Raw genomic sequence first — 144,179 nt, forward strand, 5'->3', positions numbered from 1 at the left:
CATAGTTCATCAGGCTCTCTGTCTATCAGATCTAGTCCCTTAAATCTATTTCTCACTTCCACTGTATAGTCAATAGGGATTTGATTTAGGTCATACCTGAATGGTCTAGTGATTATCCCTACTGTCTTCAGTTTAAGTCTAAATTTGGCAATAAGGAGTTCATGATCTGAGCCACAGTCAGCTCCCAGTCTTGTTGACAGCATATTAAAAAGCAGAGACACTACTTTGCTGACAAGGGTCCATCTAGTCAAAGCTATGGTTTTTCCAGTAGTCATGTATGGATGTAAGAGTTGGACCATAAAGAAAGTTGAGGGCCTACATGTAAATCCATGGCTGATCCATGTCAATGTATGGCAAAAACTGCTACAATATTGTAAAGTAATTAGCCTCCAACTAATAAAAATAAATGAAAAAAAAAAAAAAATGAAAAGTGACCAAGTGGCAAAGAAAAAAAAAAAAAGAAGAAAGTTGAGGGCCAAAGAATTGATGCTTTTGAACTGTGGTGTTGGTGATGACTCGAAAGTCCCTTGAACTGCTAGGAGATCCAACCAGTCCATCCTAAAGGAAATCAGTCCTGAATATTCATTGGAAGGACTGATGCAAAAGCTGAAACTCCAATCCTTTGGCCACCTGATGCAAAGAACTGTCTCATTAGAAAAGACCCTGATGCTGGGAAAGATGGAAGGCAGGAGGAGAAGGGGATGACAGAGGATGAAATGGTTGGATGGCATCACCAACTCGATGGACATGAGCTTGAGCACACTCTAGAAATTGGTGATGAACAGGGAAGCCTGGCATGGTGCAGTCCATGGGGTCACAAAGAGTCGGGCAAGTCTGAGCAAATGAATTGAACTGAACTGAGACATGAACCAGGCAGTTTAAAGGAAGAAAAGTAGGAAAGGGAAAAGTGGAATTGAGTACTGTATTTCAGTGATGGGCTTGCGGTTCACATCAAGACTTTGTTGTAGATGTGTTGTTACTGGGATGTCATTGCTTCTCAGCTCCTCAGTTGACAAAGCAAGGGATATTATAAGTTAACACAACTTATTAGCTTTCTCCTCTTGTTTGTTTGTAAACTCTCACTCTAATACTGGAAAATCTAGTTCTCACCACCTCCCTTTATTTACTTAGTTGTTAATTTCCAGGATACATTTATACGAGTACCGGAATTGTTAACCTGCACCCCTATTGATGCAACGTTAAACTTTACCAACTAGAGTACAGTATTTATGTTCATGTCCTTTTGCCTTATATGTTGACTCCATTCATTTCCATAGTTACTTGGGTCAGGATTTTTCCTCTCGTTCCCTTCAGTGAGATTGTTTCATACATTTGTTATATTCTCTTGTCACCATCTTGATTTCATCTTGAACTCCCCCAAACTCCTAAATGATTTGTTTGTGTTTTAATTTGCATATATTAGTGTTTAATCTTTGTGCTATAAAGCTGTATGGGTTTTGATAAATGCCGAGCATTATTTTTACTCCATTATGGTTATTGTTCAGAATAATTTCACTACCTTAAAAATCCTTTGTGGGGAATTCCCTGGCAGTCCAGTGGTTAGGACTCGGCACTTTTTCACTGCAAAAGCCCAGATTTGATCCCTGGTTGGGGAACTAAGATCCCAGGAGCCACACAGTATGGTCAAAAAAATGAGAGAGAGAGAAAACATCCTTTCTGTTTCACTTATTTAACACCCCCTCAGAAAACCTGACAATTAATGACCTTTACCTCTCTCTGGTTTCGCTTTTTCCAGAATTTCATATATTTAAAAATATAGTATATATGCCTTTCCAGACTTACTTTTTTCACTTAGCAATGTGTATTTAAGATAACTCCATATTTATTTTATGGCTTGTAAGTTCATTTCTTTTTTATCATTGAATAATTTGACATTATGTGGATGTACCACAGTTTGTCCATTCATCTATTAAATGAGGATTCCTGTTGCTCCATATCCTAAACAATAATACTTGTTTTTTGTTTTTTTTTCAGTCACTCAGTCAGGTCTGTCTCTTTGTGACCCTATGAACTGCAGCATGCCAAGCTTTCCTGTCCTTCATATTAGCCATTCTAATATGTGTTCAGTGGTTTTAATTTGCACTTCTCTAAAGACCAGTGATACTGAGCATTTTTTCACATGCTTTTTTGTTATCTGTGTTTTTTTTTAACGAGTTACCTATTCACATTCATTGCCCATTTTTAATTAGGTTGCTTTGTTTCCTTAGTGATATTTAAGTATTATTTGTAAACTACAGATACAAGTCCTGAATCAAATATATGTTTTGAACATTTTTCGCAGTCTAATTTGTCTTTTCATTCTTTTAACTGTATTATTCTGCCTTTTACAGAGCACACATTAAAAAAAATTTTTTAATAAAACCCAAGTCAGTCTTTTTTTCCTCTGTGGATTATGCTCTTGGAATTGAACCTAAAACTCATTACCAAACCCAAGGGGATCTGGATTTTCTCCTTTGTGTTTTTCTTAAAGTTTTAGAGGTTTGCATTTTACATTTCAAACTATGATTCATTTTGAGTTAATTTTTGTGAAAGGTCTGTTTCTGTTGTGTCTGTATCTAGGTCCATTTTTTTTTTTTTATTTTTTGGCATAAGGATGTCTTATTGTTCCAGCACTATTTGTTGAAAAGACTGTTCGTTCTCCATTAAATTGCCTTCACTCCTTTATCAAATATCAGGTGTCTATATTTGTGTGTGTCTTTTTCTCTCTTCTATTCCATTTGCATATGTGTTGATTCTTTTTCCACTTTGAGGAGCTATTTTGATCACTGTAGCATTATATTAGGTCTTGAAGCAGGTAATGTGATTCCTTCAAATAGGTTATTTATTTTAATAGTGTATTGTCTCTTCTTGTTTTTTGCCTTTCCATATAAAGAAGAGATTCCTGAAGGAATTTCCTAGTAGTTCAGTGGTTAGTACTCAGCATTTCCACTGCCAGGGGCCTGGATTTGATCCCTGATCAGGGAACTAAGATTCCCATAAGCCTCAAGGAGCAAGCAAAAAAAATACCTAAATTGCTGAGATTTTGATTGGGATTTTGTTGAGTCTATAGATCAAGTTAGCAAGAAGAACGGACATCTTGATAATGTCTTCCAATCCCAAACATGAAATATTTCTCCATTTATTTTGCTCTTTAATTTCTTTCCTCAGAGGCTTTATTGTTTTCTGCATATATATCTTGCATGTGCATTGTTAGATTTATACATATACTTTGCATTATTTTAAATGGTATTTTTAAAAATTTTAATTGTTCATTGCTGGAAACTAATTTAATTTTTTATATTAGCATAGTATCCTGTACCAGTTTTACAACCACTTTTTAGTTCCAGAATTTTTTCTAGATAGATAATCATGTCAACTCTAAAAGTGTTCATTTTCTTTACTCCTTTCTTTCTATCGAACTGGATAACTTCAATTGCTCTGTCTTCACATTTGTTAATTCTTTCTTCTGTCAGCTCAAATCTGCTGTTAAGTACCCTCAGTAATTTTTTAATGTAAATAATAATGTAATTTTTAACTCCAGAGATTTTTATTTTGTTCTTTTTAATAAGTTTTACTCTTCATTAATATTCTTTATTTGATGAGACATAATTACCATACTTTATAGTTATTGTAACATATTTTTAACAACTGAATTAATGCCTTTTTAACCAAGTTCAACATTAGGGTCCTTTCAGGGACATTTTCTTGTTGGCTGCCTTTTTTTTTCCCCTGTATATCCATTGCTGTTTCATCTTTCTTTGCAGATGTTTTACGTAAGATACTGTAATCCTCTGGCATCAAATCCAGCCCCTCTCCAGGATTTGTTGTTGTTATTGCTATTTTTTATTATTATTAATAATTTGTCATTGTTTATTGGTTAAGTGATGTTCCTGGACTAATTCTATATGGTCTTTATTCACTTTCGTGTACCACCATGACTCCTCAACTAGCGTTCTTTTTTGTTTAAGTTCTTTTTATGTTTAAGCCTGATTTCCTAGTAATCATCCCTGGGTCAGTATAATTTAGTGGCCAGCAGTGATTGGTCAGAAGATTTCTTAAATGCCTGAGGTACTCTTTGCCAAGTAGGGCAAAAAAGTGAACTCACCCTTTCAAACTTGTGACAACTTAACAGTCAGTCTTAGCTTTCACTTTCTGCCTTAAGAGGGCCAAAAGTCAGCTAAACATGAGTAACAAGGGTTTGTCTTTCCCGGTGTCTTATCTGGGTGTACTAAGACCTTCATCGGCACACAGGCTACTAGGTCCTCAGGATACCTCAGCGCCTTTTGGAGTTCCCCATGGTTATCTTTTTTTTCCCCCAGGTTTTCCTTTAAAGTGTTTTGTCAGGCTCTTGTTTGCATCAACTGAAATCGCAGCCTGAGGCAGCTGCTGTGTTACCAGCAGACTGTTAATGTTTTCAGTTTTCCAGTAATGCCCTGGGAATAGAGGTTTTGGGGGTTTTTTTGTTTGTTTGTTTGTTTGAATTATTTACTTTTATTTTGTTGCAGACAGGACACAAAGACAAAAAAAGAAAAATGACAGTACTGTGGGACTAGATCACATTCAGGAAAATGCTAGTTGGTTCAAACTATTGACTCCTCTGGGGATTCATCTTTTAATGGGGTCCAGAAGAGGCTAATCTTTGCTGCTGGCTGGGAGGCCACCTGCTTTTCTCAATCACCATGCCTCCTAGCCGAGGAGGGAAGGGGAACAGGAAGAGACCCAGTTGCATGCATGGGTGCCTGCGTGCCTGCTCAGTCACTCGGTTATTTATGATTCTTTGCTGCCCCATGGATTGTAGCCTACCAGGCTCTTTTGTCCATGGCATTTCCCAGGCAAGAATATAGGAGTAGGTTGTCATTTCCTTATCCAAAGGCTCTTCCTGACCCAGGGATCAAACCCACGTCTTCAGTGTCTCTTGCATTGGCAGATGGACTCTTTATCACTGAGCCACCTGGGAAGCCCCTAGTGTTCTTACTGAGGTTCAGTAATTTTTCTTGAATAAATACTTCCAGTTTATTTTATTCCTTTGGTGAGTTTCAAAAGTTCTATGTAGAATGATTGAGTTTAATTGCTTAGTCAGGAATTTCATTGTGTTTGTGGGATAGTGAGTTTACTGAAGGACTTATTCAGCCATTCCAGAAATCAATATTCCTGATATTTATATAAACTAAATTTTACTCTCTGAGGTTCCTTAAGTCTTCTCTCTTTCACTCATCATAATATCTGTGTTATTCTTTCATGTTGTTTTGTTTAGCAATCACTTGCTTTTCATTGCTATGTAGTGTTCTATTTTATGAATATACATACTGTAATTTATTTATTCTATTCTTTGTGAACATTTGTGTTATTTCCAATTCAGGGTTGTTACATTATGGAAGTTCTCATATTTTTGACAAATGGAGGAGGAAATGGCAACCCACTCCAGTCTTCTTGCCTGGAGAATCTATGAACAGAGGAGCCTGACGGACTCCAGTTCATGGGGTCACGAAGAGTCGGACACGACTGAGTAAACAGCGGCAACAAGTGTATACCCAGAAGTGCTGTATCATAAGGTAGGAATATATTTAGCTTCAATAAAGTGAAAGTCACGCAGTCATGCCTGACTCTTTGCTACCCCAAGGACTATACAGTTCGTGGAAAGCTCTAGGCCAGAATACTGGAGTGGTTAGCCTTTCCCTTCTCCAGGGGATTTTCCCAACCCAGGGATCGAACCCAGGTCTTTACCAGCTGAGCCACCAGGGAAGCCCAAGAATACTTGAGTGGGTAGCCTATCCTGTCTCCAGCTGATCTTCCCAACCCAGGAATCAAATTGGGGTCTCCCGCATTGCAGGTGGATTCTTTACCAACGGAGCTATCAGGGAAGCCCCTTAGCTTCAATGGATGTTGCCAAATAGTTTTTCTAAATTACTGTAAGAATTATCTCCCACCAGAAACTCATAATTATGATTATATTATTTACTAATTATCCTAAGTTTGAACATACACTTCAGTATAAATTTATTTAATAAATTTTATAGGAGTTCAATATATTGATTCTTCTCTTGAAAATGACAAAGATCTTAACACTGCTTTAACTATCAGCTATGCTGTTCTACAGTTTGTTGTTCAGTGTTTTAGATTGGCCTTTTTTTAATAGTCACACACACATATTTTTTGATCATCAAAGGTAAATTAAGTTCTCTAAAGTTCTCACTGTTTCTATTTTGTTTTTTAGTGTTTTAGACTGGCCTTTTTGTAATAGTCACACACATACAATTTTTTTTTTTTTGGATCATCAAAGGTAAATTAAGTTCTCTAATGAAATTCTCACTGTTTCTATTGTTATTGTTGTAGATTGTACCCTATTATGTTCTGTGGGTTCACTATTCCTTGGTGCAAGACATGTTTTAATAGATATTTTAATTAGAGTCTATGGATCACAAAATGTCATAGCTATCTTATACTCTAAAAATAATTTTGCTTTCACTCTTTAATGGTGATTTGATCTTAACTATAGTTCTTACAATTTTATTCCTTCAGCACTTGGAATATATTTCTTTTTAATCTGTTAGCATCTATTATTACTGCTTATAATGACAGTTGTTAGTCTAACTCCAATTAGTTCATAGGTAGTCTGTCTTTTCTCTTAGGTTACATTTTACAGTATTTCTGTTTTCAATGTTTTTCAGACTTACGATAATATGTATTTTCATTTTGCTTAGAATACACAATTATTTTTACTTGCCATGCTTTTTCAAAATTCTAGATAAATTTTAAATATTAACCCTTTTTTGTAATTTCCTGCTTTTTTTCCCTAAAATGACAATAAGTTTCTTCTCAAATGCAAATGTTTCTCAATCTGCCTTGCATGCTTTTATATCCTTATATATCTTCATGTTTTGTTCCCAATGGCATCTTCATTGCTATCATATATTCAGTAATTTTCTCTTCTGCTGTGAGCTATCTAAAGTTTATTTCCTATCACATGTGCATATATTTATTTCAATGACTGTGTTCAGTGTCAAGATTTTACGTGGATATATTTTGTTCCATCATTTCTGCCTTAATTTTTTGTAATGTCTTATCTTAGAATAAGCTATTAAGGATGAAATGAATTTCTTAATTTGTCACTTTGAGGACCTAAATATACTTTAAAAAATTCAGTCTATTCTATATAATTATTTTCATATGAAGTTAATTAATATCCTTGTTGTAGAATTTTTTTTGTCTGTAATTATTAGAATTCTCTCTTCTTTTTCATTTCAAAATTTTGGTTGGCAGGCTAATTTTGACAGAGAAGTGTTTTTCTGTCAATATTTGTTCATATTTTGTCTTTCTTCACCCTTCTGGATGCAACTAGCTCCTCAGATGAGAACCAGAACTTATAATTAATGACATTTCCATTCTCCTGTTTGTAACTATATTGAAGATGACATCATGTCAATGGGTGGTTTAATTCTGTTCTGTATTAGGAGACTGGGTCTGCTTCTCCCTACCTCTTGCTAAAAAATGTGACTTTAGGTGGTGGTTAGCAGCAGTTTCCTTGGCTTGCTTTTATGAGAGGGATTAAGGATACTACTTCCACAGCTCCCAAATTCTCTCTTGAATTGGACCCATTAACTCGAGTTCTCTCTTGAGCTTGGATCCATTAACTTGGTCATGTGGAACATGGGGTTCTCATTGTGTCTAAGATCTGAGTTGCTTGTGGTGACTTGAAGTTTAGCACCACACTTTGGATATTAGTTCTATTTTTACACAGTGATCTATTTTCCTTGGTTTTGATACTACACTTTATTTTATTTTAACATATTTTATGGATTGTTTCTACAAGTTAGAGTGGAAGTTCCTATATATTGTCCTTTTCTATTGATTGTCCTAATATCTTGCACTGAGTTTGAGCTTCTGACATTCTATCTTTGAATCAATTTTCAAATTTCAAGTCATTTTCCCTCCCTCTAATGTTTGTCTGTTTGCTTCAGTTTTTTTTTTAATTAAACAAACATTTCTCATAATATTAACAAATTAGTTAGGGTACAGAATGTGTGTTGAAATATATGATGATATAGCAGCTTACATAATACAGTCTGTTTTTCTCATGTACAACAATATAGAGATAAACAAGTGAATAAAGGTGGATAGATGGCTCTACCATTCTCAACATTTAAAATTCACTTATAAATTCCAGATCTCACTGCAGTAGTGCGTCATTTCCTAGCAAGCAGAACATGTGAATAGGACTAGATGCAATCTTCCAGTTTTACTGAAAACAAAAACAGAATACTTTCGTATCTTTGTGCCAGGCAGTTCTGGGACCAAGCATATTTTCCTGTGTCTGAACTAAATATAGAGATCATAGATAAGTTAATTAATAAACTGCTTCAGGAAATAACTCTTCCTGAAAGACAAGAAAGCATACTAATCAAAATACCTTGATGAAGGAAACAAACAACTTTTTAGTCAAGATTAGCTTTAAAATCCTTGTCTTGTTTGTACCCACCAATCCAAAGTTATTATGTCATCAGTATTGCTTTATTTCAACGATTCTTTGCCTTTCAAGTTTCATAGTAAAATCACTCATCCCAGTCCCAAAAGGTCAAAAGATATTTTCCCCAGATTCTCCTCTGCAGAACACTACTGTTCAGTTGATGTTGCCTCCTGGCACAGCAGGCTTAATAAACTTAGCTTATACTTGATTAACAATTGTTTCTAGTGATATTTTGGGGAAATTATTTTCAATATTATTAAGGACAATAACTGAAAAAGGTGCAGATCTTCTCAAATTCCATTGGCCATAGTTTTTCAATTTTCACATTTAGGTCATTGTTGGAAATTGTGGCATTTGATTGTGTAAATTTGTGTCCTGCTAAAAATATGTTATTATATAAGAAGGAACAAAGGATACTGGAAGTTCATTAGTAATGTGGCATGGCCAACCTCTCTGATCATAGAAATAGTCAACTTTATCCTTCCCATTCATTCACCATTTCCCGAGAAAGACTAGCAAAACCTCTAGTCAGTTATCCAGTTTATACCGTATTTTGGGGTGATGTTCAAAATTCTCTATCAGGTTTAATCAGTTAGTCAGTTCAGTCACTCAGTCATGTCCTACTCTTTACGACCCCATGAACTGTAGCACGCCAGGCTTCCCTGTCCATCACCAATTCCTGGAGCTTGCTCAAACTCATGTTCATTGAGTCGGTGATGCCATCCAACCATCACATCCTCTGTCATCCCCTTCTCCTCCTGTCTTCAATCTTTCCTGGCATCAGGGTCTTTTTCAATGAGTCAGTTCTTTGCATCAGGTAGCCAGAGTATTGGAGTTTCAGCTTCAGCATTAGTCCTTCCAATTACTGTTTAGGAGTGATTTTGTTTAGGATGGACTGTTTGGATATCCTTGCAATCCAAGGAACTCAGAAGTATCTTCTCCAACACCACAGTTCAAAAGCATCAATTCTTTGGCACTCAGCTTTCTTTATAGTCGAAATCTCACATCCATACTTGACTACTGGAAAAATGATAGCTTTGAGTACATCGACCTTTGTTGGAAGAGTAATGTTTTTTAATATGCTGTCTAGGTTGGTTATAGCTTTTCTTCCAAGGAGCAAGCATCTTTTCATTTCATGGCTGCAGTAACCATCTGCAGTGATTCTGGAGCCCCCCAAAATAAAGTCTGTCACCGTTTCCATTGTTTCCCCAACTATTCGCCATGAAGCAATGGGACCGGATGCTGTGATCTTAGTTTTCTGAATGTCGAGTTTTAAGCCAACTTTTTCACCCTCCTCTTTTACTTTCATCAAGAGGCTGTTTAGTTCTTCTTCACTTTCTGCCGTAAGGGTGATATTATCTGCATATCTGAGGTTATTGATGTTTCTTCCAACAATCTTGATTCCAGCTTGTGCTTCATCCAGTCCAGCATTTCTCATGATGTACTCTGTGTATAAGTTAAATAAGCAGGGTAACAATTTACAACCTTGATGTACTTCTCTTCTGATTTGGAAGCAGTCTGTTGTTCCATGTCCAGTTCTAACTGGTACTTCTTCACCTGCATACAGACTTTTCAGGAAGTAGGTAAAGTGGTCTGGTATTCCCATTTCTTGCAGAATGTTCCACAGTTTATTGTGATCCACACAAGTCAAAGACTTTGGCATAGTCAATAAAGCAGAAGTAGATGTTTTTCTGGAACTCTCTTGTTTTATTCAATGATCCATTGATGTTGGCAATTTGATCTCTGGTTCCAGTGCCTTTTCTAAAACCATCTTGAACATCTGGAAGTTCATGGTTCACGTACTGTTGAAGCCTGGCTTGGAGAATTTTGAGCATTACTTTGCTAGTGTGTGAGATAAGTGAGTTGGGCGATAGTTTGAACATTCTTTGGCATTGCCTTTCTTTGGGATTGGAATGAAAACTGACCTTTTCCAGTCCTGTGGCCACTGCTGAGTTTTCCAAATATGCTGGCATATTGAGTGCAACAATTTCACAGCATCATCTTTTAGGATTTGAAAAGCTCAGCTGGAATTTCATCACCTCCACTAGCTTTGTTCATAGTGATGCTTCCTAAGGCCCACCTTATGTCAGACTCCAGGATGTCTGACTCTAGGTGAGTGATCACACCATCGTGGTTATCTGTGTCATGAAGATGTTTGTATAGTTCTTCTGTGTATTCTTGCCACCTGTTCTTAATATCTTCTGCTTCTATTAGGTCCATACCATTTCTGTCCTTTATTGTGCCCATTTTTGCATGAAATGTTCCCTTGGTATCTCTAATTTTCTTGAAGAGATCTCTAGACTTTCCCATTCTATTGATTTCCTCTATTTCTTTGCATTGATCCCTGAGGAAAGCTTTCTTATGTCTCCTTGCTTTTCTTTGGAACTCTGCATTCAGATGTGTACATCTTTCCTTTTCTCCTTTGCCTTTATCTTCTTTTCTTTTCTCAGCCTCTTGTAAAGCCTCCTTAGACCACCATTTTGCCTTTTTGCATTTCTTTTCCATGGGGATGGTCTTGATCACAGCCTCCTGTACAGTGTCATGAACCTCCCTCCATAGTTTTTCAGGCACTCCATCTCTCAGGTCTAATCCCTTGAATCTGTTTATCACTTACATGAATAGTTTTGTGCTTTTCCCTACTTTCTTCAATTTAAGTCTGAATGTTGCGATAAGGAGTTCATGATCTGAGCCATAGTCAGCTCCCGGTCTTGTTTTTGCTGACTGTGTAAAGCTTCTCCATATTCTGCTGCAAAGAATATAATCAATCTGATTTCGGTATTGACCATCTGGTGATGTCCATGTGTAGAGTCTTCTCTTGTGTTGTTGGAAGAGAACATAACATGGACCTAACCTTATGTTAAATAACAGACAATTACCAGTAATCTTTACCCTCCATATTCAATAGTTAATAAGAAATAGGTTAACTTCAGACTCCCATTTTGAAAAGGACAAATGGAAAAAGCATAGTCATAACAGTAATACATTCCTGAGAAGCAGAAAGTGTGAAGACTATCTTTTAAGCCATTAGAGCAAGTTTTTTGGTTAACACTGGTTTCTACTGTCTGGGAACAACTCCCTTGCTCATTGTCCTCCATGAGATCTGGGGGACTCTTGCTTGTCTATTATTGTCCCTGACTATGTCTAAAATTTGCATGGGGACAATGTAAGCTTGGAGAGATTCTCAGCCTTTATTTGCAGGTTGGAGGATCAGGAATTTATTTAGGAGTAGGTCAACCTTAAGTTTTTGTAATGTAGGCTCATAATGTTTTTGTCAATATAGGTATCTCAAATCTAATAGGCTTCTAGTGTGCTTGCTTACAGTCAGTTTCATGTGAATTACAGCCAAAGGATCTTGTCTAGTCATGGATCTTAAACTTGTTCAAATCCTTATTTGTTACTGGTCTCTGGAGATGGCCCATCTCTTTTCTCTCCATTTAATAGCAACTGCCCTGAGGCTATCTAAAACAATAGGGATTAGGAAGCAGCACTTTGAACCTAATCTCTGATTTGGGCTAGCTTCCACAGTCTGACCAGGATCACTTGAGGCTCAGGTCTCAATCTTACCTCATTATGTTTATGATTTAGCAACCTTGGCTTTCTAATACTATAAAGGTCAAAATTACTTGCTTCTGCTTACAAGTTAATGTAGGCTTCAGGATGCAGACAGAAACTTTCTGTTATCAGAATGTATTTTCTATCATATCTGTTTGAAAATACTCTCATTAGAGTTTCTCTCCTATTACTTTGTTGTTGTTTTTTGTTGTTGTTGTTGTCATTGTCCAGTCCCTGAGTCAAGTCCGACTCTTTGTGACCCTATGGACTACAGCATGCCAGGCTTCCCTGTCATTCACCATCTCCAAGAGTTCGCTCAAACTCTTGTCTGTTGAGTCAGTGATGCCATCCAACCATCTCATCCTCTGTTGTCCCCTTCTCCTCCTGCCTTCAATCTTTCCCAGCATCAGGGTATTTTCCAGTGGGTCGGCTCTTCATATCAGGTGGCCAGAGTATTGGAGTTTCAGCTTCAGCATCAGTCCTTCCAATGAATATTCAGAGAATGTTACTCGTTTACAAGCTATAAAGCTATAAAAAAAATATTCTGAATCTTTCTGATAAACTCACTACAGTATAGACTCTACTGACATTTGATTTTCTTTCCAAGTTATCAGAAAAAGTGAAAGTGTTAGTCACTCAGTTTTGTCCCTCCCTTTGCAACCCCATGGACTCCAACCTGCCAGACTGCTCTATCCAGGGAATTCTCCAGGCAAGAATACTGGAGTGGGTAGCCATTCCCTTCTCCAGGGGATCTTTCCAACCCAGAGATTGAACCCAGGTCTCCTGCATCCATTGCATGCAGATTCTTTACCGTCTCAGCCACCAGGAAGCCCCAAATTATGTGAGATAATAGTAAATCTGGGTAAGATCCTGTGGGACACCTGGACATGGAAACCTTTCTGTCTCCCTGCAGCCTCCATGACAGTCCCTGAGTTCCAAAGGGCAGGTTTAGACAGTTGCTAACCAGGAAAGGGAGAGGATGCAGAAACAAGGGAAGAGGAGTCACGAAACAGTAGTGCAACCTTGGGGCAGGATCTTGATTTTGCCTCAAGTGATATATACATAACAGTATCATTAAACCCCTTATAGAACTAAAACCCAGTAAATGGAAGATGTCAGCGTTTTTCACACCAGAGAAGACCCCCTGACACAAACTAAAGGAAACAGAGAAGCTCATCTAGAGGATTATCAGATATCAGATTAAGGGAATGGAGGCCCTGCACACACCCTAAGTCATACCAGTAACTCTACCCTTGAACCATTGCCAAAAAACTCCTCACCAAACTCCCCTGGGTTGAGACACATAATTTTTTTTTTTCCCCTGCCACTGGAGCCTCCTGTGTCTCCCTTTGCCTGGCAAGGCAATGAAGCTATTCTTTTCTACTTCACTCAGCACTCTATCCCTGAGATTTAATTCAGTACTCGTGTAGAGAGGCCATACTTTCAACATCATCAACATCAGTTTGAAAAAATTTGGTTAATAGCCATCATATAATTAGAATAACTGGATCTCTAAGTAGCAGTTTTTATATTCTTAATACCAGTTGTTTGTCCACTAAGTCAAGCACACACATTTATCCTTAGTTTTACTTTAGCATGGGAAAGATTAGAGATCTCTTCAAGAATATTAGAAAAAAAAATAAAGAAAATTAGAGTTACCAAGGGAACATTTCATGCAAAGATGGACACAGTAAAAGACAGAAATGGTATGGACGTAACAGAAGCAGAAGATATTAAGAAGAGGTGGCAAGAATACACAGAAGAACTCTACAAAAAAGTTCATGACCCTGATAACCACGATGGAGTTAACACTCACCTAGAGCCAGACATCCTGGAATGCAAAGTGGGCCTTAGGAAACATCACTGAGAACAAAGCTAGTGAAGCTGATGGAATTCAAGCTAACCTTTTTCAAATCCTAAAAGATGATGCTGTGAAAGTGCTGCACTCAGTATGCCAGCATATTTGAAAAACTCAGCAGTGGCCACAGGACTGGAAAAGGTCAGTTTTCATTCCAATCCCAAATAAGGCAATGGCAGAGAATGTTCAAACTACCACACAATTGCACTCATTTCACACGCTAGCAAAGTAATGCTCAAACTTCTCCAAGCTAAGCTTCAACAGTATGTGAACTGAGAAATTCCAGATGTTCAAGATGGTTTTAGAAAAGGCAGAGGAACCAGAGATCAAACTGCCAACATCTTTTGGATCATAGAAAAAGCAAGAAAATTTCAGAAAAACATCTTCTTTTGCTTCATTGAGTTTGCTAAATCCTTTGACTGTGTGGATCATGAGAAACTGGAAAATTCTGAAAGAGATGGGAATACCAGACCACCTTACCTGCCTCCTGAGAAATCTGTATGCAGGTCAAGAAGCAATAGTTAGAACTGGACATGGAACAACAGACTGGTTCCAAATTGGGAAAGGAGTACGTCAAGGCTGCATACTGTCACCTTGCTTATTTAACTTATATACAGAGTACATCATGCAAAATGCCAGACTTGATGAAGCACAAGCTGGAATCAAGATTGCAAGGAGAAATATTAGTAACCTCAGATATGCAAATGACACCACCCTAATGGCAGAAAGTTGAGAGGAACTAAAGGACCTCTTTATGAAAGTGAAAGAGGAAAGTAAAAAAGCTGGTTTAAAATTCAGCATTGATAAACTAAGATCATGACATCCGGTCCCATCACTTTGTGGCAAATAGATGGAGAAACAATGAAAGCAGTGACAGACTTAATTTTCTTGGACTCCAAAATCACTTCAGATGGTGACTGCAGCCATGAAATGAAAAGATGCTTGCTCCTTGGAAGAAAAGCTATGACCAACCTAAACAGCATTTTAAAAAGCAGAGACATCACTTAACTGACAAAGGTCTGTATAGTCAAAGCTATGGTTTTTCTAGTAGTAATTTATGGATATGAGAGTTGGACCTTAAAGAAAGCTGAACACTAAAGAATTGATGCTTTTGAACTGTGGTGTTGTAGAAGACTTGAGAGTCCCTTGGACTGCAAGGATATCAAACAAATCTATCCTAAACAAAATCAGTCCTGAATATTCATTGGAAGGACTGATCATGGAACTGAAGCTCCAATGCTTTGGCCATCTGATTCAAAGAACTGACTCACTGGAAAAGGCCCTGATGCTGGGAAAGACTGAAGGCAGGAGGAGATGGGGGTGGCAGAGGATGAGATTGTTGGATGGCATCACCGACTCAGTGGACATGAGTTTGAGTAAGCTCCGGGAGTTGGTGATGGACAGGGAATCCTGGCGTGGTGCAGTCCCTGGGGTTGTAAGGAGTTGGACATGACTGAGCAACAGAACTTAACTGATCCTCCTTTTTATACAGATCTTGGCTTTAATTAGGCATCAACCACAATGACTTTGAAAAAAGAAAAAAAAAATGAAGGCCTTTTATTCCCCTTTCCTGTAGTGATCCAGATGCAGGCAGTTGATCCACGGTGGGTAGACATCACTGCCATCCTCAACAAAGGGCCTCTACTGATGAGTTTAAGGCAGCTTCTCTGGCTCACATCAACTCAGCCAGTTGGGAATGGAAAAAAAAAAAAAAGCCAAAGTTCACAAACAATTGTTTCAAAAGCAAGATTCAAAAGTAGCATGTAACTCTTTTATCCACATCCTATTGGCCAAAAGTTAGTCACATCTACAAAAGATGCTTGCTTCTTGGATGGAAAATTATGACAACCCTAGATAGTGTATTAAAAAGTAGAAACATCAGTTTGCTGACAAAGGTTCATATAGTCAAGGCTATGGTTTTTCCAGTAGTCATGTATGGATATGACAGTTAGCTGAGGACCAAAGAATTGATGCTTTCAAACTGTAGTGCTGGAGAAGACTCTTGATTGTCCCTTGGACAGCAAGGAGATCAAACCAGTCAACCCTAAAGGAAATCAACCCTGAATTTTCATTAGAAGGACTGATGCTGAAGCTGAAGTTCACTTTGGCCACCTTATGTGAAGAGCTGACTCATTGGAAAAGACCCTGATGATGGGAAAGATTGAGAGCAGGAGGAAAGGGGCAACAGAGGGTGAGATGGCTAGATGACATCACTGACTCAATAGACATGAGTTTGAGCAAACTCCAGGAGATAGTGAAGGACAGAGAAGCCTGGTGTGCTGCAGTGAATGTTGTTCAGACTTAGCGACTGAAGAACAGTAACAACAACTAGCAATAAGAAAGACTGAGAAATTTATTCTTTAACAGTTTGATTGTGTGCAGAGCTATAATTTTATTACCATTACCATAAAGAAGCTTCTCTGGTGGCTCAGATGGTAAAGAACCTGCCTGTAATGTGTGACACCCAGGTTCTATCCCTGGGTTGGGAATGTCCCCTGGACCCGGACTCCAACTTATTCCATATTCTTTCCTGGAGAATTCCATGGACAGAGGAGCCTGGAGGGCTATAGTCCATGGGGTCTCAAAGAGTTGGGTACGACTGAGCGACTAACACCCACCATAAAAAAGGGGGAAAATATGCAAAATTAACCAAGAGTATTTCACAGGTATATATAAAAAGCACAGGGTCTGACACCAGGAAGTTCTTTATGGTTTGGTATCAGGCGCTTCACATAGATAAAAGGAAACTCTTTAGAATTCCTCGCCACTAAATTTCCCTTCTAAGAATGAAATTTGTATCAGCCCTTAGATTGGGTGACCAAAAATATCACCTGATCTTCCCCTCTAAAAACCTTCACTGGGTTAGTCTTACCTATTTGGACCAGTAAGATAGCTTTTTTTTAGAAATGGAGAATTGAAACAAGACTAATAAGGTGAACCAAGAAAATTATTTTTTCTATAATGGAAAATATAGAATATATGAGTAGGTTTAAACAGGGAAATCATATTTGCTCATACAAATGATCTGATAAAAGGGCCAAAGACAAGAGACCATGCATATCATGAAGAGAAGATGAATAAGAGAGAAGCTGATGAGCAGTCTCCAATTTTCATGAGTCCCAGCTCTATATTCTGCGATTTGTTTCATTGAGATTCCTCTCTATCATGTAATAATTTGTTTCCTTGAATAATTTTATTTTTTCCTTATTAGTAAATATTTTATGATTCAAGAGGTATTAATACAACCTCAAGATCTCAGTTTAGCTCAGAGAAGTAAATACGTCTCTGAAATAATGTAGTATTTGAGTAATATTATATGAAATATTCAGAAATACTGTAATTCAGGTACTTAACAGAGAGGAGACGGTTTATCTTAGAAAATCAGCGAAGTTAGACCTTGAATGTGAGTGAGATCATCTGGACTAGGAAAGACAGGAGGCCCCAGGGTAGGACAGACTTTTTCAGTTGAGAGCATGTTTATACACAGGAGAGTAATTTCATGTTTTTAGAGGTTTATCTGGTTCATAAATGTCAGTAAACACTGAGAAGTCTCTCTTTTTTCATATTCAGAATCTAGTAAAACCTGCATTTTAGATTTCTGTCCTGAAATGTTTAGTTACTGGGACTGTTGGAAATGTCCTTAGTTCCAGTGTGATTATGAACTAAGGGCTACGTAATACTATGTATTGTAAATTTCTACAAGTCCCTAGTCCTTGTTTTATTTTTTTCTATGTTATGTGGGATATTATATAGGAGAAAGAAATGTGTCCTTGTTTTTCCCTAAAAATTCCTCTCTGAGTTTATTCTAGGTGGTCTGACCATGTTACTACTTGCAGAACTATGTGGCAAATAATGCATTTTTTAAAAAATCTGTTTTATGACATGAATGCCTTTGTTTTCTTTAATCAGGAAGAAGATATTTGTTTTGGAATAGAATGACTTTTGCTTCAAACAGACTAATCTCATCATTATTTGGCAGGCTGTAGTCAATTAATTGGGTTTCCCAGATGGTGCTAGTGGTAAAGAACCTGCCTGTCAATGCAGGAGACATAAGAGATGTGGGCTCGATCCCTGGGTTGGGAAGATCCCCTGGAGGAGGAAATGACAACCCACTCCAGTATTCTTGCTTAACACCCAATATGACAGACTAGGTGGCCAGATCCTGGGATAAGTTCTAAAAGAAAGTACTCAAAGTAAATATGTAACTTTTCATCTGGAAGACAAGGATTTGGAAGACATGACAAACTGGTATTGGCTTACCAGAAGATCATGGCTACTTAGTGTACTGCATAAACGGCAATTGTGTTCAGTTTGATTGTCTTCAAAGAGGCAGCTTGGAACATTAGCATGGTAATTCAATTTCAGTTTCTGACAACTACTGTGGAAATAGATTTGTTGCCTAAATACCCAAGGAAATATAAACATGTTCCAACTTCTTCAAAGTTTGCTTCCAAAAAGATATTTACTCTTAAGCTGGAAAAGTACTGGTAGACCTTCTGAGCTTCAGGATGATATATGCAATTGCCTAGTTGATATCTCCACTTGTCTCTCTCAACATGTTCAAAACCGCACTTTCAGTCTTATCTCACTCACAGCTGATCCAATCTTCTTCATCTCAGTAAGTGGTTTTTCTATGTACCCAGGTGCAGAAGACAAAAGTCTGCAAATAGTCCTTGACACCAGCCTCTCTCTTAGATACATATCCATTTTATCTCCAGAGCTTGCCTTTTCTACCTACAAAGCATTTTTTAAAGCATCTCTGCACCTTTTTTCCCTGTTCATTGCCACCATTTTATTCTAAGCTGTACCTCTGTCCTGAATGACTGAAATAACTTCTTAATTCTCTCCACTTTCATTCTTGCCAGGCTTAATCTGTTCTACACAGTTTTCAGAATATCTTTAAGATATCTTTGGGTCAGGTTTATCTCTTATTCAACATCTTTGATTGTCATCTCGTTACACCAGGATATAAGACAAAGTGGCTTGTCCTGTGTGTCTCTCCCTTGCTTGCTTCTCTAGATTCTTTACACTGTCCCCCCTTCCACTCAAGGGTAAACTTACTGGTAGAGGAGAGTGATGTGGATTTAAAAGCATTTCTTGGAACAAATTATTTACAACCAGAACTACTTTGAAATTCACACCAGCCCTTCATATCCTCAGTACCTACAATATATTCATAGAGTTCCAGATCACTTTGAAATGTTAAATGAAAATTTGGGGATTGGCTAAAAGACCTCTTTCTTTTTTTTTTTCCTTGGTAAATAATGAATTTCCCATATACTGTTTTCATTATTTTTTACTTCATGAACTTGTGTTCATCAATATTTGATAAAATTTTATCATGCATTTCTTACTCATTAATTCTTAAACATCCCAAGATTTCTTCCTGATATTTCATGTCATCTCTCCTTTTATTTCCATTTTATTTATCTCATTAAGTTCTCTAGTTTATAATGTATCACCTTGACATGTTGGAAAACTAAATAAACACATTCTCAGAAGCCAATGAAAGAAAAGACTGGTTTGGTCTGGGGAGAAAGAAGCCACCACTGTTAACTGCTTCCACTGACAGAGCATTTCACCTGAAAATAATCTGAATACACTCTTTTTCCTTTATTCTTACATTAGACACAAAACAGACTAAAACTCTTGTTTTATTATTCTCCTTGCCCATCAATACCAAGTCATAGTTTCAAAAGCCTTTTTTACAAAGACCTTCAATATTATGGTACTATAGAAAAACCCCAAAATGTGAACACATATTTCTTCTCTGTTAAGCTGATGACTTTAACAAGCTACTCAGTAGTTGCCTATTCCACAGTCTAGCTTCTATTCTCTGCTTGGTTTGCTTATTGCAACTGGGAGAAAATAAATTACTAAAAATGTGTGGTCTAAAACCTGATTTAAGCCATCTGATGCCTAGTCCTAATGTGTCCAGTTGTCCTTTCAGGAGACATTCTAAATAATCACTGTTTTCTTCAATTTTCCTCATTTCTTTAATCTCTTGACCCTTATAATTTTTTTTTTTTTTTACCTCTAGGGCCTTGAAAAAAATTTGTATGTAGTAGGGAATCATAAAAAAATTATTTAATTTTTTAACTCTCAAATCTCAGTGTCAATTAGAATCATCTGGGGACTTTAAAAAATACTGACATCAGGATTCTATCTCAGACCAAATAAATTGAACTCTGAGAATGGTGCTCTGATACTGATAGTTTAAAGAAAGTCCCAAGTTTTAATATGCAGCAAGAATTGATCCATTGAACCCTTATTATGGGTCTTTTGATTATGGAAGGCATCAAAATAAGTCAACAAAGTGGCAAAATAGTGTTTAAATACTTGTTACCCAGCTTAGAAGACATCGTGAACCATCATGTGTTCAAGATGAACTAGCATGCTCTCTATAGAAAAGTGGTGTTGCATACACAAATAAGAGTTGATTATCAAAGTGCATCTATAAACCTGCTGAGAAATGCCCTTTCTGTTCCTTCCCTGAGGCTTCAGGAAGCTACATCTTCCTTGAATAAACCTGTTGAAGGTAGATAGATTGGCTGGTAGCTTCTTGTAAGTGCTGGTATTTGAACTTGGCCTAGGCAAGCACCTCTTATAATTTACTTTACACTTGGCTGAAAGATGATGATTTTATATTTGGGCTAAGGATGAAGGGAGCCTCTGTTTCCCTCTGGGAACTTATGAGGGGTGAGAACATTTACTGCGTATGCTTTATTCTCCTTCCCTTGAAAAGAAATAAAACCACACTGTGCTCTTCAGTCATACAGAGTCATTCATCCTGTTGTATGATGCTTGGAATAAAAGGTGTTACAAAAAGCATGATTCGCTTTTGATAACCCAATGATGGCACATACTTAATAACTGATTTTACTGTAATATTCCTGAATTCAAAAGCATTGCTGCTACTTCACATTATCATGCTTTCAGCAAAGAATTAAATCTTTGTTTATTGTGACTCCAGATATTTTAAACATTTTGTCTAAATTATCAAATGTTACCAAATAGCACAAAGAAATGAAGAACATTATAAAGAGACGATCAGTGGTTTAACAATCAATCTAGAATAAACTTGAAAGAAATTTTTTTGTAAGGAAAAAAAGTCATCTTGCTTATTTAAGGAAATTTATCAATTTTTATTTTAACTTTTGCAGTTCTATATAGCTGAAAGGCGATTTCATAGAATTTTTAAACAAGAATATGTGAGTTTTTAGCTTTGTTTTGTTGTGAAATATATAAGGTTACATTCTGAATTAAAAATATTATGAAGAATTTGAAAATGCCTGAGAAGAGTTATATGTAAGTAAAATCACAGATAGAATAATTATTCTATTGCTGAAAAAAAGCACCTTAATATATAAATTTCTTCAAACATCTCTTAAATAGTCAGATATTCTATGATTATTTGATATTTAAAATGAACCAATTCAGTCTATAAACATTTCTATGTCATTTTATTGACTAACTGTGTGCACATTGGGCTGAGTATGATGCCTCGCACATAGTAGACAAGAAGACAATATTTTGGATTGATTACTTAATATTGTTAATATCACCTAATTTTTACCTTATAACATTCTTAATGATAATGCTTATTTTGACCATACTTTTGTATTTTAATTTTTATCTATAGTAAAACAAAATAGAGAAATGAAAACTGAAAGAAATTTGTATGTTGATTATTGGGAATTAATTTCTGAATTATACTTTTCATACTTTTTGCTTTCCTTTTCTACCCAGCTGAATTTTTATGAATATAAATTATAAAGTGGTAAAGGAGGTGTATACTAAAAAGGGAAACTTAAGTAAAGAGGAAATAAATTAGCGGGGAAAAAAATATTTCTAAAGAGTCTGGAATGATACTCTCTAACTAGTGGAACTATTTTATCTTATGGTGTTTTGATTAATTAAGGGTAGTTATACAATTCTTCATTAAGAGGAAATTTTGTTCTGTGATTTTTAGTAAGTAATAATTATATATTGAGTCAACACTAGGAATGCTCCAATGTGTCAAGCATTTTGGAAATTCTAAAAGAAAAGTTGGGACCACTGTCCTGAGCATCACCCCTGGGTGTCATTTACCTCTTACAGTCCTGGTTTATAATGGTGTTAGTGCATTTATTAAAGGTACTTCTTTTCACACTCAAAAGTGACCTAGTTTAGATGATAAATAAGTGTATCATAGGAGTAGGGAAAGTAAAAATTCCAAGTTGATTTAGGTATCCAAGAACATGTATCCATTTTGGTACACTTAATTCAGGAGTTACAAACCTCCTAAGAATCCTCTGCACCTAAGCTTGTTTCATGATATGGGTACATGGTGTAGTGACCGAAAGAGAGTTTGTCAGGTAGATGAACCTCAGAGCTGGTCCTTGCTCCTCAGAATAGGATGAGACTATTTTCCCACCTGTCTGAAAGTGTGGATGTATCACTGTGATCCTGAGGACCTGAAGAGAGACCATGTGGCCAAGTGAGGAGGATACAATGGCAAATTCAGTGGAACAAAGCTGAGAGCTACAGACAGTGTTCATCTCAGCCAATGCAGAACACAGAATGGATCAGGTCTTCTGCTGCAGACCTGATGGTTGTCTCCTCATCAGGTCCCTAGAACTTATAGGGAGTAAGTGAAGTGAAAGTTGCTCAGTCATGTCCAACTCTGCAGTCCCATGGACTGTAGCCTGCTGGGCTAGACTCTAAATGCAAAGGAGTCAAGTTTCTAACATCTTAAAGAATTAAATGATATTTATGTCCACAATAAGGCTAAATGTGGACTTAAAGAAATTTATTCAAGTAATTGAACAGAGAGAAATCTATATTTCTTTCACATTTAAATGTGCAAGCTAAAGTTGTATCCCTTCCTTCCTTCTTTCTCTCTTTCTTCCTGTCTCTTATTTTTGAACCCACAAAATTTTGGAGTATACTAGGTTGTTTTTTAAGGGTTCTTCCCTAAAGTAATTAAACTTGTGAATTATTGCTTCAATGTTTAGAAATGTTCCCAATACATTAAAAGAAATAAATAAACAGGAGTAATTTTATAAATCTCCATCCTTCCTACTTTTAATATCAAAGAGCTATAATGACATCACAAGTTTTTTCACATATCAACACTTTTCAACACTATATTTATATTACAAAGCTAAGACTTTATTCAGCCACAATATACCTGGACTTCTACTATAGGACACAATCACAACCGATGAACTAATTAATTAACTCATTTGTATGAAAGTTTTAGTCACTATTATGCTCCCAGAAATTTTTAAAGATTTCATGATTAAGAAGTCGTTTGACCTGGCAGAATAGAATTGTAATCATTATGCTTTAGAACACAGAGGACTAGATATATTAATGTATTCTTGATGCTTTTCAAAATGACACCACCTAACTTGTTCTCCATTTATATTTAAGCAATTCTGTGAATGACTCAGAATTTTGAACACAGCCTGACCCTGCTTAGGCAGCAGAACCTTCCTTAATGGACAGCAAGTCAGACTGGACATGCTTGGTCACATATTTTAAAGAGAGAAATCACTTTGTGATACTTTGCCTTATCCTCACGTCACAAAATCAGTTCGCTTCTTTGTGCCCTTGGGGAATTGATACCTAAGCACTGTCTCCCTCTGAGACTTTGGTTTTGAGTGGACTTTGTCTGTGAGTGGCACTGGTAGAGATCATAATATTGGAAAAGGAGGTTCAGGGTCTTTATTTTCCCCCTCTCTCCCTTGATTAGTTCTGCTAGTGGCTATGCATAATTATAGTTGTTTTTCTTCCTATGCTCAATTTCTGTTACACTCCACCTTCACCCTTGCCCATCAGGTGTAGAGAAAGTAATGTTTTTGCTCTGTTATTTGTCCCTAAATGCATCACCTTCCCTTGTGGATTTCATTAATCTGCCACATCCTATTAAGAATCTCTTAAGTTATTTTTGTTAAAGCACCTAAATATGCTATCCTTTTTATGTCAGGGCTTTTGGCTAATCCAGAGATCTGTTTGCATCTGCTGCCAGCCTTAGCAGATTTCCAAAAAACATCATCACTGATTAGTGCTAAAAATGACCTAGAAAATTCATCTCAATCCAATCAGCGCCCTATCATTAGATCAGATATACCAGGACAGGTTCTGCAGTCATAATATTCTTCTCTCTGTATCCCTTTCCTTCTACAATTGCATGCCCTATGCCTCACAACAAGTTTCCTAGGTGGCTCAGTGGTAAAGAACCCCTTGCCAGTGCAGGAGACTCAAGAGATAGGGTTCGATTCCTGGGTCAGGAAAATCCCCTGGAGAAGGAAATGGCAACCACTCCAGTATTCTTGCCTGAGAAATCTCAAGGACAGAGGAGACTGGTGGGGTACATTCCATGCAGTTGGAAAGGGTCAGACATAACTGAGTAACACGCCTCACGACGGATTTACATCTTTGGTTTGACATTCTGCAACATCCATTCCCTTTCTAGTCCCCATATGTTTGTCTTTATATTTGTTTCAATTACAATTCAGTGGGATAGCTGTGTTAGAAGGAAATCAAGTCACTTTGATATTTTTAGGTTTGCTAACTGAAAACCTGAATCAAATAGCCTGTGAATTAAGAAATCAACCCAACATCCAGGGTAGGGCTCATTTCAGGGCTGGGTGATTTGTTTGCTCAACAATGACATCTGATACTGAATCATCATCTGCTTTTCTTCTCTGCAGTGCACCCATTCACTAGATATTGACATAACCGCGAGATACCCTGTGTTTCTAAGATGGCAGCAAAAAGCAGTGTATGTGAGAGTGAGTGTCCTTTCCTGTGGTTCACTCTCAGGGGGGAAAAAAACCTGAGTGAGTCTTCCTCTCTTTTTTTAGACTTTGATATGGAGTATACATTCTCATTCATGAGATAATCTGAGTTTTAAAAAACATTATCATGACTCACTTGAAAGAATCAGATGAAGTGAGGTGGATACAGGAAATTAATCACAGTGGTCACCTTGGGCACACTAGTTGTAATTTACCCTAAGCACACCCTTAAGTGTGTTGCTGTTGGCATATTTATACTTCATTTTGAAGCAGAAAAATTAGCTGTACAATTTCAAAAAGTTATATATATATGTATGTATGTATGTATTCCTCTTCTCTTCAAGTGATCCGTGGAGAAATAAACTTTTCTATTAATTCACCCTTTCAATATTTTTCTTTCTAACATTCCTGCCTAAATGCAGTGAGGTTTGGAGAGTTTATGCTATCTTCTTAGAGATTAGAATAATAATCTTGTCCTTGGTAATACTGTAATTAAATATATATTATTAGGACTCTCTAGCTGTTGAGAAGAAACTAGAACAACGTTTTGAAGACCTGTGTTTAATTTCTCATTCGACATTCCCTCATATTTGACTGTGAGGACTTTCATGGTTTATTGCACATTTTTTGACTTTGACCTCATTATATGTAAAGTAAATAAGTGAATTAGAGGTCTATTTCAAACTTCTGAGATTATCATGTGTTGTTACTAAATTTGGGGGAGAAGTTGTTTTCTTTTTAATTCTCTGATCGTGGGAAATATAGTTTTTAAATAAAATGTGACTTGGAAGTTATTTCCTTGTGTACAGAGAATAAGGACAATAAAGTTATCTTCACAAAGTTTAAAACAAATATAGTGTATAATTTTAAAATGTCCAAGGCATCTATAACTGACTTAGAGGATGAAGTCTTCCTACTTATAACATAAATCACTCCATTTCTAACTAAATTCATTCTAAATAAATATCAATGAGATTTAAAGCCTACGAAAGTATAAATACTATTCCTACAGTTAAAGTAAAAATGAAATATTTCTGTTTCAAACAATTATCAGTTATTTATGTGATTAAGTTACAAAGATAGATAGTTATCATGAAAATTCCCAACAGGCAACAACACCTGAGCAAGTTATTTAAATTTAATACCCAGTGTTTTTAACATAAACCCTCACTCATCACATTAAAGCTGTTAGATCAGGTCTGTTTTTCATCTCTCGTTCACGGGAAATCAAAGAAAGAAGGGTCTGAAACCATATCTTGGAAATTCCCAGTGGACTTTGAACATCTGTTTTCATACACTTTCATTGTTAATGTATACCTCTGGGACAAATCCGACTAAAGAGCATCTTCAGATATAGGTTCACTTAAAAATAATATAATTAGCTCCCTTCTCTTTATGCAACCCTTTCCCCAACCCAGCAATTTTTGTAGCACTGTTTATACTCATGCCTTTGCTTATCTTTTCCGTAACTCCTTACTAGAAAAATCCCATTTTTAAGCTTCTTTATCTTACTTATAGTCAGTCTCACTGAAGGAGTAGTCCATGTAAAATTTTTGTTTTCATCTCTCCCTATCTTATTCATACAACCCATTACAATTTTATTTCTACGTCCTTCACTTAGTGGCACTAGTGGTGAAGAACCTATCTGCCATTGCTAGGAGACATAGGAGACATGGGTTCTATCCCTGGGCCGGAAAGACCTCCTGGAGAAGAAAAGGGCAACCCCCTACAGGATTCTTGCCTGGAGAATTCCATGGGCAGAGAGCCTGGTGGGCTACAGTCTATGGGGTCACGAAGAATCGAACACGACTGAAGTGACTTGGCACTGGACTGGCACACTTCACTGGAATTCCTCTCACTAAAGTAACCAAAAGCTAGTTGCCAAATATGGTTGTCTTTTCTTGATTTTTATTTAACATTTTTGATATTACATTGCTATTTAAAATACCATTTCTTCATTCTTTGACTTCATGACACTGTCTTAGGTTTTTACACGACTTTTTTTCTGAAAACCTCCTTCAAATAACCGCCAGCTCTTCAACTTGGGAAAACTCATTAAGTGTTGGATTAGGTACACACCGTCCAAAAAGTTCAAAACTCACCTCATTTTCTCTCCCTGTACTTATCCAAACATATTATATTTCTATTTCTTGGATCTGTGTCCAATTCTTAAAATCTGAATTTAGAAAGCTGTTAAAAGAACAAAATTGAACTGAGTAAATTTGAAGATCTATTTGGTTTTTGTTCAACAGTTCATGATTTGGACAGCATACCATCTAGTAAATAAAGAAGTCCTCTAAGTAGCTGATAAATTGAAAGACTTTTATAGAAATGGGGAAGGGACAAGGGGTAAATAGCCAAAGAAAAGAGGCAATCCTGTTACCAAGAACTTTGTCCAGAGAATCTAAATATTTTTGCCATGCAGCTCATCTCATAACAACAGAATATGTATGATATTCTCATTTATATTTATTCCAAAGGCAAGAGTAGTCATATTTTTAATATATTTGGGGAGAGAATCTCCTATCCTGAAACAAAAAATTGTTCTAAATTCCAGAGTTTATTCCCCTTGGCAGCCAACTGAGAGATAAGGATGATGGTTTTATCTTTCCAGGTCAAAACCAAAGTGAAGGAAAGAAATGAGAAGGTTTTCTTCCCTGAAATCTCAGCAGATAAAGAATTCCCCTGCAGTGCAGGAGACACAGGAGATGCAGGTTCAGTCCCTGGGTAGGGAAGATCCCCTGGAGAAGGAAATGGCAACTCACTCCAGTATTCTTGCCTAAGAAAATCCCTTGGGCAGGAGTCTGGTGGGCTACAGTCCAACGGGTCGCAAGGAGTCAGACACAACTGAGCCGCTAAATATGTATGTTAGTTAAAAGTATAAAGCCTTGATCTGGTGTCTTGAGCAGAAATGACCTATTGTGATGTCAACTACTACTGTTCATTTTTAATTTTAATTTGTAGATCTCCAGAGTCTGTACAGGGTAAGGTATCAAGTGGAATCTTTCTCAGCTGTGAGATGGTCATCCAAAGTTCAAGTTGAAAAGGTTCAGAAGGAGGAAGTCTGAGGCCTCTAGGGGCAAAACTAGTATTTTAAAATGTATTACAGTGGGTGAAGGAATGCAAAAACAAAAATGTGGTTTGCCAGGGAGCTAGGTTTTCCCTAGCCCCAGCTGTTCTTTTAATTTACAGCCATTGTTTACTCATCTTAATTTCTCTGGAAGGGAAAGTTGCCATGTTCTAAGGATATCAGGATGGCAACAATCTGACAATGAGAAGTCATTTTTTGCAGAAGCAGAGTGGAATTCATCCGCATTTGCCACTGTCTTTAGAGATTCTGTTGCTGCTGCCTGTGCACAAAAGTCAGCTAGGGCATTTCACTGATACTCAGGTTCAGTCGTTTCGATGTAATTTTGATGACAGCAATTTCAGAGTTACACAGTTGTGAATAGAACTTAGCTCTTTTAATGTCAGGAGTACCAGATATAAGAAAGCAAAGACCTGATAAACACAATAAACTATTTTGGCAAAATAAAGTCCTTGTTTCTAGGTGGATTACTTTAAGAGGAAAAGAAAATGCTTTGATAATTTCCTATCATGGGTTAGTTGCTCAGTATTCTCAGACTCTTTACAAAACCCATGGACTGTAGGCCACCATACTCTCCCATGGGATTTTCCAGACAAGAATACTCAAGTGGGTTGCCATTTCCTTCTTAAGGGGATCTTCTTGACCCAGGGATTGAACCCACATCTCTTGCATTTCCTGCTTTGGCAAGTGGATTCGCTACCACTGTGCCACCTGGGAAGCCCAAATCAATGATGTAATGAGCATTAATTTCAAGAAATTAGAAAAATAATTGCAACTTGAATGCAGAAAAAGCATGATGAATAAAATCATGATGATAAAGTCAGAAAAAATACACTAGACAACATGTATACAATAGAGAAGATTAATGAAACCAAATCTTTTTTTTTTTTTTGAAACCAAATCTTTTAATTGAATAAACTAGCAACATTGGTAAATTCTTGGTGATACTGATCAAGAAATTTTAAAAGTAGGTGCAGATTACCAATGTCATGAATTTTTACAAAAGTAGCAGCCCTATAATCTTTATGATAACAAAACATTATATATAAGATGCTGTTATAAACAGTTTTATAGCCACACATTTGAAAACTTAGACAATATAGCAAAGTTCCTAGAAAAGCACTTATTATCATTTATTTTGTAGCTACTAAGAGATTAAATTTTTAATTAAAAATTTCCGATAAAAAACCTTAAAGCCCAAGTCATTTTACAAAGGAATCCTATTAAATATTTAAGAAAGAAAAATTGCTGATTTTACACAAATTCTTCAAGATAATTATATATGTTTAACATAACCTAGACAACAAACCTGACATGGTATAAATAATTTAAACATTTGTTACACAGTTTGTTAATAACTCAGGAAGGCTTTTGTTTTCAATTTCTTCTGATTCCCAAACTTTTAATCTCTTTGCTATACTGTCCCCCCTAGACTATCGTATGGATCCATGGAGAAATACACAGATGCTTTCCTTTTAAATGTGACCTTGTTTCCAGTCTGGTCTTATTTCAAAAGTAACAGAAGTCTATGAACAAAGCTAGTGGAGACGATAGAATTCCAGTTGAGCTTTTTCAACTCCTGAAAGATAATGCTGTGAAAGTGCTTCACTCAATATGCCAGCAAATTTAGAAAACACAGCAGTGGCCACAGGACTGGAAAATATCAAAATGCATTCAAATCCCAAAGAAAGCAATGCCAAAGAATGTTCAAAGTACCACGCAGTTGCACTCATCTCACATGCTAACAAAGTAATGCTCAAAATTCTCTAAGCCAGGATTCAACAAGTACATGAACCATGAACTTCCAGATGTTCAAACTGGTTTTAGAAAAGGCAGAGGAACCAGAGATCAAATTGCCAACATCCAATGGATCATCAGAAAAGCAAGAAATCTCCAGAAAACATCTACTTCTGCTTTATTGACTATGCCAAAGCCTTTGACTGTGTGAATCACAATAAACTATGGAACATTCTTCAAGAGATGGGAATACCAGACCACCTGACCTGCCTCCTGAGAAATTTGTGTGCAGGTCAAGAAGCAACAGTTAGAACTGGACATGGGACAACAAACTGGTTCCAAATTGGGAAAGGAGTATGTCAAGGCTGTATATTGTCACCCTGTTTATTTAACTTATTGCAGAATACATCATGCAAAATGCCAAAGTGATTGAAGCACGAGCTAGAATCCAGATAGCTGGGAGAAATATCAATAATCTCAGATATGCAGATGACACCATCCTATGTCAGAAAGCAAAGAGGAACTAAAGAGCTTCTCGATGAAAGTGAAAGAGGAGGGTGAAAAATTTGGCTTAAAAGTCAACATTCAGAAAGCTGAGATCATGGCATCTGGTCCCATCACTTCATGGCAAATAGATGGGGAAACAATGGAAACAGTGAGAGACTTTATTTTTGGGGCTCCAAAGTCACTTCAGATGGTGACTGCCACCATGAAATGAAAAGATGCTTGCTCCTTGGAAGAAAAGCTATGACCAACCTAGACAGCATATTAAAAAGCAGAGACATTACTTAGCCAACAAAGGTCCATCTAGTCAAAGGTATGGTTTTTCCAGTAGTCATGTCTGGATGTGAGAGTTGGACTATAAAGAAAGCTGAGCACTGAAGAATTGATGCCTTTGAACTGTGGTGTTGATGAAGACTCCTGAGAGTCCCTGCGACTGTAAGGAGATCAAACCAGTCAATCCTAAAGGAAATCAGTCATGACTATTCATTTGAAGGACTGGTGCTGAAGCTGAAACTCCAATCCTTTGGCCACCTGATGCAAAGAACGGACTCATTTGAAAAGACCCTGATGCTGGGAAAGATTGAAGGCAGGAGGAGAAGGGGCCGACAGAGGATGAAATGGTTGGATGGCGTCATCAACTCAATAGACATGAGTTTTAGTAAGCTCCAGGAGTTGGTGATGGATAGGGGATCCTGGCATTCTGCAGTCCATGGGGTTGCAAATAGTTGGACCTGACTGAGCAACTGCACTGAACTGAGAAGGCTAGTGGATCTCCAACTCCAGTAAATGTAATGGCTTTTGATGAAGGTACAGAATATCATGGAAACAATCACAGAAGCCCTTATCATAGAAAGTACATGTGTTTAGTCCCTCATCTTCCACTGTCTAAAGTCAGGAATGGCTAAGCGAATTTGCTGTTAAGTGGCAGCTTCAGAGATTCCTACTAATTAGGTCATAAGGACTTTCTTTCAACACTAAAGGCCTTGTCATAATGAGACCTTGCACCTGGGAAATCTTGAAGTCTAAGGGAATGTTGTGGGAAGGAAACTATTTCCATAGGCTTCTGTTCAAAATATATCTTATCTCAGGTACATTAACAGCAAGAATAGTTGATGATGAAAACCTTTCTCTCTTCATATGTCCAGTTCCCATTCAAATGTAGCCATCACTCAACAGTTTGTCTTTTTAGGGAAGTAAGTAGCTCCTCTGGTCTAACTGGAATGAGGCAAAGTCAGGCTGTGCTCTGTTAGTACATGTTCCAGGGGCTGGAGTGCTGACATTGTTTAGATTTGATCATTTGCACTGACATAAGCACTTTCAATTAGATGTATACTTTTAAGCAGAAATAGTGGATTTGAAATAAAAGGAGACTTTAAGAGACAGGCTTGCTCTGAATATTGTAGTCCTCCTACATTTATATTTTTATTATCTTTTTAATATGTATGGCTCTATGTCTGTAATCTTGATTTTCTTTAAAATAAAGTCAAGGGAAGGTTTTATATCCCTTACTTTCCAGTTTTATATTAGATTTTGTGGTTTTACATACAATTCCATTACAAAACTGAAATTAGAAAAACAAAAACAAAAACAAAAACAAAAGCTCAGAGGGATCCCGCTGAGGTTTTGTATGGAAGCAAGAGATGCCTGTTTTCCCGAGTTCTCTAAATGTAACTACAATTAAATACAAAAACTCTTTGTTTTTTGTAAATATATGTCTAATGGGAAGATAGATCCACATTGAGGTTCAAAATAGATTTGAGGAGATGCCCTGAAAAAATTTCAGAAAAAATTAACTTATGTTTTAATACATCTCTCCCCCAAATGAATTGAGTTTCTTATAAACTCAGAATTGTGAAACCAACTTCTCATAAAGCAGGAAGAGCTATGCTTTTCATCTTAATTAAAAAATGAATGAGTATAAGAAAAGCATGTTGCTTTACCATTACCTCAACAATACCTTCAGGGAATTGGTACCAGTAAAATCATGAATCGGATGTTTAATATCTGGCATTGCCAGCCAACATGTCCTGCCTTGGGCAGTATTTAATAACTGTGCCATCAATGCTCAGTTTTACTTTCGTGGTAGGGAGGAAAAATAGTCTGAAGATTCTGAATCCTTTAGTATGGCTTTGTTAATTATTCCCATATAGATTCAGAGCAAGAAATACAGACAGTAGAGCTGGTGGATTCTCAGAAGTGTAAGAAGGTGAATGTGATGGGAAAGCGGGCATTTTGCTCCACTGATATGGTAATTAGAAGGCACTCTGGGGGTGGCTAGTAACACCCCATCTAATTTCCTATGTAGGTCACCGGTGAGCGTACCTCATTTGGATTGCAGGATTGGGTCTTGACTGTCAGTTTTCTAGTCACCTCTACAGTTCAGCTCCATGCATTATCAGAAGCCCAATGAACTAGGAAATTTTTTTTCAAATGATGAAGAAATGAGCAGACAGGACCTAACAATTAGCTGTAGGTGGGTAGCTGTAGCTGTAAGTGGCTCAGACAGTAAGGAAACTGCCTACAATGCGAGAGACCTGGGTTCAACCCCTGGGCTGTGAAGACCCCCTGGAGAAGGGCATAGCAACCCACTCCAGCATTCTTGCCTGGAGCATCCCCATGGATACAGTCCATGGGCTCGCAAAGAGTTGGCTACGACTGAACTACTAAGCACAGCACAGCCCATGATAATTTTTAATTCAATTTTTCAGGCCAAAGTTCCTTGCTTTTAAATGAGAAGCCTCCAAAAAGTTAAAAGACCTGTTCAACCAGATGATACAGACACTTCAGACCTTTCAAAAAGCAGGAACTTCATTTTCCAGTTTTATATTTCAAATAGGAATCCTTGTTATTTAAAATATCAAAATACCCAATAAACCAAAATGGTAACTTCCTAAGGAGAAGACAGAGGCACTTTCTAGCAGATTAGTCACATGATCAGGCACCACACTGCTTTTCTCAAAGCACTGTCTTCTTTCAGAAGTCAGTAAAAGTTACCATGACAAAGATCAAACATACTGTCCTGGTCTGCTCAGGTTGTTATAATAAATTACTATAGAATGGGTGGCTTGAACAACAAGCATTTATTTCTCACAGTTCTGAAGGCTGGAAATTCCAAGATCAAGGTTCATGCAGATTCAGTTCCCACTGAGAGCTCGCTTCCTGTTTGCAAACAGACATCTCATTTTTATCTTCACATGACAGAGAAGGAGAGCTCTAGTTTTTCTTTTAAGGACACTGATCCCATCATGGAAGCTTTACTCTCATGACTTAACGACCTCTAAAAGGCCCTATCTCTAACTTCTGTCATATTGGGGGATTATAGTTTCAACCTATGAATTTGGGGGCAAAACAAACACAGTCTATAACAAGTATTTCATTTTATTATGGGTATCGAACATTTGAAAAAATGTGTGCAAACTTTTTTTTCAAATGGAGAACATATTTGATATATACAAAGAATACAAACCAAAACTCTCAGGAATTCTAAAATTCTCTAATGTCTTTCAATTCAATGAAATTTACCTTATTAAATGCAGTAAATAAGTGTAACTCAAAACTGTAAACTGTCCATTCTGATCTTAATTTAGAGTTAATGCCCACCAGACTCCAGATGGTGGGAGGCATCTAGTTTTAGTCACTGAAAAACTATTGCACATCAGTCAACCTTACAGAGATTCATGTTCACACATGGTGGGCCTGTGGGCTCATCTCCAGTATTCCATCTGTGAATATGAAGTCTTCAGAAAACTAGGCTGCGCTGTGTTTTTATAGCACCAAAGAAAGTTATTTATCTCTTAGAATAGATGCTGACCTGATTCAGTGTTGTTCTCCCAGAAAAGGAAATGCCTCAACCATTCTTGGGTACATCTTTCAACATGTGTTTTGGCCCTGATGGCAAGCCTGAAGAACTCTTACGAGAGAGAAGAGGCTCAGCAGTTCCTTTTTCAACACTCACCTGAAGGTACTTTCCTGTTGAAAGTAATACACTCACAGAAACTCGTGCAAATCATTTGCTCTTAAGTGTGGTGGTGCAACATGTGTAACTACCTACTCCCAACCCTCAGAGGCATCTCCCCTCTTCTCTTCCCTCCTCCAGTTTGAGCCCCCACGCTCATTTCTCTGTATTCACTAATCCCGGAAATGAAAGAGCAGTGAATCTGCCTCATAAATCAGCCTACACAAGGGAGAGCTATTATAGAGGACTCAGGCTGTGTACCCACTGGAAACAAATAGGCCAAAAGAAATCTTAGGGTCAGAAATTGAAAACCACAAAGAACTCCAGATGTCTTGTAGAACAGGTCATCATGTTATAAACTATAAAAGTAGAGTTCAAACAAGGTTGAGTGTAGCTAAAGGTCACGCAATGGAGGAGCAGAGACAGGTCTGGAACCCCTTCTTCCTGCCTTTTATATGACGAGGTTTGTCTTGAGTTCCATCCCATGAAAAGAGTTTTACCCGGAGATTTGTGCATAATCACAGGTTTGGAGGAAGAGCAAGTGGATTCGAAATCCAGTGTTAATGCTTTAGTTGGTAAATCATTCTTTGAGCAATTGTACATTGAATGTTTTACAGGTAGTTCCTTTTAGCTACTTCTTCACTGATTTTTAAAGTTTAACAGAAATTCTGCTGACAGAGTCAAGTGCAGAACCAAGATTGGTGGCAGAAATTTATTTAAGCAATCTCATCACTACAAATAAATAGCAAAGGAGAGATGGGTCAGCACTTTGAGACACCAACTTTTATACACACACACACACACATATATATAATATATATATGCATCTATATGTAAATGCAATTTGCTTATGAATGCATTTGCATAGTGAGTAGGCTTAAAAATATTTTTATATTTTGCTTTTATCTTTTAACATATTAAAAGTGGACATCTGGTCAATATAATTATACTTCAAAATGGTGAAAGAGAAACCAACATAGCATTATGAAACAATTATCCTCCAATTGAAAAAAAAAATTTTAAATGGTGAAAGAGTTAAATATTAGTCACTTTTTAATTGATTAATATTAATTTGTTATGTTACATGTCGATTTCTTAATCTAACTCACTTGTAAACAATGTAAAATGGAGTGAAGGGTTGGTTTTATCTTAATTAAAGTTATGGGAATTAGAAACTAAAATCTTTTATAAGGAACATGTACTCAGAAGTACATAATGTCTTATTGGGAAATATGTCAGGAAACTCAAATAAGAAAATTGTCTAGCCACAGAAACAACAGAGTTAGAACAGGCTCCTGTAATGCCTGTTTGTTTAGTTAAACGCTGCATGTGAACATGCTCAAGATTTGCAGACAAGGAAAAAGGAGGAAAAAAATAGCAAGAAACACACGTCGTTTGATGACTCTGGCATCAGTTTAAAGCACACAGTAAAGGAAGCATTTGTTCGCATCAGAAGAGGAATTCGTCAGATACCGGTCAGAGATCTTACTCAGGAGAGCAGGCTTCCCACACTCACATCCTCTAACCTTCAACATGTGGCAAGCAAAACCCCCAAGCCTGGGAGGGTTGGTTAGCTTAAACCTTCAGAGCCTTGGAAACGGAGCCAACATAGCTAAAAGCTTGCCCAAGTGGGCAGGAACATTGGTTCAGCAGACTTCCTCAGAAGATTTCCTGATCTTTGTGGGAATTTTCTTTATTTTTCAATGTCTGCCTACTGCAGTGTACTTTGCCAGATTATCAGAGGCTTGACTCTTGCTTGGCATCATTTCTCCGCTAAAATGGCTGATTTCCTAGCGGATGTCCCCTGACCACTTTATCTGTAATGACAGTGCCACCCCCACCGCTCTGCGTCTCGTCCTATTTATTGTTGTGTTATGCTTATTACTATAAGCATTTTATTATTTTTCCTTATATTGTTTTATTTCTTACTGGCTGCTTCTCCCTTTTTAGCAAATCTTCCACAAAAGCAGCAACTTATTCTATCTTGTGATCTAATAAGAAATTTAGCATGTTGAAGATGAATAATAAAAAATGTAATGAATAAGTAAATAAATCACTACAGAGAGACCTTGGAATTAATGTTTCAGTAGCTTTCTATATCAGTAACTTATATATAAGTGAATAATACTGTTAAAAGTTAATAGTATAACCAAAGTTACATTTATTCTATACCTTACTGAAAAAGATCTGTGAGATCTATATTGTAATTCTAATTTTGAGTGCTGAGAAAACCAAGGTTCAGTTTTCACCCTACCATGCTTATCACACTGTGCAGAAATAGTTAAGGTTTATAGAAGAATGTTGTATGACGAGTAGAGAGAGTTAGAGAGTGAGATCACATCCAGCAAAGGTGTCATGTAGCAGGCGTCACTAGAGTTGGAGGGGACAAACTGAGATGGGGTAACATTGGAGAGAACATTGGGAGTATTCAAGGAAGAGTAGATAGTCCAGTTTGGTGGAAATGGCATACACATTGAGAAACAGCTACAAGTAAGAATGGAGGAATAATTGACATCCATATTTGAGGGCCAAATATCAGGTTGACAAGAATAGACCTAGCTATGGCAACACATAGGAGTTCTGCAGACATTCAGATAGTGAAAGGACATAACTCAAACTCTTCTTTAGGAGCATTTAGAAGGTAAACAAAGGCAGCATATGCTTGATGGGTTGGAAAAGAAATGTTTAAAAACAATGAAGAGAGGGATTGGAAGTTAAAGGTGTCACGTATTTCCCTTAGTTGTTTAGTGGCTCAGTCCGTGTCCAACTCTTTGCGACTCCATGAACTGGAGCCCGCCAGGCTGCTCTGTCTGTGGGGATTTTCCAGGCAAGAATACTGGAGTGGATTGCCATTTCTTTCTCCAAGGAATCTTCCTGACCCAGAGATTGAACTCAGGTCTCCTGCATTGGCAGGCAAGTTCTTTACCACTGAGCACCTGTTGGAAAAAATTAAAAAATAGAATACTATAAAAATACAACAATTTTTAAAAACTACGTTTGAAACAGTAAACAAAATATTCAAGAAGTGTTTATTTTTTATAAAAAATAAAAAAGCAGCAACATTTCCCTTAGTTATTGTGGGTTATTATACCAAGAGGGATTTACAGCTTGGCCACCATCTGGGGAAGAATCCTATGTGGCCTCAGGAAAAGTATACTTGACCTAATTTACTTAGACACCTCGCTTACTGCAGCACCAGCTTCTTCTCACCCGTTTCCTGCGTCTGAAATGTGCTACCTTGTACCGTGCGCTTGTAGTTAGGATGTTCAACACAAGCATGTTCACTGAGCCATCCTTTCAGAACCTGGCCATCCTTCCTTCATCGCAGCATTCAGCCTTTGCTGAGTTCTGGTCCTTCTTCCCATCCCTGAGCTTTTCTATGTCAGTAGCCATGGTGCATGTAGATTCAGATACAGTCACTTCTAAAGGGAACTGGAGGTGAGCTAATTTAGAAGGACTAAGGGAACACAGACTGGCTCATAGAATAGGAATCTGCCTAATTACAGTTTATCAGTACTTACTAACTTAGTGGCTATTAAAACTTGAGCGTACATCAGAATCACCTGCAGGGCTGGGAGAGCTTTTCAAAACACAGAGTGCTGCTTGCCACCCCCATTGTTTCTGATCTTACTCAGTGATGAGACTGATGTCTGGGGACCACGTTTTGAGAACCATTGCACTAACAGAAGACTGAACTACATCCTCAAAACTTGCTTTTATTGCTGTCTCTTGGATTTAGTAGTAGAGAACTCAAAGGTACGAACTGGTTTTCAGTGGCTATGAATGGACAAATTGTTATACAGAAGTTGTATTGAATAAGAAAGTGTGGTCTTCAGGAAATACACCCTTGAAACCTGATGCCCTACAGTCCATGAAGTCACACAGAGATGGACACTGAAGCAACGTAGCTAGGCAAGCGCTATTCATCCACTCAAGGGGTAATAGGACTAATTGTTGTGTTCTTAAATAAAATTTTAACTCTAGTTAATATTTAGAAGTAAAAATGCAGAAATTCATGAGTTAAACTTGTGATTATAAGTACATATCCAAATGTTTTGTAGGTTAAAAGAAATTATATTTTATGAGTAGTAGCAATGAAAATATCGGTTGAGGTGTTATTACTACTTTGTAACTACTGTTAATCTAAGATATCATTGGCATTCAAATTGCTTACTTTTATTCATGAACAAAAATGGCTTTATTCACATCAGTCCCAACGTGATTAGCTTTCTTGTTATAAAGGTAAGCACAATCAATTCATCTATCAATTACTCCTTTCTGTTGTGTACAGTGGGACAATTGATTCTTCAGACTGATTCTGACAACATTTCTCTCTACATATAGAGAAAAAATTGAGAAGAGACAATTGTTTATGCAGAGAAGCAATAAGAAGGTCTTAAGTTGAAAAGAAAAAAAAAAAATACATCTTAAATTTTCCAGTGCTGGTGTGGCCTTCTCCAGGGGAGACCAGCAAGGGGAAATAACTCAGCATTTGTGATTCCACATTTAGGGCGACTTTACATTAGATGATAGGCACTGATGTATTTTCAACATATTTTAATTAGCAATTATACTTATTACTCCTTTCTGCTCACCACCCCCCCATGTTTTTCTTCTATAACTATTTTGACAGCAAATCCTTTAAACATTCCTATAGAAACTCAGAAAGTTTTTGTCTTTAGCAGAGAATTCCACTGAAAAGAAGCAATAGAAACTTATTTAAGACAATGAGAAAGAGGGAAGTTCTGTTTTGGTTTTGACTGGAATCAAGCAGATGGAATATCTCTTTCCCTTCTATGAGTTAGTCAGAAGGATAAGTAAGGTATGACCCAAGGCCACAGTTCATTCTTAGACTATCTTTCTCAGGACAATTCTCCTAGTTTAAGTGAATTTCAGGTACGTTAGCTTTAACTGAATTCAAATGAAAGTGTAAAAACATATCACAATAAATTAGTTATATATCTGTATCCAAAAATATTAACTAAGACCATTTTTTCATACTGTAAGGAAAAATGAAATCAATATGGATTATAGATTTAAATGTAAGAGCTAAAATTATAGCACTCATAGATAAAAGTGTTGAAGAAAATTGTTGAAACTTTGTGTAACATAAAAGATTCTTATATACAACACCAAAAGTGAGAGCCACAAAAGACCAAACAATTGATGACCTAGATTTTATTAAAACTAAAATTGCACTTCAAAAAGCAAAAAATAAAAAGACAAGGTACAGATTGGGATAAAATATTTGCAAATCATCTATAATAGCTTGTATTCAGCATATATAAAGAATTATTGTAACTCAATAATAAGACAAACTACTAATTTAAAAATGGGCAAAGCTAGGACTTCCTTAGTCTTCCAGTGGTTACAACTCTGCACTTCCAATGTGGGGAATGCAGGTTTGATCCCTGTTCAGGAAACCAAGATCCTGCATGCCTCTTGGCATGATCAAAAAATAAATAACTTAAAAAAAAAGTTTTTAGTAAAAAAAAAAAATGGGTAAAGCTTGAATAGAGATTTCACCAGTGAAGGTATATTAAAAGTTAACATGCATATGAAAAGTTGCTCACCCTCATTAGTCACTATGGAAATGTAAATTAAAATTACAGTCAGACGACTCCATATACTTAGAATGGTCCTAATCAAAAAGACAACATCAAGAGTTAGCAAACATGTGGAAAAACTGGCACACTTATTCATGTTAGGTGATACACGCATTCAGACCATATCATCCACTGTTACAAAAGTCAACCTTAGAATGTCTGATCATACATGTATTTCTCAAATATTCTTATCTTGACCCACCTCAATTGTATCTTCAGACATGTGAATGTTATTACACTTAGATTGAAGACTGTGGCTTTATCCATAATCTAACACACTTCATATGTCCTGATCCAATCATAAATGATAGACCATAGGACAAACACTCCCTGCATACCTGCCCCCACCATTAAATATTGAAAGTGAACTCACAGGCCAAGTAGTAATGGGTGTCTTGAATGTACAGTTTAAGTAGATAAATGAAAGCAAAGCTGATTAGCTGCCAGTTCATTAGGGAGATAAATATTTCCAGGATAGTTACTGGCAGCACAATAGTCACACATTCCATGTTTGAAACCTTTTAACCAATGTGGTGGTGAAAAAATAGAGGAAAAAATAAGTGCCAGTTATTTGGTCATCTGATTAGTAAACATTCTTTTAAGTCCCTGATTCAACCTCTTCTCATGCTCTCAAAATGAAGAGACTGATTTTCTTGGCTTTAGTTTCAATAACTTCAATTACACTACTCTTTTACTTTAGACTCTCTAATTAGGATATTAAGTATCATCTACTGGTCAAAAAAGTTTTTTCTAAATTGGATCACTTACCTTCAATTATTTCCAGGTGGTCAACATGATGAATTAACAATGAATTGTGTCATATCCTGACTCTATATAATTTTTTTGCAGTTGTATATATTAGGTTAAGGGCTTCCCTGGTGGCTCAGATGGTAAAGAATCAGTCTGCAATGCAGGAGATCCAGGTTCAATCCCTGAGTTGGGAGGATCCCCTGGATATAATTATAATTATTTAATTATATAATTATAATATTATAATTAATATTAGTATACATATTATGTATATTTTAAATGCATATACATAAACTCACATGTATGTCTCTCTCTGTATAGATACATATGGATATAGATATATTTATGCCTTGATATAATTTCTTCTCCTTGAGTATAGATGGGACCTGTGACTTGCATCTCACCAACAAATTAAGGCAAAAGTGATGGAATGTATGTGATTATACACACATGATTATGTGACTTTGTCATATAAGACTGCAGTACCTGTCAGACTGGAGTCCCTCTGTTGGTGGCTTTGAAGAGGAACACTTCAGCAAGCTACAGGTGGCCTCTGATAGCCTCGGGTCTCCAGCCAACAACTGGCAAGAAATTGAAATCTTCAGTCTCACAACCAAAAGTAAATGAATTCTGCCAACAACTGAATGAGCTTGGAAGCAAATCTTTCCGCAGTAGAACCACAGATGAGACCTCAGGCACAATCAACACTTTGATCACAACTAAAACATTGGGACCAATGTCTTGCATTGTGGCTTGGGACCAGCAAAGGCATGCCCAGATACTTGACACATGGGAAATTTGTGAGATAATAAGTGTGTATGATTTTAAGTCGTTAAATTTGTGGAAATATTGTTATATAGCAGTTGGTAACTCATGCAAATTTAGTACCTGGAAGCATGATGCTGCTGGAACAAGCTGTACTGAAAATTGTGAGATTTGTTTTGGAACTGGGCACTGGGTGGAAGCTGGAAGAATTTCTGAGGAGAGTAATAGAGAAAGCTTGAATGTCCTCCAGCAGACTATTAGCAGAAATCTGGACGTTAAGACTGCTACTACTGAGAACGGTTCAAATATTTTCTCATCTATGACATCAGGATTAATACATTCAATTACTTTGTCATGAAATTAAAATTAAACATCTGAGACTACTTATTATTAAAGTGTTCTTTTTTCATGGATGACTAAAAATGTTCCTTCTAGTTCACAAATAACTAAAAAGGACAGCTTTCTGCCCTTGGGCAAGGCATACCACAGTGAATTAAAGTTGGGCTCTCATCTATAAACTGAAGCACTGGTTAACCGAAGCAGTGATTTTTCAGAGAATTCTGGCAACTGATGTCTCTTTATAAATGAAAGCTGAGGTAGAAAAGCAGTAAGTGTTGAGGAAGCATTTGTCAACCCATATTCCTGCCCTGTTAGCTTCTTTCGCACTATCCCATTGCTTCATTGTCCTCAGGGATGCTCCTTGGAAATAGATTAGTAAAATGGAGAAATATTTAAACTACATGATCCAAAGCCAGGTATAATTTCAACTCAGTCATTCATGTTTAGATGCAGAGGACAAACATGCACACACACAGTGGATTATTTAGTACCTAAGTCATGGTCATGGAAAAATTATGTTTGCTATCTCTTTCCAAATAACTAATTCACCCTCAACCTGGAGCAGCTTGTGGAAACACAGTTTATTAAAGTTTGCAAGTGATGTGTGTAATGAGTATGTCGGATCAAATGACAATTCAAAGTAGTTCTGAACCTCAGAGATCAGTCCAGACCTAAATTCTTACTTTAAGAATTTGATCAATAATTCTCGCAAAATACATTTTTTTCTAGATGTAGGACATTAATCTCATCATCACATTATGTGTCTTAAAGAAATTCTGACAGGTTTATGTGTGACACTAAGGTCACCTGTAAAAGAGGAAGTCTATAATTAAATGCTTTGTCATCAACTGTTCCTTTCAGGCACTTCGCCCTCAAAATTAATGAAGAATCTCTCTCCAGGGAGTCTTTTGCTGTCATAAACTACTAACCTTCTAAATATGGAATTAAATTATTTTTTTGTATTACTACCAGATCTACTTTTAAAAAATGCTCCTTCTACTTAAGAAGGAAAACCACAGAGCTGGAACCAATATATAGTTGTGTAAGCCTTGCTTCATATTTGGTGAACACGAAAAACCACCTTTGAAACTCTTCATTTTCTCCTACCTGCCCTGTCGTTTAGAGTGATGGGGTTATGCCTGGGTACCTCACATGGATTCTGTTGATCAGTCCTCCCAATTACATTGCATGAAACCGTTGTTATAAACATCATATACAAGAGGAAACTGAATCTCAGAGAAACAAAAAAGTCCCATAGCTCGTACATGCCAGAGCTAAGTTTTTGATTAATCAGAATTAGTAAAAAGAGAAATGCATGGAAATAGGAAAAATCTGCTTTGAGAGAGAGAATGAGAGAGTGTGTGTGTGTGTTTCTATTTGCTTGTATGTGGGTGAGACTGGCTGATTTATATAATGCCCATGGCTAAGAATCTTACTAGATACAATTGAATAAACCTATAATGAGTGTTCCATGCATTCATTCATTTTATAAGGACGTACTCAGCACAGTTGTATGTCATATTAAATATTGGGGGCTGTTTGGTGAAGATGTTGACTTCATGTAAATTAGATTTCAGCTGGAGAAGCAAAAATATTAAACCAAATGAGTCTTGATGTGTGTGACAATTACTGTGGTAACTAAACTAGAGGATGCCTAAGGAACACAGCTGTGGTTACTTAAACTAGTTTGAGGAGTCCCTGGTGGCCCAGATGGTAAAAAATCTGCCCATGATGCAGGAGACCTGGGTTCGATCCCTGGGTTGGGAAGATCCCCTGGAGAAGAAAATGGCTACCTTTTCCAGTATTCTTCCCTGGAGAATTCCATGGACAGAGTAGCCTGGAGGGCTGGAGCCCATGGAGTCACAGAGAGTCAGACATGATTGAGTGACTAACACTTTCACTTTCAAAATAGTTTGAGTGCAGTGTATTTGTGGCAATCTCATTGTTTCACACATACACACGTTTATGTACACCCACACATATCTAACAACTTTCTGTATTCAACAATTGACAGGAGCATGGATCTCATCATAGAAACATTGCTCTGTTGAATTCCTAAGTGACTTTGGACAAGCGCTCTACAAGTGTCTCTGAGGTGACCAGAGAGACTCACCGTCAGTCTTAAGTTAAAGAGTGGTTGTTGTGCTAATGTCTACTTGCTCTGCATAGCCCAGAGGAATCGGTTCTGTGGCCACTATCGGTTAGCACCTCCTGTTCATCAGAGAGAAATGGCCTGTGGCATTCCAGTTGCTTTCTGAAAACACACTCCAAAATGTTCTTCCGCACACTCTGTAAAGAGCAGTAAGGCTGTAAGGACACATTGACATTGCTACCAGGCTTCCATCAGTTCACTGACTCTCACCTTTGTGGATGTGGGGTCTCACTGAGTAACCGCTGGAATCTTCAAGGGTATGTCACACGTGTTCATGAGCTACCCAAGGGAGCCTCTGGGCTCCTGATGCTCCTTTGGACCTTTTCTCCTCAGGGGGACCGCTCCTGACGACAGTTTCCTGGGGATGTTTTCTGGTTCTGGAGACAACTGTCTGCCCTGAAATGTCAAGGAGAACAGTTTTCTCACTTCTGTGTTATTTGTTCTCCAAGATTTTATCCCAGTTTTGATCAGATTATAGTTTTTGCTTCCCACATACAACTCTTTGTCATCAGGGCCTTAGATGGAAACTTGTTGGCTAACCACTATCGTATTATAACGATACATGCTCTCCTTTCAACTTCAGCTCCTCTTCCTGGATCCACGTTAGAATTCCGGGTCCTTCCCCCTTGGTGAATCCTCTCAGAGGCTCCACATGTCCACTTCTGTTACTGTGTCTCCTGCACTTTTTTTTTTTTTTGTTACTGTGTCTCCTTCACTTTTAGGTCTTCATATCTCAACTCAACTTGGGGTATGGTCTTACTTATTTCCCAAAGTGGTTCCTCAGTTCTGATGTAAACCAATATCTGCAAGGAGTTGATGAAAAAAAAAAAAAAGAGGGATTGTGTGCAGAGAGAGAAACAGAGTGCATCTTGAGCAAGATGCTTTGAAACAGAGGTCTGGGCTTATCTGTATATCCCATTCAAACCAGATTTCTGACTATGATTGAAATTAGTGAGGACCTCAGCGCCCAGGGTGATAATTCTTTTTACTTGTAAGGGCATCAGAATTCTTCATATGTGCTACAGTGCTACAGTACTTAGTCATTTGGTCATGTCCAACCCTTTGTGACCCCGTGGACTGTAGCTCGTCAGCCTCCTCTGCCCACGGGGATTCTCCAGGCAAGAATACTGGAGTGGGTTGCCATGCCCTCCTCCAGGGGATCTCCCCAACCCAGGGATCCAGCCCAGGTCTCCTGCATTGCGAGTGGATTCTTTACTGTCTGAGCCACTGGGGAAGCCCTATATGCTCCTGAGAAGGGAGACTGATGGTTAACTTGCACAAAGGAGGAGACTCGAGCTGAGAGAGATGACAGGACATGTGGAGGGTTGTAGGATGCAGGCTTATTAAAGCGTGATTACCAGAAAAATAGGAAGGGGAGAGGAAAAGCAACAGCACCTGGCAGGGGGTTACAGTGGATCTAAGAAGCCAGGTCAAGAAGATCCCCCTGGAGAGGGGCTTGGCAACCCACTCCAGTATTCTTGCCTAGAAAATCCCATGGGCAGAGGAGCCTGGTGGGCTACGGTTCATACGGTCACAAAGAATCGGACACGACTGAAGCGACTTAGCACACACATTCTTCCTTAGACATGTCAGCCTATAGATCAGGTATATAGACCACCTTTAAAGAAAGAGAAGTTAATTTATTGAGTAGTAATGAGAGATATCGACATAGCCTCATCAAAGATTATAATTTAAACCTGAGGTTAAAAACATAAAGTGCAAGACTAACAATACACAGGCTAAATGCAAAAATAAAAAGTAAGTAAATCTTGAAATAAATAATATTGGGAAGTCAAGATTAGAAGATCCTGGTAAGACACACCTCCTGTTGCTATTTGTCTCCTCTTGGTACTGTGATGATGTTGTGTTTGTATTTAGTCACTTCAGTCGTGTCTGACACTTTGCAACCGCATGGGCTGTAGCCCACCAGGCTCCTCTGCCCAAGGGATTTTCCAGGCAGGAATTCTGGAGTGGGTTGCCATTTCCTCTCCCAGGGGATCTTCCCAACCCAGGGATCGAACCTGCATCTCCTGCATTGTAGCAGATTCTTTACTGCTGAGCCACCAGGGAAGCCTGTGATAATGTTGGTTGTCTCTATAGATGAGTGGAGTGCCACACTGCGTGTGTATATTCAACCAAAGCTTGCACTTCAGCCTCAACTGGCTTATAAAACTGTCTTCTGCAACCCCCTTTGACATTTTTGTTAATTGATCCTCTAGAGCCAGGGTCAGCAGGCTATAGGCTGAGGGCCAACTCCCATCAACCTGTTTTTATAAATACAGTTGTTCAGGGCACAGCCACACCTGTCTGTTTATGACACTGTGTTCACACTTGAGTAGTTGCTGCTGCTGCTGCTGCTGCTGCTGCTAAGTCACTTCAGTCGTGTCCGACTCTGTGCGACCCCACAGACGGAAGCCCACCAGGCTCTCCCGTCCCTGGGATTCTCCAGGCAAGAACACTGGAGTGGGTTGCCGTTTCCTTCTCCAATGCATGAAAGTGAGAAGTGAAAGTGAAGTCACTCAGTCGTGTCCGACTCAGCGGCCCCATGGTCTGCAGCCTACCAGGCTCCTCCGTCCATGGGATTTTCCAGGCAAGAGCACTGGAGTGGGGTGCCACTGCCTTCTCCGTAAATAGTTGCACAATACTTAAAATATATACTATCTGTTCTTTTGCACAAAATTATGCCAACCCATCCTCTAGCGCATATTTGTTCATTTCTTGCCACCCCACTCTGTTCAATAATTGTGTTTTGTCTTATCCTCTGAGTTGATTTTAAGCTGCTAGTAGATAAGAGTGTGTACGCATAGGTGTGTACTTTTTAAAATATCTTTCCACAGAAGAATCATAAATATCTGTTAAGTTGGATGGATCCACAACACAGTCTTGAAGTCTTACTTGAGGAAAGCTGTGATCAGACTCTAACATATTTTGGACTCATTAGTTGTTTAAACTTTTTGCAAAGTGCAGGCAATCACTTTTCCTGGTATTTTGTATTCTCCGTTTAATCAAGTAGCTTATTTTATCCCTTGATTTTTTTATGGCCATGGCAGTTATGACTAGCTCCCTGTCATTCTTATTTCACTTCTCACAGTGTTAGTGCTGGGAAGTGGCCACCATAGGCTTTGCTGTTGGTGTGACATGTGACAAGTTCTCACCAATACATGCCACTTCAAGGGGGAACATTTTTAAAGAAGTTTATGTGCTGCCTCCACTCTCCATCTCTCCTCTTCTACCACCAGAGTTTGGTGGATCCCACGGCCCTAGGGGGACGGCAGAGTCACAGGTGGAAAAACCCCGACCAAGACTTGGATGGTTAGTAAAGCTTGGGAGTTTGTTTCAGGAACTAAGTTAAATCAATAAACGCTGTTTCTTAGGCAATAGAGTTTTCTTCATCTTCTTCAACAATTGACTATCCTTTGAGATATAACATTCATTAACTCATTAGCAGGCCAGAGCTGTTTTCCTTCAAATGACATCTTGTGTCTCTTGGCTAATTTAAGACTCAGATGAAATACATTTAAGAGAAGTGCATGAGCACTTAAAAAACCCCAATTGTTCACTTCAAGACAATGTCCTGCAGCCCTCAGTACCTTACAAGCTATCTAACTCTACAGGACGTGTTCTTATCAATGCATCTCTGTGCGCATGTGCACTAGAACAGGTCAGCCCTGCCCTGAGTCCCCTGTAACAGACCCAGGCCCAGCGTCAGGCAGAACGGCACACTGGTGCTTTGTGGAGCTCGTGCTTTCCTTAGTTTTCTTTGCCTTGAGTGCATTTGATTAGGCCACAAGCTATGAAAACAAAATGACTAAAATAACACATCTGGTTAAACAAATTTGACTTTTTATGTGATAGCTGCTTTCTAGTTTCAGTCTTTTGGCACTGAATTTTTATTTTTGCTAAATTATTCAGACTAAGTCTTTTTTTATTGGCAAAAATGTCATAAGGGACATTCAAATGGCTTTTATTAGCTGCCAAAACTTTTGTTTCAAAGGGGTTGCCTGGTGTGAGAAAGGGATGAATGCGTACACACTCTGGTTAAAATGGGAGAATGTGTGTAGATGAATGTGTACACCTTCCGGTTAGAATGGAGAGTGTGTGTAGATGAAAGTGTACACACTCTGGTTAGAATGGAGAGTGAATATAGATGAAAGTGTACACACTGGTTAGAATGGAGAGTGAGTGTAGATGAAACTGTACACCCTCTGGTTAGAACGGGAGAGTGAGTGTAGATGAATGTGTACACCCTCTGGTTAGAATGGAGAGTGTGTGTAGATGAAAGTGTACACTCTGGTTAGAACGGGAGAGTGAGTGTAGATGAAAGTGTACACTCTGGTTAGAACGGGAGAGTGAGTGTAGATGAACGTGTACACACTCTGGTTAGAATGGAGAGTGAATATAGATGAAAGTGTACACTCTGGTTAGAATGGAGAGTGAATATAGATGAATGTGTACACACTCCGGTTAGAATGGAGAGTGAATATAGATGAAAGTGTACACTCTGGTTAGAATGGAGAGTGAATATAGATGAATGTGTACACACTCCGGTTAGAATGGAGAGTGAGTGTAGAGTCAGACCCTTCTCCGGCTGTCTTACCTGGTCCCTCAGAGCCCCCAGAACTTTGTAGGGCACTCTCTTAAATCAACTGGAGTATAGATTTAAATCAAAGTAGTGAAATTTCTATCAGTGATTTGCATATATTTCTTTGGTTCAGTATCTAGTGTGATACATTAAGAAAGCAAAACAAAACATATAAAAATCACTGGCAAGGCTTTATTAAAAAGAACATATTTTTAGCTTTGGATATGTCACAAAATATTTCAGTGCCATTTACCAGAAAATTCAGACCATTACTCACCTTACCATTGCTTATGGGTGTAATCAAGACATTTCATTTTGAAGTACTTAACATTTTAAAAAGCTATATTTCTAAAAATCCAAATAATTCCTTTAGTCAATGAGGAGAACAGAAGGTTCTGCTGAATGGTAATATGACCCAGGAATAGCATTATACTCTCCACATATTGGTTTGGCACATTCTTTACCTTTGAGTAGAAACAGAAATATTAAAATGCTTGTAGCCCTTTCTGAACCTTCAATCAAAGTTTATTAAAGTTTTGTCAGTTACATAAAATAGTAATATCTAGTGGAATAGCGTTTTACTTCTTATTGATCTTATCACCATTATTATACAATGAAATGTTATTCATTTTATAAAAATATATTAATTGTGTATGTGCCTGTAATCACGGCTCCCCAGGTGGCTCTGGTGGTAAAGAACCTGCCTGCCAATGCAGGAGACGCGGGTTTGATCCCTGGGTGGGGAAGATCCCCTGGAGGAGGAAATGGCAACCCACTCCAGTATTCTTGCCTGGAGAACCCCATGGACGGAGGAGCCTGGAGGGCTACAGTCCGTGGGATCGCAGAGTCGGACACGATTGAAACAGCACGCAAGCGCGTCTATTATCATAAAGCAGATCTTAGCAAGGTACCTGGTTATAGTATATATTCAGTCGGTGGGCACTTTCGCTATCCTTGTTTATAAAGACTTTGTAAAAAGTCAGAGAAGTCTAGAATTTGAAAATAAATGGAGCAACACAACGTGCTCTACCTAAAGGAAATACTTAGCAGTAAGGAGCCCTTTTCATAGTAATAGAAATAAAATGGCGAACTACTCTGCCATCTAGTGGACATTCGGAGAAATGGAAAAGTGTTTGGTAAAGAGTTGCATTAATTTTCACCAAAATGCTGAATTTTTCTTTAGCAAAGTAGCACCTGCTCTCCTTATTGCTTTTGGAAGATATTATGAGGATTTGTGTGTGCAATGGATAAGATAGTTTTCAGAAAGTGGTTTGAAAAAAATGGAATTTAGGGATTCCAGGACAGAAGCTAAAAAGTGTAGAGTGCCAAATGAATGTTTTCATATAAGGACTATCACGGAGCCAGAGCAAGAAAAAAATGTGTGAGAGAGAAAGAGATAGGAAGGAGAGAGAAATTGATCTCTTTGTCGCATTGTTTAAAAGAGGGAACAAATAAGAAAGAAGCACTGTTTAGAAAATTTTTGAAGTTTAAAACTGGAAGTCCCCAGGGTTCAAGGAATAATTCTTTAACATATGGAAAGTTTGGCAAAGAGGAAAAAATGTCTATTGGAAGAAGTTCCAATGTCTGAGAAGAGGGAGGAAAGGGCAGATGAAGAACAGCTGCTGAAAACGAGTACAGCGTGTCCGAGGCTTCCTGCAGCGCCGCAGCCCAGAGAGAGCCCCGCTGCTGAGGGCGGTTTTCCTGTATTTCACCTGGAAGTTACAGGCTTGTGGTGGGGAGGGAACCAGGAGGTAAGAGTATAACTAAAGGAGACCTTTCAGTAAACTGGATGCTGACCATTTGTATTGCCTTGTTAAAACGAAATAGCGCCACCAAAAGGAAGACTGGCAAGTCATCTCTTGTTACGTCTTATGGAGACTCGTTCTCTGAGGGGCGAAGCCCCGTGCCCTCAGCCAGTTCAGTCCTTGCAGGACCTGTCCGTGGGTAGCCTTCAACAGGGCTCTACTGTCGTGATGAACAAAGAGGTTAAGAGGAAAAAAGGCAGCTGGAGAGTTTAAAACTTTTAGTATAGCCAAGTCGATTGTGCTAATAATTCTCAGCATGTTAGAACAATGTGCAGTGTATCAGCTGACAGGGGAAGGGACCTTGGTTTGGGATAGGATTCTTGGGACGGCAGTGATAAGGGTAGATAGATTAGATCCTGACCCAGTTCATTTGGAATAGCGCCTGTCTTACACAACGGAGTGATAATAAATAGGGAATAAAATTGGGCCTTCTAGCATTTGTGAAAAGGGAAGAATATTTTCTGAGGCCTCATAGGTTGGTGTCCTACTGGCAGGAAAAAAGGTAACGCCCCCTACCCTACCTTCTCCTAGTTATCGCCTTTTGAGATGAAAAAGAAAAGAATATTTCATGGAGCAGGCAAGATGGAAGAATTTTGCACTATGACATGGATTTGGGGCCTGCAAGAGAGTGAACTGAGTTCTTTAGACACTGGTGAGGACACAGATGTGTTGGGCAGGAACTAGGAAGGCAGGCGGCACTGTGGAGTAAGCCTCGGGGTGGTGGGACAGTGGGACCCCAGAAACTCTTCTGTGTCAACCTCCCATTGGGATACAGACACGTGGCCCTGAGGGTTATGTGGATACGGCTTATTGGGTCAGATGTGGACAGCTAAGCACTGTGAACCCATCAGGTTCTCTCTTTCAGAAACTTTAAGCTGGGACCACTTCCAACTTGGAGCTGAGGCTACAAGACTGTCGATTTCCAACATATTAGCTAGAGAGCTGTGCTTCATCTGTAATTTGCTTGTGCACAAAGCAAAAAAAAAGTCAGTCTTCAGAGGGACGAAGGGAAACAATGTACAGGAAGAGCAGAGATGAGAATTAATAAAAGAAATATCTGAAAAGTTTAAAATTAATTGTTCTAATTCCCTTTTATGGCCATCCAGAGATCTGCCCTCTGCTTTCATTATCTGTGTATCCTGGTAATAGGGCTTCCCAGGTGCTGCAGTGGTAAAGAAGCTGCCTGCCAACACAGAAGATGCAGGTTCAATCCCTGGGTCAGGAAGATGCCCTGGAGGAGGAAATGGCAACCCACTCCAGTATTCTTGCCTGGAAAGTTCTATGAACAGAGGAGCCTGGCGGGCTATGGCCTATGAGGTCACAAAGAGTCAGACATGACCTGAGCACACACACTTCTCCACTTCATCCCTGTAATATATTCCTGTTCAACTTAAGAAAGCCTCTGTGAAAATCTGTTAAATGCACAAAGGTTCTTAACCGTATGGTAATTTTGCCCCTACACTGTCCAAATTTAGTGATTTGAGTCAGAAAGATGAAATTTGAAAAGGTGGACTTCCCTCAGTCCCTTAGACTCTAGGTAAGAAGAAACTCTAATCTAGGCATGACCTTTTGAGTGCGTCCTCAAAAATTCTGGATCTCCCTCCAGCACTTGGATCAGTAGGGATGTGCAGTACCGTTCAGGAAGGGGACCCTGGTCCTGGTCTTTTTCTCACCTTGGAGAACTTTCTGACCCTCTGTGTTCCCCAGTTGCTTCCAACTGGGGTCATCAGTTGCATAGAGTCCTCCAGTACTAATGCTTATGAGGTTTTCCTGGGACCCCGAGGGCTGTGCCCCTGTTCTGGGAAGGTGGCCTTGCAAGCAGATGCCTGGTGGTGGTTGCGTGACCAAGTCCTGAGGGGAATAGCCTCTTGCTGGTCTTTAAAGCTTCAGTGGAACTATCCATATGAATTGATTTAGATTCTCCGTGTTAAAAGTGAAAAAGTTAAAATGCCAGTTTAAAAACCCCAAAGAGAGAATTGTGTGCTTTCAAATGAATGAAAGATTTCTACATTGACAGAGAGTGAAAGACAGGGAAGAGTAGAAAGGAATGACCAAAGACAGCCAGAGTCCATACTATGGAAGGTCCCGAGAAATTGGACTCTATCTTCAAGGCAACGATCAAGCACTGAAAACTGCTAGTAATTTGTATTATAAACAGTTACTCTGGTTGTAGAGTGACTATAGGGGAGAAGTTGGGGAGATGCTCAAAGGTGGTGGCCCAGAAGATGAAGAGAAACAAACTGACTCTAATGAGGTATGTAGGAGAGGGGAGTGATGACAGATGTGATGAGAGCAGGAGGAAGAGAGGGCTGTCAGGGTAACCTCTGGCTGAGCTGATAGGTGAGCAGCTGCACCATTTCCTGAAGAGCAGTTTTATGAGACAGGCTAGAGGGCGAGGTGGGGGCGGCTGGTGGGGAAGAGAATAGGATGAGCGTAGGTGGAGCGCGAGGCGCCTGAGGGGCTTCTGAAAGGACAATGCACAGTGGAAGCTGGAGGCATGTGACCGGAGCGCCCATGATAACTTTATTCCCTCCCCTGGCAGAGTCATGTTGTTTGGCTCCATTTCCCATCTGGAACGCAGAACGTTGAGCCTGGACACATGCTTTCTCTGTTTAAAAATGGCTTTCCAATGCAGGAGGCTAGGGATGCAGAAGTAGCTGATATGCACCAGAGAAGATGTCCATTTACTTTACACATTGACTTTGCCCCAGCCTGTGCCTCAAAGTGTAATTCAGAAATTTCAGACATGATGGTGCACAGATATTGTACACAAGAGTGTTTGTCTTGGACTGGCAGGAAAAATACATAATTTTGCCCTTCACAAGCCACTGTCTGCCTTCAGTGTTGACATATTCACTTTCCTAACTTGGCTACGAAAAGTGGCTCCTGATAATCATATGAGGCAGACACATTCAAATAATAGAAGGTGTCTCTTACCCATAATATGCACTTCAGTACAGCCAATTAGCTGTGCAAATAACTACACAAACATACCAATATAAAGTCGATATATTTTTTAATTTATGGAAACCTTTACCCATTTTCAGATGTCTTCTCTTAAACTGAACGTCTAAAGCAGGCAAATCTATGTATTTATTCTTCATTCTGAGAGAAATGTTGGCTTGGGGAAATTTCAGGGAGTAACTCGGGGAAGAATTTTCTTAAAAACTGTATTACTTATCTGATCAAGAAAGGTTATTCAATTCTGAGTTTTCCTTCTGATTTTTTGTTAATTAAAATTTTATAAATTTAAATGACTAAATCCACAATGAATCTGCACAAATATTAGATAGTGTTATAAGTACAGCAGCTGAAGTGGCCTGGAAGGCGTATATTCTGATTATCTCTTCTGTGATGGGGCTTCTAAGAGGGAACTTTATTTGCATTTATTTAGTGGTTTTCATACTTTGATACTTTGGAGGTTAAAAATAAAATCCTTTTGACCTAAAACCTAATTCTGAGAATTCTTGCTGTAGGTCTGATGTCTCCATTGCTTTATCTTGGACTTCGTGTGCCTGGGAGAGAATAAAACATGAACTCTCGATGTTCCCGTGTGTCACAGCTTTTCCAATTCAAAATCCAAAAGGAAATAGAGGGAAATGATATGCATGAAACTTTCTATATTGCAGGGACTTGAGTATTCTCAAGTTTATCACAAGAATACATCGAGCAAAGGATTTCTATCCCCATTTTTGGATGAGGAAACTGACTCTCAGAAGGGACATTTGTTGAAATTCACACTGCTGAGTGATGGGTGGAAACAGAAGATTGATCCTTTTGCTGTAATATTCACATTATTTCCACTCTGCCAGAGGTTTCCTGATTGGGTTCACAGAGCCCAGGAACAAAGGGAGGCACCTTGGCCACCACACTGTGGAGAAAGTGAGGAGAAAAAAGGCTGCCTGACAAGATGTTGGTTCCCTGTGTTCATTTCAAGCAGAGCAGTTCTGCCTTTAATTTTTATTTACTGTGTACACTTAAAATTATTACCCAGGAAAATGGCTTCCACTACTTAAAACTTATTTTGCAAGGTGTTGCACTGTAAAAATGAACTCTGAAGCTCATGAATGAGAAAACTAGAGAGTCATAAAGAAAAATAGCACCACTTCTGGGCATAGTAAACTCTCCATAATACTATTTATATTTAAACTTATTTGGGGGCCTTTTTCTCCAGGTATTTATTAACAAATGATTAATAGGAAATTGTTTTCCTATCTGTGTTTCTATGTTTTTAGGGATAATGTACGGGACTCTGAAATACTGAAAGAGAGATGTCTGTATATGCCTGAGAGAGAGCTAATAGATTAAGACTACTGTGGAGTGTGGGCTTCCCTGGGGCTCAGCAGTAAAGAACCTGCCTGACTGCAGGAGATCTGGGTTCGATCCCTGGGTCGAGAAGATCCCCTGGAGTAGGAAATGGAAGCTCACTTCAGTATTCTTGCCTGGAGAATCCCAGGGACAGAGGAGCCTGGTGGGCTACAGTCCGTGGGGTCACAAGAGTCAGACAGGACTGAGCCACCACCACCACAGTGGAGTGTAGAGGAAACGGAGCCATTTTACAGGAAAAAAAAAAAATCAGAAAAATGTAGGTTAACTAACCTTGGTTCAGAGACCAGGGAATATACTGAAGGAGGTAAAGATTCTGTTTGAAAGCAATTCTCAGTGGATGTCTGGCTGGAATTCCTGGCTTTAACCTAACTTTTAATTTTTAATCAGCTTTATTGAGGTATGATTTACTTGAAGCTATGTAATCCTGACTTCTAAAGAAACTGCTTCTTTTATATCGACTGCAGTGGGACATGGCCCAAATTATTTCTTGAGACAAAGACAATCACTGCTTTTTGATGGATGTACTAAAGTGTGGTCCCTGAAACAATGGCCTCAGCATCACCTGGGGGGCCTTTCATAGGTGCAAATACTCAGGCCCCACCTACAGACCCACAGACTGGAAGCTGGGTAGGGCCAAGTAGTCTGTGTTTCCCTGAGCCCCCAGGTGCTTTAATTCACAGTAGAGTTTGAGAATCCCTGCATGGGAGCTGGCCTTTGACCAGGCATAGCCAATCTGGAGACTGGCCAGAGGAGGGTTGGCATTGCTGAACTTGTTCTAGAGGTAATCCTATGAACAAAGCTAGAGCTTCCTGAATTGGCATGAGAAACCTGGAAGATATCAACCAGCTGTTAGCAGAAAAAAGCAGAAGGAACACTTCAATAGAAGAAGAGATCAAGAGTCAAGAGTCATGTCATAGCTCACTGCTAAAACTTCTGCTGATGAAAGGGTGAGATTCCACACATACTCTCACAATAAGCTTCCGTTATGTGAGGCATCTCATCACCAAAAAAGAGCTTAAACCATCTTGTCCTCAGCGGTTCAGAGTTTACACAGAAGGGAGAGAATCATATAAATTAGTAATTATTTGAGCCAAAAATTTGGAGAGGGGAACAAAGAAGCAACCTTAACTTTGAGAAAATGAAGACTCAAAATAATTTTTTCATATTGAGAATATAATGATAATGTGCACAGAGGGGTCAGACCAGGCTCTCCAAAGAAAAATCTCATTCAGACACACAAATGTCTTCTGCAGAGCAGGTAACCAGAATGTACATGTCTTCATGATGACATAGACTAATAATCAGCATGTATTGTGCACTTAAGGATGTAGGATGCTGTTTTATGTCTGTGTGTGAATACATATATATATGCATGTGTGTGTATATGTGTGTGTGCTAAGTCACCACGGTTGTGTCCAACTTTTTGTGACCCTATGGACTGTAGCCCGCCAGGCTCCTCTGTCCATGGGATTCTTCAGGCAAGAATACTGGAGTGGTCGCTGTGCCTTCCTACAGGGGATCTTACTGACCCAGGGATTGAACTGGCGACTCTTATGTCTCTCGCATTGGCAGGCTGGTTCTGTACCACTAGCGCCAGCTGGGAAGCCCAAGTGGCATGTATATATGTGTATATATGGTATCTGAATTCACTTAAATCATGTAATAACCTGACCATGTTTATACTGTTACTGTATTTGTTTTATAGATAATAATATTAAGGTAGGGGAAAATTAATTACCTTGCCCAAGGACACACACGTCATCTGTTATGAAATAGGGATTTGCACCCCGGCAACTTGGCACCAGAGCTTGTGCTATCAACTACAATGTTATATTGCTTCTTGATGGAAGTTATTAAAATTAATCCTCTATGTTTGAGATTCTATAAATTGCTTATTTGTCTCTATGGCAACCATATGCAAAGCCCTGTGCTTCTAGACTCTCATTTGAAATCACCACTAACCAAAAGAGCCACATGGCTCCTGCATGTCCCACCAAACATGTGCATGTGATTACATTTTCTATGTGACTCCTAACCTCTTCATCAGACCAATATCCCATATTGAGAACTCTGCTTTTACTTCATATAGGAATTATTTACATCTGATTTCCTAGTTGTAATCTGGAACAAAAGAGGGAGGAAGGGAAGAAGGTAGGTACTGTCCTCCTCTTTCTAGACCATGAATGTATTCCAATGTTTTGTAATGGAACAGTGTGAAACCTGGGCTTCCCGATGGCTCAGCGGTAAAGAATCCGCCTGCAATGCAGCAGACACAGGTTCAGTCCCTGAGCTGGGAAGATCCTGGAGATCCTTCCCTGGAGGAGGAAATGGCAACCCACTCCAGTATTCTTGCCTAGAGAATCCCATGGACAAAGGAGCCTGGCGGGTTTCATCCCTGGGGTCACAAAGAGTCAGACACAACTGAGCAACTGAGCGTGTGTGTGAAACATGAGGTTTTCCTAAAGGTAGAGGGAAGTTCCTCACCTCCATAAGGACAGCGTACTCCTGAATAGATTCTCAGAAGGGGATGCCCCTCCTAAGCTGTTGGTGGTCAGTGCTTTCATGTATTTTTTAATATAGGTTAGTTCAGTGGATGTACACACATATTTATTAAATATATATACATATATATTTCCTTTTTGTATTAACTCTAAATGAAAAGGGTGCAGTGTTACATAGGAACTCAACTGTAGAGCATAGGCTAGGGGCTGAGTTTTTAATTTATTTTTTTACTGCAATCTTCACTGATCATCTGTGATATGCCAGGAACTACACCTATGCAGGGGGCTTCCCAGGCAGCGCTAGTGGTAAAGAATCTGCTGCCAATGCAGGGGACGTAAGAGGCCTGGGTTCTATCTCTGGGTGGGGAAGATCCCCTGGAGGAGGACATGGCAACCCACTCCAGGATTCTTGCCTGCAGAATCCCACGGACAGAGGAGCCTGGCGGGCTACAGTCCATCAGGTCACAAAGAGTCAGACGGGCCCGAAGTGACTTTGCCGGCAGGCACGCATGTACGTGTACCATGCAACTTAGGCCACAATAGGATCTCCAGTGCTCTGGGGGTAGACTCTTGAACCCTCTGAACCCTCTGCCTATTCAGAGTCTCATTGCAAGAGCTGGATGGCTCCTGGAAGCCCTAGTAGGTTGTAGACCTCAACCCAGTTCTGGAAGGGCTGAGGAATGCCCCTATCAGCTGTGACCTGGCCTCCACCCTTGGTTGTCTTCGAATGTTCTTCCCATCAATACCTCCCTTTAGTGTGAGCTAAAAGGCTCTGTAGATCTAGTCATAATTACAAAAGCCGTGAAAACCATGTGTGCGTGTCCTTACACATATGTAAATGGATTGGTGAATGAACGGAAGGGATGTCAAAGAGGGAAGTGAAAACATTTAAAGTACAGATAAAAGGAATCAAGGATAAGGATCTGACTCCCAGCTCCAGATATGCTTCTCAAAAGTTTTGTATTTAGAAGCCCTCCCTAGCACGTTGGGGAACCCCACATTTTCCTCAGGGTCTGACCTAGTGGCAATGGAACATGCTTTCTCAACAGGCTGCTCAGTCTGAACCGCCACGTATCTTTTTGTCTGTTGAGCAAAATGGATGATCATTTCAAAATTCCTAATTGGCATATAGCAAGTGCCTGTTTAATTAATCTCAGTGTGAACCACATGTGGTTACAACTTTTCAAGTAAAAAAATAAGATACTGTGGTGAAGAAATTAGATGTCTTAAGGAGCAACCATTTGCAGATAAAAGGCTGTAGAGACATTAAAACTTTGATCGTGAGCTCATTGCTTTGTATAATTTATATTATGGAATCATTAGATTCATTTCCTTGAACATAATATTACAGATGATACAGACTGGTTAATGGACTCCCTTTTTAGAAAATGTTATCATATACATCTCTCCATTTCCTTACTGTTAGGAAAAGATCCCATTTTCTTTCCATTTAGCATAAATCAAATCAAAATATGATATTAAGTATTTAATACTATAGTTATAAGATGTAATTACAAAAATGATAAAGGCTACAACTCTACTGAATACTAGTATTGCAGTGTATAAAAAGTTATATATGTTATTATTTATTATTAATAAAACAATTTAAATAAAAATAACGTCATGAACAAAAAGCTAAGTAAAACTATAATGGCAACTGGGAGAAATGCCACTAGGTGGAGCCGATGGTTTCTATGATTCAGGGTAAATGTCCTCAAGCAATCTGGGAATAAGGGTTTTCTGGCTGTTGAATTACACTGTTGTTAGGGACCGTCATTAGGCTGATATATTGGACAGTCCTTTAGCTACTGCAATTAGGAAATGGGCAATTTGAAGACGGTCAATCCACTTTTCTTTTTGAACAAGTACATAAAAGAATGTGCTATCAGTCCATTTCTGGAAATTAGGAGTAATTTAAACTGATTTTCTGAAAAAGAATAATCAATAATTGGATAATATTATATAGCAAAGAAAGTTAGCTGTGGGGAATATTTATGGAAAAGCAGTTTTCTTATATTAGCATCAAATGTCCACTTTTAAAAAAATTTGCAAGAAAATTATAATAAGAACACAGTCTAAAATGTATTAACTGCAGGGCAGAAAAAAGAAACCCATTTAAAAAGATTACTTAGATTAGCTTCAACAAGCAATTACAATCTGTCAAGTGGATTCTGGGAAAAAATTTAAATGCAGTACAGTTATACTCTAGTAGCTATTCTAAAATAACAAGTGAATAACTTTCCATACTGAGGATACAGATAAGCCTTTTAGGAAAGATTTTAGATTACTGCCTTCACAGTCATTCTTTTTATGTTGTATTTATTATTTTAAAAAAAGTTTAAAAGCTTTATTAAGGAATAATTAACATAAATATACTGTGTAAACTCAAATTTTAGAATTCAATAAGTTTTCACACACACACATATACACACACACAGGAAAGCATCATGTTGAAAAGATTGTGAACATACTTCTATCCCTTAAAAGTTTCCTCGTCTCCTTCCCTCCCTTCTCTGCTGTCCATGCCCCCATCCCAGCCCATGACCACTAATTCTGCCACCATAACTTAGTTTTCATTTTTGTATGGATTCATCCAGTATGAAGAGTTTGGTTTTTTTTTCCAGGTGGCCAACTTTTTCATTCAAAATAATTATTTTGAGATTCATCTACATTGTTGAATGTGTCAGTAGTTCATTCATTTCTATTGCTGAGTAGTATTTTCAAGTTTCGGTATACCATAATATGTTTATTTATTCATTTGTTGATGGACATTGTTTTTTTTTTTTTTTTCCAGTTTGGAATTATTACAAATAAAACTTCTACGATCATTCATGCGTGAATTTGGTACAAAAAAAATATTTCCTTTTTTCTTTGTTGTGTGAGTGTTAGGCATCTGTTTAGCTCTGTATGACACTGAAGCTGTTTTCCAAAATGGTTGTGTCATTTTTCTTCTTTCATGTATAATAAAGCAGATAGAGATTTCCATTTCGTGGACATTAATAAAATCAATCAATATGACATGAACATGAGTTACTTAAGTTAGGAGTAAAAGAACACTCTTGCCTTTCTTTCTTCTTAATACTACACTATCTTCTACCACAGTATTGAATTTGTCTCCTGAATACTGTGGAGGGGCAGAAATAAATTTATCATCACTACCTATAAAATACTTGCGTATGATAAATAACTTAAACATCACTGGGCAATTTATGGGAAAAAGAAAACAGCAAGTAGGATTTTTATTTCTCCAAAGTGCACACATGATTTAACACCCTAGAACTGTAGGAAGGCTGTGTGCTTCATAACTGTGTTGCTTTAGATTGTAATGAATACATATCGCAAAAAAATTAGATCAGTTTCTGTTTTAATGTTGTAAATTCAGGCCATGTGTTTTTATTCCTTGTTGAAAAAAAAAATCAATCACTGTATTTCCAGCAGAAAAATCTCTCATAAAATTTTTCCAGATATCAACTTCTCCAACAGCATCTTGTCATATTTGTAGCATGTCATGGTCTTTATTCAAATAAGTTATGCTGGTCACAGTTTAAATTGTACTTTGTTATATTTTTTAAAAAAAAAACCTTATGCTTTTAAATTAATGAAAATGCACTGTGAAAAAGAAGATTCTGTTAAATATTTTGAAAATAGTCCATTATTTACCAACTCTGTGGCCTTATATAAATACTTTTCTATGCTGGCATCGGTGAAATGAAGTTAATACTTCTGTACACACTTTGAGAATTAAGGAAATTAAAACATATAAAATACTTGAAAAGTGCTGGTCATATAGTAATCACTCAATATTAGTTTTTATTACTTCTAAAGGTCTCACGCGTGCTCTCTCTCTATATATATATGTATATATAGGCTTCCCAGGTGGTGCTAGTGGTAAAGAACCTGCCTGCCAAAGAACGAAATGTAAGACACATGGGTTCAATTCCTGGGTCGGGAAGATCCTCCAAAGTAAGAAACGGCAACCCACTCCCGTATTCTTGCCTGGAGAATCCCGTGGACAGAGGAGCCTGGCGGGTTACGGTTCATAGAGTCACAAAGAGTTAGACCCGACTAAAGTGACTTAACACACACACACATATATATATGATAGTGATACATAAGTCTTTATTGAGAAGAACAAAAATATGTGTAAAGAAATGTGTTCAGAAACGCTTTCTTGCCTTCTTATCTGTGGATGTCTGTCAAGACCATCCCTGTACTACCCTTAAAATATTTAAGTTAGAACTTTTATACATCTCTAGATTCTCAATGACTAGAACTATTAGCTTCTCAAAGAACTTCAGTGATTTCTTTCTTGGTTTCTTAAATATATTTCCTAACCCACTGTGATGAGTTTGTTGAGTGTTAATCCTTTGAAATATGAAGATTACATCTGTTAAAACGAACTACATTTAAATCTATTTTTATTTAAAATTTATTTAAATGTATGAGTATGTATCACTTTGGTTACAAAAGTAAGAAACCATTACTTCTTTCAAAGACAGAACAAGGCCATGCATAATATTTTTTTCTGTTTCAAACCTATTGGATTGATAGATAAAATATTTAAGTACTAAGAGTTAAATAAATGAAAGAAAATATTCAAAACAAAGGTGAAGTTTCTGCGACCCAGCATCAAACAGGAATTGTAAGAGGTTTGTGCAGGCAGGAAACCCCTGGTGGTGAGGTGGGACTGAATTTCTGTGGCCGCAGAAAGTGAATTCTGTATAAGATTAGGGGGCTAAGACTCCAGGCTCAGTGAGGCGCAGTGAGGGGACCACTCATCTGGTGAGGTGCCACAGCCTAACCCCTCTTAACTAAGCTCATGGGCCATCAGCGTCTCAAGTCTTGGTTGCAGCACGTGGGATCTAGTCCCCTGACCAGGGATCAAACCCAGGACCCCTGCACTGGGAGCTCGGTGTCTTAGCCACTGGACCACCAGAGAAGTCCTCAAGTTTGCAATTTTCAAAACATAAAATAATCCGGTATTACTGTGCCATTTTTGCAACTGTAATTGGATTCTGTTTCAAGATGATGTCAGAACAAGGTGAACATTTTTATTAAGACTTCTTCATATTGTGAGAAATACAGCCTCGCGTGACAGCAAAGAGCACAGACTGGGGAATTAGATTGTCCAGGATCGAATCTTAGCTCTGCCACTTCTAGTGTGTGATTCTAGGCCTCAGTTTCAACCTTTTTAATATGTAAATAAATAATAGCAGTGTCTATTGCATTGAGTTGTGTGAGTATAAAATAAGTATTCACTGAGAAGTCAGCCCCTAGCAAAAACTATGTAAAGTTTGTCATCACTGAAAAAGTTTGTCTGTCCACTATATGTGAAGCATCCAAGTAGGTCCAGCTTTTGAGAAACTGACTATAACGTGAAATGCTTATTTGCTGACTCTTATATTCAATTTTATATGTAATATCTTTTTTTCTTAGACTTCAGTTCTGATTTTTAAACATCTAAGTGAATGATGACCCTGGATTGCAGTCTCAGCAAGAATAGACATCACCTTTCCAGGTCAGGTAGGAAAGTTGATGCACAGCTTTACCTTTGGAAAGCGTGTCTCTTTTTAATGGAATTCATTAGCTCCAGCAGATTGTGGGAATTGAGAGTTTGGGTCCCTAAGCGGGCTCTGTTCTCCCTCACACTTGCTGCGCCCACGTTCCGTATGCTGGTCTAGGTGGCACCTCCTTCACCCGGTCCCTCCCTCTGCAGATCGAGACATTTTCCTTGTTGCTTCCTTCCTCACCCACCCCCACCCGAATCCAATCACCCACTCTAAACTCTGCCCGTTTTATTTCGAAAACTTTTCGACCTTGGCCCCTCTTTTTCATAGTATCACTGTGTTTGTAGCATTTCTCATCATTCCTCAAATGGCCAGTGCTCCCAGCCACCCAGCCAGGCTCCCTGCCAGCTGCCTTGACCCCGAATCCATCTGCCTCCCAGCTGCCAGAGAGATCTCTGCAAACAAAAGCCTGTCAGAGGCTCTGCTGTGGCTGCTCTGGGATAAAGTTTCCTGTCTCTGTTGGCGCATCCAGCCTCCTTTTCCAGCTTCTCATGTGCTGCTCTCACATCTACAGGAAATGAAAGTTACCCACGCTCTTGGGTTTTTTTTTTTTTTCTCATGTATGTGCCTTTTCTCATTCTGTCAGTCTTCCTGGAATGCCCTCATCCCTCCTTCCACTCCCACCAGGGTCATCCTATCACCACAATGCCTAACTGATTACTGTGGCTCTTTGAAGATTTATTTCCTGCAGTGACTTCTATTAAAAAAAAGCCTTCCCTGAAGTTCAGTGCAGGCTTAGGTGCTGGTACTCTAGGCTCCCAGAGTACTTGGTGCTTGTGTTTTGCCCTTGTGAATAATATATTTTTTTTTCCCATGACTTCCAGACTAAATTATTCTTGATTTTTCTCCAAGGATTACATTTGATTATTAGAATACAATGTGTTAGACTTTGAGGTTTAATTGTAAAACACAATTCATTATTAGCATTAACATTTAAATAAAAGCCTTTAATACATGTAAATGAGAGTTCAAGTATATAAAGAATTTACCTGTTACCTCTGTTTCTATATATCTTAAATGAAGGAAAATATATGGTGTCAACAGTAACATGACACTATGATACTATTATTTGTGTAGGGGTGTGTGTGTGTGTGTGTAGAGTGGGGAGGAATGAGGAGCTCCAACAAACTGTAAGAGTAAAATTTCTGAAAGAGTTTTTGGCTTTGTTCCCCTTTTCCACCAGTCTTTCCTCTATCAGCAGCTGCACAGAGGTTTAAGCAGAACTTCTTGGTCCAGTGACCATTCAGATGCATTACATCACAAACTAATAAAAACCAATCTGCCACATGCTTGGAGAGTTTTATAATGCCCTATGAAGGGCTTGGGAAAATGTGTCATATAGCAAGAAGATATAATAAATATACAATTAAGTATGCTTTGTTATTTAATATTGGTTCAAATAGAGAAGTTCTAGAATAGCTTCCATTTTTGCTTCAGTGTCTGTTCAGTATTTATCAGTCTTTTGTTGAGAGCAGGAACTAAGGGATATGTGTTTTCATTTTCTCTGTGCTTCATTTTGCGCCTGCATGTAGTAGGTACTCAATTTGATTATTGAGTCAACAAGTTAACAAATTAAATAAATGCATGAGTGATTTAGTAATTCAATCAATCTCTGATACTTGTTTAAAAAGAAATAAAATCACAAAATGCTATCCTATTAATATTCATGCCAGACAACAAACTAAGTAAAGAAATTTCAAAAATATATTCAATATTATCCCATTGTCTTTGTTGAAAGTTCTTGTACTTGGTCATCATCCCTGAGAAACGAAAAGAGTTGGTTCTGAATTCAGTTCAAACTTTGAAGTGTTGAAATTGACCCCAGATAATACAAAGTTATGATTTGGTTTTATCTGTTCTCTTCAGTTACGCAAGTTGAAGGTTCGGTGAATAAAGTATGCATAACTGCATACATTTTAGACTTAATGTCTAAAGCCCTAAATTCGTCACCCTCTTCCTTTAGTGTTCTTTAACCCAAAAAACTAATCATTATTTTCATGCTTTGAGTAAAGGGGGAAAGAAAATATTTAAGTATCAATTATTCCTTTTTAAAAAGTCACTCTTTGCCTAAATGAAAATTATTATAAGTGGACAGAATAATCTGGGGGAATTTTAGAGTTTTTAAATTCATATCAGATATAAGATACACTCAATCAAAACTTACATGCTGAACCCAAACTACAAATGGCTCATTTCAACATAATGCGGATTTTAATTTCAATTGACCATTGCTTAAGCTTTAAAAAAATAATGGAATGTTGTTCATCTTGTGATACTTTTTCTTTGTGTTTAACAGTTATAAACTCAGGAATTTGAGATTGTTTTTAAAAAAATTGCAGATGTTTAACAAGATACATATTTTTCCTGTTGACTATTAAATGATCACTTTTGATTCCCACCCCCTCACCCCCACCACATAATCAATTTGCTTATATGGTTGGAATATATAAAGATTTAGTAAAAGCAGTCGAAGATCTATGGATGTTCTAGTGTATTTGAATTATTGCTCCCCAAGATGTTAACAGAAATTATACACCCTCATAAAAATTCTAGCATTTTTTTTTTGGTTTTGTTAAGAAGGAAAGAAATTATATTACTGGTTATACTGAGAAACTTACTTGTAATTTCCTTCTTTGAGAGATTGGAGAGTTTATTTGAGTCAACATAGTAACTGAATAGCATGAATGTTTCTCTTACTAGGCGTATAACTAGGAATGAATAGATATTTGGATATTTATTTATAATTTGGAAGAAAATCTTATTAATATTTTAAGTAATTCACATAAATTGCTGAGGATCAAAAATTAAAACAAAACCAAAAAGCCCTTTCACTCTTCTAAAAATTTTAGTACACCCAAGGAAATTACAAAATTTGCTTCAAAATATGTCATCATATCCTAGATTTAGGTTACAGTTGTATTAAATGATTATCCTGAGATTCTGAGAATTCATGAGCATTATATCTGGAAAACCCCAAGAAAGTACATTCGGACAATACAGGCATATATGGGGTGGTTCCAGTTATTTCATATTCCTAATTAAATAGTTCTTCCACATTTAAATACCATTTGTGTATGAATTCGAACATTGTCTCATCACAATAACAAAAATCCTTCAGATAGTAGCTGAAATAAATACACCCAGAAAGACCTACTAGAGCTGGTGTTTCCTGTCCACATTCTTATTCCTTTTGTCTCTCTGCCCTGCTATCCTTGTGTGTTCATTTGTCCTCTTCTCACAAAGGGCTTCGTGCTTCCATCTCTCTCATTCTCTACTACTGAATACATTCGGTTGCCCTGAACCATGCTGAGTTCTTTGGTCAAGGGAGGTTTATCTCCATATCTTTGCCCTCAATTTTTTTTTTTCCCTTTTCTTTTCTCTTCATGTTTGACTAACTTCTACTGATCCTTCAGACCTCAGCTGAGACAGTGCCCGCTTCCAGGAAGTCTTTCCTGATTACCAAATTCTAGTTTCAGGTCCCTCCTAATTCTTCATCTCTGAAGACACTGTATTTCCATTGCCATATATCTTGGCTATTGGGTATACTAAACTACGTGTTCTGTGAAGACAGAGACTTTGCTAATCTTGTTCACTGCCTTGTTCTCATACTTAACTTGACAGTAGAAGATATTTAGGAATTTAATTAAATATATTCTTATTTTGTAGCATTTAGAATAAAGCTTTAAATAAGGATGCAATAATTCTAAACTTTCAGTAGCTTTGATATACTCATTCTTTCATTTTTCATTTCATAGATAGGGATTGTGTCCCTATCATATGACAAGAAGTCTGTTTAGCAGTGGGGTTCATGAACTGTGCATTAAGAAAGTAACTAAAAGAGATATACAGCTGCTAGAATTGTTCAGAATGAGTAGTCAGTAGTTTTACTTGGAGAACTCAATGATAATTCTCTAGAGTAAGAAAAATTTAGGTCATGAGAGCAAAAATTTTCCTTTCTTCATCACAGAATTCTGTCATATAAAATAATGCCCAATACATTGTAGCTTAATAAGTTTGTTAAATAAAGGAATAAATCATTCAAGAGTAAGAGTGAAAGTGGGATGATTTCATATTAACACATAAACTGCTTTATATATAAATATGAAACTCTTCAGTTTAGTTGCTCAGTCATGTCCGACTCATTGCAACCCTATGGACTGCAGCACGTCAGGCTTCCTTATCCATCACTATCTCCCAGAGCTTGCTCAGATTCATGTCCATCAAGTTGGTGATGCCATCCAACCATCTCAACCTCTGTCATCCCCTTCTCCACCTGCCTTCAATCTTTCCCAGCATCAGGGTCTTTTCCAATGAGTTAGTTCTTTGCATCAGGTGGCCAAAGTATTGGAGTTTCAGCTACAGCATCAGTCCTTCCAATGAATATTCAGGACTGATTTCCTTTAGGATTGACTGGTTTGTTCTCCTTGCAGTCCAAGTGACTCTCAAGAGTCTTCTCCAACACCACAGTTCAAAGGCATCAATTCTTCAATGCTCAGCTTTCTTTATAGTCCAACTCTTACATCCATACATGACTACTGGAAAAACCATAGCTTTGACTAGATGGACCTTTGTCGATGAAGTAATGTCTCGGCAAAGTAATGTCTTAAGAGAGTAGTAATCTTTTAAAAATGTAGATTAAAATCTACTTAGTTATATAGATGCTTGAGGTGAGGATGTGTCCCTATTATCCCTAAAGATAATTCTCTACCTTCTGACAGAACTGAATTTCCTAGCCTGTTCTAGATTATGGATCTGTGGTATAAAAAATGGTATTTATGCCAGGTAATATTGATATTGGTTTATATTCTGAATTTAAAATCTCTGTGGAACAGGAAGCATTTATAATGCCCTATTGATCAAATCATCCCTCGCCTTAACTCCTGCTGTGAAAAAATTGTCAGGTTATTATGGAGAGTGTAAGGGTCAGTTTGAGGCTTTATAAGCAATGAGTCTTAGATTATAATCTAGAGGTTGTTTTATAAAAAGAAAACTAGGGAAAAGAGCATTGGAAACAACTGAACAAAAATGTGTGCTCACTTTAATTTACATAAACACACCTAGATTTATGCACTGGGACATAAATAGCCAACAGGTTTCCAAGGTGGCTCAGTGGTAAGAAATCCCCCTACCAATGCAGGAGATGTAGGATATTTGAGTTTGATCCCTGGTTTAGGAAGATCCCTTGGAGGAGGAAATGGCAGCCCAGTCCAGTATGCTTGCTTGGAGAATCCCATGGATAGTGGATCCTGGTGAGCTAGAGTCCTTGGAGTATTGGGTTGATGAATCAAGGTAAATGGGAAACAGTCAAACGGGAGATGGCAAGAGTGAGCATTGATATTTTAGGAATCAGTGAACTAAAATGGACTGGAATGAGTGAATTTAATTCAGATGACCATTATATCTACTACTGTGGGCAAGAATCCCTTAGAAGAAGTGGAGTAGCCCTCATAGTCTACAAAAGACTCCAAAATGCACTTCTTAGGTATAATCTCAAAAATGACAGAATGATCTCTGTTCATTTCCAAGGCAAACCATTCAATATCACAGCAATCCAAGTCTTTGCCCTGACCAGTAATGCTGAAGAAGCTGAAGTTGAATGGTTCTATGAAGATCTACAAGACCTTCTGGAACTAACACCAAAAAAAGATATCCTTTTTATCATAGGGGACTGGAATGCAAAAGTAGGAAGTCAAGAGATAACTGGAGTCACAAAACTGGAGTCATTTTGACCTTGGAGTACAAAATGAAGCAGGCCAAAGGCTAACAGAATTTTGCCAAGAGAACACACTGGTCATAGTAAACACCCTCTTCCGACAGCACAAGAGACGATGCTACACATGGACATCACCAAATGGTCAATACTGAAATCAGATTGATTATTATTTTACAGCCAAAGATGGAGAAGCTCTATACAGTCAGCAAAAACAAGACTGGCAGCTGACAGTGGCTCAGATCATGAACTCCTTATTACAAAATTCAGACTTAAATTGAAGAAAGTAGTGGAAACCACTAGGTCATTCAGGTATGACCTAAATCAAATCCCCTCTGACTATGCAGTGGAAGTGAAAAATAGATTCAAGGGATTAGATCTGAGATTAGATAAACAGAGTCCCTGAAGAACGTGGAGAGAGGTTCATAACATTGTAAAAGAGGCCATGATCAAAACCATTCACAAGGGGGAAAAATGCAAAAAGGCAAAATGGTTGTCTGAGACCTTAAAACAGCTGAGAAAAGAAGAAAAGCTAAAGGCAAAGGAGAAACAAAAAATATATCCATCTGAATGCAGAGTTCCAAAGAATAGCAAAGAGAGATAAGAAAGCATTGTAAGTGAACAATGCAAAGAAATAGAGGAAAATAATAGAATGGGGAAGAAAAGACATTTCTTTAAGAAAATTAGAGGTACCAAGGGAACCTTTCCCTCATAGTTCAGTAGGTAAAGTCTGCCTACAATGCAGGAGACCCAGATTCAATCCCTGCTTCAGGAAGATCCCCTGGAGAAGGAAATGGAAACCCACTCCAGTATTCTTACCTGGAGAATCACATGGACAGAGGAGCCTGTCACCTACAGTCCATGGGGTCACAAGAGTTGGATATGACTTGGCAACTAAACTACCAACCACCAAGGGAACACTTCATGCAGAGATGGGCACAATAAAGGACAGAAATGGTGTGGACTTAACAGAAGCAGAAGCTATTAAGAAGAGGTGGCAAGAATACACAGAAGAACTACACAAAAAAGATCTTAATGACCCAGATAACCACTATGGAGTTAACACTCACCTAGAGCCAGACATCCTGGAATGTGAAGTCAAGTGGGTCTTAGGAAGCATCACTACAGCAAAGTTAGTGGAGATGATGGAATTCCAGCAAAGGTATTTAAAATCCTAAAAGACATTGCTGCTAAAGTGCTGCACTCAATATGCCATCAGATTTGGAATACTCAGCAGTGGCCACAGGACTGGAAAAGCTCAGTTTTCATTCCAATCCCAAAGAAAGGCAATGCCAAAGAATGTTCAAACTATCACACAATTCACTCATCTCATACGCTGGCAAAGTAATCCTCAAAATTCTCCAAGTCAGGCTTCAACAGTATGTGAAATGTGAACTTCCAGATTTTCAAGCTGGATTTAGAAAAGGCAGAGGAACCAGAGATCAAATTGCCAACATCCATTGGATCATAGAAAAAGTAAGAGAGTTCCAGAAAAACATCTGCTTCATTGACTATGCTAAAGCCTTTGCCTGTATGGATCCGAAGAAACTGTGGAAAGTTCTTCAAGAGATGGGAATACCAGACCACCTGACCTGCCTCCTGAGAAATATTAATGCAGATCAAGAAGCAACAGTTAGGACCAGACATGGGCCAATGGACTGGTTCCAAACTGGGGAAGGAGTACGTCAAGGCTATATATTGTTACCCTGCTTATTTAACTTATATGCAGAGTACATCATGCAAAATGCCAGGCTGGAGGAAGCGCAAGCTGGAATCAAGATTGCCGGGAGAAATTTCAATAATCTCAGATATGCAGATGACACCACCCTTATGGCAGAAAGTGAAGAGGAACTAAAGAGTCTCTTGATGAAGGTGAAAAAGAAGAGTGAAAAACCTGGCTTAAAACTCAACATTGAAAAAATGAAGATCATGGCATCTGGTTCCATCACTTCATGGCAAATAGATGGGGAAACAGTGACAGACTTTATTTTCTTGGGCTCCAAAATCACTTCAGATGGTGACTGCAACCAGAAATTAAAAGATGCTTGCTCCTTGGAAGAAAAGTTGTGATTAACGTAGACACCATATTACAAAGCAGAGACTTTACTTTGCCAACAAAGGTCCATCTAGTCAAAGCTATGGTTTTTCCAGAAGTCATGTATGGGTGTGAGAGTTGGACCATAAAGAAGGTTGAATCCCAAAGAATTGATGCTTTTGAACTGTGGTGTTGGAGAAAACTCTTGACAGTCCCTAGGATGTCCAACCATCCTAAATGAAGTCAGTTCTGAATATTCATTGGAAGGACTGATGCTGAAGCTGAAACTCCAATACTTTGGCTACCTGAAGTGAAGAGCTGACTCATTGGAAAAGACTCTGATGCTGGGAAAGAATGAAGGCAGGAGGAGAAGAGGATGACAGAGGATGCCATGGTTGTATGACATCACTGACTCAATGGACATGAGTTTGAGAAGTTCTGGTAGATGGTGAAGGATAGGGAAGCCTGCCATGCTGTAGTGCATGGGGTTGCACTGAGCATGAGCAGGAGTGGATCTGGGAACCCCTAGAACCTAGAAGCCAACACTAGTGGTTATCTTTAATTGTGGAATTCATATCTTTTGCATAAGGCACAGGGTCCAAGTAACTTCTCCATGGTTACATGAAGAGTGAGAGGCAGATATACTGGACTTTCAGACTTCAGCTTCCATATTTATTTTAATACTGTCTGCAGACCCAGGGTCCCTGGAGAACTTATCACATACACCATTTTTCTGTAGTTAAGATGAGTAAGACCCAACTGTTGATGTCAACAACAGTTTGCAAATGTGAGTTGATGTCAGGTGAATTCTCCTGGATCTCTGTATTGAGATCTGCCACCTCTGCTGCTGGACAGAGAGGCTTCTCATCTTCAGGCTAAGCTCACAAAGTTTGGGAGTTAGGATTCTTGGTTGGCCAACAGTAGGGTAGAAGAGACATGAATGTTGGGTATGTGTGCATGAGTGCTAAGTTGCTTCAGTCATGTCCAACTCTTTGTGATCTTATGGACCACAGCCCTCCAGGATCCTCTGTCCATGGGATACTCCAGGCAGGAATACTGGAGTGGGTTGCTATGTCCTCTAGGGGAATCTTCCTGACACAAGGATCAAACCCATGTCTTTTACATCTCCTGCATTCCTGCATTGGCAGATGGGTTTTTTGTTTGTTTGTCTGTCTAACTACCAGCATTACCTGGGAAGCCCAGTTGGGTATAGGGGTTGGCAAAAATTCAAGGTCTTTTTTTGTTTTTTCCCCTACTCCCTGCCTTTAATTTGCCCCACTGGTAGCAAGTTTTAAAGATGTTTAAGCAGTCATTAAAACTTGCTGGGAAATTTCTGAGCCACTCTAAGGTCTACAAATGAAAGTTCAGAGGTGGGAGCCATTGAACATTTTCTGGCTGAAACAACTCATTGTTTTTGGTCCTGAGTAGAATCTTGGCTCAGGAACAGAAGATGGGAGGTCTCTTTACCGTTCGTGCTTGAGAATTCATAGTCCCTGAAGTGAAGAGAGAAAAGAGTAATATATGAGGTAGAGCATATAAAAGCACATTCTTTTATTAAATGTGAGTTAAAGTTCAGGAATTGATTTTGTGGCGTTTTTTTTTTTCTTCAGTATTTTGAAATGAGTCCTGAACAAGTATACTTTTATTCTAATGATACACACATGTTTGTACTTGGTACACTGGAAAGATTATTAAGAACATTTTGTTCAAGGGACTGAGGCCTTCAGAAAGACAGAAGTCCAAGTGGACATTGGATAATTACACTAGCTACTTTACTGAATGAGTCTTATTTATGTGAGTTTCACAAGATAGTTAAAAAGTACACAAAGCCTTCCCAAGTGCCTTTTTTTGAGGTTTCTTGAGATCACATTCCAAACACCATTTCCTACATTAATGGCCCTTTTAAAGCCAATTTTCCAGGTGTTTCAACTATCTTCCAGGAAGTATAATTCATTTGGGGATGTGTGTGAACTCCTCTTTAGTTCTTTTATGTATAAGATGTGCTGGGGTTTGTTTTTTATTTTCCCCATTGTTTTTATTAAGATTCCAACTATGTATTTGGGAAAATGAGTGTGTCTGTTTCCCTTTCCACAAGCAAATCCGGTATGTAGTTAATTTCCAAGTCATTCTCACCCATTATTCAATAAATTACATTTCAACATGAGACATAAAATTGGAGGAGACTTTTCTCTCCAAAAAATAATATAACAGGAAGAGAGTGCATATTATGGCTCTAAAGTTTAGATTTTTAAACATCTTTTTTAGTTTGTCAGGTAAAATTACTTTGTGTTTAACTGCTAGGTCTATGGACAGACACATGATAATCCTAAATATTATTAAAATATTTTCAATATTAAGCAGAAGGTACCAATTGCTAAGTATCACATACTTTCTGAAAACAGAAGTAAGCATGGGAATTGAGTTTTTTTTGGGGGGGAGGTGCTATCTTAGTAAATATTTCAAGTATTGGGAAGATTTTACAACTAACGATAAAACTGTTTACAACTAAAGATAGAAAGAAATCTTGTTTGAGTGGAATGAGTACTCTTGGGTTCCAAGTTACAATTCCTTTTCTCAGTCATTTAAATTTCTGGCAAAATAATTTAGTGCAGGACTTAAATAAAAACAACAAAACATTTACTAAAACCTACTACATGCCAGGCAGTATGAATTACCTAGTCAGTTAATACTTAGAAATTGTTATTGTTTCACTGACAGCTCTTTCCAAACCCTAGTTTTTATTATCTTCATATTTTCCAAGTCCACTATTTTCTCTTCATTGTCTTCAGTGTTATTCAAGGACACCATGTTCTTTCCTCCATATTTGTGACTTTTTTTTTACTCCCAATTCATCACCACCCTCTCCTGATCTCATCTTAGATAACTTTAGTGTCACTATTCAGTTCAGTTCAGTCATTCAGTCTTTGCGACCCCATGGTCTGGCAGCATGCTAGACCTCCCTGTCCATTGCCTACTCCCAGGGTTTACTCAAACTCATGTCCATTCAGCCGGTGATGCCATCCAACCATCTCATCCTCTGTCGTCCCCTTCTCCTCCTGCCTTCAATCTTTCCCAGCATCAGGGTCTTTTCAAATAAGTCAGTTCTTTGCATAAGTTGGCCAAAGTATTGGAGTTTCAGCTTCAGCATCAGTCCTTCCAATGAATATTCAGAACTGATATCCCTTAGGATGGACTGGTTGAATCTCCTTGCCATCCAAAGACTCTCAAGAGTCTTCTCCAACACTACAGTTCAAAAGCATCAGTTCTTCAGTGCTCAGCTTTCTTTATAGTCCAAATCTCACATCCATGCATGACTACTGGAAAAACCATAGCTTTGACTAGATGGACCTTTGTTGGCAAAGTGTGTCTCTGCTTTGTAATATGCTATCTAGGTTGGTCATAGCATTTCTTCTAAGGAGCAAGCATCTTTTAATTTCATGGCTGCGGTCACCATCTGAAGTGATTGTGGAGCCCCCCAAAATAAAGTCTATCACTGTTTCCACTGTTTCCCCATCTATTTGCCTTGATCTTAATTTTCTGAATGTTGAGTTTTAAGCCAACTTTTTCACTCTCCTCTTTCACTTTCATCCAGAGGCTCTTTAGTTCTTCTTCACTTTCTGCCATAAGGGTGATATTATCTGCATATCTGAGGTTATTGATATTTCTCCCGGGAATCTTGATTTCAGCTTGGGCTTCATCCAGTCCAGCATTTCTCACGATGTACTTGTGTATAAGTTAAATAAACAGGGTGACAATATACAGCCTTGATGTACTCCTCTTCCTATTTGGAAGCAGTCTGTTGTTCCATGTCCAGTTCTAACTGTTCTTCCTAACCTGCATACAGATTTCTCAAAAGGCAAGTCAGGTGGTCTGGTATTCCCATTTCTTGAAGAACTTTCCATAGCATTTTGTGACCCATACAGTCAAAGGCTTTGGCATAGTCAATAAAGCAGAAATAGATGTTTTTCTGGAACTCCCTTGCTTTTTCAATAATCCAAAGGATGTTGGCAATTTGATCTCTGGTTCCTCTCCCTTTTCTAAATCTAGCTTGAACATCTGGAAGTTCATGGTTCACATGCTGTTGAAGCCCTGTTTGGAGAATTTTGAACATCTCTTTACTAGTGGAAATGGCAACCCACTCCAGTATTCTTGCCTGGAAAATCCCATCAACAGAGGAGACTGGTAGGCTCTAGTCCATGGGGTCGCAAAGAGACTGACATGACTGAGCGACTTCACTCTCTTTTCTTTCTTTACTAGTGTGTGAGACGAATGCAATTGTGTGGTAGTTTCAGCATTCTTTGGCATTGCCTTTCTTTGAGAATGAAAGGAAAACTGACCTTTTCTAGTCCTGTGGCCACTGCCGCGATTTCCAAATTTGCTGGCATATTGAGTGCAGAACTTTCACACCATCATCTTTTACGATTTGAAATACCTTCGCTGGAACTCCATCACCTCCACCAGCGTTGTTCATAGTGATGCTTCCTAAGACCCACTTGACTGTATTCCAGGATGTCTCCTCTAGGTGAGTGATCACATCATCATGAATATCTGGGTCATGATCTTTTTTGTACAGTTCTTCTGTGTATTATTGCCACCTCTTCTTAATATCTTCTGCTTCTGTTAGAGCCATACCATTTCTGTCCTTTATTGTGCCCATCTTTGCATGAAATGTTCCCTTGCTATCTCTAATTTTATTGAAGAGATCTCTAGTCTTTCCTATTCTGTTGTATTCCTCTATTTCTTTGCATTATTAATGGATCTCTTTGACTACAAGCATATACCTACTTGATAGTAAACTCAATTTCATGTTTCAAGAAAAGAAAAAAGAAAATTGGAAGTCTTACTATCTGACCCCAGCAGTGCTGTGCTGATAAATGTTTAACAATCAGATATCCTAGAAAAAAAGAAAATAAAGGATTTGACTTGTAGTTGTTGCTGATTATCTCAGTGTAAATATTTCCACTGTGGCTGACTGCAAGTTACCACTGTGATTTCTGTGAATGCAGAGTTGGGAAGAAATGCTCACAGTCAACTCTCTTTAGCTGGAAATAGTTGCCTCCAACACATCACTGGATCATAGATTCATATTTCTACATTTCTCATGTCTTTGCCCTCCTACCCCTGTTTTTCTAACTTTAAATATCTTATCTATTGCTGCTTCAGTAGGTTGGTCATCCTGATTTTTTTTTGTTTGTTTCTTCTGTACTAAAACTTATTCTCAATCCCTTGAAACAAAATGCCAAAATAATAATATTCTCCAGCTCTTTCTTTTGTATTATACGTGCCCATCAAAGTTAACCCAGGTTAAACCAAGGGTTTTTTTGTTTGTTTTGTTTTTCTCCCATATGTCCATTCATTTACCCTAGCAGTAAAGGAGTCTAAAGAAAATTGTGAATCTGTACATTAAAATTGTATCCTAATTCACAGTTGCTAAATTTTGAAGGCTTTTTAGTGTTTTTATTATTCCTGTTATTTATCTCAATTGGTTCCTTCTATTACTCCTCAGAACAGCTCTTACAGCAGTTCATTACTCACTTTGGGGCTCTTGCTTTAATTCCATTCTTCCCGCAAATCCCCCTCCAAGAACAGAGAGCTCACGAATTACATTGCACAGTCCTCTCAATTTTACTTTTATTCCTACTCTTCCCTTCCTACTTTCCATCAGTCTTTTTGAGAAATGAATACCCTGTTTCTTTCTAAAACTTAATCTTTGTTGTTGTTGTTGTTTAGTCGCTAAGTCGTGTCTGACTCTTTTGTGACGCTATGGACTGTAGCCCACCAGGCTCTTCTGTCCATTGGATTTTCCAGGCTAAAGTACTGTAGTGGGTTGCCATTTCCTTCTTCAGGGAGTCTTCCCAACCCAGGGATCAAACCCAGGTCTCCTGTATTGGCAGGCAGATTCTTTACTGCTGAGCCACCAATCTTTACTTTTCCTTTTTCTTCTTTTTTTTGAGGGAATCACATCTTATTTTCTTTATGTGTCTTAATCCATCATTATGATAGTTTCCTCAGAATATTTTTGAATTTCACCATATTCTTACCCTCCACTTTGCTTCAAATCTGGAAATTTGAAGCGTTCTTGATGGAAATGTTCCCTGCCTTTGCTTCCCAGTACCAAAGCAAAGCTGGGCCTGCTTGCCCAACAAGTTGTAAAGTAAATTTATTGACATCAAGCTATGGTGAAGGAAAGTACCGTATTTATTGTACTTATTAGGGCCAAGCAAGGAAAACTGGCAGCTCATGCTCAAAAAGATCTGAATCCCCCGATGGCTGCCAGGAAAGAGTTTTTAAAGACATTGTAAGAGAGAGGGTCACTGACTGCCCGACCCACCCATGCTCATGGTCAGTTCTCTGACTGGTTGATGGTGAGGTGACACCATCAGGAACTCAATCTTCAACCTTCTGGTTCCAACCAGTCTGGGGTCTCCATGGTGGTGGTCTGTATGTACTTAATGTCTTCTCCCTGGTGGGGATGTTAATCTGTGAAACAACTCAAGGATATGGCTCAGAATTTTATCTATAACCCTTGAAGAGGAACTAAGTGTCCCTGACTTTGTTTTTTATGGCTAAACTATTCTAATTTTGTCTTACTTGACTTTTTTCTTTTTTTTTCCCTACATTTTCCTATTTCTCTGATTAAATTTGTTCTTTGGAACTCTGAAAATGCCTGGGAGGCTAAAGCTTTTTTACAAACAAGAGGTAAGTAACAAGGGAATTGAGGGGCAGCTAGGGGTGGGATTGATCCATGGGAAAGTTCCCTCAGGGTTCTGCTCAGTTTCAAAACAAAATCGTTTTCTCAACATGTCTTCACATAAAACCACCAAATGTTACTTTTTTCTTTTATTGTCACCCTATAAAGAATTTTTGTGCCTTACATTTTTATTTTCCACATCATCCATTCCTTTTTTCCTTCATGGGAATCTAACTTATTGGGTTTGAGGACTATAAATTTCAAAAAAGCTGGCAGCGTATCTTGTTCATAGCACTTTGCAATATGCCTGGGCAATCAATAAGTATTCATTGAATAAATATATGCCATCACTGCTCCTGAAACTGCCCTTACCTAGGTAATCAAGATTTCTTGCAGTTTTTCAAAATAACCTTTAAAAATGCTTTTTAAACCATCTGCGTGGCTTTCTGCAGCATCATGCCCTCTGGAAGCCTTTAAAAATTTTTTTCTTAAAAACTGTTTATTTCTTAATTTCCATATTCAAACTTTCTTTGTATCTTCATCCTGTCTTTCTGAATATCTTTACTTTCTTCTGGTGATTTTTCTTCTGCCTGCTTCAAAAAATTTAATGAGCTTCAGTATTATTTACTTTCTCAGTTTTATCTTTTTCTGGGTAGTTTGCTCTTGACAGTTATGAAGAATGGATATGTATTACTTTGTCTATACATCAATGGCCAAATTTTCAAAACTACATTAATATAGTATGATATTGATATGTGGACAGGCAAATAGATCAATGGAGCAGAATAGACAGTTCATAAATAGATTAACATGTACAACGTCAAATAATTCTTGACAAAAGCACCAGTGCAATTCAATGGACCATCTTTTTAAGAAATGATGCTGAATCAACTGCATAATCATATTTTAAAAAAGCATTAAAATTGATTCCTAATTTAGAATACACAAAATGTTAACTTGAGATCGATTTATAAACCTAAAGATTTTTAAGCAAAAACAATAACAAACAAATCCCCTAAATATAAAATAAAAAATTAACTGGGCTTCATAAAAGTTTAAAATATCTGCTTATCAGAATGTATCATTAAGAAGCTGAAAAAGTCTACAGACTATGAGAAATTTCAATAAAGATTTTTTAAAGAACTTTTAAAAGTGATTGCCCCCAGAGTTTGCAATACACATTTACAACTAATCCAGGTCCACTTTCAAATAATACTGTATCACTTCACAATGATGCTGTAAAGGACAATATGATAACAAAAAATCCTAATTCCTCCCTCCTTTCTCTTGTATGATTGCTGTCATTCATTTTACTTATACATAAGCATATATAAGAATATATACATATTTGTGTGTGTGTGTGTATACATATCAATGTGAGAAAATATAGAAGATGTATATCGGTCTCTGCCCTTGGTTCCTGGCACACAGCTCTTGGAGTGTTTGTAATTTCCCAACTCATGAAAGCGCTAGATCATCTTTTGTTCTAATATTTGGTCTTTGACCCTGATTCTGATACCAAGCTCCTAAATCCTTTGGAATTTCTTCCGTGATAAGAGTGTCTTCTATGCTAAGGAGTTGACTCTGGATGGGCTCCTGGATAGGGGCTGGTCACCAGAAAGACCAAGCCATGATTAGAAGCTTGGAATTTTCAGCCCCACCTCCCATTCTCCAGAGCAGGAAGAGGGGCTGGAAATGGAGTTAATGATTGCTTGTGCTTTTGTGATGAAGCCTCCATTAAAATCTCCAAAGTATGGGCGAGGTCCCGAGAGTTTCTGGGTTGTAAACACGGTGGTGCTGGGAGAGTGAAGTGCCAGGAGAGGGCATGGAGCCTCTGCACCCCTTCCCCACATACTTTGCCCGCTGCATCTCTTCAGTCCGGATGTTCATCTGTATCCCTATGCATATCTTTTTATAATAAACTGGCAAACAGTAAGTAAATTGTTTTCCTGAGTTCTGTGAGCTGTTCTGGAAAATTAATGGACCTTGTGGAGGGGATTGTGGGAAACTTCAAGTTGTAGCTGATCCGCCAGAAGCACGCGTGACAGCTAGACTTGCAGTAGGTGACTGAAGTGGTACAGGCTTGTGGGGCTGAGCCCGCAGCCCGAGGCTGTTCACAGGTGCACAGGCTCAGAGTTAAGTTCAGCTGGCGTCACAGAATGGCTGGGTGTGGGAAAAACCCACACGCGGCTGGTGTCAGTGTTGTGAGTGTGACCGGAGTGTGGGAGTAAAGGAGACACAAGAGGAAGATTTAAGATCTTCCTTATCACTCATACAGTGCAGCTACTATGAAAAAATACTAGGTAAATTAAGAATAAGGATAGTAAAGTTTCTATTTTACCTCCATTATTCCTTCTCCCATGTTCTTCCTTTCTCTAATTCCAAGGTTCTGACCTTATCATTTTCCTATATCAATTTATTACTCCAGAACTTCTTTTGACATGTCTTGCAAAGCAGTTGTATTGACAACAAATCCCCGCCCCCCTTTTTTTGGAGAAAGTCTTTATATTTTCTTCAATTACAAAGGTAACTCTGCAGCGTACAGAATTCCAGGCTGATTTTTTTCTCTCAACATTTTAAAATACTTTACCACAGTTATATTACGTGCATAATTTCTGAGAAGTAGGATGCAATTCTTATTTCTGTTCCACTATAAGATAAGATTTATTTTCCCTCTCTGGCTTCTTTCAAGAGTTTTTCTTTATCTTTGATTTTCTGCAGTTTTCTTATGATATGCCTAAGTGTAGATTTTTTTTTGGTGGGAGGGGGTGGTTTGGCATTTATTCTGCTTGTTCTCTGAGTTTCCTGTATCTTGATTTGGTGTCTAACAATAATTTGGAGAAATTCTCAGTGACGATTGCTTCAAATACTTTTTTTCTGTCCTTTTCTCTCTTTGTCCTCATGGTATTCCTATTATGCATATTTTATAGCATTTGTAGTTGTCCCACAGTTTTTGGATATTCTATTTCCTCTTTTTATCTTTTTTCTCTTTGCTTTTCAGTTTTTGAAATTTCTATGGACATATCCTCATGCGCAGAGATTTTTTTCCATAGCTGTTTTCAGTTTACTGTTGAGACTATCAAAGGCATTCTTCATTTCTGTTACAGTGGTTTTGATCTCTATCATTCCCTTTTAATTATTTCTTAGACTTCCTATCTCTCTGCTTTAATTGCCCATCTGTTCTTTTTATATGTTATTGAATAAATTTGACACGAAACATTGTGTAAGTTAAAGATGTATAGCATGTTACTTTGATAGATTTATATATGGTAATATGGTTGCTATTATAGTGATATTTATCCCATTTCATAACTATAGTACAATATTATTATCTCTATTCACTATCCTGTGTGCCCTTTTGTTCTTGTATGCTGTCTATTCGTTATGTCTTATCCATTAGAGTCATTAGCCCATTAATCATAGTTGCTTTAAATTCCATTCTGTTAATTCCAACTTGCTTACCATATGAATGTAATTCTGATGCTTTCTCTGTGTTTTCAAACTGATTTTCTTGCCTCTTAGTATGTTTTGTAACTTTTTGTCAAAAGTTCTACATTGTGTGCTAGGGAAATGGAACTTCATGAAACAGGCCTTTATTGATGTGTTAGTAAGATGTAGAGAGAGTGGAGTGTTCTACAGGCCTATGATTTTGTCTCAGACTTTTAGTGAATTTGTGCACCTACTGTGAACTTTAGAAATGATTATCAGGTTTTTCCCCTACTTAGGTAAGACAGGATGGCTGTAGGTATCTAGGGTTAAGTATTTTCTTTCTCTCATGTAGAAGACTAGAGTGGGCTTGAGTTGGGTTTACCTGTTACCTGGGTCAGTTAGACTCTGACACAACTCCAGTTGGTTAAAGCTCTGGTGAAATAGTTTCTTTGAGAGTAAGACTTGTTAAGAAGAACCTAAACCTCTGGTGCATTTCACAATAGTTGTATTTTCTCTCCCCCTGCTAGAAGCACAAAGGAAGTTTCCTCTTTCACTGTGAGAAGGTGGTAGAGCTCCTAGAGGTAAAACTCACCATAGTATCTGGGCCTCTCTGTGTCTAGGCTTCCCTGGACTTTCTGTCTCTCAGACTTGGCCACACTGATCCTATAGCAATGCCAGTTACAGTTTAGGGTTTCCTGCCTTGGCACTGAGCTTCCCTGATGGCTCAGTGGTAAAGAATCTGCCTGCTAATGCAGGAGACACAGAAATGATCCCTGGGTTGGGAGGATCCCCTGGAAGAGAAGAACAGTATTCTCGCCTGGGAAATCCCATGGAGAGAGGAGCCTGGTGGGTTACAGTCCCTGGAGTTGAAAAAGAGTCAGACATGACTGAACATCACCAACAACAACCCACATGTCTGGTTCTCCAGTTTGGGGGACAGCAGTTTTTCCTGTGACCTTACATCTCGTACTGATCTAAAATTAGCTGTTAATTTTCCCACTTGTTCTGTTTGTTAATTGTTGTCAGGGTAGATTGAAGACTTCCTAGCTTCTTACATGCTGGCCCAGAAGCTGGAAGAACAAATTCTATTTTTATACTACTGAATTGACACATAAGAGTTAGCAAATTTACTAAACTTGGAAATACCTAATTTCGAAAAGGATGTATCAGTTTCCTATTGCCACTGTAACACTTTGCCACAAATATGGTAGCTTAAAACAAAACAATGATATTATCTTATAGTTCTGGAGGTCAGAAGTTAGAAATTTAGGTATTGGCAGGTCTGCATTGTTTCTGGAGGCTATAAAAGAGTTCTCTTTCCTTCCCATTTTCAGTTTCTAAAGGCCACTTGCATTCTTTGTCTTGTGACCCAGTTTTTACATCTTCAAAACTAGTAACATTAGGCAGAGTCTTTGTTCAGCTGCCATCTCTCTGATTCTTTCATCTGATTCTCTCTTTCACTTTTAAAGATCTTTGTGGTACATTGGTATATTGGACCCACTCGGATAATCCAGAATGATCTATTTTATTGTCAGATGATTAGCTACTTTAATTCTATGTCCAACTTTAATTCTCCTTTGCCCCATAGTGTAGCATGTTCATAGGTTCCAGAATTTTAAATGTGGACATCTTGGGCACATCATTCTGCCTGCCACAACTGATATTTTCTTGCTTTAAAAGCAAATGTGAGGGACTTCCCTGGTGGTCCAGTGGTTAAGAATCCATCTTCCAGTGCAGGGGACGTGTGTTTGACCCCTTGTCATGAACTAAAATTCCAATGCCTCTGGGCAATGAAACCCAAGGAGAGAAGCCCATGTGCTACAATGAAGAGCCCAGGAAAGGAAAAAAAAAAAAAGCAAATGTGAGCAGGATGAGCCAGTTTCATCAATGCACATGCAAATATTAAAAGAAAGTTACTTAGTAAGAGGAGGCTAGGGTCAGAATTTTAAAACATGTAAGTATTTTTGGAACAATGTGGAGGATGTGAATTTACTGTTTTAAATGTGAATTTTATGAAATTGGAATGTAGCTCAGGTATTCCTACTGAAAATTTAGCACCCAAAATGAGATATGCTGCAAGTATAAAATGGGTACTTATATTACATAGACTTGGTATGATAAAGTAATTGCAATATTGCATTATAATGTACATAAATTACATTTTGAAATTATTGGGCATATATTAGCCTAAATAAAATAGATTTTTAGAATTAATTTATCTTAAATTTTTTTCTACCGTGATTATTAAGAAATTACACCTGCAGCTTGCACTGTGGTTCTTTTGGACAGAGCTAAGGTAGAACTGTCAGAGTTGCACAGGTTCTTTACATTGTTACTTGACCTTTCCCATGCTGGGCTGGAGTGTATACTGCTGGCACAGCTGCTATTGACTGCTCTTATGGAAGGAATGTTAGAAACAGCACAAAAGTCATCAGGTCTACTCCATGGGCAGCCAGAATTCATATCCATTATCTTTAATATTTCCTTTATATTACATGGATTGGAAGGTTGGAAGGTAAATTTTCCAGACTTCTTGGCCACTAGGCTTATGAATGTGATTGAGGTTCTGCCAGTGAGATGGTAACTGGGCAACTTTGTGGAAGGTAGAGGCCATTCTCTTCCCCACATTGGCAGTTTTGGGGGAGGTCATCCTCCACATTCATGCCCCAGTCACCAGCCTTTTGAGGAGTGGCAGCCATTCAGTTGATACCAGTTCCCATTTCCTGATCTCTGGCATAGACACCATGGTACTATCATTACTTTGACACCTACTGACAGCTCTTATCTCCCCATCTCTAGCTCTTCCAAAAATATTGCAAGCTTTTGATGATCTATATAAAGAACGCCTGTTAAAATGCCTAGACTGCTTTCTATTCCCTCTGCAAAACACTGCAACACACCTCATTTTCAGATGAGGAAAAGGAATTTCTAGATTTAATTCAGGCTCAAAGAAGAGTCAATGGCAAAAAACTGGATTAGAATTAAGCTCTCTCATTTTCTTTAAAATATTCTATATCCACACATATAAAAAAGTTGCATAGTATAGTAGAATATGAATGCTTAGAATTAAGTCTCTTTGAATTCTAGCTTTTCTATTTACTAGCTGCATGGCCTTGGGCAAGTCACTTGATTGTGCTTATTGATCACTTGATTATCATCAGTTTCCTTATCACACAAGGTTATTGTAAATATTGAGATAGTATTTATTGAATTTCTTGACGTATGGTTAAGAAATTAATAAATACTCAGTACTTTTGGAGAAGGAAATGGCAACCCACTCCAGTACTCTTGCTTGAAAAATTCCATGGACTGAGGAGCCTGGTAGGCTACAGTCCATGGGGTCGCAAAGAGTCAGACAAGACTTCACTTTCACTTTCACTCTTCCTTATGTCATGAAAATGAGCAAGAGATGATTGGGACACTCTCTTACAGTTAGAAATAAAGACAATAGATGAGATTCTGTGATCACTCTGCAGTATTTTTTATACTGTATATAAATCTCACATATTGTGTTATAAGACAGTGGAAATCCTTATAAATGTATGTTCAAAAGGCAAAGCCCTTCCTTTTAGAAGTAAGTAATGTGATAGTGTGTGATAATGTGATAGTTATCAGTATATTTTAAATATCAATATCAACAATGTGATAGTTCACAATACATTTTAAACTTTAAAAAGTTCCTTAGAAACTTAAACTTGAAAAGGTCCTTAAAATTCCTTTGTTAGCTGGGGTACCCTCAATTAAACGTTATTGAATTTTTAAAATGTACTATACTAGTATGCAGATGCCAGTTCTCATAATGTTGATTCTGACTTACAGACCTTAAATTAAAGAACATATTTGCTCAGTCAGCATGTACCTGGAAACCTCTAAAGTTTGTTTGAAGAGGGAATGACATTATTAAAACTGTTCTTGTCATAATATGAAACAACTACTGAAGTGTAGAGATGAGAATCTTAAAGAACAGTTAGGAGATAATAATTACAGTGGCTCAGACAAATTATCACAAGGATTTAATCTAACATGGAGAAATATGAGTGAAAAGGAAAGACTGAAGTTGAGGGAAATTTTGTAATAAAAATTGACATAAATCAGGGCTGACTAAACACGAGTCATTGGAGAAAGGCCAATGGTGAGTCCAACTTTTCAGAATTAATATTTGTTCAGATGGCAGGTGAGCCAGCAGGATGACGAAGAGCAAGAATGTCTTTACAGTTCAGGTGTGGCAGACATATTATATTAAGTTTATGACTGGTGGAATTTGAGATTCTTATGGAATATCCAGATAGAGATTCTTCTGTGGAGCTGAGATGGATCACAGACAGCAGAGACTAATTGATCCTAGGGCCCACTGGTGATTCTGAAGAAGAGTAGGCTTAAAGAAATAAGAGAATATTATTTTTGGAACCCAAGTAAAATAAAGAACTTGAAAAGGAGACAAAGAGTAGTAAGACAAGAGAATAGGAACTGGGATAATCATATGTTAAAGACTGAGGAGATGAAAGAAAAACATTAAATAAAAGGAGATTCTGTGGAGAAATGAAGAAAGTAGGACTCAGGAACTGCTAATGGATTTGTCATAAGAAGATGAATTTCTTTTGAATTCTGAGGGTAGAAACACAAATCAAAAGGATAAAATGGTGACTGGAGACACCGCATCCAGACATTTCTGAGTTTTGCATTCTTAGTAGGTCAAAGCATACATTATAGCTTAATGGGTATGACCAGTATTATGGATTGCATATCTGGTCATCATAATTATATATGTTACATCAAAGTGTGTTTCCTTTCATTTGTTCACAAATTGCATGTTAACAGTGAAGGTGTTGAAATTTTTGTGCTTTTTCAGACTTCAACTGCAGTCAAGTCTCCATAAAAGAGAAATAAGAACCATTTGGTTATTGTTTTGAAATGCCATGTGAGTCAATAGGTTTTATTTCTGAATTCTTAGATAATTTATCAATGTAAACTCACTTAAATTTCACTCTCTACCCTTAAAAGATATCCAGAAAGTAGTCATGGAGAAAAGAGAAATGTCCAATGATCCTAATGTTTCTACCTGAGAGGGTTGTTTGTTTGATGTGGATTTATTTGTGTGGGGGGAGGGAGGGATAAAAAATAAATAACATAGGGTTAACAGAACTTATTTCTTTTCTGTTGTGCCTGATAATGACACAGCTTATCGCCTTAAGTCATGTCATATTGCATTTATTTCCACTTGTAGCCTTAGACAAAGCTACCAAATACCAAAGGCTTATATTATATCTCTGTTCAGATATCTTTTTCCTAGAAAGGAGCAAGAGACAAAGACTGCAATGATACTCTCAATTTTTGGGCAAGATATCTGTATTAAGAGGTCATGACCATCATTCCTGAAGTTGGAAATGATTAGCAAACACTTCCATAAGTTACCCTTTATATATATGGTAACTACAATTACTCTTTTGATGTAGTTATGTGACATTTCAAAAACATGATACCATGAGATGCAAATCATTAAAATAAACCTGAAATATAAGTTGAGAGTCCCTTGGACTGCAAGAAGATCCAACCAGTCCATCCTAAAGGAGATCAGTCCTGGGTGTTCATTGGAAGGACTGATGTTGAAGCTGAAGCTCCAATACTTTGGCCACCTCATGCGAAGAGTTGATTCATTGGAAAAGACCCTAATGCTGGGAAGGATTGGGGGCAGGAGGAGAAGGGGACAGCAGAGGATGAGATGGCTGGATGGCATCACTGACTTGATGGACGTGAGTTTGAGTAAACTCTGGGAGTTTACTGGTGATGGACAGGGAGGCCTGGCGCTCTGCGATTCATGGGGTCGCAAAGAGTCAGACATGACTGAGTGACTGAACTGAACTGTGACATTTAAAAAAATTAAGCATCCACATTGTCGTATTTTAAAGCACCTAAGAATACTTGAGTAATCATTAAGATATAGAATCTACTTTTTAAATATCTAAATATATTTAAATGTTCTGATTAAACCTAACCAGAGATTTCAGCTTTTATGCTAGATCAATTAAAGAAATAAAGTATTTCACTTTGTAATAGCTGTTTACTCTTACTATATCATTAAGCTATTTTTTTCTAAGAATTTGGAACATGCAGTATCACTACATCATGGTGAGAAATATTCATTTTGTTGGAAATGTGTGAATTTAGAGAATTAAATGAAAATTATGAGAGGAATTTGGCTCTTTAATATGACTCCCAAATGCAGAGTCACCATTTTAATGCATTATTTTTAATCAGGCAGGATTAGGGTGGAAAACTTTAATTTTCTTACTCAAATAAGAAAGAGTATAAACTTTGCAAACCATAATTCTAAAGGACATCATTTAAATTATATATCTACCATCCAAGGCTAATATCTACATGAAATATTCCTGGTAATTGAAGTTAATGTATGGCAGAACTCCAGAGAAGGTAGAATTCTCTGAATGAGAAAACTAAGCAAGTATTTAGTCTCTGCCAGAAAAGTGCTGCTGTCTCTGAAATTCTCCTTCTTCCACCCTGGTCTGCTTTACCAGAGTATGTCTTTTCCGAATAGTTTTTCCATACATTCCTGGTGGCTTGATGGGTTGCAAGCCCTAAATGGTAACAGTGTTGTTAACAGTTTGTTGTCATGGTTGCATAAACACTAACTACAGTAGACAATTAAACCAACTTCATGATATGCCTTTCCTGCAAGACGGAAATTCTATTTTTCCAGTTGTAGTTGGATCTGAAATTTGGCTTCACATGAGTTCAATATGTCCCAGGACAAAGAGAAACCAACTTTACACTGTGTGTTAAGTGGTTGACACTACTTTTTCAAGCATGGGACACAGTTTACAGACTGGAACATAACAATAGGTAATAAAAGCACAGGATTGATTTAGAAGTTTTTTTCATTCTTTTTTTGTCCAACATTAGGTTTTCTTAGTTTTTCAATGGCTATTGTTTATATAACAAAGAAAACAGAGATAGCTTAAATTCTGGAAAGAAAAGGCCAAAGATAAGAACTAATCAATCTCCAGTAATTCTTTCCACTCATTTTGTTTGCTCCCTTTTAAAATTTCTCACCATGAGTCTCTGCAAGTTTACAATTCAGAGTTCCTTTGACCTTGTACAAAGAACTGCAGTGCCTTAAACACAGAAGCTCTGGGTGTGAGGTGGACTGTCTGGAAATTGACATAAGAAACTAGAGCTCCAAAAAGATGAGATAACCATTTCCCATTCCAAGAATTACATATAATTCTTTTCTTGTCTTAGAGGTAACAGGAAAAGTTGATTTAACTTTAGAATTAAGATCTGATTTTAAGGCCTGTTATGAGGTTAATATACAACTGGACAAATTTAGCATATCTGATTATACCCATGAGACATCAGTTTGACTTTGTAAATGATAATAAGGCCCAAAGTTAGTCAAAGCAATTTATAGATATCCCTCACTGTCATAATTGGTGGCCTTAGAACTTCACTTGAAGTTATATCTGTATATATGTCTGCTAAGTTAGCTGGTATTTTCAGAAAGAATGAAATATAATGCATTTTTTAAAAAAAAGAAAAGGAGAAAAGAAGATGCTTTAGACTCAGGATAATGCATAATGTTTTGACAGAAATAGAATGGTGAGTTTTCCTGAAAGTTTACTTAGTCACACCAGGTTTTATCTGATACTTTTTGGGAGAATGTCTGCACTCATGAATGACAATTAGTTGCATGCCTGTGTATTACATTCAATATTGGAATCCAATTCAAAATGAACCCTACTTCAAAGAGCAAGTTGAGATGGACACTATGGTCCTAAATCAAACAAGCTCTGTAGAGTTGAGACCGGACTGGGTGGTAGTGTCATTGCCAGAATGGGGAAGAGCGAGGGAGCCAAGGTCACTCCTACACATTCTCATGAGCTCTGTAAACACTGGTTAAATTGAACATAGGTCGGTAACTTAAAATTCAACCTATCATCACCACGACGCAGAAGGATCCACACAAGCACCTACCTAGCAAGCTTTGGCCAGCAGCGCAGGGCAGGACAGGGGGACAGAAGCACCGGTGATGATCCCAGGGACAAGTAGGGGACTGGCAGCACTGCAGTTACACTGAGAGAGCTACTCTGAAGCAGCTGCGGAAATAGACACATCTAACACCACTAAAGCTAGAACCTCCCAAAGGCATAGTGAACCCATAGACACTCCAAAACCTACTACTGGACACTGCACTGCCCTTCAGAGAGAGGAGATCTAGCTCCATCAGTCGGAACACAGGCACAATCTCCACCAACCAGGGAAACATCACAGGACGCTAACCCAACCCCATCCACAGGGGCGGACTCCACAACCAAGAACTACGACCTTGAAAACCCTTTTTAATTTTTTTTTTTTCCTTTTCCATTTTTTTCTCTTATAAATCACACTGTTTGTTCCCTCAACATATCTCCACCTTCGCACTAGCATTTAGCAGTGCTGTGGAGTTTTCCTCATTGTTTTTCTTGTTATTAAAAAATAAAAGTCATTTCTTATAAATCACACTGCATATTTCCCAACATATTTCCACTATCACATTAGTTTTTTGTGGTGCTGTGGAATTTCCCTTTTTATTTTCCTTGTTAAAAAAAAAATTCATTTTAAGATTTTTTTTTTCTTATAAATCACATGGTTTATTCCCCCTGTGTATTTCCATCTCCATATTAGCCTTTTGCAGTGCTGTGGAGTTTTTCTCTTTGTGTTTCTTGTCAAAAAAAAAGCAAAAGAAAAATTCATTTTTTCAGGTTTTTTTTTTTCTTCTTTTTTTCACTTTCTCACTTTTTTTTTTCCCTTGATGAATTTTTTTGGATTTTATTTTGGATGTATTCAATTGCTTTTCCTACTGTTCTTTACTGGCAGTAGCTATTCCTGAATATATATAAATCTTTTCCACGCATGTCTATTCATCTTTGCTTTTCTATTTTTTTCTTTTCTCTCTTTTTATTTTTTTATTACTCTTCTCCACCCCTTCCTTTTCTCTTTTCTCTCCTTTCTTCTTTTTCTTTTTCTCTCTCTCTCTTTTTATTCTCCCTTTTTTTCCTTCACTATTTCTTCTTTCACCAATTAAGCTAAATTGTCGAGCTCTCTATGCTATATTCCCCAATTGGCTTTCTGCTCATGCTCAGATTTCCAGATTGAGCATTAGCTAACTCTGCCTTCAGTTGGTTGCTGTCACCTCTGGTTTCCCTCGCTCACCAAGTCAGCCTCCTATACTCTTTTCTTTAGAACACTTTGGTTATAACTGTATGTGTGAAAGTGTGTGTGTATATGTCCCAGTATTTCTGTAATTACTACTTGATCCCCTCCCACTAGAACACAGGCACGAGTCACCCCTAACAAGAAATCAACACAAACCACCCAACCAACATCTCCTTCCAAGGGCAAAATTCAAAAGGAAGAAGTAATACAACCCCTAAGGCTGGGAAAAGGAGACCTCAAATGGAGCAAGTTGGGAGAAAAAAAAAGATGATGAAAATACAGAGAAATACAATACAAATGAAAGAGCAAGGTAGAAACTCACAAGACCAAATAAACGAAGAGTAAATAAATAATCTCCCTGAAAGATAATTCAGAATGATGATAGTAAAGATACTCCCAAGACTTGAAAATAGATGGAGAAAATGCAAGAAGCACTTAACACAGTTAATACAATCACCAAGGACATAGAAGAAATAAAGAATAAGCAAACAAATGTATAACACAATTACTGAAATTAAAAATACACTAGAAGGAACCAGTAGCAGAATAACTGAGACAGAGGAACGGATAAGTGAGTTGGAAGGATAGAATGATGGAAATAACTGCTGAAGAGTAGTATAAAGGGAAAAGAATGAAAAGAATTGAGGAAAACCTCAGAGACCTTTGGAACAATATTAAATGCACCAATATTTTAGCTATGGGGTCTCAGAGGAAGAAGAAAAAAAGAAAGGCACTGAGAAAATTTTTAAAGAAATTATATTTGAAAACTTCCCCAACATAGGAAAGGAAATAGTCAATCAAATTCAAGAAGTGCAGAATTCCCTACAGGTTAAACCTGAGGAAAAACACATCAAGACACATACTAATCAAGCTAACAGAGATTAAGCACAAAGAAAGAATATTAAAAGCAGCAAGGGAAAAGCAATAAGTAACATATAAGGGAAAAGCCATACAATTAACAGTGGATCTTTCAGCAGACACTCTACAGGCCAGAAGGGAATGGCAGGGTATATTTAAAGTACTGAAAGAGAAAAACCTGCAACCACGATTACTATACCTAGCAAAGATCTCATTCAAAGTTGACAGAGAAATCAAAAGCTTTACAGACAAGCAGAAATTAAGAAAATTCAGCACCACCAAACCTGCCTTGCAAAAAATACTAAAGGGACTTACATAGCTGGTAAACACAAAAGAAATGAAAGACCTACAAAAACAAGCCCAAAACAATCAAGAAAATGCCAATAGGAACATATATATCAATAATTACCTTAAATGTAAATGGACTAAATATACCAGCCAAAAGATACAGACTCACTGAATGGATACAAAAACAAGACCCATATATATTCTGCCTACAGGAGACCCACTTCAGACCTAGAGACACATACAGACTGAAAGTAAAAGGATGGAAAACAATAATCCATGTGTTTGGAAACCAAAAGAAAGCTGGAGTGGCAATTCTTATTTCAGACAGAATAGACTTTAAAGAATATCATAAGAGACAAAGACAGACACTACATAATGATCAAGGGATCAATCCAAGAAGACATAACAATTGTAAATATCTATGCACCCAACATAGGAGCCCCTCAATACATAAGGCAAACACTAACTATCATAAGAGGAGAAATCAACAGGAACACAATAATAGCAGGGGACTTTAACACCCCACTGTCATCAATGGACAGATCATCAAAACAGAATCAATAAGGAGATGCAAACCTTAAATGAAACATTAGACCAAATGGACCTGATTGATAGCTTCAGGAATTTCCATCCAAATGCAGAAGAATACACTTTCTTCTCAAGTGCACGTGGAACATTCCCTAGGATAGACTGCATCTTGAGTCACAAATCAAGCCTCAGTAAATTTGAAAAAATGGAAATTGTATCAAGTATCATCTCTGACCACAACACTATGAGATTAGATATCATCTACAGGGAAAAAACAGCAAAACACACAAACTCATGGAGATTAAACAATACATTACTGAATAACAAAGAAGTTACTGAAGAAATAAAAAAAGAAACAAAAAAACTCCTAGAAACAAATGACAATGAAAACACAATGACCCAAAAGCAGTTTGGGTTTGCTTTTGGGTCAGCAAAAGGGACTCAGCAAAAGCAGTTCTAAGAGGGATAGCAAAAATCATACCTCAAGAAGCTAGAAAAGCTTCAAATAGATAGCCTAGCTCTGTATCTAAAGCAGCTGGAAAACAAACAAACAAAAAAAAAACCCCAAGTCAGCAGAAGGAAGGAGACCATCAAAATCAGAGCAGAAATAGATGAAAAAGAAATGAAGGAAACAATAGCAAAGATTAATAAAAGTAAAAGCTGTTTCTCTGAGAAGATTAACAAAATTGACAAACCACAAGCCAGGCTCATCAAGAAAAAAAAAGGGAGAAAAATCAAATCAATAAAATTAGAAATGAAAAAGGAGAGGTTACAACAGACAACACAGAAATACAAAATATCATTAGAGAATATTATGAGCAACTATATGCTAATAAAATGGGCAACCTAGAGGAAATGGACAGACACTTAGAAAAGATCAACTTTCCAAGACGGAACCAGTAAGAAACAGATACCATGAACAACCCAATTACAAAAAGTGAAATTGAAACAATGATAAAAAATCTCCCCAAAAAACAAAAGCACAGGTCTAGATGGCTTCACAGGGGAATTCTATCAAACATTCAGAGAAGTGCTAATGTCTATTTTTCTGAAACTCTTCCAAAAATTTGCAGAGGAAGGAACACTTCCAAGCTCATTCTAGGAGGCCACAATCACCCTTCTACAAAAAACCAGGAAAAGACAACATGAAAAAAGAAAATTACAGACCAGTATCACTGATGAACATAGACGCAAAAATCTTCAACAAAATTCTAGCAAACAGAATCCGACAACACATTAAAAAGCTCATACACCATGACCTAGTCAGGTTTATTCCAGTGATGCAAGCTTTCTTCAATATACTCAGATCAATCAACATGATACACCATATCAACAAATTGAAAGATTAAAACCTTATGATCATCTCAATCGATGCAGAAAAAGCTTTGACAAAATCTGGCATCCATTTATGATGACAAATGCTTCAAAAAATGGGCATAGAAGGAATCTACCTCAACATAGTAAAGGCCATATGAAAAACCTACAGCAAACCTTATTCTCAAAGGTGAAAAACTAAACATTTTCCCTCTAATATCAGGAACAAGACAAGGTTGTCCATACTCACCACTATTATTCAGCATAGTTTTGGAAGTCCTAGCTACAGCAATTAGAGAAGAAAAAGAAATCAAAGGAATCCAGATCAGATAAGAAGTAAAACTCTCACTGTTTACACATGACATGATACTATACATAGAAAATCCAAAAGAAGCTATCAGAAAATTACTAGAGCTAATCAGAAAATTCACCAAAGTCGTGGGATACAAGGTCAACACACAAAAATCACATGCACTCCTATATATTAACAATGAAAAATCAGAAAGAGAAATTAAGGAATCAGTACCATTCACCGTTGCAAACAAGAGCATAAAATATCTAGGAATAAACCTACCTAAGGAAACAAAAGACCCGTATATGGAAAACTATAAGCACTGATGAAAGAAATCAAAGATGACATACAGATGGAGAGATATTCCATGTACCTGGTTGGGAAGAATCAATATTGTGAAAATGACTATACTACCAAATGCAATCTACAGATTCAGTGCAATCCCTATCAAATTACCAATGACTTTTTTCACAGAACTAAAACAAAAAATTTCACAATTCATGTGGAAAACAAAAGACCCCAAATAGTCAAAGAAGTCTTGAGAAATAAGAATGGAACTGGAGGAATCAACCAGACTATACTACAAAACTACAGTCATCAAGACAGTATGTTACTGGCACAAAAACAGAAATATAGACAAATGGAACAAGATAGAGAACCCAGAGATAAAGCCACACACCTATGGGTACCTTGTTTTTGACAAAGAAGGCAAGAATATACAATGGGGCAAAGACAGCCTCTTCAATAAGTGGTGCTGGGAAAACTGGACAGCTATGTGCAAAAGAATGAAATTAGATCACTACCTAATGCCATACACAAAGATAAACTCAAAATGGATTAAAGACCTAAATGTAAGATCAGAAACTATAAAGCTCTGAGAGGAAAACATAGGCAGAACACTTAATGACATATATCAAAGCAAGATCTTCTGTGACCCACCTCCTAGAGTAATGGAAATAAAAATAAAAATAAATAAGTAGGACCTAATTAAACTTAAAAGCTTTTGCACAGCAAAAGAAACTACAGACAAGGTGAAAAGACAACCCTCAGAATGGGAGAAAATAATAGCAAGGGAAACAACTGATAAAGAATTAATTTCTAAAATATATAAGCAGCTTATACAACTCAATATCAAAAAAGCAAACAACCCAGTCAAAAAGTGGGAAGGGGACCTGAAGAGACATTTCTCCAGAGAAGACATACAGATGGCTAACAAGCATGTGTAAAGATGCTCAACATCACTCATTATCAGAAAAATGCAAATCAAGACTACAATGAGATACTACATCTCACCAGTCTGAATGGCTGTCATCAAAAAGTCTACAAACAGTAAATGCTAGAGAGGGTGTGGAGAAAAGGGAACACTCTTGTACTACTTGTGGGAATATAAACTGGTATAGCCACTGTGGAAGAAGGTATGGAGACTCCTTAAAAAGTTAGAAATAAAACCACCATATGACCCAGCAGTCCCACTCCTAGGCATATACCCTGAGGAAGTCAAAACTGAAAAAGACACATGTACCCCAGTGTTGACTGCAGCTCTATTTACAATAGCTAGAACATGGAAGCAACCTAGATGTCCACTGATAAATGAATGGATAAAGAAGCTGTGGTACATAGACACAATGGAATACTACTTAGCCATAAAAAGGAACACTCTTGAATCTGTTCTGATGAGGTGGACAAAACTAGAGCCCATTATACAGAGTGAAGTAAGTCAGAAATAGAAATATCATATATTGACACATATATGGAATCTGAAGAGATGGCACTGATGATTTCATTTTCAGGGAGGCAATGGGGAAATAGAGACCAGACCTAAGGACAAGGTGGGAGGAGAGGAAGGAGAAGGGGAGATGCATGGAGAGTAACATAGACATTTACAATATTATGTGTAAGACAGATAGACGATGGGACTTTGCTGTGTCACTCAGGGAACTCAAACAGGGCTCTGCGACAGGCTGAAGGGTAGGGCAGGGAGGGAGGTCTGGGAGGGAGGGAACATGGATATAGCTATGGCTGATTCTCGGTGATGTATGACAGAAAACCACAAAATTCTCTAAAGCAATTATCCTTCAATTAAAAAATTAAAAAGGAATTCAACATATCAGCCAACCAAGCTCATCATCTCAAGGAGGCATGTTCCTTGTTCGTTCAGTGTTCCTTTTCACTGCTAAGAGGATACCATCCCTCCACCTTGTTGCTAATCAAACCTAAAACCTGGAAGCAATCCATGACTTTTCATTCTCTCTCATAGTCCACATCTAGTCACTCATGAAATTGCTTTTCTTACCTCAGAAATATGTCTGGAATATTAATATTTCTTCTTATGTCATTATCATTGAAATTACTGTGGAAGTTTCCTAATCTCTCTCTTCATGTCTAGGTTTGCCCTTTCTAGTTCATTTTTGGCCCAGGAACCAGAAGAATCTTTTTTGAAAATACAAATCTAATCTTGTCACTACCTTTGTAAAACTGTGTGAAAACTTCACATTGTCTTAAAATACACAAAATTCTGACAAAACAATCCACAGTCTTTATAGCTCTAGCCTTAGCTCACTTTGTCATTTATGCTATACATCTTCTGACCCTCCGTCAGATTTCAAGCATTATTTACAGAATCTTGCTTCTAGGGTTTCATTGCAGGGTTAGGTATGGAATGCTATTACTCCTTCATTTTCACCCTATTCATGTTCATCCTTTCCTGTCAGTTTAAGAGTTCTTTTAAGAGAACTTCCTCACTCCTAGACAAGTTTAAATCCCCATATTCTGACCCAAAGCCTTTGTGAACTGAACCCCTTCTCCATACTTCAATGTCCAGCTCAGGGTTCACACCTAACTTTAAGCTCGATGTCTTCAGGGACTGTATCTATCTTGTTTACCCTTGGTCTCCTTATTTCTACTATAAATTCTGAAAACATAGTGGAAGCATGATTGAGTATTTATTTATGCAAGTTGAAAGAAATACATTAGAATGATAAAATCGTTTGTATCAGCTTCCTTTCAAAGGCTGAAGACTGGCGATTTCAAAGCATTATACCTGTATTGTCATAATTCATACTTTACTTCTCCTGCTTTGCATATTTGAATTGTTTGTGAGTGTATATGAGTGTGTGTTTATGTATAGATGTGTGTTAAATGGAGGAGAGTGGAAAGAAATAAAGTGGAAAGAAATAAACTCTGGGTGCCAAGGCCCACCCCACCCCCATTTTTTTTTTTTTTTTTTTTGTCAATAGTGTGAAAAGCACTGTGGGGGACAATTTGCTTTCTTTTTATCAAAGTCTTGCCATGTTCTGAAGTCTTTTCTAGGCTTCTTGGTAGAAGAACATATACCAAAACATAAAGGTTTATAAAATGCAAATAGAAATCCTCTGGAGAATAAATCATAGCATACCCTGATTCCTCTGTCTGCCTTTAAAGATGTAAAGATCTGAGAGAATATATAAAACCTAATCCCTTCCTGTGGTTTTAAGAAAATATTGAGAACAAAATACATGTAACCCTCAGCACATACTTTCAGTCACTCTAAGTAAATGTATCCTCTGCATTGTGGAAGAAGGAATTTTGTAACTCCCAGCTTTTGAAAATTAGCTAGCTTTTTTTCTCCCCTTCCCCCCAAAAAACCACTTTATTGAGAAGTCTATATACTTTGGATGCAGTATATTTCTCAAATCCTGTACTTTGGAACAGTATTTCTCTGTAGATGTTTATAAGTTTAATAAAGCAGCTTCCTACATCTTTGGGGATTGGATGAGTTATATTGCACTATATCATACTTTTAAAATTTTTGAGAAGTATAGCTGTGAAGAAACTTGCTTTATATCATACTATTAAAATTTTTGAGAAGTATGGCTGTGAAGAAACTTGGGCAATGTAGATTAACTTAGATTTCCCAGATATTTTATCATGTAGCCAAACTCTTTGTTTGTTTGTTTATTGGATTTGAATGCTTGTTAAAATCCAAATCACTCAGAAAGAAAATTGATGATTTATTCTAGTGTGATAGGAAAGAAAGTAAGTTCCACTCTAGCAACTTTATCAGTCTCTTTTACCCCTCAGATAACCTAATACATCCTAGTCTCAGTCACAATTTGTAAAATGACAGTAATCACACCTACTCCCTAGTAGTGTAATGGGAATTAAATGAGAAACATGTACTAGAATTCCTACACAAAAGTCTCTTTCATCTTCCAAACCAGAGGAGAAAAACTGTGATAAAGTACTTCATACAAAATATATACAGCAGCATTTATTGTAACATTATAATCATGACATAAAGATTTACATAAAATAAGCAGCAATGCTTTTTCCATTGCAGTAACCTTAAAAATGGAGGTTATGTACTAACTCCGGTTGTTGCCATCAAAAGTTGCACAGCTGAATGGCAAGCAGCACCACACGTGGGCACAGAGAGAACTTGATGGGCACTGCAATCAAAGCGCAGGGAGATGTACTTTACAGATGAGTGAAGCGACTGCTGAAACCATGGCTCTGAATGCCTTTTTATATTCACATCACTCTCAGCATGTCTGCAAATCATAAACAGACTTCAAGCAATGAAAACTCGGAAATCGGAGCACACAGCATCTGGGTTTCTAGACAAGTCTAGGTTATGAATTAGAAATGACTGAATTTGAATTCTCTGTCACATTTGTGCCAGCCCAGGGACCTGACCTTTATCCCCTTATTACTTCCTTCCCCGCTCCTAGGACTCACCACTTGTGGTTAAAGGTGAATTCGAGCTAAGAGGAACACTCAGACACCACAGAGTAAACACTCACAACATCCTCCACCTAAAGGGTTATACTTCATTGAGAACAAATGATTTTTCCCCTCAAGAGAACTGCTGTAAGCAAATATATGACAGTTCACAGACTTTTATTCTGGTGAAGCTAACTAGAAATGGAAATCACTGAGTCAGATTTGAAATGAAAATTATCTGCAAGTCTCATTTATTTCAAGTTTCAATGATTTCCCCACGTGCATTTTGCTAAATTCATGTTAAATAAATAAGAAACTCAAAGCATGATTTCTCTTTTAAAAGGACAAGAAAGTAATACTAAATTTTAAGGCTTTGAATTCATGCATTCAGCTGAGTTAGTGTCAGTTCAGTCACTCAGTCGTGTCCGACTCTTTGTGACCCCCATGGACTGTAGCATAACAGGCTTCCCTGTCCATCACCAATTCCTGGAGCTTACTCAAACTCATGTCCATTGAATTGGTGATACCATCCAACCATCTCATCCTCTGTCATCTCCTTCTCCTCCTGCCTTCAATCTTTCCCAGCATTAGGGTCTTTTCAAATGAGTCAGTTCTTCTCATCAGGTGGCCAAAGTGTTGGAGCTTCAGCATCAACATCAGTCCTTCCAGTGAATATTCAGGACTGATTTCCTTTAGGATGAACTGGTTTGACCTCCTTATTGTCCAAGGGACTCTCAGGAGTCTTCTCCAACACCACAGTTCAAAAGCATCAATACTTCAGTGCTCAGCTTTCTTTATAGTCCTACTGTCACATTCATACATGACTACTGGAAAAACCATAACCTTGACTAGGTGGACCTTTGTTGGCAAAGTAATGTCTCTGCTTTTTAATGTGCTGTCTAGGATGGTCATAGCATTTCTTCCAAGGAGCTAGTGTCTTTTAATTTCATGGCTGCAGTCACTATCTGAAGTGATTTTGAAGCCCCCAAATAATAAAGTCTCTAACTCTTTCCATTGTTTCCCCATCTAATTGCCATGAAGTGATGGGACCAGATGCCATGATCTTAGTTTTCTGAATGTTGACTTTTAAGTCAACTTTTTCACTCTCCTCTTTTACTTTCATCAAGAGGCTCTTTAGTTCTTCTTTGCTTTCTGCCATAAGGGTGGTGTCTTCTACATATCTGAGGTTATTGATATTTCTCCAGGAAATCTTGATTCCCGCTTGTGCTTCACCCAGTTCAGTGTTTCTCATGATGTACTCTGCATAGAAGTTAAATATGCAGGGTGACAATATACAGCCTTGATGTACTCCTTTCCTGATTTGGAGCCAGTCTGTTGTTCCATGTCCAGTTCTAACTGCTGCTTCTTGACCTGCATACAGATTTCTCAGGAGGCAGGTCAGATAGTCTGGTATTTCCATCTCTTTAAGAATTTTCCATAGTATTTTGTGATCCATACAGTCAAAGGCTTTGGCATAGTCATTAAAGCAGAAGTAGATTTTTTTTTCTGGAATACTCTTGCTTTTTTGATGATTCAGTGGATGTTGGCAATTTGATCTCTGGTTCCTCTGCCTTTTCTAAATCCAGCTTGAACATCTGGAAGTTCATGGTTCACATACTGTTGGCTTGAAGCCTGGCTTGGAGGATTTTGAGCATTACTTTGCTAGCATGTGAGATAAGTGCTATTGTGCCATAATTTGAACATTCTTTGGCATTGCCTTTCTTTGGGATTAGAATGAAAACTGACCTTTTTGAGTCCTGTGGCCACTGCTGCATTGTCCAAATTTGCTGGCATATTGAGTGGAGCACTTTAACAGCATCATCTTTTAGAATTTAAAATAACTCAAGTGGTATTCCTTCACCTTCACTAGCTTTTGATTAATTTCCAAGGACCAGACAGCAAATTAGCAAATAACAAAAGTTGTGTGTAGATGCTTGGATTGGATTAAGAACATTTTATTTTATATTAAGGTGAGAAGAAACATGAGGCATAGGAAACATACTACTGGACCAAGTGTATTAGAGAAGTTCAACTGGGCAATGAAATGCTTTGGCTTCTGATGCTAAGGTTTTTCTTTACAGAAGACTCACAGTTTCATTTATCTAAATTATATTTCATTATATATTGATTTTTGTTATTTGACTAATATAGGTAAAAACATGGATGAATCAGTAAGGAGTAACAGAGAAAAAATTCTGTCAGCAAAGATTATATACTATATAATCTTCCATGTACATAAGATTCTTGAAATAACGAAACTATAAAAATGTAGAACAGATCAGTAGTTATCAGCAGTTAGGAATAAGCTTGAGGAGGTGTGGTTATAAAGAAGAAACATGAGGGATCCTTTAGATGGACTGCTCTATATCTTGACTATAGTGCTCCATACAGAAACTATATATGTGATAAAATTACATATAACACCCACAAAAATGAGTACAAGTTAAATTTGGGAAGTCTGAATAAGACTGAAGGTTTGTATCAGTGTTAATATTCTTGTAATACTGTGGTGTGGTTTTGCAAGATATTACTACTGAGAGAAATACATAAACAGTACAAGATTTCTCTCTATTACTTCTTTTTTTTCCATTTATTTTTATTATCTCTATTACTTCTTAAGAAGTGATATGTGAATCTACAGTTGTCTCAAAATAAAAAGTTTAAAAATGTAATGTTTGCTTTTAAAGTGTCTTCATACTGTCTTTGGGGACTTTTTCTTTTAGATGCTCTCCAATTTATTCTACATGAGAGGTTAATACCAAGATGTATCTAACCTCTTGCATCCATGCTTCTTTCATTTCTTTTTTCTACTGTTTAATATTCCAGTATGATTATAGCAAAATTCATGTATATACTCTATTAATGATTTGCATATGCACTTTTTCCTGTTTTTGTTCTTATGGACCATCTTGCCTTGGTACACATGGTAGTCATGTGCAAGTTTCTGGTTCATTGATCTGCTCTCATAGTTCCTTGAAATTTGTAATTTAATCTCTGTTCCTTTTATAACTAAATTTCAACCATACTTTCCCAGTATAAAAATTTAAGACTGTAGTTTCCTTTAAAATACTGTTTCTGCATTTTTCCACAGGATTTGATGTACGGAGTAGTTAACCTTACTTAGGGTGTTAAGCCACTCAGTTGTGTCCGATTGTTTGCAAACCCATGCACTGCAGTCCACAAAGCTCCTCTGTCCATGGACTTCTCCAGGCAACAATGCTAGAGTGGATTGCTATTTCCTTCTCCAGGGTATCTTCCTGACCCAGGGATGGAATCCATGTCTCTTAAGTCTCCTTTACCACTAGTGCCACCTAAGAAGCCCCAAATATTTGGGGGTTTATTTATTCACCTTTTGTTGTTGTTCTTTTACATGTTTAACGAAATTGCATAGTCTTGAGAGAATATGAGCTCCACGATACCTATGCTTTGAAATTTATTGTTACTTGATTCATTACCTAGTAAATAATCAATTTTGGGAATGAGCCATGGTTTTACTCTTTAAGCCGTGTCCTGCTCTTGCAACACCTTGGACTATAACCCGCCAGGCTCCTCTGTCTATGGGATTCTCCAGGCAAGAATACTGGAGGAGGTCACCATTTCCTTTTCCAGGAGATCTTCCTGACCCAGAAATCAAACCTGGTTCTTCTGCCTTTCAGGCAGATTCTTTACCTACTGAGCTATGAGGGAAGATTATTGTAGTATGAGGGCACAGAAATCTGTAATTTCATTAAAATAAAGCTGTTATTGTTACTGTTCAAATAATGTCTTCAATTATTTCTTGATTATTTGTCTTTTCAAGGATTAACAGAAGGATGTTGAATTCTCCCTCTATATTATTAGATTTACCTTCAGTTCAGTTCAGTTCAGTCGCTCAGTCATGTCCAACTCTTTGTGACCCCATGGACTGCAGCACGCCAGGTCTCCCTGTCCATCACCATATCCTGAGTTTACTCAAACTCATGTCTATTGAGTCAGTGATGCCATCCAACCATCTCATCCTCTGTCATCTCCTTCTCCTCCCGCCTTCAATCTTTCCCAGCATCAGGGTCTTTTCAAATGAGACAGTTCTTCTCATCAGGTGGTCAAAGTATTGGAGCCTCAGCTTCAGCATCAGTCCTTCCAATGAATATTCAGGACTGATTTCCTTTAGGATGGACTGGTTTGACCTCCTTATTGTCCAAGGGACTCTCAGGAGTCTTCTCCAACACCACAGTTCAAAAGCATCAATACTTCAGTGCTCAGCTTTCTTTATAGTCCAACTCTCACATTCATACATGACTACTGGAAAAACCATAACTTTGACTAGATGGACCTTTGTTGGCAAAGTAATGTTTCTGCTTTTTAATATGCTGTCTATTTTTTTTTTTTCTTCCAAGGAGCAAGTGTCTTTTAATTTCATGGCTGCAGTCACTATCTGCAATGATTTGGAGCCCAAAAAAATAAAGTCTCTAACTCTTTCCATTGTTTCCCCATCTATTTGCAATGAAATGATGGGACCAGATGCCATGATCTTAGTTTTCTGAATGTTGACTTTTAAGTCAACTTTTTCACTCTCATCTTTTACTTTCATCAAGAGGCTCTTTAGTTCTTCTTTGCTTTCTGCCATAAGGGTGGTGTCATCTGCATATCTGGGGTTATTGATATTTCTCCAGGAAATCTTGATTCCAGCTTGTGCTTCATCCAGTCCAGCATTTCTCATGATGTACTCTGCACATAAGTTAAATATGCAGGGTGACAATATACAGCCTTGATGTACTGCTTTCCCAATTTGGAACCAGTCTGTTGTTCCATGTCCAGTTGAGGCTATCTTATTAGAAGCAAAAGCAGATAAAATTGTATCTTATGGATGGATGTAAACCTTGATCATTTTTGTAGAAATCCTAAAAATTTGCTTTGCTTTAGTGTCTTTTTTTCTGAAATTGATATAGTTAAACCAGCTTCCTTTTGTTTCTTAACTAGAAAGTGAGCTAGTTACTATAACTGTAGAATTTTATTAAATTTCTTCTGAGAGTAGAAAACAATCAACAATCAGTACCTTATTGGGTTATACTGGGATAATCACTTGTGGTTCAAGATGCAAGAGAACTTACTAAAGATTTTACAGTAAAGTTACTTTGCATTAAACTTTATAATTTCTATATATTTTTGTAAGGATAGTGCATTGAAAATGCAGTTGGTTTTTATGCATTTCTTCAATAATTTATAAATCATCCATGAACTAGTATAAGTCCCCCTTTTTATTTCCCTCTAAGCAATTTTATTATATGTGTGAAAGCAAACAACCCCCTCTACTAAAAAATAGTAAGAAAGAAAATTTACGTCTGCTTTAAAATTTTCAGAGATTTTGACCCTTACTCTTAGAATGAAGAATCTTCTAAATAGGGAAAGTAAGGTAGATTTATGTGCAGTATCACATTCTATGTTTGAATAAGTTTGATAATATCTTTATAATGTCCCCTAAGCAGGCCTTACCCTCACCTATGGGGCTTTCCCGGTGGCTCAGTGGTAAAAGAATCCACCTGCAGTGCAGTAGATGTAGGAGACATGGGTTCAATCTCTGGGTCAGGAAGATCCCCTGAAGGAGGACATGGCAACCCACTGTAATATTCTTGCCTGGAGTATCCCATGGACTGAGGAGCCTGGTGAGCTACAGTCCATGGGGTCGCAAAGAGTCGGACATGACTGAAGAGACTGAGCATGCAGGCACGCACCCTGTCCTATACTCGGGTGTACATTTTAGGAAGATAAATATGGAAAAAAATATATATGCAAGATCGTTAGAAGAGAAACATGGGATAAACATTTAAGCAGATAAATAACCAATGCATTGACAAATAAGAAAATAAAATGGCCACCTTTTCTGTTAAAATAAATCAACTTAGATAGGTTAGAAAGCATTCAAAACAATGTTTAGGGCACTGTGAAATATTTAGCTGATGTCATTAGGACTTTTCCCAGCTGGAGAATACTGATCCTTTTGTGAGTAACAAATTTGGACCTCTTGATGAATGATCAGGATCTTCTGAAGCTTTCTACTTTGGCAAGCTTTCAGGAAAGTCTCAGCAGAAAGTAAGATCATTTCTTTCCCCATTTAGTGAATGTTTAAGAAGTCAATAAAATTTCTGACCTTGTTTTATTTGGGACTTTTTTTTCCACTTGTTTAAATGATTGCATTTTAAAAGAAGTCTAATGGAAAAAGAACAGACATTGACCATGGATATGTCTCTAGTTTAACCTTTCCCAAAGCAAGATATTTCACAAGGTTGACAACAACTGCTGGTCACAGCCTTTCAGCTTTGTCTCCCAGACACATAGCTGCCTCAGCTATCTTTCAAAAGCATGGTTCTAATCATGTAACACCTCTCACCTCCCATCTTAAAAAAACTCAATGACTATCTGTTAATTTCAGATCTATGCTGACAATGTTTGACCTATATCTCCAGGTTAGATCACTTCTTAACCAGGTCTGAATTTACATTTACAAATTAACTCCACACTTCCTTTTATGTACCTATGCTCCAGCCAAACTCAGGGATGGTATATCTTCTGTCCATTAATCATGCTATTTTCTTTCCTTGACTGTTCCTTTACCTCATCCTCTGCTAAGTATGTCTGACATCCTGTATTTTTCTTCTCAAGATGGGATTTCACCTCTTTAATGAACACCGCTCTGGAACCCCTCTGAGCTAAAAATAACTCTCCTTCTTCTTAATTACATGTTGGAACATTATATGTAGAAAATAGAAAATATTGCTTCTATTATCAATATTATGTATCTACATCAGTTTCCCAGCAACCTTTCAACAGCAATTGATTAAGTGAATACTATGCTAGGAAATGGAATAGAAGTGTGGGCCTAACAGCATTGTAAGTGGACAAAAAAGTCATGCAAGAAGTGTGGGAAGACTAAATCTTCTCTAGTAAAGAACAGTTCAAAATAATGAAAACAGTAGACTGGATCAGTGCAAACTGAGTAATGAAACCTCCAGTACCAAACTATTAAACCCTGTGATCCAAGAGGACGAAGAAAGTTAAGGAGGTATATTCACCAACTGCCCTCTCTCCCAGTTAGACGTTAGCCAAAGGATATTATAATGTTGATGAAAAGATTTTTAATGAGACAAGCTTTCTAAAGAAAAACAATGATGAAGACTTATATGCATATTTAAGAAACTGGCCTCATGAATTCAAGAAGTCAAGATCACAAATTTGGACTTCATTTTGTAGACTTATTTATCAAACTGAATGGACTGATACATTCTCAAGTGTTCATGATTCTGAAAGATGTTTTTAAAAATTAATTTTTAAATGTTGCTAATATAAAAGAAATGAATATTCCAGCACACTTGATGGTTACTCTAAGTGCTGGCACAGTTGCTACCCCCTCCTATCCTATAATTGTTTTTCTTCCATCTTGATAAAATTAAGGAATTTTTCCTGCTTCTATCATGGACTGAATTCTTCCTGTGTGCCTGGAATATCACCCTCTTTCACTCTCTTGCTCCCAGTAACCCTTTTCTTTCTGATTCATCAGTTTCTTCCTTTTGACTTACTCATCTCTACATGTATACAAATAGGATCTTTTGTCTCCTCTCTTACAAAATTCCACCCATAGTCCAACATATCCCTTTACATATTTTTCTGTCTCTCCTCTTCCATTCTAAAAAAACAAAAACAAAAACCTCTAATGATACTGGTTCCTTTCTCTACTTTATCACCTCTCATTCTATCCTAAATGTATTCCAATTGCACTTCCATACTTATAGTTCTAATGCAATTGCTCTTGTGAAAATCACCAGTTAGCTCTACATTATCAATTCAGTGCTCTGTCCTTTACCATATACAAACTTTCAACAGCATAGAGTAGAGATGTGAAATCACTTCTTATTGGAATTTCTTCTCTTCTCTGTTTCTAAGAGATTATACTCTCCAACCTTTCTCTTATGGTAGAGGCCCCCTGTTGTTCAGTCACTCAGTCTTGTCCTCATCTTTGTGATCCATGGGCTGAAGCATGCCAGGCTTCTGTGTCCTTCACCATCTCCCAGAGTTTGCTCAGATTCATGTCTGAGTTGGGGAGTCGGTGATGCTAACTAACCATCCCATCCTAAGTCACCCCTTCTCTTGCCATCAATCTTTCCCAGCATCAGGGTCTTTTCCAATGAGTCAGCTATTTGCATCAGGTGGCCAATGTATTGGAGCTTCAGCTTCAGGTTCAGCATTCCTTCCAATGAATATTCAGGATTGATATCCTTTAGGATTGACTGATTTGATCTCTTTATAGTTCAAAGGACTCTCAAGAGCCTTCTCCAGCACCGCAATTTGAAGACAATTCTTCAGCTCTCAGCTTTCTTTATGATCCAACTGTCACATCCATACATGACTACTGGAAAAACCATAGCTTTGACTATATCGACCTTTGTCAGCAAAGAGATGTCTTTGCTTTTTAATATGCTGTCTAAGTTTGTCATAGCTTTTCTTCCAAGGAGCAAGGGACTTTTAATTTCATGGCTATAGTCACTGTCCACAGTGATTTTGGAGCCCAAGAAAATAAAATCTGTCATTGCTTCCACTTTTTCCACATCTATGTAAAAAAACAAAATGGTTGTCTGAGAAGGCCTTACAAATAGCTGTGAAAAGAGGAGAAGCAAAAGACAAAGGAGAAAAGGAAAGATATACCCATTTGAATGCAGAGTTCCAAAGAACATCAAGGAGAGATAAGAAAGACTTCCTCAGTAATCAATGCAAAGAAACCGAGGAAAGTAATAGAATGGGAAAGACTAGAGATCTCTTCAAGAAAATTACAGATACCAAGGGAACATTTCATGCAATGATGGGCACAATAAAGGACAGAAATGGTATGGACCTAACAGAAGCAGAAGATATTAAGAAGAGGTGGCAATGCACAGAAGAACTATATAAAAATGATCTTTATAACCCAGATAGTCTTGATGCTGTGATCACTCACCTAGAACCAGACATTGTGAAATGCAAAATCAAGTGGGCCTTAGGAAGCATCACTACGAAAAAAGCTAGTGGATGTGATGGAATTCCAACCTAACTATTTTAAATCCTAAAAGATGATGTTGTGAAAGTGCTGCATTCCATATGCCGGCAAGTTTGGAAAACTCAGCAGTGACCACAGAACTGGAAAAGTTCAGTTTTCATTCCAATCCCAAAGAAAGGCAATGCCAAAGAATGCTCAAACTACCACACAAATGCACTCATCTCACACGCTAGCAAAGTAATGCTCAAAATCCTCCAAGCCAGGCTTCAGCAGTACGTGAACTGTGAACTTCCAGCTGTTCAAGCTGGTTTTAGAAAAGGCAGAGGAACCAGAGATCAAATTGCCAACATCCAATGGATCATCAAAAAACCAAGAGTGTTCCAGAAAAAAAATCTACTCCTGCTTTATTGACTATGTAAAAGCCTTTGACTGTGTGGATCACAGCAAACTGTGGAAAACTCTTAAAGAGATGGGAGTACCAAACTGCCTGACCTGCCTCCTGAGAAATCTGTATGCAGGTCAGGAAGCAACAGTTAGAACTGGACATGGAACAACACACTGGTTCCAAATCAGGAAAAGAGTACATCAAGGCTATATACTGTCACTCTGCATATTTAACTTCTATGCAGAGTACATCATGAGAAACACTGGACTGGATGAAGCACAAGCTGGAATCAAGATTTCCTGGAGAAATATCAATAACCTCAGATATGTAGAAGACACCACCCTTATGGCAGAAAGCAAAGAAGAACTAAAGAGCCTCTTGATAAAAGTGAAAGAGGAGAGTGAACAAGTTGGCTTAAAAGTCAACATTCAGAAAACTAAGGTGGTGGCATCTGGTCCTATCACTTCATGGCAAATAGATGGAGAAACAATGGAAAGAGTGAGAGACTTTATTTTTGAGAGCTTCCAAATCACTTCAGGTGGTGACTGCAGCCATGAAATTAAAAGACACTTGCTCCTTGGAAGAAAAGTTATGACCAACCTAGATAGCATATTAAAAAGCCGAGACATTACTTTGCCAACAAATGTCCATCTAGTCAAAGGTATGGTTTTTCTGGTAGTCGTGTATAGATGTGAAAGTTGGACTATAAAGAAAGCTGAGCACCGAAAAATTGATGCTTTTGAACTGTGGTGTTGGAGAAGACTCTTGAGAGTTCCTTGAACAGCGAGGAGATCCAACCAATCCTAAAGGAAATCAGTCCAGAATATTCACTGGAAGGACTGATGTTGATGCTGAAACTCCAATACTTTGGCCACCTGATGTAAAGAACAGACTCATTTGAAAAGCCCCTGATGCTGGGAAAGATTGAAGGTGGGAGGAGAAGGGGATGACAGAAGATGAGATGGTTGGATGGCATCACCGACTCAATGGACATGAGTTTGAGTAAGCTCCAGGGTTAGTGATGGACAAAGAAGCCTGGAGTGCTGCAGTCTATGGGGGCTGCAAATAGTCAGACATGACTGAGTGATTGAACTGAATAATCTGAATAATTTGCTATGAAGTATTGGGATCAGATGCCATGATCTTAGTTTTTTGAAGGTTGGGTTTTAAGCTAGCTTTTTCATTCTCCTCTTTCACCTTTGTCAAGAGGCATTTTCTTTTCTTTTCACTTTCTGCCTTTAGAGTGGTATCATCTGCACATCTGAAGTTGTTGATATTTCTCCCAGCAATCTTGATTCCAGCTTGTGTTTCATCCAATCCCCGTGGTCTGCAAGAGTTTAAGTGCATTTTGTAAGGCCTAGTCTTTCCTCTCTCCTCTTCCCCAATCCTCTCTCTCTTCTCCACTCCCTTTTCCTCTCTCTTCTCTCCCTTCTCCTGTTCTTGTCTCTGTTTTCTCAGACATTGATTTCATCCAGTCTCATTTCTTTAACTACCAAATATATACTTTTAGTCCCCATCTCTTCAGTGAGCTTTTGCCTCACTTATGCAAATATCAACATGTCACTTTTACTTGAATATCTAATAGTAGTGGGGTTTCTTTGTTGTTTTTTTTCAGTCACGAAGCTTGCAGGATCTTAGTTCCCTGACCAGGGATCAAACTGGAGCTACAACAGTGAAAGCACGGAGTTCTAACAACTGAGATTCCTCTAAAAGTGTTTTAAACTCCACATGTCCAAAGAAGAACTCTTAATTTTCTTCCCTACAAACTTGTTATTCCCTACCTTTCTCTACCTTCAAAAGGATGACCTCATTCATCCAGATCTGTAAGGCCAGTTCCTCTTTACCCCATTCTCTACATCCAGTCCAACAACAGTTTTTGCTAGTTGTGCCTCCAAAATATGACATTCATCTTTCCAGTTCTTCCCACTTTTTCTCTCTAGTCTGAGATTCCAACTCATTTCCATACTTCCTCTTGATGCCCTCAATGAAGTATTTAAATAAATTTTCCACAAAACACACAGTGATTTTTATAAAAGAAATCACATTATATCACTCTTCTGCTTAAAACCTACTAGTGATTGTACTTTGTACCTAGACTAACATCTACATTCTCCATCAGTGCCCACAAGACTGTCCAGAATCTAACCCCAAGTACCTTTCTCTTCTCATCTCCTGCACTCTCTACTAAAATGCTGCTCCTTCGTTTTGCCTGAATGGTTGCTTCATTTTATCCATTTCCTGCTTAAGAGTCATCTCTTGAACAAGGAGTTTCTTGACCATTCATTTAAAAGTAGAAGCATTTGGTTCTATACTTACACTCTATTCCATGAGCCTATGCTTTATGTATAATTGTTATGGCTATCTATAATTATCTTATTCATTCTTCCCATGGATATATAAATTTCAAAAAACGAGACACCATACCAATCACATTTCTGATGTACTCTTAGACTACAAGGATGCCTGATGCATAGGAAATACTCATTGAATGCAAAACCAATGGTGACAAGAATTTGCAGTATTTCTCAAAAATGGGGTCCAGAGACCCCAGGGGCCTATAGAAATATTCTTAAGGTTTTCTTTAGAATTTTTAAGACTTTCTTATGAGTTCTTAATTCTGAGAAACACACCTTCAGGTCATGGAGACATGAAAAGAATTTAAGTTGAGAAGTATATTCATTTCCTAGGGCCGTTGTAACAAATTGTCATAAACTTTGTGGTTTAAAACAACAGAAATTTATTTTCCCACAATTCCAGGGTTCAGAAGTTTGAAATAAATGCATTGGAAAGGCCACAGTCCCTCTGAAGACTCTAGAAGAGAATCCTTTGCTTCTTCCAGCTTCTGGTGGCTCCAAGCATTTCTTTACTTATGGCTGCATAATTCCAGCCTTCATCTTCACATGACCTTCCCCTCTTCTCTGTATGTCTCCACTCTGTATCTCTTATAAGGATACTTGTTGTTGGATTTAGTGCCCACCTGGATAATCCAAAATCATTTCATCTTAAGATTCTTAATTATATTTGCAAAGGACCTTTAAAAAAAAAAAGTTTATATTCATGGCTTCTGGGATGCGATCATATCTTTGAGGAGATATTCATTCAACCTGCTACAGAAAGTTACATCATATGTTGGGATTTAGGCAGTTCAATCGAACCACAATGTATAGCTGTTCCAGCTGGCAGTAGGTAGTGACAGTGGCTACCAGGCTATTGCAAAATGTCATGCGATAATAGCCTGTAATAATTCTGTGGCATAAAACATGACAAAGAGGAGGGGCTGAATTTAAAACACATTTATTAGGTAAAAAGTAACATGATTTTTGAATCAGTCTTACTATAGAACTTTTCACGTCTGGGAAATTGTTAGTCTTTCATTTATTTTATAATCAATTCCCAGAATACCTCACCCTGCTACAAATGACAGCAGAGAAGACAGACCTGAAAAACTGGAGAGAATGTACAAAAAGTACATAAAAGAGTATCAAGAAACACCATAGTCTATATGTTTAATAACAGAAATAACCTTCAAAGACTGAAGTTATTTCTCTATTATACTCAGGCTACACTTCCATGAATAGATGCATCTCAGATAAACCCATTGCTTTGTTTTGTTTTATATATCATCCTTTCTGTTTTATGAAAGCTACACATGTAGATTGAAGAAAATTTAATGAATATCAAGATTTTTAAAAAAAAATTTGAATCACCAGTGTTACTTCTACACAGAATGAAGTAATATTTGTGTCTATAAAAATGAGGTCACTCCATCCATTTTCCTGTTTATTATCACACCATGCAAAATGGCACCAAATTTTAACTATCAAGGTACATGTGAAATATACTGTGAAATGACTCGAGTGGAACATCTCAAATAAGTTCATCATCTGTATTAGCTAAAGTTAGTTCAAATTTTAACCAAAATTTGAGGATACATTGAAATGTGGCTTAACTAATACAATAATCACATGAGATGTATAACTGTGACTTGAAATCTCTGTGACACCTTAAAAGCTGAGCTACCAGCCCACAGAAGCAAAAAGTGATGTACAATGAGCAGGCTACCCATTGTTGATAATGGAAAACCACAATGTATAGTAGCATCAAAAAATACTTAGGAATAAATTTAACAAAATAAATATAAAACTTATACTTTGAAAGCTAAAAAACATTGTTGAAATATTAAGATAACCAAAATAAATAGAAAAATATCCCATGTTCATGGATTGGAACAATTAATATTGTTAGGATGACAGTTCTCTGCCATATGACCCAGCAATCCCACTGCTGGGCATACACACCAAGGAAACCGGAATTGAAAGAGACACGTGCACCCCAGTGTTCATCATGGCACTGTTTACAATAGCTAGGAAATGGAAGCAACCTAGATGTCCATCGGCAGACACATGGATAAGAAAGCTGTGGTACACATACACAGTGGAATATTACTCAGCTATTAAAAATAACATATTTGAATCAGTTCTAATGAGGTGGATGAAACTGGAGCCTATTATACAGAGTGAAGTAAGTCAGAAAGAAAAACACCAATACAGAGTATTAATGCATATATATGGAATTTAGAAAGATGGTAACGATGATGCTATATGCAAGACAGTAAAAGAGACACAGCTATAAAGAAGAGACTTTTGGACTCTGTGGGAGAAGGCGGGGGTGGGATGATTTGAGAGAAAAGCATTGAAACATGTATATTACCATATGTGAAATAGATCACCAGTCCAAGTCTGATGCATGAAACAGGGCACTCAAAGCCGGTGCACTGGGACAACGCTGAGGGATGGGATGGGGAGGGAGGTGGGAGGGGAGTACAGGATGGGGGACGCATGTGCACCCATGGCTGAGTCATGCCAATGTATGGCAGAAACCACCACAATATTGTGAAGTAATTAGCCTCTAATTAAAAAATAATAATATAATGTTTCCTAAATTAAAAAATAAAAAGATGGCAGTTCTCAAACTGACTTACAGATTCAACACAATCTATCAAAATTCCAGCTGACTTCATTATAGAAATTGAAACCTGACTCTAACATTCATATAGAACTTCAAGGGAGTACAGGTAGAAAAAAACAACTTTAAAAAGCAGAACAAAACTGAAAAACTCAAAGTTTCCAATTTCAAAACTTCCTAATAAAATTATAGCAATCCAGACAGTGTGATAATGGGAAAAAGTAGACGTATAGATCACTGTAAAAAGATAGATAGTCTAGAAAGAAACCTTCATACTTAACAATTGATTTTTTTTTTTTTTAATATCCAGACAAATTGGAGTAGGAAATAGCAACCCACTCTAGTACTCTTGCCTGGAAAGTTCTATGGTCAGAGGATCCCATGATCCATGGGATTGCAAAGAGTTGGACATGACAAATAAATGGAAAAATAATGTCTTTTCAACAGATGGTACTGGAAAAATAGATATCCACATGCAAAATAATGATGTCTGGATCTCTATCTCATGCTTCTACCAACAAAAAAAGAAAGAAAGAAAAAAAATGAATCAAAAGCCTAAATGTAAGGGCTAAAACTATAACACTCTTAGAAAAAATATAGGCATAAATCCCTTCAACCTTGAATTAGGTAGTTTCTTAAATATGACACTAAAAATACAAGGAACGCAAGAAACAATAAGTAAACAAGGTATTATAAAAATAAATTTTTAAAAAGCTTTATTCTGCAAAGGAAAGCATCAAAAATGTTAAAATACAGCCCATAGAATGAGAGAAAATATTTACAAATTATCTGTTTGATAGTGGACTTGTATCTATAATACATAAAACATTCTTACAATTGAAAAATAAAGATCAGTTCAATTCAGTCGCTCAGTCATGTCCAACTCTTTGTGACCCCATGGACTGCAGCACACCAGGCCTCCCTGTCCATCACCAGCTCCCAGAGTTTACTCAAACTCATGTCCATTGAGTCAGTGATGCCATCCAACCATCGCATCCTCTGTCATCCTCTTCTCCTGCCTTCAGTCTTTCCCAGCATCAGGGTCTTTTCCAATGAGCCAGTTCTTCTCATCAGGTAGCCAAAGTATTGGAGTTTCAAAATAACATAAAAAAGAGGAAAGAACACATACAACATTCAAAAAGCTCAACATCATTATTTATCAGATAAATGCAAATCAGAACCCCTGTGATACACTTTCACTTCCATTAGGGTGGCAGTAAGTAGGAAGAAAGATAATAAGAAATGTTGGCAAGAATGTGGAAAAACTGGACCCTTCATTCACTGGTAGTAGGAATGTAGTACAGTGCAACTACTCTGGAAAATAGTCTGGAAGTTGCTCAAAAGACTAAATACACTGCTACTTTGTGTGTGTGCGTGCTAAATTGCTTTAGTCATGTTCGACTCTTTGCAACGTACTGTAGCTCACCAGCCTCTTCTGTTCATAGGACTCTCCAGGCAGGAATACTGGAGTGGGTTGCCATGCCCTCCTCCAGGGGATCATCCCGACTCAGGGATGGAACTTGTGGCTCTCTTCTCCTGCGTTGGCAGGGAGGTTTTTTACCACTAGCACCACCTGGGAAGCCCATACTGTTACCTTATGATCTAGAAATTTTACTCCTAGATATATACTCAAGAAAACTAAAAGCATATGTCATGAATATGTATAGAACTATAGCTGTTCATAAAAGCCAAAAGAAAAAACAATCCTCAACTGATGAATAATTAAAATGTTATTTTACCCATATAATGGAATATTATTCACCTCTATAAAGCAGCAAAATGGTGATGCATGCTACATGGATGAACTTTGAAAACATTATAAGTTAAAGAAGTCAGTCACAGTGGAGAATGATGGTTAAAGTGTGTGAAGTTTATTTTGGGAGTATTAGACTGTTCTAAAGTCATTCGGCTGTGGTGATGGATGCAGAATTCTGAATATACAAAAGCTGTTGAGAATTGTATACTTTAAAAGGATGAATTTATGGCATGTGAATTATATCTGAATAAAGATGTTTAAAAATAAAGCAACAAGATAAAATAGCTGTCACTGTTGACTGCTATGTGTGAGAAAATGTTCTGAGATTTTAACCATAGGAGTGGGGTAAGGGGCTGGTTCATTTCAGAGAACAAAAACCTTCCAGGTATTTCAAGTGAAATGGATTTAATACAGGGAGTTAGATGCATATAAATCTATTGGAAGGACTGGGGAAGCAAATGTGAGGTCACAAATGCCATTATGATCCAGAAAGTCAAGAAGTTGCTGCCACTAGAGGTCAGAAAAATGCAGACAACAATTGCCAGCATCTCTGCTACCCCCATACCCCCAAAATGAATGATTGGCAGGGGAATGGATTTAGGCTGCCCTAGTAAGAACTCACATGTGCCAGAGCTTTCACCTCTGGCAAAGGAAAATTGGGGTTGATGTCCTGTCTTTCAAATTGCATACAAGCCTGTCTTGCTGGCAGAATCTAAACCATATCTAGAAACACGGAAGCTTGCTGTAGCCATTAAATAAATAAATAAAATAAAGTGTCTTGTCTAAAGGCCAGCATAACACAGATGCCAGCGGAACTGTAAATGGTAATTTAATTCCAAACTGAACTGAGGCTGTATTCACTTGAGTTATTCAGAACCTTGTCAGAGGAGTTTACAGGCTAATTTTTTATGGGGACACAAAAGCCCCAGCTACAATCTAGGAATGCTTTACCCTTATCTTAGAAGAATAGATTTAAATGTCATTAATTTCCCCTGATGATTCAGAGTGGATTTTTATTTAGGTCTCAGTTAATGCCAAACAAGCAATCCACACTATTCTCAAATCTGTTAGTCATGATTTGCATTGCTTTAAGTGTTGCTATCACCTGCAATAAACTATACTTTTTAGTTCTTAGTGATGCCTGGGGGTGTTTGTGTCCCAGCTGCCATCTGGCAATTATTGCTAAGCAAATGCCCCCCCCCTTTTTTCCCTAGATTAGTCATCATAGGAGAGTGCAGTGTTCTTAGGAACGTCTGTTCTATAAATGAATGAAAAGGAGAAACTGTGCTTAAAGTATTAAAATGTATGAAAGTACTTTCAGAAGAATTGGATAGGATTTGAATAAGAGAAGCTCTAGAATTACACAGAGCTTCCCAACTTTTACCTAATCACCAAACATCCATGTATACTGTTTTATTTTCATTGCTTTTATGTAATTCATGGACTCTGAGTCACTTGATTTTTATTTATTTCTTTCCTTCAGTCACTCATCCCTACACCCTCTGACCTTCCGTTTTTGCGTCTCCTTCCTACTAAGGCATTTTTGGCTCATCTGTGTGGTTCTAATCTTAGGTAAGCAGATGATTTTCTCTATAGGATGTCTTTTAGTATTTCCCTGACATTGTTCAGCATCCTCTCCAGAGTGTCAGCTTGCATCCCTGTTGCTCTCATACACAATAGAATATACCCTTGGGTGAGGTGGAAAGGAAACTCTTGTCTGGTAGGCAGAGACAAAAATACCAGGGGAAACTTAAGGGTGGCGTGGAAGTTAGCTAAGTGATGCAGCCTTTGATCCTACCTGTTTATGCCAGGAGGATATGCAAGACAAAAGAGTGAATGAAACAGAAGGAAAATCAGAGTTAGATCTGTTTGTGAAGGAGTGTCAATTAATGGCTTCCTGAGTAGAGAACCGGCAGCCAGAGCTTTTGATCTTGGCTGATCCTATGAGTAGGACTGTGAATTAAATTTTCAGGTTGTGAGCACCTAAACAAGGGCTACATCTGTGTGACGGCTTTGTATAGCCAAGAGCCATGCTTGGGTGGCCGCTTAGTAATAGCTAGTGACCACTGTGGTAAAAGGCTTCCAATTGATTCTAAGAGTACATCCAGTAAGGCCAGAATCTATGATACTTAAGCAGTGCTCTAGGTTTCTTCTCTTAATCTGAGAGCAATGATACAGCCTATATTTATATAAAAATTTATGTATGAGATTAAAAGCGATAAGACTGTTACAAGTTGATGCTAGCACCAGTGAATAAAGGTATTACAGGCAATAAAGAAAGCCAAGAAATCATATGAAGAAGGAATTTGAGCAAAATATTATGAGGAAAAAAATTTTCCAGTTGCTTATCCTATTGTCCCAACCCTAATTTATTCATCCATTGCCACATACAGAAAGCACATATTGTATGTACTTGCTGTTCACCCCTACAAGACTGTAACCAACTTGAGGTTGGAAGAAGCTAGATCCACATGCTATGACACTGACTAGAAAATTTTGACTAGGCTAGACAATTTTACAGAGCGGGCAATGGCACCCACTCCAGTACTCTTGCCTGGAGAATCCCATGGACGGAGGAGCCTGGTAGACTACAGTCCATGGGGTCGCTAAGAGTCGGACATGACTGAGCGACTTCACTTTCACTTCTCACTTTCATGGACTGGAGAAGGAAATGGCAACCCACTCCAGTATTCTTGCCTGGAGAATCCCAGGGATGGCGGAGCCTGGTGGGCTGCCGTCTATGGGGTCACACAGAGTTGGACACGACTGACGTGACTTAGCAGCATCAGAAGCAGACAATTTTAAACACAGCTTATGGTAAAAAAACAAATCCACTGCAGTGCAGGAAACTCAGGTTTGATCCCTGGGTTGGGAAGATACCCTGGAGAAGGGAATGGCAGCCCCACTCCAGTGTTCTTGCCTGGAGAATTCCAAGGGCAGAGGAGCCTAGTGGGCTACAGTTCACAGGATCACAAAGAGTTGGATGAGACTGAGCGACTAGCATTACTACTAGTACTATACCATGCTAAATGCTAGTCATAGGTCCATGATAAAGAGCAGAATAGTGACAGGAATTTTGAATAGTAATATACATAGTTCAGGCAGAGATTTAGCAAAAAGTAAATCTATAACATAACAGTTCCCAATTTCTTCATTTTCTCCTATCTTAGTCTCATTTGTTTCACCCTTGCTTCCAACATGCTAAACTCTTGAAAACAGGTCTTGTAGAGTAGATAGAATTTTAATTGGCAGAGAAAAAGATAGGAAGTGCTTTTGGAGAGAACAAACTGTTCAAAATTGTAATGATAGAGCAAGCCAGAATGGTGAAGGAAATCAGAATATGTGACCTTAAAATATTCCTCTGACATCAGTATTATTTTCAGCTCAAGGCAATTAAGGAGGAGCAAATGCAGAAACAGCTCTCCCTACTCTCTTTTCTGCCTAAAGGCAAGATATAAGTTCTCTTTTTTTCTGGAGGTAGACTTTTAGCAGCCCAGAGGCACCAAAGGAGTTTGCAAACTAACCTTACCGACATTGGTGGTGGTTTAGTCACTAAGTCGCGTCTGACTCTTGCAACCCCATAGACTGTAGCCTCCCAGGCTCCTCTGTCCATGGGATTCTCCAGGCAAGAATCCTGGAGTGGGTTGTCATTTCCTTCTCCAGAGGATCTCTCCAACCCAGGAACTGAACCCAGATCTCCTGCAAATTGCAGGCAGATTCTCTACTGACTGAGCTAGCTACAAGGGAAGACTTACTGACATTAGACCTCTCCAATATATTTACCTTCCTGCAGTTTGCCATCCTTGGAGGAGTAAAATGCTTTTCTTCCTCCTGTCATTTCTCTACAAATGCATTGTTCTTGGTTGAAGATGCTGTAGGAAGCCAGAGTTCTTGCCATCACTTTGAGTTACTTTTGTCAAGATGCCTCTCATGTGATGTATACAGCAGGCATTAATAAACTACTTGTTTTTCTCTTGTTAATCTTTCTTTTTTGGTAAAGATACTCAGCTAAAAACCCAAGGTAGGTAAAGTTTTGCTTCCCTTTGGTTAGAGTATAGGACATACAATAAGGGAAAGTGGTATAACTTTGGCAAGCTGGTTTTGGACAAAGTCATGGGTGAGGAGGAAGTAGTAGGGTAGACATTGATTGAGGAGTTTCAGCTTAATTTATGGTGCATTGAGGAGGCATTAAATCAAGGTTTTAATTGTAGAGAAACAATCAGGTAAGAGGTGCACTTTAAAAAGTTAACTCTGATAGTGGAATTTACTCATTCACATCTATTTATTCACCAATTATTTTAACAATAAAGAAAAAGACATTAAATGCTGTAAAAAGGAAAAGTGTAACATGATCAGCTTATTGCTATGATGAGAGTGCAGTTTACAGAGTCATTATGAAATGGGTGCTGTAACTATGCTGCCAGCTACAAGTAATGAAAGGAATTGAGAGGAGGGAGAAGCTGCTTCCAGCCATTGGAAAGATCAAGTAGGGCTAAAGACAGAGGCCAAGCATGAGGAATGTAAATCACCAAAGTGATTGCAGTTGGAATAGAAAGTATAGAGAGAAGAGATGTTGTAAAGGTAAACCTAAGACCCTTGGTCACAATTTTCATTAGTGAGGTAATAGGAAATGAGTCACATGTCTGCATTTTTCAAGCCAAGATAACCAGGATTCATCCATTCATTCTACAGTTCATTAATTTGGCACATTTTATATACTGGTGACCCTGTGCCAGGATTATTTAAATTGTTAGAAGAGAGAGGGATAAACAAACTAGTCCTCATGGAACTTACTGCCCAGTAGGGGAATGGCAGCATAAACAGAGTGATAGTGTTGTATGATCAAAACAGGAAACTAGGGGGAGAGGTTGGTTGTAAAAGAGGATTTCATTTATTTTATAGTGTTTTGAGTTTGAGATGATGATGAGGTGTGTTTCTAGAGAGAAAGGAGGACCAAGGACACCAAGGACAAATGACACTGTTATTTATCCAGTGGAAATAGTTCAAACCATGAAGATAAATGGGTTCACTGAAGAAGGTATGGAAATGGGAAAAAAAAATAGAGCTTTGCATAGAATCTCAAGAAATACCCATATTTTGGAAATGGAATGTTAAACAAGAGTCAATTAAGTCAATAGGAGAGGAATGAAAAATTTGGAAGTGACACAGATGCTACACATATCAAAGAAAATATTTTTACAAACACAACAATCAAGGAATACACCTTGTCTCATGCAAGAAAGTGTGGGGATGGAGAGGGACAAATATGGCAGTTGTAACACTGTGATGGGGACAGACGCCCACCTTAGGTGTGAAAGGAAGCAGAGAGGGATGAGTTTTTGAGAGAGAGAAACCAAAGTTATAAGAAAGTTGTTTTTAACCTAATCATCATATGTGGTCACCAGCGTATAGGAATTTTTAGAGCCAAGAAAGAGAAAGCAAAGTGAGGAAATAGCTAATCAGAGGGAGGAAGTGTGAGAGAGTGAGACTGAGCACACACACAGCCTTGGCGGAGGAGATGGGAACCCTTTCCTCCGAAGTGTGTCAGGTATGCAGACAGATGGTGAATCCAAAATACAGGAAAGCTGAGGAAACTGCTGGCAAATGGTCCTGATACTCTTGGTAACGTAGAGGGAGGATGATGTCCTGATTTGGAAAGTGTTGGGTGAAGCTTCTAAGCATGAAGTATGAGAACAACTTGAAAAAAACTGTGACAGCAAATGAAATTATGATTCAACAAAAGATGACTCAAATGATTGCTCACCATTCAAAAGGCTCCCCTGAAATCAGAGAGCGTTATCCGGATGGGACTGATATATATGATTTTATGATTTCCTCCAAGAAGTGTAGGCTGTCTGGTGGTGGCGAAAAAGGTCTGGGTGATCCCAATCCCCCTTTCTCATATTCTACCAAGCTTGCTACTGGCAGGGACGAGGGTGATCCATCTGGTGTCAGATAATATACAAAGGGGTTTTCTCTTCACGTTCTCCATGGTTTGTTTTGCCTCTTTGTTGAAAAGAAGCCATATGCCAAAGCGAAAAAAGCCAAGGCACCAAGACATAAGCTCACTCATCGATCACTGACAGCGTTTCAGACTTATTCAGCCCAGTTGTTGTGCTGACGTGTGGGGCTAGAATTGCCAGAAACCTGAGGAGAAGAGTTCTCAGAAAGTTAAACCAAGTGGGAATAATTCATTTTCCCAAACATGGAGTGAAATGTCTCTATGAAAGCAGTAGGAGGTCACAGCCAACCTTCAGAAAATCTCTGTGTTGCATATTGGGAGCCCCAAGTACTTTCTGTCGCTTTTGTAACTCCTCCTGAGCGGGCTTGGATGACTTGATGCCTGTCAATGTGCGTTGATCCTTATACATGTTCCCAGCTCCAGATTTTTGTGAATTTACATAATATAAAGGTGTTGCACTTTATTATGCATGATTGTGACTCAGATCTTAGGCTCAACCTCAGAACTCAACTGGGGACAGGGTCAATATAATCTCTGTCAGGAGTAAATGTGTCAAAAACTTGTAATTCATGGAATAATTTAGACAGTAAAATAGCCAAACAAAATAGGGTTTTTAAAAAAACCAAAAATGTTAAGGAGATCATTTTGACAAAACTAGCCTGAAGGGCAGTACCTAATCATTGTAATCCAACCACTTGAAATTAGGAGAAATCTCTCAGCAGAGAATTTTTAAACTACTGTAGTCTCTGCTTTTGCAGTTAATTTTGCTAATGGTCAAGTTCCTAGTTAGGCAGTAGCATTCAAGTCTAGCCCTGTGTTTTCCCAAGCAAAGGGTCTCTTGAAAGGATACTGTAAAATAAAGCAAAGATAGGGCTCCTTTTGTGCCTTTGATGAAGGGAGACAGAATGGCATCAGATTGGGGATAACTTTAAGCACTATCGCGGCTACATGAGGAGATAAAACAGAAAGCAGTCAGTGTCTCTGAGTTGTTTTGAAGCAGAAGTCTGCACTTGAACAAGGAATATTTGTAACTGGAACCGACTGTAGTCTGAACTAAGAATTGCCATTGGCTGTGAGCAATGAATTCTGTGCCTGAGGTCTGTGTTATTGCTTCTGCTATCTAATATCTTGGTTCCAAGGAGTATGCTGTTGGATTTAAGGACACTTGTTAAAGAATAATATGGTATAACTTTCTAGAACTGATGGAGACAAGGAAAAGGAAGGACTGCAATATGAAGCACTCTCAACCACTTCCTTGGAAGAGTGGAAAAGAAGCAGTCTATTGTGGGCTAATGACTTTTTGTGTGTTCGGCTTTTCTGAAACATTATATCACCATAGCTCTACAACTTAAGTATATTAAACTAATTTTAAAAATAATGAAAGTATTTAAGAACCTTGTTCAATCACACAGCTAAAGGTAGACAGTTCAGTAATTCAACTCATCAAACTTCTCTTTGCTTAGTTTGTCTCAAAATGTGGACTTTGGGACAGCAGCATTTGCATAAACCAGAGATTTGTTAGCAACGAAGATTCTCAGATCCCATTCCAGACCTACTGAATCAGAAACTCGTGAGAGCAGGTCTTAGCCATCTGTGGTTTTAACAAACTTTCCACATGATTCTGATAAATACTAAAGTTCGAGAATCAACTAGTAAACAGTTCATGTTCCCTCCCAGTTTGCCACTCTCTTCCTACTGTATAAGAATATTAAGAACTGGAGTATTAAAATGGTGTCATAAACACTTTGCCCATATTACATGTCCATAATTTCATTATCTATTCAGCCATTTACTTAAGCATTTAGTCATTCATTTATTTAGCAAGTAATGGGGTCACAGAGTCGGACACGACTGAGCAACTGAACTGAACTGAACATAGTATATTTATACTGATAATAAATAGATTAAAGATTTAGACAAACTCTCTGATGTTAGAGAAACAGAGCAGGCACACATAAAGCAGTTATGCTAGCAATATGAGGTACTATTCATTAACTGGCAGAATGCTAAATCAGAGATTTCCTCAAGATTTTGGATGAGAAGATGAAATTGTCATAGTAGGACCTCATGCAAAATATTATATTCTAGTATGATCTTGGGGAAATGAGAATATAAAATGGTGATGGTGATGCTGGGGTGGTGGTAGGGTATTCCAGGTGGACAAAAGCCTAAAAAAATATGTTTGATGATTTCCAGAGCAATGTCCTGTTTTCTTAGATAAGGAAATTGTCACAATAGTTTCAGTGTTCACTGGAGGCAGCTGAGGTATAAAGAATCTTGGAATCAGCATGGGGAGACCTGGGTTCTATTCTGTCACAGTTGGTGACATTTGGCAAATCATCTGTTTCCTTATTTGTAAAACAGAGCTCTCAGTATAATACTTTTAACAAAATTGCTGTAAACATTAAAGGAAATAATCTCTGTCAGAGTTTCTCAGTCTGGCTTTTATGTATGTGCTAGAAAAGTAAAGTTCAATTTTCAAATAAATTTGGGGAACAACAGATTAAATTATGTGTTCAAGATATCATGACTCTCTCAGGGGAGAAATCTGTATGTGCTGTATACCAAACTTATTGTGCCAATGAATTCCTTTATTTGAGAAGAACCTTCTAGCATCTTCTAGGACAAGCATTTTAGAGAATACAGTCTGAAACATGATTTATATGATAGTATCTGGGCACAGAGTGGTGCTCTTAAATATTGATTTAACTGGATTTTATGCAGACCAGTTACAGTTCATCTTAGATCAAAACATATAGTAATGGAAATGACACAGTAATATGAATATAAAGCCAACCATTCTAAAGTCCAAAGACTATATTTCAACATCTATATCTTTAAACTGTTGCCCTTAAATTTTGCACAAAGTGCATTAGTTGCTAAAAGTGTTAAGACTTTTGACATTCTGGTGCCTTAGAAATGTAATGAAATTGGCAGAAAATATTTCATGATTGATGCAGTCAATTGATAAATGTAACCTATTAAGGTTTCTTATGTAATAAGCAAATATTTACATAAAATTATATACATATATAATTATACACACACACACATACATATACTATGTTTTATAAAGAGCTATAGCCAAATGAGTATTGTGATTGGTGTACAGAAATAGAACAAATGTTGCATATCATAATGTTGTAGTCAACAAATATTTTTTATCTTCTCTCCATGTGTCAGATACTAGGCAGGTAAGCTTGAAAAACACGACAAAGTATTTTCCCACAAGCTATTCATGAGCTATTGGAGGGTATCAATACCCATGTGGACTAAAAGACGGCCAAACATCCCATGGAAATCAAAGGCAAAGCATTTCTTTGGGGGAGGAGGAACTATGAAATGCTCCATCAACAAGGCAGCTTCCCATCCAGGCCTTGAGGGGTTATTTTAACATGTTCAGAAGGAAAAAGTAGCAGAGGGTTCCAAGGAGAAGAAAAAAAAAATGGAGAAAGGCACAAAGATGTCCAAATGTTAAGTCCTGTTCAGAAAAATTAAATACATGTGTGTAATGAGAGAATAGAATGGGGGTAAGGAGCAGCGGGAGACCTGAGCTGGACATTGGTGTTGAAGCAAGACTGTAAAGCTTGTTAGTGATGAGGCAAGAAATTAGGGCTTTATTCTGAAGAACATAGGGTGTTATCAGAAAGATTCCTGACAAGACAAATCTTTATTTTCAGAAACATGTGTCTAATTTCTCATGTGAAAATATATTCTAGGTGAATCAAATATTTAAGTATAAGAGATGGTAACAGTAAGGGCTTCCCAGGCAGCACTAGTGGTAAAGAACTTGCCTGGCAATACAGGAGATACAAGAGACATGAATTTGGTCCCTGGGTTTGAAAGATCCCCTGGAGAAGGGCGAGGCAACCCACTCCAGTATTCTTGCCTGGAGAATCCCATGGACACCCTGGAGTGCTCCAGTCCACAGGTTTGTGAAAAGTTGGCGTAGGATATGACAACTAGTTCATAAAAGGAGGAATACTATTGGGAATATTTCAGAATAGACAGTGTGAAATAAACAAAATTGGTAGGGGTATGACTTTGCACCATCTTTCTCAAGGGAATTTGACAATACATATCATAATGTAATGATGTGCACTTTTTGACCCAATAATTTCATTTCAAGATAATTTTCTTAAGTAATAAGATACAGTTCAAGAAATGGAGGCAAAATAAATTAGTTGGGAGAAAAGGGGCTTTGCAAGAGAAAATAAAAATCTATGGATATGAGACTATCTTCCTCAGATTCTTTTAAATATCCTGAGCAGACTCTGTGGTCTTTGGCGCTTCTCTGAAATACAATAAATCTCCAGGGAGAGATGATGGATATTACAGAGAGCTGTGAGCTTTTGTAAAATTTGTAAAGATTTTGTAAAATTTCGCTTGGAGACGTGAAATTCAAAGCCATGGCCCCCTTTTCATACAGGGTATATCTTGCTGACCTAAACCCTAACCCTACCCAAGAATGCTCAAAAAGTTGAAGACTACTTAGGATTATAAAACTGAAAGCATTTTAAAAATACCATTTTCGCCTACATTCCAGCATATTAACCCAAGGTCAGAACATTGAAATTCAGATTTTGGGATGCATTTTTTTGAGTTTCATAACTTAAGGCATTGTGTCTTCTAGTAAAAACTTGTTTGTTCAATAGGCAAATATTAGGTACACAGCACCTGGCTTCTTGGTTTCCAATGACCAACCTGCTGCAATGAGTACATATCAATGTAACCATGTCGCCTAGATATCATTATAAAATTTCAAAATCCTGTGGTCTTTTCTCAAAGACACAACTAAATAAAAAATGAAATCAAAAGGTCAAAAGTATTTGAACTTGAAAGGGATTAGAGTTTACAACCCCTATGGTGAAAGAGGTTAAGAACAAAAGACATTTGAATGACTAGAAATGTTTAATTCTCATAAAGTGCTATTTCAGTGGTTAAAAAATAAACACAAGGGACATTTCTCCTTAATTTAACATCCTCTTACTGTATCTCTTAACATAACTTTCTCACTCATTTGAATTTCTGTCAGTCACTCTCTTTGGCTCCTTATAATCTTCTCTATTGAACTAGGAGAAACTTCTAATCTTTGATTTTCTCTGAGAAATATGAATACTGCACACCATAGTGGTGCTTCCTCTATATGGAGGATAGGAAGCAAGGAGTCTGCAGTCAATATTTCTAATTAGAGCTTTACTCTGACATACAGGAAGTAGCCCTTTCTAAGTGTGCACCCAGGGCTGTTTTTTTATCCATGTAAGGCAATAACCAAAGCCCCATCAATAATTGAGTACAATTGTGCACCTTCTACCTGAATCTGAGATGCCGTGCTAGGGTTTGAGTATTTAGATTCAGCCACTATGGGGCTGTGTTTGGAAAACAAAAAGTGCTAAAACTCAGTAAGACCAATCGATAATATTCTATGCTCTGTTCCAGTCTTGGTTTTTTAGTTCTAGGATGTCTCTTTCAAGTGTAAGAGCTATATTAACCTGGGATTACTTTATGTAAATATCACTTAAGTACTTCTTTTCACTGACTGTCCCCTGGAGAAGGGAACGGCTACCTACTCCAGTATTCTTGTCCGGCTAACACAGGTGTGTTACTTGCTCAGTCACCCCCAACTCTTTATGACCCCATGGACTGGAGCCTGCCAGGCTCCTCTGTCGATGGAATTCTCCAGGCAAGAATACTGGAGTGGGTTGCCATTCTCTTCTCCAGGGAATCTTCCTGACCCAGGAATCAAACATGGTTTCGATCGAATCATGCCTGCATTGCAGGCAGATTCTTTACCATCTGAGCCCCTGGGGAAGCCCACAGGTCATCAACCCATTTGAGAATCTCAGCAGTTTTGAGGGGTGACAGAGGCAGCTCTTAATTGCTCACCAGCATATCTGGCCAGCAGTTATGTAGCTACTCTTTTTCTTTCCTCTCCTTTTGTCCAAATCACCTCTCACAGAGAGAGTTTGTCATCATCACCTGAATGTCACTACCTTTGCCATCTCTACTGGGTATCTTTTTTTTTTTTTCCTAACAGGATCTGCCATCCAGTATTAATTTTCTTCTATACATAGTATAAGTTTGTCTTTGAATCCTTATATCTTCTCTTTGAGCTTTTATTTCAAAGAAGAAATAGCTTGTCTAATTTCACAAAGAATGTACAGTCAAAAATGTAATCTATTTCATGAAGGAATTCCTCTTGTTTCCTTCCATTTCCTGCCTCTCTCATGTTTGTTTGTTTTTTTTTTTTTTCAGTTTTATTTATTTATTTTTGTACTTTACAATATTGTATTGGTTTTGCCATACATTGACATTTTTCTTTGCTTCTTGTTATATTTTTTCTCAACACATCAGGTCCTGTCAGCAGTGTTTTCTAGCTATTCTAATCATGATGTATAGGGGTTTTATTTATTTCAGGGCCACCTATTGACTGGCAAAGAGCTGGTCTGATAGGAAGCTCGTATATAGATCTCCTATCTCAGAATACTTCCTCCCTAACTTTACTCTGTGATTTGAAGCAAAGATTCTTTAGTGCAAGCAGATAGATGGATGTCTAGCTTGCAGTAAATCCCAGAATGGTACAAGTCTTTCATAGGGTGATTTAGTGTTTACTTCCTTTCAGAATCTTGTTTTCAGAAACTTCCTTTCCTGAAACTTCCTTTCAGGAAATTGTTCTCATGTACAATAACTCCTTTATCTTACTTCACTAATAGTCTGCTTTTTGCAAAATTCTTGTTTAAATGAATGAATGAACAATGGTCCCTTGGAGATGTCAGTTTGATATATTCCTCAGAGACATGGTTCTCCTATTTTATTCCAATCTTTCAATATTCATCTGGTTATGTTCTAACCTAAGGATGCACCAAAACCTAAACCCTACCCAATGTGGAAAGTTTTAAACCTGATGTACTGTAAATTTAAAACAAAACTTAAAAGAACAAGGAGCTTCAGCAGGATAAACTAAAGGGAAATGCTATTTGCAAAGATTTCAAGGAGATCCAACCAGTCCATCCTAAGGGAGATCAGTCCTGGGTGTTCATTGGAAGGACTGATGTTGAAGCTGAAACTCCAGTACTTTGGCCACCTGATGCGAAGAGCTGACTCATTTGAAAAGACCCTGATGCTGGGAAAGATTGAGGGCAGGAGGAGAAGGGGATGACAGAGGATGAGATGGTTGGATTGCATCACCGACTCAATGGACATGAGTTTGAGTAAACTCCGGGAGTTGGTGATGGACAGGGAGGCCTGGCGTGCTGCAGTCCTTGGGGTCACAAAGAGTTGGACAAGACTGAGCGACTGAACTGAACTGAACTACCTTTTTGATCTTCTGTGATTTAGGTTTTTAAATTAGCTTCATGAGGATTTTCTGGATCCCATGTTTATATAGTCTAAAGTAAGCGTATTGAATATCCTAGGTGACTAAACATGAGATTTTGAATTTTAATTCTAATAGTAATTTCTAACATTTTTTTTTTTAATTTTATTTTATTAGTTAGAGGCCAATTACTTCACAACATTTCAGTGGGTTTTGTCATACATTGACACGAATCAGCCATTGAGTTACACGTATTCCCCATCCCGATCCCCCCTCCCACCTCCCTCTCCACCCGACTCCTCTGGGTCCTCCCAGTGCACCAGGCCCGAGCACTCGTCTCATGCATCCCACCTGGGCTGGTGATCTGATTCACCATAGATAATACACATGCTGTTCTTTTGAAACATCCCACCGAGCTTACTATATGCAGGGCACAAGTGCTTCATGTGAATTGTTGTTGTTGTCCAGTTGCCAGGTTGTGTCTGACTCTTTGTGACCCCGTGGGCTGCAGCATGCCAGGTGTCCCTGCCCCTTACTATCTCTTGGAATTTGCCCAAGTTCACGTTCACTGCGTCAGTGACGTCATCCAGCCATCTCGTCTCCTGACGCGCCCTTCTCTTTCTGCTCTCAGTCTTTCCCAGGGACTGTTCCAGTGAGTCATCTGTTTGCATCAGCTGACCCAAACACTGGAGCTTTGGCTTCAGCGTCAGTCCTTCTAGTGAATATTCAGGGTTGATCTCCCTTAAGATTGACTGGTTTGATCTTACTGTCCAAGGGACTCTCAGGCGTCTTCTCCAGCACCAAATTTCAAAGGCATCAATTCTTTGGCATTCTGCCTTCTTTACAGTCCAGCTCTCACAACTGTATGTGACCACTGGGAAGAAGACCATAGCCTTGACCATACGGACCTTTGTTGGCAGAGCAATGTCTCTGTTTTTCAACACACTGTCTAGGTTTGTCATCACTTTCCTTCTAAGAAGCAATCGTCTTCTGATTTCATGGTTGCAGTAACTGCCCTCAGTGATTTTGGAGCCCAAGAAGAGGAAATATGTCACTGCTTCCACCTTTTCCCCTTCTATTTGCCATGCAGTAATGGGGCCAGATGTCATGATCTTAGTTTTTTTTTTAATATTTAGTTTTAAGATAGCTCTTTCATTTTCTGCCTTCACCCTCATCAAGAGGCTCTTTAGTTCCTCTTTGCTTTTTTCCGTTAGATGGTATCATTCACATATGTGAGGTTGTTGATATTTCTCCCACCTATCTTAATTCCCACTTGTAACTCATCCAGCCTGGCATTTCTCATGTTGTGCTCAGTGTACAGGTTAAACAGACAAACAAGGTGACTGTAGACAGGCCTGTCATACTCATTTCTCGATCTTGAACCAATCAGTTGTTCCATACAGAGTTCTAACTGTTGCTTCTTGACCTGAATACAGGTTTATCAGGAGACAGGTAAGATGGTTTGGTATTCCTAACTCTCTAGGAGCTTTCCACAGTTTGTCATGATCCACACAGTCAAAGGCTTTAGCATAGTCAATGACACAAAGATAGATGTTTTTCTGAAATTCCCTTGCTTTCTCTATAATCCAGAAAATGTTGGCAATTTGATCTCTAGTTCCTTTTCCTTTTTTAAACCCAGCTTGAACATCTGGAAGTTCTTGGTTCGCATAATGCTGAAGCCTAGCATGCAAGATCTTAAGAATGACCTTACTAGCATGGGAGATGAGTGCAAGAGTCTGACAGCACATTCTTTGGTACTACCGTTTTTGGGAATTGGGAGGAGGATTTACCTTTTCCAGTCCTGTGGTGATTGCTGGGAGTTCTGACAAAATGTGATCCACTGGAGGAGGGAATAGCAAACATCCCAGTATAACTTTCCATGAGAACCTCATGAACTATATAAAAGGCCAAAAGGGTATGACACCAAAAGATGAGTCCCCCAGGTCTGAAGGCGTCCAATAAGCTACTGGGGAAGAGCAGAGGAAAATTGCCCATAGCCCCAGAATCAATGAAAAGGCTGGGCCAAAGTGGATGTGACGCTCAGTTGTGGATGTGTCTGGTGATGAAAGTGAAAGATGAGAGTGAAAAAGCTGGCTTAAAACCCAACATTCGAAAAACAAAGATCATGACATCCAGTCCCATCACTTCATGGCAAATAGATGGGGAAACAATGGAAACAGTGACAGACTTTATTTTCTTGGGCTCCAAAATCACTGCAGACGGTGACTGCAGCCATGAAATTAAAAGACACTTGCTCCTTGGAAGAAAAGCTATGACCAACCTCGACAGCATGTTAAAAAGCAGAGACATTACTTTGCCGCCAAAGTCCATCTAGTCAAAGCTATGTTTTTTTCCAGTAGTTATGTATGGATATGAGAGTTAGAGTATGAAAAAAAATGAGCACTGAAGAATTGAGGCTTTTGGTCTGTGGTGTTGGAGAAGACTCTTGAGTCCCTTGGAATGCACGGAGATCAAACCAGTCCATCTTAAAGGAAATCAGTCCTAAATATTCATTGGAAGGACTGATGCTGAAGCTGAAACTCCAATACTTTGGCCACTGATGTGAAGAGCCAACTCATTAGAAAAGACCCTGATGCTGGGAAAGATTGAAGGCAGAAGGAAATGGTTGGATGGCATCACTGAGTCGATGGACATGAGTTTGAGCAAGCTCCAGAAGTTGGTGATAGATAGGGAAGCCTGGCATGCTCTAGTCCATGGGGTCACAAAGAGTCAGTCACAACTGAGTGACTGAACTGACTGGTGATGAAAGTCAAATCTGATGCTGTAAGGAATAGTATTGTATAGGAACCTGGAATGTTAGGTCCATGAATCATGTGAATTACTTTTATTTAATTCTAATGGCAACCCTAAGAGTGGATATAATATGGAAAATAGAAGTAAATGTCTAAGCTAGTAAATGGTGAAGAGGATGATTCCAACCCAGGTAGTATGATTATAGTGAGTACCACAGAGACATTTACATTATGGTACTTTAAAATGTTAAAATTAAGGACACTATCCTTTCCAGTGTTAAGTAAAAAGTTGACTAATGATACCTTGCACAAACCTACACTAGTTTTCCATATCAAAGTTAGCTTTCCCTATTTTATCTAGAGTCCTTTGCTTGTGCTTACTTTTATTAAATCATTTATAGAGCTTTCTTTTAGACACATATCTTCCTAGTCGCTAGTTCAATATCCTTGTGCTGTGCTTAGCCGCTCAGTCGTGTCTGACTCTTTGTGACCCCGTGGACTGTAGCCCACCAGGCTCCTCTGTCCATGGGGACTCTCCAGGCAAGAATACTGGAGTGGGTTGCCATGCCCTTCTTCAGGGGATCTTCCCAAACCGGGGATCGAACCCAGGTTCTCACACTGCAGGTGGGTTCTTTACTGTCTGAGACACCAGGGAAGACCATGCATAGTGGAGTGGGTAGCCTACCCCTTCTCCAGTGGAACTTCCCGACCCAGGAACCGAACCGGTGTCTCCTGCATTGCAGGCAGATTCCTTAGCAGCTGAGCTACTTGGGAAGCCCCACAATATCCTACTCAGGAGTAACTGCAATTACTAGATAATCTTTTCTCAATGCTTATTTTTATGTCAAGGAATGTATAGGCAGATAACAATAATAAAAAATTTTCTTCCTATGTCTACCATTTTAGTTTGGTTATTAGTATAGCTAGGGAAGCACAAGTTGGACTCAGAATACTGCTTTTTTCAAATACCCACAGATGTCCAACATTCACTTAAGACTAACCATGTGGAAAGCAAATGTATCGGGTGCCATGAGAGAAGGGAGCTCTAATATGAATCACTGTGTTGGGCTCAAATTCATTCTAGGAAGACAGACACATAGACACAGATACAAATGTGACCCAGTGTGATCTAGTTCTGTGACTACTGGGTATAATTTATGTCACGAAGGTTTAGTCTTGAATGAAAGGATTTGTGCTGCCTGGGAATTGGATCAAAAAAAGTTTTACAGAGGGGGTAACTTCTGAGCCAGAATCTGAAGGATGAGAAAGGGGTTAAAAAGCACAAAGGAGAAGTTTTCTAAGTCCCACTATAAAATGCCTAAAATATTATATTACAATGTTCCACAAGGAGCACCGAAATATTTGGGCTTAAGCATATAAATTCAGTGGTACTTCTCTAATTGTGTGTGTTGCAGTTATATTGTCTCTCACTTTGTAAACCTTAGCCACACACACACAAACACACACCTCTCTTAATTATGCCACACAGAATGTAAAGTGAGACATTTTGTGCTACACCAGACAGAAAGATAGTGGGAAGGTTATCGGCATGAATGCTTGGGAGTGAGATTTATACCGCGTATAAAGCTGCTTTTAGGAGGAAGATTAGAGCAGCCATGGGTTCATTTAAGAAAGTAACTAAAATAATTAAAGATTTATTAAAGTTGAACAAGTTGAAAGAGTGAAGAAATTAGATAAAGAAAGCATACACAGAATAGAGGCTGAGCTGAGAATTAATGGAAATAGGTTAGGACTTCAGTGGCTATGGAACAACATTATCTGCAATTGTGGGCCATGTAAGAAAGGGTCTAGAATGAGTGTATCTAAAAATCAGGACCAAAAACAAACTTGCCAAAACGAGAGTAGGAAAAAATTGAACTATTAGCACTAAACTTTACCTGTGGAATTCAGCGAGCAAGCCAGATCCATAAAACTAATTTATTTGTATGGAGCATGCAGTCTACCATTAATAGTACCTTACAGAGAAGGCAATGGCACCCCACTCCAGTACTCTTGCCTGGAAACTCCCATGGACAGAGGAGCCTGGTGGGCTGCAGTCCAGGGGGCCGCTAAGAGTCGGACACGACTGAGCAACTTCACTTTCACGTTTCACTTTCATGCATTGGAGAAGGAACGGGCAACCCACTCCAGTGTTCTTGCCTGGAGAATCCCAGGGATGGCGGAGCCTGGTGGGCTGCCATCTATGGGGTCGCACAGAGTCGGACACAACTGAAGCGACTTAGCAGCAGCAGCAGCTGGTTATATTTTCTCACTTGTAGAGCACACAATATGCTGATGTCACTTACAACCCTGGGTGATGTGCTCCATAAAAAGCAATGATAAATGTTTTCTTACCAAGGGTGAATTTCCTTCTGTGTTTTGTACGTGCTCTTACATGTCCTCCTCATTACAAACATGTGTGGCAGGAGCTATTATTTCCCCATTTTCCCAATTGAAGTTGGAGTTAAGAATTAAACAACCATCCTAGGTGATCTAGGTAGTTATTAATAGTTAAGAGGCTGGTCCAACTCCATGCTTTGGTACCTTAACCATTAGCACACTGCCTCAGAGAGGGTACCTCCCTAAGACAGTACAACTATCCTTTCATTTTTGTAGAAAAAGAGACTGGACCTTGGTATGTAAGAAGAGCATCTACTAGTGTATGTATGCAAATGTGAACATGGACCTTTTATCACTGTCTCCTTTCTGAGAGAATGGCATCACCCAATTACTCAGTATCCAAAGCCAAAGAGGGTTTCCCTAGTGGCTCAGCGGTAACGAATCTACTTGCAATACAGGAGACGTGGTTTCGATCCCGGAGTTGGGAAGATCCCCTGGAGGAGGACATGGCAACCCAGTCCAGTATTCTTTCTGGGGAAATCTTATGGATGGAGGAGTCTGGTGGGCTACACACCTGTCTGGTCACAAAGAGTAGGACACGACTGAGTGACTGGACACACGCAAAGCCAAAGAGGGAACAGTCTTTATAAACACTTCCTTCTCAGTTTTTCATATTTAGTACCTTACCAAACCCTAGCAACATGACTTTAGATTGACTGAATTCAACCACTTCTCTATTTCCACTGCCTCAAATTTTTCTCACATAGACTTATGTGATAGCATTTCTGTTTGTTGTTTCCTAATTCTTTCTCACTCACCCCAATATATTCCCGACTTTACGAACAATAGATCACATGTGCGTGAATCACCTGGCTCATGCTCCTTTATCTCATAGCACTTATCACAGTTTTAATTTTTTTCACTTTGTACATGATTGTTTTTAAAATATTGACTTTATCATATATCTCTGTTTACAAGTTTTAAAATGACTTCTCATTACTTATGGAATAAAGACCACACTCTCTAGCGTTAGTCAGAGTAAGCTATCTTGGCAAAGATCCCTCCAACACTCATAACTTAAAGCTGAAGTTTCATCCTCTCCAAGGTGATACTCCAGGGAAGGAGCTCCAGGTTGGCAAGAATCTCCTGCAAGCAGTCATTCAGGGTCCCAGGCTGAGGGTGGAACAACCGTCTTTATCACACAGCTTCCAGAGGTACCCTGCTCTCACCGCTGGAGCCCACAGAATGGGAGATGAGCGAGCAGAGGAAGCATACTCATTGACTTAAAACTCTGCCTGGGAAGTAGTGACACCACTTTCGCTTGGATTTCCTTTGGAGAGAAACACATCATGTGGCCACACAGTGAAAAGCTCACTGGGAAACATAGTCTCTGGTGGGGCAGCTCCACAAGCTACTTTGCAAAGGAGAACAGATTTAGCTCTTTCTGACCCACCTTTGGCCAACTTCATTCTCTACCATCACCCACTTCACACTTCACTCCAGTCACAACTTGACATTTGCCTGTGAAAACAGTAGCTGTCCCTAGTTATCCCCTACTCATAATGCAGGTGTCAGAGCAAATATTACTTCCAGGGAGGTCATTCCTCACCTGCAGATTGGGCCAGGTCCACCTGTCCATCACATAGCTCATATTCCTTTCTGTCATAGCACTTACCACAGTTTTAATCTTTCCATTTTGTGCATGCTTGTTTATTTAGTGTATTTCTCTGTCACTAGACTTCACATCCTTGATCAGGTACCTTGTTGATTTTACACACCACTCTATCACTGTTTGGCACAGTAAATGAATAGGTACATAGCAACTTCTTGCTTCAATATTGTTTCTGACCTTTCGTTTAGTAGTCTTGTCACATGACATTGTGTAATTATTTCCCTTATCTTTTACCACAAGCTACATTCACTTGTTTAATAAATATGGGTTATACTACATTAGCCACGTGGATGGTAAGTGGGGCAAGAAATGGAAAAATGCGGTCTTTGACCTGAACGTTTTCATTTTGTATTTCAGAAAAGGCACAAAATGTCCTTGAGGAGAGGACACCTAAAAAAAAAAAAAAAATGGTCTTGCAGAATAGTATAGGGTTAAATGCTGAATTGACTGGGTAATATTGACACAAAGTGTTATATAACCTCAGACGTTTATATGAATGAGGACTGCTGTGCTGATTAAAATTTCCAGAAGGAAGGAAAGAAAGTAAAAGAAGGAAGAGCTACAGATCTTCCCCTGTAGTTGCAAGAGTGGTGCCCACACATTTCACACACATGTGGGTTTTTAGAGACACCAGATAAAACACCAGACCTGGACTTTTCCCACATAAGTCCTTAGAAATCAGAAAAGTCCTTAGGGAGGATGCTTTAACCGCTCGTGACCTCTTCTAGGAAGCAGCTCAGAGCTTGGACTAGAGCCAGAACCACCAATTGTTCTGGCTTATGCCCAAGCAATTGTGTGCAGCGTGGTTGGCATTCTGTGCTGTTTAGCCCAGGGGCCCACTCTCTTGTTCTCAGTGACATGCAAATTCTCCACAGTTTAGTGGATTTGTTATAGCTTGGCCACAGTCTATAGCACAACTTTCATCCACATAAGCATGTCTGAAAATTTTCAGACTCTGTAGGAAGATTTGTGTACTTTAGTTGCTAGAGGGCAAGACCAAAAAAATGCAATGTACAAATGGCGAAAATACAGATAAGCACTTATAAGCATAAGGATACGCCCAAAAGATGAGAAGAAATATAGATCCCACCTGATCAAATCAAGATTTAGCAATGGATAACTAGTAAAGGCAAACCATGACAGACCTTGGTTGTCCACTCTTTATCCATCCTCCTGACTCCACTTTATCTTTCCTGGCAAAGTCCACCTCCCAGTTTAGAGGCTGAAAATGTCAGACACAGCCCACAGGGAAAGTTTGCAGCTCTGATATGATCAGTGCTAACCAACTGGGGCTTGAGTGCAGGGGAGGTGTTGGGAAAACCTTTCCTTAGTAACAGAAACAGAGACCCACAGAAGGGATCACCTCTTCTTCCTTCACTGGAGAGGTCATGTTTGCCTCTGCCTCATGGAGTTGTCACAGCTACATTGAAAGTGCTGAATCCTAACCATTAGACCACCAGGGAGCGTGTTATCACAGCTATATTGAAATTATGGACAAGCTGACATGCTGAAGATGGGATAGAATTCAGGTGAAAACACACGCATGACATTAGTGAGCCAGCCTCTATCGCTGAGCTGTCCAGCCCTGTCTGGTACCCTCTTTACGTGAGATCATAAATGCCCTCATAATTTATGCCACTTTTTCTTGGGTGTCCTATTACCTGCAGCCCAAAGCTCATATCTGATTCAGTATCTAGTCTACGGCCATACCACCCTGAACGCGCCCGATCTCGTCTGATTCAGTATCTAATCAAATAAAATATGAGTTAGTCATCTGCCTTCTTTATGACAATTTCCCTATAAATGATATTATTTATGCAATATGAAAAGGAATCTAAGTTAGAAATGCTAAAACTGGATGCAGTACCTTGTAAGGGTCCATTCAAGTGAGAGACGTTGAAGTTGGATAATCAGTTTTGAATTAAATATATATGTATATCAAAAGATTCAATGTAGTTCTTTAAATATTGCTATCAAAATTCACATCATAGTTTCCACTCCTGAAAAAAAAAAAAAAGAATAAGCATCATAAACCTCAAAACCTAAGCTGCAAGAAAAGACTGTTGAGTGAACCCAGGCTCAAGGCAATCTTTCTTCTTTTTCTAAAACTCCCTGCCCATAATTTTTCTTCCTAAAATGTCTTCTGTCTGAAGTTCAATCATAAAATCTGTTCCCAACAGAGGAGAGAAATGGGGATGTAATGGTATGATCTATGCTTCCTGCCAAGGTTGCTACTTCGGTGTTGGAGGTGCTTTGTACCCTGTTGGTTATTGGATTACAGTCTCTGTTCCTGCCCACGTCCACCAGGGAGCCCTGTGGCCTGCCTTTATTTCTTGACCTCTGTGTTTACACTATTTCCCCCTCTGTGCTCTGTTTTCCTCTGAGCTATCAAATACTTCTAATTCCTATCCCAAGCCTCAGCGCTTCCTGCCAACTCCCAGAGGATATCAGGACGCTCCTGGCTTTGGCTCTGCATGCCACACTTCCTGCCCAGCATTTAACTGTTTTTCTACATACATATATATGCAATTTCTATGTCCCTACCTATGCTGTCTTTTCTAAACTTGAAAAACTTTGAAGCCATAAAACTTTTATCATGTCTTTTAATTTCCATCCCTCACCTTTTTAAAATGCACATCTTTTAACTCCTTTAGAGCTGGGAGCCTCGTGCCTATACTCTTCCACCATGATTCATTTCAAAGTGTAAAGTTTTCAGGAACACTGGGCTTTCCCTATTTGTAGACTCAAATCTCATATTTTATTCATTTGGAATGGACTTTTAAAAAATGAGTTACTAATTCTGTAGGCTTTTTGAAAGTGATTTAAATAATTTTATTTTGTTTACTTCCCTCAGACCCCAAGTACTTATCACATTGTACTTGAATTGTTGTTTTCTCATCTCTCTCCCCACTTATAAAGGAAAGTAAAGTTCTAATTTCTCTTTAAGTACACTTTTCTTAATTACTAGAGCAATTTATATTATGGAGAATAATTCTTAAAATATGAAAATTTTAAGTATTCTATATAAGCTGAATAATTATTCCAATTTCCCCCATATATCATATCTGAAGCCATAAGTATATTTTTAAATGGAAGTTTGTTTTAGTTCACTTGCTATCTAAATTTCATGGGCTGCTGGTGGCTCACTTTTACTAAGTTCTGTGATCCTGGTTACTTTTTAAGTAAAATGCCATTTTTAAAAATTATATATCATAGAATTGATAATCAATTTATCATTTGAATTTCTTTTATGAATGTCACCCATATCTCTCTACACTCAACTAATGCTTCTGTTCTTTTCTTTCTTCTCTCTTTAATTTTGATCACTAGCATCACAATGTCAAAATAAAAAATATACATTGCATTTTCAACAGGGTCTCACTTGATGTATTTTTAATTGTTAAATTCAAGCCTAAGCAAGAAAGTGGACAGATCTATAAATAATGAATCCTTACTGTTTTTACATGCACATCATGAATTTCACTGAGGTAGTTAATAAGCAGATCAAGCGAGTAAGTTCTATATGTTGCCTTCTAAGAGAGAGAGGAACTAGAAAATTCTAAACACACTTGACTTCAAATTTAGTTCTGACATTTTGTAGCTGGTGATCTTTAGCAATTACTAAGTTCTCTGAACCTCAGTTTTCTCATTAGGAAAATGGAAAATGTAATGCTCTTAAGTCTGTTGTTGAGAGGGTTATTTAATTTTATATAGTACCTAAGACATGATAGATATGTCACTATTAATTCTCTACCTTTCATTGCATCTGGTTATAGAGTTTTTAAAAAGTTAGACAGGTATCTATAAATACTAGAACTTGATTTTAAACTGGACAAAAAAAGCTATATTTCAATAATCTATTCCAAATGCTTTGTTTATAACTAAGAATATTAAAATCATTTTTAACTTCATTATTATGTAAATAATTGGTGCTTTATGGATAAAAAGTGATTTACATATGTGGCAAAGTATTATTTCTATTTACAAAGGAATTTGTATAAGAAGAAATTGCATAGGAAAACCAAGAGGGGAAATCTACTTCTACTTATATTGGGTGGATGGTACAAGCACAATGAAACTTCTATATAGCCCAAACAGACAGAATCAGAAGTAGACAATTTGAAGTTTCAGAAAGCATAGACATTTAAAAAGAATTTGGGCTCTACATTATTGTTTTACATTTAAGCAAAGATGGGTTTGATAAAGGACAGAAATGATATGGACCTAACAGAAGCAGAAGATATTAAGAAGAGGTGGCAAGAATACACAGAAGAACTGTACAAAAAAGATCTTCATGGCCCAGATAATCACGATGGTGTGATCACTCACCTAGAGCCAGACATCCTGGAATGTAAAGTCAAGTGGTCCTTGGAAAGCATAACTACGAACAAAGCTAGTGGAGGTGATGGAATTCCAGTTGAACTATTTCAAATCCTGAAAGATGATGCTGTGAAAGTGCTGCACTCAATATGTCAGCAAATTTGGAAAACTCAGCAGTGGCCACAGGACTGGAAAAGGTCAGTTTTCATTCCAATCCCTAAGAAAGGCAATCCCAAAGAATGCTCAAACTACTGCACAATTGTACTCATCTCACACGCTAATAAAGTAATTCTCAAAATTCTCTAAGCCAGGCTTCAGCAATACATGAACCGTGAACTTCCAGATGTTCAAAATGGTTTTAGAAAAGGCAGAGGAACCAGAGACCAAATTGGCAATATTTGCTGGATCATCGAAAAAGCAAGAGAATTCCAGGAAAACACCTATTTCTGCTTTATTGACTGCGCCAAAGTCTTTGACTGTGTGGATCACAATAAACTGTGGAAAATTCTTCAAGAGATGGGAATACCAGACCACCTGACCTGCCTCTTGAGAAACCTGTATGCAGGTCAGGAAGCAACAGTTAGAACTGGACATGGAACAACACACTGGCTCCAAATAGGAAAAGTAGTATGTCAAGGTTGTATATTGTCACCCTGCTTATTTAACTTATATGCAGAGTACATCATGAGAAATGCTGAACTGGAAGGAGCACAAGCTGAAATCAAGATTGCTGGGAGAAATATCAATAACCTCAGATATGCAGATGACACCACCCTTATGACAGAGAGTGAAGAGGAACTAAAAATCCTCTTGATGAAATTGAAAGAGGAGAGTGAAAAAGTTGACTTAAAGCTCAACATTCAGATAACTAAGATCATGGCATCTGGTCCCATCACTTCATAGGAAATAGATGGGGAAACAGTGGAAACAGTGTCAGACTTTATTTTTTTGGGCTCCAAAATCACTGCAGATGGTGATTGCAGCCATGAAATTAAAAGACGCTTACTCCTTGGAAGGAAAGTTATGACCAAACTACAGAGCATATTAAAAAGCAGAGACATTACTTTGCCAACAAAGGTCCATCTGGTCAAGGCTATGGTTTTTCCAGTGGTCATGTACGGATGTGAGAGCTGGACTGTGAAGAAAGCTGAGCACCGAAAAATTGATACTTTTGAACTGTGGTGTTGGAGAAGACTCTTGAGAGTCCCTTGGACTGCAAAGAGATCCTACCAGTCCATCCTAAAGTAGATCAGTCCTGGGTGTTCATTGGAAGGACTGATGCTGAAGCTAAAACTCCAATACCCTGGCCACCTCATGTGAAGAGTTGACTCACTGGAAAAGACCCTGATGCTGGGAGGGATTGGGGGCAGGAGGAGAAGGGGACGACAGGATGAGATGGCTGGATGGCATCACCGACTCGATGGACATGACTTTGAGTAAACTCCGGAAGTTGATGATGGACAGGGAGCCCTGGCGTGCTGCGATTCATGGGGTTGCAAAGAGTCGGACATGACTGAGCGACTGAACTGAACTGAACCTTTGTTTTAGCTTATGACATTTCAATTTCATGAGTGTAGCAAATCAGTTTGCAGCCCTTCTCTTATCTTCTGCACAAAGAGTCAGACACCACTGAAAGTGACTAACCATGCTGCACGCACGCTATTACAGATGCTCCAGTTCAATGCTTCAATATTCATATTCCTACATTCACTTCCTGTTAGGGGTGACCATGTGACCCAGTTCTAAACAAAAGGATTAAGTTGAATCACTGGGCTTGTCTGCTGAGAAACTTTGGCTTTTCTCTCTCCACTTCCTGCTTTCACCTGGAAAGCAGATGTAACCCTGCTCAAGCAGCAGACCTCTCACAGCCTCATGGAGACAGCATCCCTGAGGACCTAGCTGTACATGCTGAGAATAACCAAACAGAAAAAAGCAGAAAGTTCCCCAAGCCCTAGACTACTACCCTCTGACCACTGGCCGGCTGAGATAAATAGCCCTATTTGTCTAAGTCATTGAATAGACTTCTGGTTGCTTAAATCTGAATTCAATCCTCATTGATACAAGTTTCCACCTGAACACAGAAGACAGAGAATGATTTAAAGACCATTTTCTCAATTCTCTCAGAGAAGGTACATAACTAATATTCTAGAGTCATTGAAGTGAAGTGAATTTATTATACAATGTGAATGAATTGTGCAGTAGGCCTTGCCTCCCTTCCACATGTGGTTGAAAAAAAAAACTGCATTAAACCATTGCTATATAAAATATCGTCTGCAGACAAACATCATAATCATCATAGGATAACTTATTAGAAATCTAGAATCTCAGAGTTCTTTACCTACTATAGGATCTACATCTAAACCACGAGCCCCCATACATGCATTAAACTACATTTTAAAATGCTGGATAAATTCCGGATTCTAGGATGAGAAAATAAGTCTCTTTAAAAAAAAAATTATATCTCTGATTCCTGATACAATGCCTAGATAGCCCAATCAAATATTTGATAAATGAAACTTCATCATTGGTGTCAATCATTAAATTTCATTATCTCCTTGATTATCAGAAATCTATTATTCACAAAGTAGAACTTACAGCTATGAGAAAATGAGCAATGAGCCAGACATGCTGTGAAACAGGAAAAGTGGTTGAAAAGTTACAAAGCTTAGAATGGAATTAACAATAGGCTCTAGTTGTGCACTGAAATTAAAAGTTTTAAAGAATGTAGACCACTTAACAGAGTTCAAGATAGGAAATTGAAGCATAAGTCATGGAGAAATGCCCTTGCCAACATTTATTATTTTGCCTGGTCCAGTCTGATTTATCTGTTCTAGATCAGTGGTTCTTAGATCCACCTAATATTGCTAGGTATTCCATTCCGACAGCCTCCAGGTATTTAAAGCATGTCCCCAGGGACGTTTCATTGAAACATAAATAAGTTTTTCCAGCTAATTTATAGTATCTGCCATTGTTTTCTACCCTCCATGTGTGGCCACTGTCTGCTGGTCACAGTGTTTCTGCAGATTCTTTCTTTCACCTGTGCTGGGGGTTCCTCACTGACCTTCTACTATGCAGATCAGCCCCTCTACATGGCTATTAGCATGTACATTGTGTAACCTCCTCAGCTAATGCCACTTCCATTCCTGTTGGGAGGCTTTGACAAAAGTGAGATACTAATATTTCCACTGCATCTAATGTGCTGTTTGCAAGATAAGACCGTTCCAGAACGTCAATGTAATCAGCTTGTACCATCTTCTACATCAGAGTGCAGAGTACGCCTCTGTCTCTGTCTTCTCTCTCAAAGAAGAGAATGCCGCAATTAGCAAAATAATATTTGATTTAATTCACTTTAAGTGATATTCATAGGACATAAAAATACAGCAGGAAGGAGACATAAATTAATTAAATTTATATGGGGTGTTGAAATTTTTTTAAATGTTAGAAATTAGTAGGTAATATGATAAAATCATATTATATCCCATATTTTTTCCAACATCAAAAAGGACTAAGACAAAGTTTATAGTCAAGTCACAAGCTTTTAATCAGTTTGGGCCACATTTCAGAATGCCACCGTGAGCTGTCTGGACCAGCTGTTTTGCAGCTGCTATGAATGTGACACGTCCTGAAATCACCATGGGGAAACACAGAGCAAAGCCTAAGGAATAAAAACTGTAGCCTGTCATGCTGGACAGAATTGAGAAAGACAAGTTCTAGAGGGCATGCGTGGATGATTATTTCAAAGAATACTCAAATATGAGTATCTATAGTATTTAGAAGATTTAATTATATATAAATATATTTATATACATATACATATTCTTTGAGTGAGTGAGTGAAAGTCATTCAGTCGTGTCCGACTCTTTGCAACCCCATGGACTTAGTCCATGGAATTCCCCAGGCCAGAATACTGGAGTGGGTAACCTTTACCTTCTCCAGGGGATCTTCTCAACCCAGGGAGAGAAGCCAGGTCTCCCACATTTCTTTTACCAGCTGAGCCATAAGGGGAGCCCAAGAATACTGGAGTGGGTAGCCTATCCATCTTCCAGTGGATCTTCCCGACCTACGAATTGAACCGGGGACTCCTGCCTTGCAGGTGGATTCTTTACCAACTGAGCTATGAGGGAAACCCCATATATTCTTTAATTATATGTATATATCGATATATATATATATTGGGCTTCTCAGGTGGTGCCAATGGTAAAGAACCCACCTGCCAATGCAGGAGATGTAAGATGTGGGTTCGATCCCTGGGTGGGAAAAATTCCCTGGAGGAGGGCATGGCAACCCAATCTAGTATTTTTGCCAAGAGAATCCCATAGACAAAAGAGCCTGGATGTATATAATCCATAGGGTCACAAGGAGTCAGACACAACTGAAGCAACTTAGCATGTGCACGCGCACACACACACACATATATCTCTTGTACATGCTAATGACATCATTTTTTAAATTTATTGCAAAAATTTTTCACCATAGAGAAAAACTGAATAGATTTTCAGTGAATACCTATATATTTACCACCTACTAATACTATTTTACCATACTCTCTTTATCAAATATCCATCCAACTATTCATCCTTCTATTTACCTCACTTTCTATAAATGCTGATACTCTTTTTAACTACCTAATATGGAAGGACACAATTTAAAAGAGCCAAATGTAATCTTTCAGAAAATAACTGTTAGTTTCTAATCTGAGAAATATGGATTTTTAACACTGGAAGAGACCTTTAAATCCCTTTATTGGAATCACCATACTGTTTGGTTATAGAAATTGAGGCAGAGTTATTTTAAAGAGTTTGAGTAAGAGTGCCTCACTAATTAGTAACTAAACCAAGATTAGACTTCTTACTTGGTATTTTACACGAACGTTTACTTGGATAGTAAGAGAAAATTGGAAGTTGCTGGTAAAGTGAGAAGAATAAGGAGGATATGCTGTTCATTAAAACATTGAAGTGGCTAAGTTAATAGAGCAATACATAGCCTAATTAGCAGTGAGGGTTCAGAAGGCACTAGAGTTAAGTGAGTTAGGAGCCGAACATCTATGAAAGTCTTCCCACCATGTAATCGAAAGAAAAAAAAATCTGCTAGAAAAGCCCTAATGCTAGCAAAAATCTTGTATGTGTGCCCAGTTTCTAAAATTATGGAATGTCAAGGGGATGAAGGATGTAAGGCTAACTGATTTTTGGAAGAAGGGAATTTGAGTGGGAGACGAAGAGCATCTGCTACTTAAATCCAGTTTGACAAGTCACGGATAGTCCCAATCAGCACAGTTTACAGAACATAGAAAGAATAGATAGACAGACAGATAGATAGATAGACAGACAGATACTGAAACTTACAAATTCTCTTAAATAAGAGATCCATTGCTAAAGGGGTGTTAAAATTAACTTTCATCTTGCCCACAATTAATAGGCATGTGCTTAGATAAGAGGTGCAACTCTATTCAAAGAATGAGCGTCACCATTTAATCTTTGTCACTTTTATGTTTCCATGTTATGACACAAGTTTTAGAAGAAATTTTAAAATTAATGGGTAAATGCATGTTAGAGAACTGTTAAAATTTAGAAAATGCAACATTCTTTACAATTTGATTCATACTTGAAAGCTAGAAAAACAGAAAATGCAGGGTTTTACTCTTTATTTCTTTTGCTCACATCCTGTAAAATCTATCTTCTCCAGGATTGTTTTCTCAGACACCAGCTGAATGACTAAAATAGTTTCTCTGAGACCATGGTTTTAGTAATTTAGGGTATTTAAGAACTTGCTCGGAAATATTTAAAATTAAAACTTCCTTAGCCCTAACATAAGAGTTCAATCTTCTATGTTTTTAACAAACTTCCAGTAATTCTTTAGATGACCAATACATGAGAACTATGGGTATGAAGTAATTCTGCATTAGAAAGTCAAAAAGTCTGGTTTCTAATTCTGCTTCTACAGTGATTACTGATTTATTGAGTGATCCTATGTAAGTCACTTACCTCTGGAATTTATTCTCTGTGATGTAGTAGATGCCAGACCCATCCAGGAAGATAAATCAAAATTTATTCTTCTCTTAGGGAGTCTCCTCTGCACCACAGATAACACAATAATAATGATTGTAGGGAATTTGCAAGATTCAAAGTCATGTATTTAAGAACCTAATACAATATCTAATACTAAGTCATGCTCAATAAATAATGGATATTATTATAATTATAAAATTGTTAATACTATTAAGAGACAGGCATTAAACTCTTCTGTTATTTTAGACTAGCCCTATAAAATGCTAAATTGATTAAAGTATATCTGAACAGCACTGTCATCCTGT

Source organism: Muntiacus reevesi, chromosome 13 (assembly GCF_963930625.1).
Source record: "Muntiacus reevesi chromosome 13, mMunRee1.1, whole genome shotgun sequence".
Lineage (NCBI taxonomy): Eukaryota > Metazoa > Chordata > Mammalia > Artiodactyla > Cervidae > Muntiacus > Muntiacus reevesi.